The following is a 144,179-nucleotide window of genomic DNA, read 5'->3' as shown; positions in this document are numbered from 1 at the left end:
CTCATGCTTGTTCGGTGTTGCAATCTCCACCTGCTGTGTCATAGTCCACCAGGTGACTAAAGCAATTGTATCTACCTTATACAAGCGCTTCATATCTCTACCACAAGGACAGCGCTTACAGGATACCATCATTGGATTTGTGAAGCGAGGCTATCCGCAGTGTGGAGGAGCGATTGATGGGACACTCATCCCCATTATTGCCCCACGTGACAACCATGCTGACTATTTTAATAGGAAGGGCTGGCACTCCATCATATTACAGGCTGTTGTGGACCACAAATATTGGTAAGTGTTTATTTTTGGGGTGGTGGGATGAGTTGCATGTGTGAGTTTTACATTCTAATTGTTTTCAATTTTACTGTTCTTTAGTTTCCTAGATGTGTTTATTGGCTGGCCAGGCCGATCTCATGACTCCCGAGTTCTTGCCAATTCTGACCTGTACAACATCGTAGAGGAGAAGCAGGGAGGCTGGCTGTACCCCAAAGAGTGTGCAAAGATTGTGAATGGGGTGGAGATCCCTGTCCACATCATCGGGGATGCTGCATACCCTTTACGCCCCTGGATTATGAAAGGCTACACCCAACAGGTCCAGTTAACCCCAGAGCAACAAACCTATACTCACACCCTGAGTTCAGCAAGGATGGTGGTTGAGAACGCCTTTGGCAGGTTAAAAGGAAGATGGCGTTGTTTGATGAAGCGCAATGATGTGGACCTTATGAATATGCCTAATGTAGTAGCTGCGTGCTGTATACTGCACAACATCTGTGAACTGCAAAATGAGCTATTCCTTCCTGAGTGGACTGTGCAGGACCCTGAGGTTATAAACCCACATGTGGAAGGTGCTTTGTTTGGGACTGCCTCAAACTCCGCTGCAGAACAAATACGCCACACTATTACGTCCAACCTTGCAGCACTGGTACAATAGTGTTTAAGAATCAGCACAACATGTTTGGTGAATGAAAATGTTTTTATTTTGTATTCCACCTTTGATCTTTGGGTTCATTATTTATGTTTTTCCAAAAAAAACACATTGCCAGCAACTGTGTATATATGCATAAACAATGTAGAAAACACTGTAAACATGGTCTACTTTACGCACAAATGGGAATGTTATGCCTAGATTTGCAAACAAGTTTTTATTGGCATAAAAAAAAAAAAAACACTGGTAGGTTTGTAGATACAACACCATAAACCACAGTGTCCCTGCAGTATATTATCACTGTGTAAAAAATAAATAAAAAGTGCTTTAATGTAGACACTATACAAAACAGAACATAGAAAAAAATGAAAGAAGGCACAAACAGTTGTGCATAAACAATGACCACACTGTGGTTATTTAACAACAAATAACAACCAAAAAAAGCAATTCACTGTGTTTCACGGCAAATTGCGCAATACAGTAAACTCTGGGCTTGGCGCACTAGATGGTGCAGTATTTGGGGCATAGTATGGACCAGGATTAAATGATGAAAAACCCTGCTCAGGGGGGTATTGTGAGTTGTGGTGTTGGTTTGGTGCTCTTGAGGTATTGGTCATACGCTCATAGAACGCCATGTTCATTTGGTGCAATTCCCTGTGGCGGTCATACTGCTCTCTACTCATGCGTTCCTGCATTGTCATGACTTGGGAAAGGAATGCATCATGCATTTGGCGTTCTGCCTCTAGAAACCTGTCGAGCCTTGCATCCTCCTGTGCGGACATTGTAGCGTCCATCTCTCGGAGTTGGTCGACAAGGACATTTGACATGGCTTTAGCCACTTGCTCCGCTCTGTTCAATTTCTTCCTTCTAGGCGGTACGGTGTAAACTGTGAAGAGAAGAAATACAAAATGAGCGTATATAAAAATAGCAGCGTTAGCAAACATGTGTTTGTGGCATTAATCCACCTATACACTAGCTACTCTGCAACATTGAACTTTTTTAAAAAATGCAAAGCCCCCCTGCGTGGGGGCAGAAAATGCAAAGTGTGCCACCGTGCCAGCAGCGTGTTGAGCGCAGTGATCCTGCAAGGGGCTCATTAGCGCTCGCCACGCTGCCGCCACACTGGCCACTCATACTACGCACATAACCGGATGATTAACAATTGTGGATTTGTGCTATGAGTGTTAATTTCTAAACATGTACTTACTGTTTTTCTGTAAAGTTGGGGTGACGGCACTTTGTACAGTCCCACTGTCACTGGTCTGAGCATCCACGATGTCTTCAATGGTTGCAGTTATGCTGTCGTCGTTTCTGGATGTGTTTATGGACGGCTGGGATGATGTGTCGCTGTCCTCAGGTGTGTCGTCAATTAACAACGGTGATGATGGACAGACGTCACTGCTTGTCTGTGTCTCTTCTGGAGTGCCTTCTGTAGCAGTGTACTGTGAACTGGAAGACAGACTCACCGGACTGCATATAGCTGTGTTTCCAAAGATATTGGCGCACATGTCATAGTACTGCCAGTCGATACGGCCAACACCGCTCTTTTTCCTGTTGTTGTCATGCACCTTAAGGAAATGCTTTTTAAGAGTTTTCATTTTGTTTAACACTTGCTGCTGTGTGCGGATGATTCCCCTGGCTTGCAGCATCTTGGAGATGTTTTTATAAATGACTGCATCTTTGACTGTGCCTGTGATCTGCCTCATAATTTCCTCCTCTCCCCTAATGCTCAGCAACTCTCTCACCTCCTGGTCTGTCCAGGTCGCCATGCTGCCTTCCTCACACGCATCAAGGACGCTCCCCAGGGCTCTGAATGATGACATCATCTTTCCTGAGCCCATGAAAGCTCCAATCGGAGGCCTTTTAACAGTCCCGGGTAGTGAATCCCGGGACGGGCCCTTTCACACTACCCAGCTTCCCGGGACGGTCCCGGGTTCAACCCTGCTTTTGACCTGGGATGAAATCCCGGGATGCTCGTCCCGGGAAATTGTCCCTGTACCCATTTACACTGAGAAGAATCCCGGGATGATGCGCGTTCACGTGCAATATCCCGGGATTTTTCTGCGAGTGTAAAAGGGGTATAATTGGCTGGCGGACGTTTTGCCACATAACTCCAAAACAAAACAACCAATGAGAATACCATTCTGCATATTGATAGAGCAAGACCTTTAATTTGGCTCATGCAACAGCATCATAGAAATAAGTCATTCATAAAAATCACCCTTACGCTATTAATATACAGATATGTGTAATAATATATTACACAAATATATTGAACTTTTAGTATTATAAAACTTAATATAGTTGAATTAAAATGTTCAAGACGTTTAAGGAAATAATGTTGTCTACTCTCTGAAAATAGTGACATACTGTATGCAGAAACATTTCCATGTGTAAGCCACTGGCATTAGATTCATTTCACTTTTTCTTTTGCTTTAGAACTCTAGCATAGGATCTGCCGATACTGATAGTGATAACACCTTGTATTTGGTCAAATGCATATACAGTATGTGACGAGATTGTTATAAAGGCTTGAATCGCATACGGGATTGAGGACCTATAAGAACCTATAAAATGTTAGGTTGAGAATGGTTTCAGCAGTGTACAATAATGTTTGTGTGAGCCTCTAGTCTGCCACATACATGGGAACCTGGGTGGAGTTATTAGAGTTCATTGGTAAGCATTACTACTATTGCGGGGTTCTGTCCCCAAAACAAGAGCATTGCGTTAAGGTCATCTTTACACCATGATACAAATCCTTTCCAACTAGCTGGCTATTTCCTATGTTCAGCAATTTGTGGTGTTAAGTAAGTGCAGAGAAAATTGGGTTAACACCTTCTTGATATGGCTCATCTCAAAGACAGCTTGGAGTCCCAGACAAGCAGGGACGCATGGTGAGGTAAATAGCTCAGGAGGCACTGGTTAGTACCAGAGCCATATATGAGCCCAAGACTTTATGCGGGCTTAATACACAGGTGCAGCAGTATACACTGCTTGAAATTTGGTGAGTTATAATCAGAGATGTGCAGGGGCAAATGCAGGATTTACTGGGTGGGGGGGGGTTCTATAAATAAATATATTATTTATACAGTATATATATACACACACACACACACACACACACACACACACACACAATAATAGATATACAGTATAAAGAGGTCAAGCAGTAACTTGGAGTCTTGTAAATCTATATGTGCAGGGGCAAATGCAGGATTTACTGGGCGGGGGGAGGGTTTCTTTAAATAAATATATTATTTATACAGTATATATATATATATATATATATATATATATATAACAAATCCAGCATAGAATGCACTCAGAGACTGTCTCAGAGGTAAAATGTTCAATGTATTGGAAAACACATAGGCAAACGTTTTCAAGGCCAAAGCCCCGTCCTCAGGCCAATACAAAAATCTACAGCAAGTAACAGAACATACTCATCCACCTAAATACTCATCACCAAGTCCATCTCGCGCTCACCGCCATCCTCCGGAGGCACGTCCTGCGGAAGTCTACCCAGCCGCACTTCCAGACACGGAGCCGCCGTCACCATAGAGACACAATGTGTGCGTTCCACCAGGCTGGCTTCCTTCCTCACCCGGGTTCAGCTGGGGGTCACCAGCAAGCACCAGATCCTGAAGGCTGCGGGAACCCGAGAGGGACAAAAAAAACATACTGTAAATAAACAATACAGGAAATAAACATAAAAACAAACATAAGTGTGAAACAATGACGAATAAAGATAAAGAAAGAAATGCAGAAAAATGGAAAAAAAACTCATATTTCTGACTAAATAGAACTACACCTTATATAAGAATATTCCAATTGATTTTATCATTAAGACCTCTAGGTTTAGTGGTCCCTAACCTGATAATCCACTCAGATTCTTTAATGAGAAGTTTTTTTAGCCCGATCTCCCCTACAAAGTGATTCAGGTACATGATCGATTATATAGTATTTCAGGGATTCTAAGGGGTGTCCAGCTTCCTTGAAATGCCGTGATACCGGCTGGTCAATATCCTTCCCCTTAAGTGTCATGTTAATGGCCGACCTGTGGGCATTCATCCGTTCCTTAAATTTTCAAATTGTTTGACCAATATAATATAGCCCACACGGGTACACCACCACATAGACAACATAAGGGTTATTACATGTTAAGACAAATCTGATGTCATATAACTTATCCAAATGGGGATGTTTAAATTGTTTACAAGCAACCATATAGTTACAGGTAATACAATTGTTACACCTGTAACAACCGTGGGGTTTAACATAGATATTGGTAGGTTTGGGCTTACCCAACCCAGAGATATCAGCATGTACCAATCTATCCCGGAGATTGCTTCCACATTTATAAGCAGCCATAGGTCTAGTTTTGTCAAAAATCGGAAGGTCTTTGTACTGACAATAGGCCAAAGAGCCGTAGTGGCTCTACGGATAATGGGACTGGCCGTCGTAAAATCACTCACCCAAGGAATTATATTTTCAGTTTTACGTTTGACAGGGTTGAGTAACATGGATCTGTCCATTCCCAAAACTTTAAGTTTTTGTTCCTGCAAAGTGACTGGATTGTAACCACGACTTGTAAATTTAACTACTCGTTGGTCTAATGCTTCAGGAAGAAGTAAAGGGTCACTTGTGATGCGAGCAACTCGCATCATTTGGGACAAAGGCAGACCTTTTTTAAGGGCTGGAGGGTGATGACTTGAAGCTCTAAGTAATGTATTCCTATCCATAGTTTTCTCAAACACTTTAGTCTCAATCCTACCCTCACTGACTGTCAGGTTAACATCCAAAAAATTAGCACCACTGGGGCTACAGCTGAAAGTAAATTTGATACGAGAATCTAGACCATTGATATCAGACATCAATTGAAGAAAGCTCTCCTCACCCCCTGTCCACAAAATAAATATATCATCTATATAACGAGTAAAAAACAAAATCTGTTGGTAAGTTGCAGGATCACTAAAAAACATATATGTCTCCTGAAGAAACATGTAAATGTTTGCATAAGAGGGTGCCACAGGAGACCCCATGGCACATCCTCTTAATTGAAGAAAAAAAGAACTGTCAAACAAAAAATAGTTCCGTCTCAAGGTGAGTTCTAATAGGGTCAGAAAGAGATCATGGTCAATGATAGATGATGGAAGATTCATTTCCAAAAAGCTTTTCATAGCAGCCATACCACCCTCATGGGGAATGGACGTATATAGACTACATACGTCCAGGCAGCATAACAAAGTTCCTGGTGGTAAAGGTCCTAGATCCAAAAGTTTGTTCAAAAACGATGTAGTGTCTTTGAGAAAAGTTCTTTGTTTACATAACAGAGGCTGTAATATACTGTCCAGAAATTGGGAGACAGGCTGAAGGAGGGAATCACGGGCAGAAATGATGGGTCTGCCCGGCGGATCCAACGGATCCTTGTGGATCTTGGGTAACGTATATAGAACCGGTACCACCAGACATTGTACCCGCATAGCCTTCATTACCTTAGCTGGAGGTTTTTCCTCTCTCTGTGCTTTCTCCAAGATGCCAAATAATTCCTTCTGGTACATAGAAGTAGGATCGTTTCCAAGCTTCATGTAAACCTCACAGACCGCCAGTTGGCAAACTATTTCAGATCTATATATTTCCAGATCCTGATTCACTAAGGCCCCGCCCTTGTCAGCAGGCCTAATTGTGACATCTGTGTATGATTCAAGATCCCTAAGAGCCTTGTATTCACTTTTGGAAAGATTAGGACGCAGCTGGCACGGAGTGGCAACATATTGGTTCACTGAATCATCCAGTAACCTACTAAAGGACTTCAAAGACGGATTAGTCTAAACCGGGTCAAAATTAGATCTGGAAGCAGATTGCAAAAAGGACGTGAAAGGACCAGGATCATCCTGCTGATTGGAATGTTGGACAAATTCCTTCAGTCTCAGTTGTCTAGAGAATTTATGTAAGTTTAATTTCCAGTTGAAATCTTTGTGCTTATTGGTCGGTACAAAGCTCAATCCCATGATCAGGACCCTAGATTCATCTGGAGTAAGGTTCCTATGGGATAAATTGAAAATCAGGTCTTGTTCTTGTTCAAGGTGACCTTTCTTGGTTCTCTTATTCTGCCCCCCCCCCCCCCCCCCCCCGACAGGTGGAAGTGATCCTTGGGCCTTTGTTGCCTCCATTTGTCGCTGTTCTAAAGGGATCAAGGCTGATCTACTGGAGTCTTCAGAATCCAACACCCGGAAGTCACTGTCATTACTAGATTTCTGATCATTCTGGGCAGCTGGAGATCTCTTATGCCAAGATCTACGTCTTCTTACTGACGATCTGTTCCACTGGGAGGATTCACCACCATATAGCCATTTATAGACCCGGTTTTTCTCAGAATCAAGATCTACTGCTGTCTTCTTGTTCCTTTTGAACTTCAGTAGATCTTTCCGGTATACGTCACACTGCGACTCCAATTTCTGTATCCAGTTTTGACTAGAATCCTCTTCAAAATGATAGTTGTGATCTTTTTCATAGTTGACAATTTTGGATCTCACCAGGTCAAGTTCCCTATTGGATTCTTCCACCACCAAGATCATTAAGTCGAATGCACATTTGTTGAGGATGGCGATCCATTTCCCCACAAATTCCGGATTATACCTTCCAATTGTTGGTACATTTCGTACCCTAAACCCCCTCGGGATTTTATGTTCTCTAAAGTAGTTAGTGAAATACTGTGTAGTAAAAAATCAGTCTCCCGTTTCTTCAGCTTCAGCAGATGATAATAGACATCCTCAGCTTTTAATACAGGATCAACCAGGGTGATTGTTTCTTTGGATAAGATGTTTTCAATCTCCGTATTGGAGAAACTATACGTCTCTCCCGGTGGTGTAATCAACATCCCCTGGAAACCTGCTATTTCATGTGCATTGGAAGCATGAGGTGTTTGATCCATAATGCAAAGCACCACACAGTATACACCAAACAGGTACAAAAATAGGCGTGAGTAGTAAAATGAAAGTACAATAGAAGCAGGTGCCTTGCAACAGGTGCTGACCACAGCACAATAATAATAATCCACAATCTGCCGGCACTCAAGTAACCAAGTCCAACTGCTCAGGTGACACTTCAAAGAAAATCACATAACAAATCCAGCATAGAAGGCACTCAGAGACTGTCTCAGAGGTAAAATGTTCAATGTATTGGAAAACACATAGGCAAACGTTTTCGAGGCCAAAGCCCCGTCCTCAGGCCAATACAAAAATCTACAGCAAGTAACAGAACATACTCACCCACCTAAATACCCATCACCAAGTCCATCTCGCGCTCACCGCCATCGTCCGGAGGCACGTCCTGTGGAAGTCTACCTAGCCGCACTTCCGGACACAGAGCCGCCGTCACCATAGTGTTAGGGTCTCCTGCCCTGTGCTGCCACGTCGTCAAGGCAACCGGGAGACAAGTGCTAGCAGAGTAACCTGAGCGCAGCTGATACTCCGGTTCGGGTCTTTTGCTGTGCAGTGGTTACAGGCTCTGTGCACAGCAGGGGATCCGGTGCTGGTTTTTGTGCTCACAGTCTGTGAGGTCTGAGTGGGGCGTGGACAGCACCTGCTATATAAGGCCTCTTCTCAGGTTAAGCAGATGCTGCTGAATCTTTGTTGGTTAGTCAGTTCCTGAAAGTTAGCCAGTACTGTGTAGCTTTGTATTTGTTGTTGCTTACTGCAAATAGGCCTGGGGTACTACACTCTGCCAATCCAGACCTAGCAGTAAGACTGGAGTCAGTCGTTTAACTTGCTGGGGTTCTTTTGCTACTCAGTGAACTTAGCAAGTTTGCGGCTGTATTCTCAGATTTGCCTGCCTAAATCCTGTTTCACTGTGCAAGGGGTTCAGGTGTCAGTTTAGTGGCAGTAAACTGAACCTGTGCACTGCAAGTGAGGATTAGGATTGTGGAGACTCTCCTTGTGTCTATTATTCCATCTCTGACCAAGGAGTTTACTGCCACACCCGTTGGTAACCCTTTAGGGTTTTGCTGTTGCCCTTAGCAACAGCATTTCGGGTTCTCTACGTATTAAAACACAACATCTTGCTTTTTCCATCTGAGCATTACTAATACTAGGGGGACACCCAGTTTCTTAGCCTCTGGGCTTCTCTGTTCACTTTGTGTTTATTTTGTTACCCTATCACCTTCTGTGTACGTAATGTCATATTCCCCAGTCTGTCTGTGAGTTCATTTGTTTTGCATCCCTATCCGTTCAGACACCAGTACATTCCTGCAGGCACTGGTGTGCATAACAGTTCAAACACCAGTACATTCCTGCAGGCACTGGTGTGCATAACAGTTCAGACACCAGTACATTCCTGCAGGCACTGGTGTGCATAACACATAGAGACGCAATGTGTGCGTTCCACCAGGCCGACTTCCTTCCTCGCCCGGGTTCAGCTGGGGGTCACCAGCAAGCACCAGACCCTGAAGGCTGCGGGAACCCGAGAGGGACAAAAAAAACCATTCTGTAAATAAATAATACAGGAAATAAGCAAAAACAAACATAAGTGTGAAAAAATGATGAATAAAGATAAAGAAAGAAAGCAGAAAAATGGAAAAAAAATCATATTTCTGACTAAATAGAACTACACCTTATTAAGACTATTCCAATTGATTTTATCATTAAGTCCTCTAGGTTTAATGGTCCCTAACCTGATAATCCACTCAGATTCTTTAATGAGAAGTTTTTTAGCCCGATCTCCCCTACGAAGTGATTCAGGTACATGATCGATTATATAGTATTTCAGGGATTCTAAGGGGTGTCCAGCTTCCTTGAAATGCCGTGATACCGGCTGGTCAATATCCTTCCCCTTAAGTGTCATGTTAATGGCCGACCTGTGGGCATTCATCCGTTCCTTAAATTTTCAAATTGTTTGACCAATATAATATAGCCCACACGGGCACACCACCACATAGACAACATAAGGGACTGAACTGAACTCATCATCTTCCCCCCATCCAGAGCAACACCCCCGACCAATATCTCCATCATTGTTGACAACACCACCATCTCCCCCGTTCCCCAACTCCGCTGCTTGGGCATCACTCTTGACTCCTCCCTCTCCTTTGCACCCCACATCCAAGCTCTGGCACAATCCTGTCGCTTCCAGCTACGCAATATTGCTCGTATCAGGCCATATCTCTCCCAGAGTGCAACTGTTATGTTCCTGGTGCTCAGAACAAGGGAGATGTTATGAAGCGAGTCCAGAGCACCAGGACGTAATGCTGGGAAAGGGGAATGGAAAGGGAATAGCCCCTGGCGCCCTAACTCCGTTGTCTCGCCCGTGTGGTCAGAAATCCCCTGCGAGACTATGGTTGCTTGAGCCCATGGCAGCCGCGTTTGAAGGGCGGATTATGTCTGCCCAACTCCGATGCCCCCTCAGGTCTTAATGGGAGACAAAGGGAAATCCGAGACAGGGTGATAACAAGGGGCCCTCTGACTAAACAACCAGGCCAGGGGCTACAAGCTAACTGACTAAACCTGAGGTATGTGCGGTAACCCGCCAGGGAAAAGGACAACCAAAATCCACTAGTCCGTACTCCCACCCAGCACCGCTGGATACCAGAGTGGATCTGTGGGAGCGGAATCCTCCGCAAAAGCTCCGGAACACAAATAATAAAAGATAAATAATTAAGCGGCCCAGCCACAACACACGGCTACGCCGTGACTCACGAACACCACTGGATGTTCAAAGGTGCTCAGTCAGGACTCCAGGAACAGATGACGACTTCCGAGTACAGGACAACTGAGAACAGGAACGACCGGATACAGCAGGACTGGAAACACTTTCAGCAAACAGATTCAGCATTCAGGAAGCTCAGGAACTAGCAGGAACCAAGCTCAGAACTCAAGCAGACTGAAAACCCAGAAATATCACCAGCATCTGCAAACTGCAATCAGCCAGCATATAACAGAGAGGCCTAATTAATAATCCAGTGCAGCTGGCCTATTGCAGGACTCCAAGCTGACAAGATGCAATTAGCAGCCAGATGAGGCTGAACACATGGGAACAAGCTGCAATTGCACAGACTCACCAGCGGCAGCAGACAAGAGTAATCTAAAACAGAGCAATGGGAAATCCTGGCATGCAAGACAACTAAATAAACATAAAATAGAAATGAACCACTACCTGTGGTTCATAACAGTATCCCCTCCTTAAGGGTGAGCTCCGAGCACCCCATGACACCCACGGGGAACATAAACAGAAGTATAACATAAAATACATAACAAAAATGCAAAACAGGAATGAGCCACAGCCGTGGCTCATAACAGCAACTAAACTAATCATCTACTCACTGGTCATCTCACGACTTGACTACTGCAATGTTCTCCTCACTGGCCTCGCTTGCTCCCATCTTGCTCCCCTCCAATCTGTCCTGAACTCCGCAGCTAGGCTTATCTTCCTCTCCCGCCACACCACATCTGCCACTCCCCTTCGACAAAATCTACACTGGCTCCCATTCCCCTACAGAATCCTCTTCAAACTCCTCACCCCCACATACAAGGCCATCTCTAATTCCACTGCTCCCTACATCTCCAACCTCCTTTCCCTTCATACTCCCTCCCGCCCCCTATGGTCGACCAATGACCGTCGCCTCTCCACCGCCCTGGTCACTGCTTCCCATGCACGAGTTCAGGATTTTGCCCGTGCTGCACCCCTTCAGTGGAACGCACTCCCCCGCTCCATTAGACTCTCCCCGACCTTGCAAAGCTTCAAACGGGCACTAAAAACCTACCTATTCATCAAAGCATACCCTCCCGATGCATAACCCAGTGCTGAAGCCGCGCCACCACCCCCTGCCTCATGCCATGAACATCTCAGCTTTGCTTGCATACTGCCATCAGGCTACCTCCCACTTGCCTGCACCTCTTGTCATCTGTTTGTTGCCCCTCCCCACTAGATTGTTAGCACTTCAGAGCAGGGCCCTCTTTCCTCTTGTTATCTAAGCCCTCGTTTCGACACATTTCACTCGCAGCTCTCCCCTACTCAACGACCATCTTTATCCTGCTAGTAAAGGCTCATCTTCATCTATGGCCACCAGCCTCTAGTAGTACGATGATCACTTCATCAATACTTACATCTTAGCTGTATTATGTCTTGAGAACGTGTGGTGCTCTATGTTACCTGTACTCTATTTCTGTTATTTATTTACTGTACTGCTATGTTTTGTCTCCCTGTACTGTCCTTTGTACGGCGCTGCGAAACACATGTGGCGCCTTATAAATAAAATGTAATAATAATAATAATAATAATAATAATAATAAGGGGTATTACATGTTAAGACAAATCTGATGTCATATAACTTATCCAAATGGGGATGTTTAAATTGTTTATAAGCAACCATATAGTTACAGGTAATACAATTGTTACTCCTGTAACAAACGGGGGGGTTTAACATAGATATTGGTAGGTTTGGGCTTACCCAACCCAGAGATATCAGCATGTACCAATCTATCCCGGAGATTGCTTCCACGTTTATAAGCAGCCATAGGTCTAGTTTTGTAAAAAATCGGAAGGTCTTTGTCTGTACTGATGATAGGCCAAAGAGCCGATGGTGAGCGCGAGACGAACTTGGTGATGGGTATTTAGGTGGGTGAGTATGTTCTGTTACTTGCTGTAGATTTTTTTTTTTATTGGCCTGAGGATGGGGCTTTTGCCTCGAAAACGTTTGCCTATGTGTTTTCCAATACATTGAACATTTTACCTCTGAGACAGTCTCTGAGTGGCTTCTATGCTGGATTTGTTATGTGATTTTCTTTGGAGTGGCACCTGAGCAGTTGGACTTGGTTACTTGAGTGCTAGCAGATTGTGGATTATTATTATATATATATATATATATATATATATATATATATATGCACACACACACATACACATAATAATAGATATACAGTATAAAGAGGTCAAACAGCACTTGGAGTCTTGTAAATCTATTATATTTATTATATATATAAACATATGTGTGTGTGTGAAAAAGTACACGCACATAGACTGCACACATACACTGCAGAAACAAACATACTGTACATTTAAACAAACAAAAACACACATACCCAAAGCTGCAGAGGACAGACACTGCCAGCTACAGCACTAGGAGGACATACAATATGGAGTTGCTGCTGCTCTGCCTGCGCAGCAGCTCCTACTCGCCGCCAGATCCTTGGTGTAGGCAGAAAGCAGTAGGAAAGATCTCCCTGCAGCAGTAGCTGTGATCATGATTGCGGCTTTAGAGACAGAGACTGTCTCCATCCCTAAAAAAAGCAATTCAGTCCTTCGGGGGGGGGGTTCTGGGTACCCATTCACACCAGTCCCTGCCTCAGTGTAGCTTACAATCTATATTGCCTACCACATGTACACGCACACACGTTCATGCTAGGGTTAATTTCGTTGGGAGCCAATTATCCTTCCAATATATGTGTGATACTAGGATACACAGCAGTTTCTACCTGATGGTTGAACTTATTCAAAATATTTCTGCGAACCCGTGTCCCTAAGTATCATATGCCCTATTTTAGAAACCATCAGGCATTTTTTAGCCATGTTCTATTGCTTTGTGGCCTGTCTGGTAGATAAGAGTATCCAAGAACCGTATGGTTTAGTCCTTTCATGGTAACTTTTAATCGAGATGTACCCCTGATGAAGTCTCGACAAGAGACTAAACGCAAAGGGTTGTCTATCTTTTGTGATGTGATCTCCAATTGACATTCATTGAAAAAGGAGGTTGCAAAAGAAATATCTGCTCACTTATATTTGCCTTGATCCCAATTCCTGGGGGATAGGGAGCAAGTTTACCAAAGAACATTTATATGTACTATGGACACTGATGTTGTTTTAAAAAAAAAAAATTTAAATATATTTTGTGTATGTTAGGGTCTCCTGCCCTGTGCTGCCACGTCGTCATGGCAACCGGGAGACAAGTGCTAGCGGAGTAACCTGAGCGCAGCTGATACTCCGGTTCGGGTCTTTTGCTGTGCAGTGGTTATAGGCTCTGTGCACGGCAGGGGATCCGGTGCTGGTTTTTGTGCTCACAGTCTGTGAGGTCTGAGTGGGGCGTGGACAGCACCTGCTTTATAAGGGCTCTTTTCAGGGTAAGCAGATGCTGCTGAATCTTTGTTGGTTAGTCAGTTCATGAAAGTTAGCCAGTACTGTGTAGCTTTGTATTTGTTTGTTGCTTACTGCAAATAGGCCTGGGGATTTGGTATTACCCATCTATACTACATTGGACTGAGGACGAATATTCACTACAAAGAAGGACAGTACTGCTAATCCTTTCCGCAAACCATCCGGTCACGTGATCCGGAGTTCCGGAAGCAACCGGTTGCCAGGCGACGGAAGAAGCCCGAGACAGCGGAGAGTGGAAGGCGGAGGGGAAGGGAGAAGGTAAGTCCCTGTAGGAGGAGGAGAGGCGCGGCCAGCCGCTCGGAGAGCTCCGGCCGGGTCCACTTCGCCTCTGTGACAGGCGCACACCCCAGGTCAGCGGCCCCACAGAGCGGGCCTGATTCGGGCGCTCTACTGTGGGACGTGCTGCAGGAGGAATAGCGCCAGTCCAGGGTCCTTATTCTCCACTCTAACCAAAGCATACACTACCGCTGTCAACTGTTCATCACTTCACAAGAGAATCCTTCACTTCAGAGCACAGATTAGCGGGACGCCGCTGTCTGTATAGACTTGTAAACCGTTTGGACTTTAGTACATATTATCATTAATATTTTTTTGTGGCATTTTTCTTTTTCTTTTTTTCGACTTTACAAAGATTACAGCATTTGTTCTTTCAATTGAACCTTGCACTTCAGAATTTAAGCTCAAACCAGGAGCGTGCCCCAATCACTGATTGACTTTTAAACCGAATTTATACCTGTTGGGAAAGAAAGTATCTCAGCATCTTAGAATAAACAACCTTAAGTATATTACCTGCTTTTTCATTATTGATTTTAGTTTCACTTTATAACCGTATCATTCACCACTACAAATAGGGTTTGAGCGCTGGTTCCCTGTGGATTTATCCACATCTGTATACTTACCATTTAAGGGGGGGTGGGACACCCCTCATTACCAGCAGCACACTCCGCCTCAGATTAACACCTCAGTGCGCAGAGAACCCATTTCTGTATACTTACTGCAAATAGGCCTGGGGATTTGGTATTACACTCTGCCAATCCAGACCTAGCAGTAAGACTGGAGTCAGTCGTTTAGCTTGCTGGGGTTCTGTTACTACTCTGTGAATTTAGCAAGTTTGCGGCTGTATTCTAAGACTTGCCTGTCTAATCCTGTCTCACTGTGCTAGGTGTCAGGGGTCAGTTTAGTGGCAGTAAGCTAAAACCTGTGCACTGCCAGTGAGAATCAGGATTGTGGAGACTCTCCTTGTGTCTATCATTCCATCTCTGACCAAGGAGTTTACTGCCACACCCGTTGGTAACCCTTTAGGGTTTTGCTGTTGCCCTTAGCAACAGCATTTCGGGTTCTCTACGTATTAAAACACAACATCTTGCTTTTCCATCTGAGCAGTTCTAATACAAGGGAGATACCCAGTTCCTTAGCCTCTGGGCTTCTCTGTTCACTTTGTGTGTATTTTGTTACCCTATCACCTTCTGTGTACGTTATGTCATATTCCCCAGTTTGTCTGTGAGTCCATTTGTTTTGCATAACAGTTCAAACACCAGTACATTCCTGCAGACACTGGAGTGCATAACAGTTCTGACACCAGTACTTTCCTGCAGGCACTGGTGTGCATAACATATTCAGCAGCCTAATACTCCTGTTGAAATTTTGTGGGAATATGGAGCATACCCCTCAAAATACGTTGCAACAGGTGGTCGATCAGGTGCAGGTCCTGACTCGACAATTTAATGATTTGTCCATTAAAATGCACACCTCCCAGGCTGCTGGCGGAGCTCCCGCAGCAGCAGCACCTACAGGGGTTAAGGAGCCGAAAGTAAATCTCCCGGATCGTTTTTCTGGAGATCGCTCGCAGTTCTTTTGTTTCAAGGAGAGCTGCAAGCTATACTTCCGGCTTAGGCCTCAGTCTTCTGGGTCGGAGATTCAGTGTGTGGGCATAGTGATTTCCTTGCTACAAGGAGACCCACAGGTCTGGGCATATGGGTTGCAGCCTGACTGTCCGTCGCTTAAAAGTGTTGATGCTTTTTTTACGGCACTGGGCATGTTGTATGATGACCCTGACAAGACGGCCTCAGCCGAGGCTCAGATTTCGATCCTTAAGCAAGGGCGAAGGCCAGTTGAGGTTTACTGTACGGAGTTTCGGAGGTTGGCCCATGATACCCAGTGGAATGACCCAGCCCTGAGACACCAGTACCGAAGAGGTCTTTCTAACCAGATAAAGGACCAACTGGTACAATATCCCTTGCCTGATAGCTTGGATCAGCTCATGCAGTTATCCATCCGGGTGGATAGACGGCTGAGAGAGCGTAGGCTTGAAAGGGAGACTGAGATTTCCTTCCTTCCCAAGGGAACCTCAGACTCTGAGGAATTTTCTGAGGAGCCTATGCAGATTGGGGCTACCCGCCTCTCCTCGCGTGAGAAGACGCGGAGGAGACAGCAGGGGTTGTGTTTGTACTGTGGGAATAAAGGTCATGTGGTAGTATCATGCCCAGAAAAGCCGGAAAACTTCAGGGCCTGAGGGTGATGGGAAATATCCTGTCAGGCCAGAAGTCAGAATTTCCCAAGAAGACTTTTATCATTCCGGTGACCTTGAAGATCCTCGGTCAAACTGTCAAGACTGAGGCCTTTGTGGACAGTGGGGCCGACGGGGTTTTTATGGACCGCCAATTCGCCCTGAAACACTCTGTTCCCTTAGTACCCTTGGCATCGGAAATTGAGATTTGTGGGTTAAACGGGGAACCATTATCCCAAGGTAAAATTACCTCTTGCACTAGCCAGATTTCTTTGTTTATTGGAGCCACACACTCTGAAAAATTGTCCTTTTATGTGACTGTCTGTACTTTTGCCCCATTGGTGTTGGGGTTACCCTGGTTAAGGGCCCACAATCCTCAATTTGACTGGGTCTCTGGGGAGATTCTTAGTTGGGGTACTGATTGTTTCAGGAGTTGCTTGAGCCTTCCAGTCAGGCTCTCGCAGCTAAGTTTGCCAGGATTGCCAGGGTGTTATGCAGATTTTGCGGACGTGTTCTCCAAAAAAGTTGCAGAGGTACTACCTCCCCATCGCCCCTATGACTGTGCCATTGATTTGTTGCCAAATGCTAAGCTTCCCAAGAGCAGGTTGTACTCCCTGTCACGTCCTGAGACTCAGGCTATGGCAGAGTACATTCAGGAGAACTTGGCTAAGGGATTTATCAGACCTTCACAGTCTCCAGTTGGGTCGGGGTTCTTCTTCGTGGGTAAAAAGGACGGTTCGTTGCGACCCTGCATCGACTTCAGGGAATTGAACCGTATCACGATTAAAAACTCATACCCACTGCCTCTCATTTCGGTCTTGTTTGACCAGCTTCGTACTGCCACCATTTTTTCTAAGATTGACCTACGCGGTGCGTACAATCTAATCCGAATAAGAGAGGGGGATGAATGGAAGACTGCCTTTAATACCCACTCAGGGCATTATGAATATTTGGTGATGCCTTTTGGGCTCTGTAATGCCCCGGCAGTCTTCCAGGATTTCATGAATGATGTGCTCAGGGAATATTTGGATAGATTCTTAGTTGTATACTTAGATGACATCCTAATCTTCTCCCATTCCCTGGAGGAACATCGGAAGCATGTACGCTTAGTCCTCCAGAAACTCAGAGACCACCAGCTTGGGGCGAAGCTGGAGAAGTGCGAATTTGAAGTTCAGCAAATCGCATTTCTAGGATATATTATCTCCCCAGAAGGTTTCCAAATGGAGGGTTCCAAGGTACAGGCAGTTCTGGATTGGGTGCAGCCCACTAGTTTGAAGGCGCTTCAGCGTTTCCTGGGCTTTGCGAATTTTTATAGACGATTTATCGCTGGATTTTCGTCTATAGTGGCGCCCTTGGTGGCACTCACTAAGAAAGGGGCGGATGTTGCTCACTGGTCTTGTGAGGCTAAAGCGGCTTTTGCCCGTCTCAAAAGGGCATTTGTTTCGGCCAAGGTGCTGCGACACCCAGATCCAGAGCGTCCTTTTGTGGTGGAGGTGGATGCCTCTGAGATGGGTATTGGGGCAGTGCTTTCTCAGATGGGAGTGTCTGATAATCGCCTTCATCCCTGTGCTTACTTTTCCCGTAAATTTTCGCCTGCCGAGATGAATTATGACGTGGGTAACCGGGAATTGTTGGCTATTAAGGATGCACTCGAGGAGTGGAGACACTGGCTTGAGGGGGCTAAGTTTGTGGTCTCAATTCTCACTGACCATAAGAATCTGGCATATTTAGAGTCAGCGAAGCGTCTCAATGCCAGGCAGGCACGATGGGCTTTGTTTTTTGCTCGCTTTAATTTTTTGATAACATATCGCCCTGGGTCAAAAAACATCAAGGCTGATGCGCTCTCGCGGAGTTTTGCTCCAATCCAGGAGACCACCGAGGAGCCGTTGCCCATTGTTTCCCCATCATGTATTAAAGTGGGCATTACCCAGGACCTCTTATCATTAGTCCTTAGAGCACAGGAGCAGGCTCCTCCAGACCTTCCGGTAGGTCTTTTGTTTGTGCCTCCTAGGTTAAGACAGCGAGTGTTCCTGGAATTCCATGCCAAGAAGTCGGCAGGTCACCCGGGTATTGCCAGAACTCGGGAGTTGCTATCTAGGGCGGTGTGGTGGCCCTCGGTGGCTAAGGATGTGGATCAGTGGGTTCGGGCATGTGACATCTGTGCCCGAAATAAGACTCCTAGAGGGGTTCCTGTTGGCCCATTACATCCACTCTCTATCCCATCTAAGCCATGGACCCACATTTCAATGGATTTTGTGGTGGACTTGCCCAAATCCTCGGGGATGACAGCCATCTGGGTTGTCGTTGACAGGTTTTCGAAGATGGCGCACTTCGTTCCACTGGTTGGGCTGCCATCAGCCAGACGCCTGTCTGAATTATTTATGCTGCATGTTGTGCGTCTCCACGGGTTGCCACTTGATGTGGTCTCTGACCGCGGATCCCAGTTTGTGGCCAAATTCTGGAGGGCATTTTGTTCCGATCTCCAGATTTCTGTCAGCTTGTCGTCAGGCTACCATCCGCAGTCTAATGGGCAGACTGAAAGGGTGAACCAGTCCTTGGAGCAGTTCCTCAGGTGTTATGTCTCCAAGTGTCAGACTGACTGGGTTGCTCATCTGTCCATGGCGGAGTTTGCCTATAACAACGCGGCTCACTCTGCTACAGGGATCTCTCCCTTCCTTTGTGTGTATGGGCATCATCCTAAGGCCAATTCTTTTGACCCCCTGGACTCCACGCCTGGTGGTTCCTCTGTGGTTTCGGTCCTTAGAGGTATTTGGCGGAAAGTGAAGAAAGCCCTTGTGTCTGTGTCATTAGTGACCAAAAGGGTTTTTGATAAGCGGAAAAGACCCTGCAGCTTCAAATTAGGAGACTTCGTCTGGTTGTCTACCAAGAATTTGAAGTTGAGACAGCCATCTCATAAGTTAGGCCCCCGGTTCATCGGCCCTTATAAGATCACCAGGGTTATCAATCCGGTGGCATTTCAGTTAGATCTGCCCCGTTCTTTGGGTATCAATAAAACATTTCATTGTTCCCTTTTAAAACGGGCGATTAGTAATCCTTCTTCCAGTGGAAGACCTTCCCCTCTTCTGATACGTGGCCAGAGGGAGTTTGTTGTTGAAAGGATTCTTGACTCCAAGGTGGTTCGGGGTCGGCTGTCATTTTTGGTGCACTGGAAGGGGTATGGCCCGGAGGAGCGGTCGTGGGTGCGCAGTTGTGATCTTCATGCCCCCAGACTGATACGCTCTTTCTTCTCGCAGTTCCCCGATAAACCCGGTGGTAGGGGTTCTTTGACCCCTCGTCAGAGGGGGGGTACTGTTAGGGTCTCCTGCCCTGTGCTGCCACGTCGTCATGGCAACCGGGAGACAAGTGCTAGCAGAGTAACCTGAGCGCAGCTGATACTCCGGTTCGGGTCTTTTGCTGTGCAGTGGTTATAGGCTCTGTGCACGGCAGGGGATCCGGTGCTGGTTTTTGTGCTCACAGTCTGTGAGGTCTGAGTGGGGCGTGGACAGCACCTGCTTTATAAGGGCTCTTTTCAGGGTAAGCAGATGCTGCTGAATCTTTGTTGGTTAGTCAGTTCATGAAAGTTAGCCAGTACTGTGTAGCTTTGTATTTGTTTGTTGCTTACTGCAAATAGGCCTGGGGATTTGGTATTACACTCTGCCAATCCAGACCTAGCAGTAAGACTGGAGTCAGTCGTTTAGCTTGCTGGGGTTCTGTTACTACTCTGTGAACTTAGCAAGTTTGCGGCTGTATTCTAAGACTTGCCTGTCTAATCCTGTCTCACTGTGCTAGGTGTCAGGGGTCAGTTTAGTGGCAGTAAGCTAAAACCTGTGCACTGCCAGTGAGAATCAGGATTGTGGAGACTCTCCTTGTGTCTATCATTCCATCTCTGACCAAGGAGTTTACTGCCACACCCGTTGGTAACCCTTTAGGGTTTTGCTGTTGCCCTTAGCAACAGCATTTCGGGTTCTCTACGTATTAAAACACAACATCTTGCTTTTCCATCTGAGCAGTTCTAATACAAGGGAGATACCCAGTTCCTTAGCCTCTGGGCTTCTCTGTTCACTTTGTGTGTATTTTGTTACCCTATCACCTTCTGTGTACGTTATGTCATATTCCCCAGTTTGTCTGTGAGTCCATTTGTTTTGCATAACAGTTCAAACACCAGTACATTCCTGCAGACACTGGAGTGCATAACAGTTCTGACACCAGTACTTTCCTGCAGGCACTGGTGTGCATAACAGTGTATTGGAACCTACTGTTCATCTTTACATTTTATGAGGTGCTATATTGTATCATTGCACAGTGTTGATAATTGATGCGATCAATTTCAAGTGTCATAATAATCTTTGGGCGCCAATTTAACTGCTCACCCTACACAGGGTCTCTCTCACCCCTTCCTGCCAAACTGATTCACCTCCCACTGCCAGCTACCCTATGACCACCACCCTCTGATGAGGACCAGGATACAAGTACCAATACTGATATGTACAAATTATTACTTTATCTGGTACGCATGTAATCTTATGTGATATGCAACATTTAACCCTACTTACTGAGTAATTACTACGCTATATAGCGATTCCCTGTTTCCTGACTCTATCTAGATTCTGACAGAGACTTGGACTAAAAGACCAGGGGATCGACAGGCATTGTGTCAAGCCGTAATCCGGTACGCAATATTATTCTTGCGTGTGACAAAAATTGATTTAAAGGATACTACACTATAGGCGCTCTACTGTTTCTTCCTCTATTCGCATATATATATATATATATATATATATATATATATATATATTGTGGGAGGAAACCCACGCTAGCATGAGGAGAATGTACAAAACTCCAAACAGTTGGAGCTATTGGTGGGCATCGAACCCATGACCTCGGTGTTGTGAGGCAGCAATGCTAACCATTACACAGTCCGTGCTACCCACAAGTAATGCAATAAAAAAGTAGACCATTTAACCAAACTATTGTCTCCTCAAATTATAATAAAAACAATATAATGTAGAAGAAGTGAGAAGAAAAGTGCATCTTGTATTTACAGCTCTATCACTTATTCAAAATGAAAATAAACCACATACTGTATTTGGTATCATTATACTTATGAACCCTTTAGCTAAATGAACTGGCTTTCACTAACTGTGAAAAAGTTATGAAGGCAAAATCTTTGAAATGTATACACTGTATAATGTACTAAAAAAAAATATCCCAATATACATGAAAAATAAATGCTACATAAAATAAACCTTGGTAAAAATATAAATTCTGATCATATGGATACATCCCTAAATGTTATCTTGGTAATACAGACAAGGTCAAGTGTAACATTCCTTTAAAGTTCAACTATTGCAAATTTGATAAACTGATAGTAGTTTTAGAATAAAATGTCCTCTGGTGTTTCTGTAACTTATATTTGTATACATGGTAGGTGGTGACCTCAGTACTCACTTCCCAAGCTGCTGCCATTACCTTACAATGGTACTTGATGCTCTGATCTCTGTCAGCAGAGATCAGAGAATCAGTAGCATCAGCTGCTATTCTGTGAGAAGTCCTCATTGTGTGTAGGTTTAGGACACAACTTAAAAATAATAATAAAGGAATAGAAAAAAATATATAGAATTTTTTAAGAAATCTCTGCTCAACACCTCTGTTTTTATAATTTATTTTTCTTAAAACCTTCCTGTTATAAGAAATATATTAATACCTAAATTACTATGTGTATCTAAGTCACCTCAGAGTGCCACAATTTGTATGAAACCTTAAGGCTGCTATGATATGACATTGGTGACTTGTAATATCCTCACAGTTTGCAGTTGAGAGATACGTTATGTCATATTATTGTAAAAAAATACATTTATCAATGTGTTCATTATTTAATGTCTAAAATGGAAAGTAGTCACTAAACAGACAGTCCCTGCCTCAGGCAAACTCGGTTAGGACGTTTGACTAGATTTTATAAAATACTTAATGGAAATTCTAAAGCCAGTTATATGATGAGTATTAAACTTCATAGCAAAATCTGATTAATATATGTTAATTTTAACATATTAAATAATTGAAAATGTATTATGCTATAATAAAGATATCAATTTCATTTTACAATTTTACAGTAGTTGTCCTTTAATAATAAAAACAAATAATTGTATTATTGAATAACTTCTCTTTATCTATAGCTGTGTGCATTCAGAACAAACAGGGAATATATAATTGCCTAAAGCTGTACTGTGGTTGTTCAGTTGTCTTATGCATAATCAGTTATACTCCAGAGTTTTCTCTGCTCTCTTCAGTAACACATAGGGACTGGGGGCCTAATTCAGACCTTATCGCAGCAGCAAATGTGTTAGCTAATGGGCAAAACCTTGGGGGTCATTCCGAGTTGATCGCTCGCTAGCTATTTTTTGCAGCGCTGTGATCAGATAGTCACCGCCTATGGGGGAGTGTATTTTTGCTTTGCAAGTGTGTGAACGCTTGTGCACCCGAGCGGTACAAAACAGTTTTGTGCAGTTTCTGAGTAGGTCTGAACTTACTCAGCTGCTGCGATCACTTCAGCTGGTTCGATCCCGGAATTTACGTCAGACACCCGCCCTGCAAACGCTTGGACACGCCTGCGTTTTTCCAACCACTCCCTGAAAATGGTCAGTTGACACCCATAAACGCCTTCTTCCTGTCAATCTCCTTGTGATCGGCTGTGCAATGGATTCTTTGTTAAATCCTTCACTCAGCACCGATCCACTTTGTACCCGTACGACGAGCCTGTGCATTGTGGTGCAATACGCATGAGCAATTTTGCAGAGTTTTAACCTGATTGCAGTGCTGCAAAAAATACCCCCATGTGCACTGCAGGGGGGCAAATATAACATGTGCAGCAGGGAGTTAGATTTGGGTGTGGTGTGTTCAAACTGAAATCTAAATTGCAGTGTAAAAATAAAGCAGCCAGTATTTATCCTGCACAGAAACAATATAACCCACCCAAATCTAACTCTCTCTGCACATGTTATATCTGCCCCACCTGCAGTGCACATGGTTTTGTCCATTAGCTAACAAATTTGCTGCTGCAATCTGGTCTGAATTAGGCCCTGAGTCAGAGGTGGATGCTATAGAACACACGCTGCGACCTTGTATGCAGCAGCTGTGCAAAATGATGCTAAAGCCATGGAAGGTGTCTTAAGTAAAAAGATGCTCACTGACGACTTGTCTGATCTGCTGCTGCGCCCCAGAATGCCGCATCAGATCAACCGCATAAATATTGGACACCTGAGTAACCCTCAGGGTACTCAGGATGTCCGGCCAAATCACACTGCCAGGGCAAGTGTAGCTGCATCTGAGGACATAGCCACTGGCTTCGGCATGTCCAGAAAATGGGGCTGACACACCCTCCTCACTCCTCGACGCCATCTGCAAAGACCAGCAGCTTGTCAGTCATACTGTAGCATTTGGAGCACTGCGAGCAACATAACATCCCCAGATCTGCACATGCTCACGGCGGCTCCTGCGCAGATGCAGATCTCAAAACAAATTTGTGTAAATCTCTAAATAAGAGAGGGGCAGATGTACCAAGCCTTAGAGAAATATAAAGTGGCGAAAGATAAACTACCAACCAACCAGCTAGCTCCTGTCATTTTTCAAACACAGCCTGTAACATGACAGTTAGGAGCTGATTGGTAGGTACTTGGGGCCTGATACAGAGATGGACACAGCCACGCATATGTACGCACTGGCTGCATCCATCTGGTCTGCGCACACTTCTCCTTGTGGCTGCATCCTGCTGCAAGGTGATTGACAGCCACGTGCGTTCGGGGGCGTACAAAATGGGGGTATCGCAAGCGTATATATCTTGTTAGACAGAAGGAGACAAAGAAGGTAATCAGATGTGCAAAGGCACAAGCTGAGGAGAAAATGGCCCAGTCAGTGGGTAAAGGAGGCAAAACTTTTTTTAGGTATATAAGCGAAAGGAGAAAAACAAAAGGCGGAATTATAAAACTAAAGACGGACACTGGGAGTCTTGTTGAAGGAGACAATTTAATAGCAGATCATCTTAATGATTATTTTTGCTCAGTATTTACTACTGAAAGAGAGGGGAAGGGGCCACAGTTAAGTTGCAGGGATATTCAGGAAAATGAAACAAGTACATTTACAGAGGAGAAGGTCCTAACAGAACTCTCAAAGCTGAAAGTGGACAAATCTATGGGGCCAGATGGGATACATCCAAGGATACTAAAAGAACTTAAAGAGGTGCTGGTAGCACCATTGACAGAATTATTCAACCAGTCATTAGCTACAGGAGTAATTCCAGGGGACTGGAAAAGAGCAAACGTAGTCCCACTGCACAAAAGTGGAAGCAAGGAAGAGGCAAACAACTACAGACCAGTGAGTCTTACATCAGTAGTAGGGAAATTGATGGAAACACTCTTAAAAGAAAGAGTTGTAGATTATCTCAAATCCGGCAATTTACTGGATCCCAAACAGCATGGATTCACTGGGGGGAGATCATGTCAAACAAATCTTATTGACTTTTTTGATTGTGTGACTAAAGTGATGGATAAAGGTGGCGCCATGGATATAGCTTATATAGACTTTAGTAAGGCTTTTGACACAGTTCCACATCGCAGACTGCTAAATAAACTTGAAAGTTTGGGATTGGATATTAGGATTACTGAATGGATAAGATCTTGGTTGAAGGATAGAAAACAGAGAGTTGTGGTAAATGGAGTGCATTCACAGGAGTGAAATGTTACCAGTGGAGTACCCCAGGGATCTGTACTTGAACCAGTGCTTTTTAATATCTTTATTGGTGACATTGCAAATGGCATTAAAGGGAAAGTATGCCTTTTTGCAGATGACACAAAGGTATGCAACAGGGTAGACACACCAGGTGAGGTAAAACAAATGATTGAGGATCTAGGTAGATTAGAGGAATGGTCAAGAGTCTGGCAATTACAGTTTAATGCCAAAAAATGCAAAATCATGCACTTGGGTCTCAAAAATCCTAAAGCTAAATACAGTATTAATGGCACTATACTGGAAACTACTGAGGAGGAAAGGGATTTAGGAGTCACTATTTCAGATGACTTAAAGGCAGGTAAGCAATGTAACAAGGCAATGAGGAAGGCTAGTCAGATGCTTGGCTGCATTGGGAGAGGAATCAGCAGCAGAAAGAAAGAAGTAATAATGCCACTGTATAGGTCATTGGTACGGCCTCATCTAGAATACTGTATTCAGTTCTGGAGGCCATATCTTCAAAAGGATATTAATACATTAGAAACTGTACAAAGGAGGGCAACTAAAATGGTGCATGGCCTACATCACAAAACATACCCAGAAAGACTAAGAAATCTCAATATGTATAGTTTGGAGCAGAGAAGGGAAAGGGGGGACATGATAGAAACTTTCAAATATATCAAGGGTTTTAACAAAGTCCAGGAGGGAAACATTCTCCAAATGAAGAGAAGCAATAGGACACGAGGACATGCACTGAGACTGGAGGGGGGGAGGTTCAGGGGAAATTTGCGGAAAAATTATTTCACAGAAAGGGTAGTGGACAAGTGGAATAGCCTCCCATCAGAGGTGGTAGAGGCTAAGACAGTAGAGCAATTTAAACATGCATGGGATAGACACAAGGATATCCTTACAAAGAAATAAGGATCAAATAAGGTTAGAGATAAAAATAATATTAAAAAAAAAAAAAAAGGGGAAAGACTAGATGGGCCAAGTGGTTCTTATCTGCCGACAAATTCTATGTTTCTATGTTTCTATGTTTTCAGGTTGGCTGTGTGACGTCACATGCAGCCGCTCAGATAGAAAAAATGGCGGTGGATCGCCTGCCAGTGCAGCCAGGCTGCGCAGGCAGCGGTGGACCTTAACTCAATGAGGCAGTGCCACACACATGCTGGGCGGACCCTAGCATGTGAGGAGATGGGCGCAGATCTTGCTGCGGGAAGCAAGATCTGCATCCATCGCTGAATAACCCCCTTTATCTCCAAGTTTCATACATCTCCTCCAAAGCTAATAGCTGTGATTTAAGTACTGGTTTCCACTTATGAGCAATGGTAATAAATATCCCTCCTCTGTTTATCTGGTACCAGCCTGCGCTGAAATTGCACAACTGTACAGCAGCTTCTGTTATACAAGAGGCGAGGCATTCGGTTCACATAAGGCTGATGTTATTATTTTTTATGTACATGTTCACGGATTATAAACATTTTCATATGTAAACTATTTGATTTAGGACCTTAACCTTGTTTCCATAATAAAAGTACTGGGCAACAGAAACACAGAAACACTAGATATTAACCCCTTTGAGGCAGACAGCAAGTAAGACTCATTCTCATAGGTTCATACTTGACTGCTGAGCATGAGTCCTACTTGTGACTGTTCAGGTACAGCAGCTGTAGCAAAGAGCAGTCACTATCAGCCTCTCAGTGACATCACCAGGTAGGCCTGAGTAAAGCACACATGTATAATTACGGGATACGGTCATTAGGTCGACCACACTTAGGTCGACCACTATTGGTCGACGTGCATTAGGTCGACATGATCACTATATTGACATGGTCACTAGGTCAACATGTACTGTGTCAACCTATTTCAGGTGTCGACCTAGTCATTGTCGACTAATAGTGGTCGTGCCAATGACTGCTGACCTAATGCATGTCGACCCTATGACCCATATCCTATAATTACATGACAGAGCCTGAAGCTTTTTTATATTCTAGGGATTTTAAGCCTTCGGTCATAAAAAATATAAATCAACATAAGAACTTTTTTTTTTAACCACTTAACTGGCATGGTCAGATCACATGAAACTGCACCTCCCCACTGTGTCCCCCAGTTTTTGGCGATTAGATCCGTTCTGCCGATGTGCATAGTATAATATTTAAATATTTAGCAAAATACTTTTTAAACTATATTAAATAAAAAAAACATTGTTATGAACAGTTTTGAAGGGAAAAATCATCAGTTAAGTGGTTAAAAAGGAAAATTATATAAAATATTTAGTATTGTTATTTCCAAGCAATGCAAAGTGTTTGCTTTCAGAGCTAGGCTACCACCTAAATCATAAGGGATCATTAACGGTGACATAAACATGTCTCGTACAGTATATCCATGAATAGGCTGATATTATAGAGAAAAGACCTACACCAGTGAAGAAGGCTCAGACCTACACCAGAGAAAAGCTTAAAGGAAAAACTTGAGTCAATGTCACCCCTTGTGTGAGTGAAATAATTCTCAGTCCTTGCATTCCCATGTCTTACAGTGCATACCGTGAGGTTCAACAGCAGCTGCTTCTAAGTTTAAAGAATGAGTGTATACTGTCAGGTTCCCACATCAAATCTGAAACATGACAAAGTGCAGCCTGTTCTCGTCACATCATCACTGACCTCACTATTCACTTATATACTGATATAGTCACATTTATTTACATTAAACAGAATAAAAGGATACAAAAATTTAGTTTTTTTTTTACTTGCTCTATAACAGGGGCCAATACATATTAAATACAACATTTGTTTACTGCTAAAATAAAACAGAAAGACATTTAAAAAGAAAATAGCACTGTAGCCTATGATTTCCACCTCTTTCTGAGTTTTACTGAGAAAATGAGCGCTTTAATGTGTTTAGTTACTAAGGGTTGCAATTACCTTTTTCTTCTTGCAGCAGTTATCATGCCCCCTTATTTATTTGCTATCAACCTGTTTAATGAAAGACATTTTTTTAAGGGAATGTACCGTACCCACCAGTGGCGTAACTAGAAATTTTTCTCCCCCAAGCCAAAAAATCCTTCGGCGCCCCCCCCCCATACACCCCGTAATTGGCACTAGCAAAGGTAGAAAAATGCGCGCGCCTGCAAAAAGGGGGTGTGGCTTTGTCGAAATGGGCGTGGAGGGCGTGGCATTGCAGGAAAAGACTACCTTATACCCCAGTTTTGCAACCTGCACGCCCAGACGTTGGCCACCACAGGAAAGAAAAATAATCCTGATTCATGCCCCTTACATTATTTGTCATTTTTCCTCCTTATAGTAATGCCCAGTATACATTATGCCACATACTGCAATGGTCCTTAGACATTATTCCACACACAATCAGTGATCGCGCTGAGCCAAAAAAAAAGTGGGTCCCAGGGACCCTTCACTTTTAAAAATTGGGGTCCTACCGGTCATTTTCTGGGTCCCATCGGAATGAAGGTTCTTATTAATTTTAATCTTGTTTGGACACTACAAAAGTGTTGCAAGATGGGGGGGATGGGGGTGACAATTCTGCTGGGCTCTGTAGCATGCAGGACACCCTGCACCAGAGCTGTAACTAGACATTTTGGTGCCCTTAAGCAGAAAGTGAATTGGTGTTAGACCACTTAGACCACAAAGAACAGGTAGTGCGCGCCGTAGGCGCGCCGCAAAATTTTAGGGGCGTGGCTTCATAGGGAAGGGGCGTGACCACATAATAGTGTCAATTCACATTACACCACACAGTAGTGGCGCTTATACACATTGCACCAGGTAGAACCTCCTATGCACACTGATCCAGGTAGATCACGTCATACACTTTGCTCCAGGTACAGCACGTCATACACTTTGCACCAGGTACAGCACGTCATACACTTTGCACCAGGTACAGCACGTCATACACTTTGCACCAGGTACAGCACGTTATCATACACATTGCCGCTAGGTAGAGCACGTTATCATACACAGTGCGCCAGGTAGAACACGTTATACACACTGCGCCAGGTAGAGCACGTTATCATACACATTGCGCCAGGTAGAGCATGTTATCATACACATTGCCGCTAGGTAGAGCAAGTTATCATACACATTGCATCAGGTAGAGCATGTTATCATACACATTGCCGCTAGGTAGAGCAAGTTATCATACACATTGCCGCTAGGTAGAGCAAGTTATCATACACATTGCGTCAGGTAGAACACGTTATTATACACAATGCACCTGGTAGAGCACGTTATTATACACAATGCGCCTGGTAGAGCACGTTATCAGCCACATTGCGCCAGGTAGAACACGTTATTATACACAATGCGCCTGGTAGAGCACATTATCATACACATTGCGCCAGGTAGAACACGTTATTATACACAATGCGCCTGGTAGAACACGTTATTATACACAATGCGCCTGGTAGAGCACGTTATAATACACATTGCACTAGGTAGAACACGTTATTATACACAATGCGCCTGGTAGAGCACGTTATTATACACATTGCACTAGGTAGAGCACGTTATCATACACATTGCGCCAGGTAGAACACGTTATCATACACATTGCGCCAGGTAGAACACGTTATCATACACATTGCGCCAGGTAGAGCACGTTATCATACACATTGCGCCTGGTAGAGCACGTTATTATACACATTGCACCAGGTAGAGCACGTTATCATACAAATTGCGCCAGGTAGAACACGTTATCATACACATTGCGCCAGGTAGAACACGTTATCATACACATTGCGCCAGGTAGAACACGTTATCATACACATTGCGCCAGGTAGAGCACGTTATCATACACATTGCGCCAGGTAGAACACGTTATTATACACATTGCGCCAGGTAGAACACGTTATTATACACAATGCGCCTGGTAGAGCACGTTATTATACACAATGCGCCTGGTAGAGCACTGAGGCACATTGCAGTAACCACTCACTTATCACCTCCAGTTGCACGAAGGGGCCGTTTGACACAAGTGGTACCGCCCCCAGCAGCAACTCACTGACACTCACCATTTTTTCTGACAGCACAGTGCAGTGAGTGCACTGGCACAAGTAGCCAGCCTGCGCCTGTAGTAGCCGCAGCCTGGAGGAGCTCTATGTGAAATCGCAAGCAGAGGCTGTTCTCTGGCAAGAAGGAGCTTGTCCAATCGCTTCCCCTGACGGGCTGGCCACTGCTAAATATACCGATAATCAGTTCCAACTGTGTCAAAGTAGTGGAGCCCCAGGTGCAATGGGAAAGTCAGTGTCACTGCACAGTTGTACTGATTACTGGTATATTTAGCAGTGGCCAGCCCGTCAGGGGAAGCGATCGGAGGAGCTCCTTCTTGCCAGCCTCTGCTTGCGATTTCACAGATAGCTCCTTCATGCTGCGGCGCCGGCTGGCTACTTGTGCCAGTGCACTCACTGCACTGTGCTGTCAGAAAAATGGTGTCAGTGAGGCCCTGACACTCTGAGCGGCCTCACATTGCACACACGGAGCTTGCAGCCCCCGGACATCCCGCATCTGCACCAGCTACTCCAGGTGAAGCGGGGCGATGCAGCACTGTCTACTGCTTACCTACAGCGGGAGCTGCGCAGCCCGGACGGCTCCTGCTGGAAGGTAGTTGTCGGGTCTCGGTGGGGCGTTGAGCGGGTCCCGGGTAGGGGGGTGGCGGCGGGTAGATCCGGAGCTGTACTCCCAGTCGCAGAGGAGGGTGCTGGCGGCAGGGCGGCAGTGGAGCCGGATGAGCGGGGCCAGTCTGTCAGCCCTGCAGCACAGATTCATGTGCTGGCGGGGAGCAGGATTCAAAGCGGGAGATGCTGCAGGCTGTGATTGGATGGAGACTACAGGAGGTGATTGGCCGAGGAAACAGCCAGTCACCTCCTGCATTCCGCTGACAGGCTTAACACATGCAAACACATATTCAGATGAGCGCGTCCTGTGGGACCCGCTCATCTTCTAAATGTGAGTCCCGGGCGGCTGTTTCTGGGTAAAATACGCGCCATAGCGCGTTTTTGCGATCACTGACAATAATGCACATGACACAATATGCACACACCGTAATGCCCCCTACACATTATGCCACACACCGTAATGCCCCCGACACATTATGCCACACACCGTAATGCCCCCGACACATTATGCCACACACCGTAATGCCTGTGACACATTATGACAGGAATCGCAATGCCCGTTATACATTATGCTACACACTGCAATGCCCCTGATACATTATAGCACATACAATGTCTGTGACACATTATGACACACACCACAATGATCCTGAGACATTATACCACATACCACAATGCCCGTGATATAGTATACCACACACCGTAATGCCTGTGACACAGTATGACACACACCACAATGATCCTGAGACATTATACCACATACCACAATGCCCGTGACATAGTCTACAACACACCGTAATGCCAGATACATTATGACACACACTGCAATGTCCGTGATACATTATGCCACACACCGTAATGCCCATTACACATTAAGTTCTACAGTAAGGCTTCCAATTACTTTTAAATTACCTGCTCGTTGCCAGGGGTTTCATGCTCTTGGTTCCATGCACGGTGCCAGGATGTCATGCTCGTTGCCAGGGGTTTCATGCACTGGGTGTCATGTTCGTTGCTAGGGGGTAGTGCTTGTTGCTAGGGCCGTGCTCCCAGTGCCACATATGCTCCCAGTGCCAGATATTCCCCCACAGTGCCAGGTATATGCACCCAGTGCCAGATATTCCCCCACAGTGCCAGGTATATGCACCCAGTGCCAGATATTCCCCCACAGTGCCTGCTTCCCCCCCCAGTGCCAGGTATATGCCCCCAGTGCCGGGTATATGCCCCCCCAGTGCCAGGTATATTCCCCCAGTGCCAGGTATATGCCCCCCCAGTGCAAGGTATATGCCCCCAGTGCCAGATATTCTCCCACAGTGCCAGATATTCCCCCCCAGTGCCAGGTATATACCCCCAGTGCCAGGTACATGCCCCCCCAGTGCCAGTTATATACCCCCAGTGCCAGGTATATGCCCCCAGTGCCAGATATTCCCCCCCAGTGCCTGCTTCCCCCCCAGTGCCAGGTATATGCCTCCAGTGCCGGGTATATGCCCCCCCCCAGTGCCAGGTATATGCCTCCAGTGCCAGGTACATGCCCCCCCAGTGCCAGGTATATGCCCCCAGTGCCAGGTACATGCCCTCAGTGCCGGGTATATGTTCCCAGTGCCAGATCTGCCCCCCCAGTGCCAGGTATATGTCCCCAGTGCCAGGTACATGCCCTCAGTGCCGGGTATATGTTCCCAGTGCCAGATCTTCCCCCCCAGTGCCAGGTATATGTCCCCAGTGCCTGCTCCCCCGCCCCCCCCCATGTGTTGGAGGGACACGAGCGCATCGCGCGTCTCTCCTGTGTCCCTCCTGGCTCTCCCCCGGCCGGCTGGTCTAATAAAGGATGTGCCGTTCGTGAGCCAATCAGAGCTCACGAACGGCACTTGCTTCCTTAGACCGGCCGGGGGAGAGCCAGGAGGGACACAGGAGAGACGCGCGATGCGCTCGTGTCCCTCCAACACATGGGGGGGGGGGGCGGGGGAGCAGGCACCGCAGGGAGGGAGAGCCGGAGAGGAGATCGCAGATTGACATGCGGACGCTCGTCCGCATGTCAATCTGTTCTAAATCAGTGGCGCCCCCGCAGCCCCTCGCCCCCAAGCCACCGCGAGGACTGCGGGGGCAGTAGTTACGCCACTGGTACCCACTCTTTACATGCAGCCTTTAAACTTAATGGTTCTGGGGGGTTTTGGGCACTTTTGATTTGAAAATTGCTAGTGGTCTGAAGATCATTGCCTGGTCCTACTCCTTAGCACAGAGGTGGCCAAAAGGTAGATCATGATCTACCGGTAGCTCGCGGAGCATCCACCGGTAGATCGCGACAGACTTAACAGAAAATAACTGTAAGGAGCCTGCCGCCGCTGCTTCTCTTAACAGGGATGCAGTGTGCGGGTACGCGGGTGACATATTTACGTCACCCGCGATGTGAAGAGCCTGGGCACTAGTTGGATCCAGTTTGATCCAGCCAGCGGTGGCGACAACAGGAGAAGCAGCCAGCGGGAGGCCATGCAGCGTGAAAGCGGGAGCCGTGACTGCGGGGAGAGGAAGGACTGAAGCTAGGCCTCGTGACAACTTGTCAGGGGTTTCTTCACAAGGGGAGGGGCGATCTGCAAAGCGGGGGATCTGCACAGAGCATGGTGTCTTCACAAAGGGGTTTTTTTAACACAAGGGGGAATCTGCAAAGGGTGGAGGACCTGCACAGAGAGGATTATTGTACAAGGGGCAGTTATGCAGGAGACTGGAAGGGGGGTATCTGCAAAGTGGGTGATTTGCACAGAGGGGCGTATTGTACAGGGGGCTATTATGCAGGGGAGTGGAAGGGGGGTATCTGCACAAGGGGCGGGGATTTGCAAGGGGGGATTTGTACAGAGGGGGTTATTTGATGTCATTCAAAATGCTATTTTTAAATGTGCACATTATTATTGGTGCTGTTATTTGATGGCATCATTATTAATGCTATTTTTAAATGTGAGCGTTATTATTGGTGCTATTTGATGCCGGTAGATCACTGGTAAGTAAGTGAACAAAAAGTAGATCCCAGGTCCCAAAAGTCCGGTCACCCCTGCCTTAGCAGATACAAAGGGCCTGACTTGCACTGAGAATGTGCACTGGCAGCATCTAATTATTGGTACAAATCGCAACCCACATTATTATTAATGGGTGCTCTGGTCTGGCCCAATATCCATTTGTGTTAAATGATGGAAATCTATAGAGGGATGGTTACCAGAAAGAAAACAGGAGATCCCTCCCAGCAGCCACCATGCCCTTCTCTGGTCAATTACTGCAAAAGAATACTGCACATACGTACTGAACTTCATGGTGGTGCATACTCTGTATCAGAACAGGCTGTTTGAAGCCACAGTCCCAACAATTAAATTGAAGCTTATTTTAATGAAGGAGTGGCAGGACTATTAGAGTTGGGTGTAGTATGGTATGCCGGCGGTCGGGCTCACAGCGAACAGCATACTGGCGCCGGAATCCCGAACGCTGGTATACCGACAGCTGGGCGAGCGCAAATGAGCCCCTTGTGGGCTCGCTGTGCTCGCCACGCTGCGGGCCCGGTCTCCCTACAGGGGGGTCGTGGACCCCCAAGAGGGAGAAAAGATGTCGGTATGCTGGCGGTCGGGATTCCGGCACCGGTATGGTGGTCGCCGGGAGCCCGACCGCCGGCAACCTGAAGACCACCCTTAGAGTTAAGTGGCATCTCTTCTATAGTAATAGGACCAACAAATAAACATATTTATAATTGGAAGTGTGGTGTAGCATGTCTTTTTTTTCTTATTTTCTTTTTGGGGTGCTACCCTAGCTGCTCTCTGCGCCTCTGGTAAACCACTCTATATCTCCTTTTGTCTTTTTTCTAAACATGTGTCATACGTTTACTTCTAAAGATACTGTATGTAACACATTTGAAACCACACAACTAGAAAGTGGTGGGAATAGTGACAGTGGATGGATTAAAGAATTGGTGCAATTAGCAACACCAAGGGGGTAATTTAGAGTTGATCGCAGCAGCAAATGTGTTAGCAGTTGGGCAAAACCATGGGCACTGCAGGGGGGGCAGATATAACATGTGCAGAGAGAGTTAGATTTGGGTGGGTTATTTTGTTTCTGTGCAGGGTAAATATTGTCTACTTTATTATTATTTATTTAACATACCACACCCAAATCTAACTCTCTCTGTACATGTTATATCTGCCCCCCTGCAGCAAATTTGCTGCTGCGATCAACTCGGAATTAGGCCCCAATACACCATCTGAGCCTATCAGTAAATCAGTTGGTTAATGGCATATTCATTGTGTTTGTTTTCTGTCATTGAAAAACTAAAGTGCTCATTAATTATAAAATATTACAGATTGATCCTAGCAGGTAACTCTAGAACCTTCTGCGAGCCACATAAAACTGTTCCACGTGCCAGAGGTTGCTGACCCCTGCCTCATTAGTTGCTTTCTATTATTATTAGCAGTTTAAGCCTTCATGGACCCATTTTATTTTGCCACTTTTTATTTGAATATTTGTAGTTTACTAGTGGTCTGTAAATCATTATCCTGGTTATAATCCTTAGAAGATACAAAAAGATTTATAAGCAGAACCTCTGATACTTACCAGCAGTAGATCTATTCATTGCCACATTTTCTTCACACACTTTATTTCTGTAAATGACTTCTTACATTGGTGGTCATTACGAGTTGTTCGCTCGCTGCCGTTTTTAGCAGAATTGCGATCAGGCTAAAAACCGGCAATTCTGCGCATGCGTATGGGCCGCAGGGCGCACGCGCAAAGTACTTTCACACAAAACTATGCAATTTTACACAGGGCTGTGCGACGCTTTTCAGTCGCTCTGCTGATTGGTGAGTGATTGACAGGAAGTGTTTCTGGGTGGCAACTGAGCGTTTTCCGGGAGTGTGCTAAAAAACACAGGCGTGCCAGACGAAAACGCAGGAGTGGCTAGGGAAACGGGGGAGTGGCTGGCCGAACGCAGGGCGTGTATGTGACGTCAAACCAGGAAACAAACAGTCTGCAGTGATCGCAATCTAGGAGTAGGTCTGGAGCTACTCAGAAACTGCAGGGAAATATTTAATAGCAGAACTGCTAACCTTTCGTTAGCAATTCTGCTAAGCTAAGATACACTCCCAGAGGGCGGCAGCCTAGCGTGAGCAATGCTGCTAAAAGCAGCAAGCGAGCGATCAACTCGGAATGAGGGCCCTTGTGGCTTGCAACCTCACATTTACTGTCACCAAAAATTGTAACAACTGTTGTTTTCTATTAAAGTGTACTTACACATCACAGACATAATGAGACACTTAACAATGCTTATGTATAGTGTCCTTAATAAATATTGATGTTAGTGAATCAATTATGTTGTTGATGTTAGTGAATCTCAGGCTCAATAAAATGTGACTCAAGAATTAACCAATACCACCTGTATAGAGAAAACGTTTGTCCTATTGCCTTGCCCCTATCTTCCATCACTCCGACTGCTCATTAGAATACTCTTTAGATTACCCCTAAAAGTGAGGCATTTCTTGTGCTGATATTAACATCTAGAAACAATTATAACTAAATAATTGCTGTGATCATTTCTAAAACATGATTGGATATTGAATACTTATATTTATGAAGCATCCTGGCTGTGCAGAGCCAGAAGCTTTGATTTGGCATTGGTGCATGTATGTATCCAATACACTTCAACGGGTACGCCTAGTCTCTAATATTGACAGCGTTAGCGTTACAATAAGACGTGTGTCTATGGCTGTTGTCAGGTGGACATATCACAAGAGACTCACGTTGTAATAATGTAAATGTCACACACTTCCTACCACTGTAGACACCTCTTCCATTTAATTATACTTTTGCATTTTATTCTAAAAACTGTTCAGTTTAGTTCCTTCTACAGCTTAATGATCACTATAGTGAGGAGTTATTTGCACTGACTACTAAATCCCCAGGTTCCTTCTTACTGGGGCTAGTGGAGGCAGTGGTGTGTCTATAATGGGTTTACTTATCTGGCAACAGTCCACAACATTATTCCGGTCATTTATTTCTAAATTTGGTATCGGGGCCTTCCGAAGAGATCACCGGAAATAGGGTGTCATATTTCCAAAGATATTGTTGGAAATATATCACAGGTGCAGAAGAGAACAAAGACTCTGGCACAGTGCTAGAGTCTTTATTATATTCTGTGCATGGGATATCACCATTCTGTCAAGGGGGTTGTCTAAAAGGGTATCCGGATAAAAGGTCGACAGTTAAAAGGTCAACAAGCAATAGGTCAGCACGAAATGGTTGACAGGCATATCGACAAGATGGTTGAAATGTCGACAGGTTCAAATGGTCAACATGGCAATGGTCGACACATCATATGGTCAACATGAGGGTTTTTTGTTTGTGATTTTATTTTTAGGACTTTTTCATACTTTGCCATCCACGTGTACTACAATTGGGAATAGTAACCTGTGCCGAGCAAAGCACCTTACCCAAAGCCGTGAGCCATGCGAGGGGATGCGGTGCACTAATTTGGGGTCCACATGCTGGAAGGGAAATTTTTACACCAAAATAACCACAAAAAAAACCTCATGTCAACCTTTTCATTTGTCGACCATTTCCATGTCAACCTGTTGACCTTTTGGCCATGTTGACCCTGCATATGTTGACAATTTAGGTCGACCTTCTGACTGTCAACCCTTTGATCCATAACTGTGTGAAAGCGACCATGGCCCTAATTCAGACCTGATCGCTCGCTAGGGTTTTTTTGCACTGCTGTAAACAGATAGTCACCGCCTACAGGGTGAGTGTATTTTCGCTTTGCAAGTGTGCGAACGCATATGTAGCATAGCTGTACAAACAGATCTTGTGCAGTCTCTGAGTAACCCAGGACTTACTCAGCCGCTGTGAACACTTCAGCCTGTCCGGGACCAGAACTGACGTCAGGAACCCTCCCTGCAAACGCATGGACACGCCTGCGTTTTTCCGACCACTCCCAGAAAATGGTCAGTTACCACCCACAAATGGCTTCTTCCTGTCAATTTCCTTGCGATCGCCCGTGCAAATGGATTCTTCGCACAAACCCATGCGCAGTTTTGACCTGATCGCAGTGCTGCAAAAAACGCTAGCGTTTAACATCTGAATTACCATCCTTGAGCAGAGGTATTGGGTAGACTTAAAATTTTAGATGTATTTAGATTTAGTTACTACATTATTGCTTTTTACACATAGCCCCAAAATTTATTTAGGCTTTATTGTTGTTGTTATTGTAAAACATAATTCAAGTACATGTATTTTCTTTTTTTTTTCTCATTGGTGGGTGGGGAGTTTTATAACTGCCAGATACATGTCTGACTCACAGCCACAAGTTGAACAACTATTCCTACCACACATATAATTAGCTCTTTCTAAAATGATTATTTCCTATTTTCACAATTGACATTCTTCTTGTATTGTTTGTATTCTACTCTACTCATTGCTGTTAGTAAAAAGTATGAAGGAACCTATATTGAAGCATATTGGGGGTCATTCCGCGTTGATCGCTAGCTGCATTCGTTCGCTGTGCAGCGATGAGGCAAAAAAAGGCACTTCTGCGCATGCGTATGCGGAACAATGCACACGCGCGTCGTACTATTGCAACGGATGATGTCGTTTCACACAGGGTCTAGCAAAGCATTTCAGTCACACTGGTGGCCGCAGAGTGATTGACATGAAGTGGGCGTTTCTGGGTGTCAACTGACCGTTTTCAGGGAGTGTTCGAAAAAACGCAGGCGTGCCCGGAAAAATGCAGGCGTGGCTGGCCGGACGCAGAGCGTGTTTGTGACGTCAAAACAGGAACTGAATAGGCTGAAGTGATCGCAAGCGCTGAGTAGGTTTTGAGCTACTCTAAAACTGCACAAAAAAACTTTGTAGCCGCTCTGCGATTCTTTCGTTCGCACTTCTGCTAAGCTAAAATACACTCCCAGTGGGAGGCGGCATAGCGTTTGCACGGCTGCTAAAAACTGCTAGCGAGCGAACAACTCGGAATGACCACCATTGTAGTGATCATTCACAGAACAATTATACTCTCCCACTGCAGTTATACATGAGTCTGTACTGTCATCAGAGGCGTAGCTAGGGTTTTCGGAGTCCAGGGCAAGATGGAAAATGGCGCCCCCCCCAAAAAAAAAAAAACCCACCAAAAGAAGCATGTGCGCGCGCCGAAGGTGCGTGCGTCGAAAAATGGGGGTGGTCACACTCCAGAAGGGGTGTGGCCATGCACCAGAAGGGTGTGGCCACGCACCAGAAGGGGTGTGGCCACACACCAGAAGGGGTGTGACCACGCACCAGAAGGGGTGTGGCCCCTGAAAATGGCCCACAGTGCCAGTTACATTGCCCCACAGTGCCAGATACAATGCCCCACAGTGCCAGTTACATTGCCACACAGTGCCAGTTACATTGCCCCACAGTGCCAGATACAATGCCCCTCAGTGCCAGATACAATGCTCCACAGTGCCAGATACAATGCCCCACAGTGCCAGTTACATTGCCCCACAGTGCCAGTTACATTGCCCCACAGTGCCCAATACATGCCTCACAGTGCCAGATACTTGCCCCACAGTGCCAGTTACATTGCCCCACAGTGCCAGTTACATTGCCCCACAGTGCCAGATACATGCCCCACAGTGCCAGTTGCATTGCCCCACAGTGCCGGTTACATGCCCCACAGTGCCAGATACATTGCCCCACAGTGCCAGTTACATGCCCCACAGTGCCAGATACATGCCCCACTCAGTGCCAGTTACATTGCCCCACAGTGCCAGTTACATGCCCCACAGTGCCAGTTACATGCCCCACAGTGCCAGTTACATTGCCCCACAGTGCCAGATACATGCCCCACAGTGCAAGTTACATTGCCCCACAGTGCCAGATACATGCTCCACAGTGCCAGTTACATTGTCCCACAGTGCCAGTTACATGCCCCACAGTGCCAGATACATTGCCCCACAGTGCCAGTTACATGCCCCACAGTGCCAGATACATGCCCCACTCAGTGCCAGTTACATTGCCCCACAGTGCCAGTTACATGCCCCACAGTGCCAGATACATGCCCCACAGTGCCAGTTACATGCCCCACAGTGCCAGATACATGCCCCACAGTGCCAGTTACATGCCCCACAGTGCCAGATACATGCCCCACTCAGTGACAGTTACATCCCCCACTCAGTGCCAATTACATGCCCCACTCAGTGCCAGTTACATGCCCCATTTAGTGCCAGATACATGCCCCGCTGTGCCGCCCCCCCCCCCCCCCCCCCTGGTCACTCACCGTTTGCTGTTCTCTATGTGAGGGGAGGAGAGCGCAACGCAGCGCAGCGCCTCTCCTTCCCCTCACCGCTCCAGGTCTCCGGCGGCTGTCTGGTGCCGGTTCGCTAGCCAATCAGAGCTCACGGACCGGCAGCCAATCAGGAGCCGGTCCGCAAGCTCTGATTGGCTAACGCCGCCGGAGACCGGACACAGCAGCGCTGCTAGGGCTTTCAGCGGCGGTGAGTGGAGGGAGAGACGGTGCGCTCTCCTCCCCTCATATTTCGGGTTGACGGGGGCGAGTAGGGCATGATGCCCTGGCCGCCGGCGGCGCCCCCCTCTTCTGGACCTGCCAAGGCGCCACTCGCCCTACCCTAGATACGCCTCTGATTGTCATGCAATTTGGCAACATTATCTATGTCGTCATTTTAACTATATCCCATGCAATTTAATCCCAATTATTGCTCCTCACTTTTTTCTTTAATTTGCAAGACAAACATAAACTAAATGTAATCATTATACTAAAATGAGGGAAGAGGAAAAAAAGGAGGGAGGAGGAGCAGGAGGAGGAGGAAAAGGGAGGAGGGAGGAGGAGGAGAAAGGAAGGGGAGGAAGAAGGGGGAAGAGAATGAGGAGGAAAGAATAGAAAGGAGAAGCAGGGGGAGGAGCAGGAGAGGAAGAAGGAGGAGGGGGAGGAGGAGTTTGAGGGAGGAGTAGTAGTAAGAGGGAGGAGTAAGAGGAGATAGAGGGGGAGGAGGAACCTAGGAATAATATTTAAACAATAAATGAATTGTAATACATTTATTTTAATAGGTTTCAGAGATAGCTATGGTAAATAATTAAACCTAAAAGTATTATTAAAATCCAAATGTCTCCTGACCTGGTGTGCATAATTCCCTGCACAGGCAGAACCTTCCTAAGGTTCCAGCTCTACTCCTGGGGAAAATGTATTAAGCCTTGGAGACAGATAACGTGGAGCAGTTGCCCAAATCAGCTTCTGTCATTTATGTAGCAGTCTTTGAAATGACAGAAGCTGATTGGTTGCTTTGGGCAATTTACTCCACTTTATCTCTCTCCAAGGCTTGATACATACACATACTTTAGGGTAGATTCAATCAGCCACAATGCTTACAGCGGCTTATAGCCATGAACTTTAATGTCTGGAGCTATTCAATTATAAGTCCATCTCCTCACATGGTAAGCCGCGGCTAACCCATAGATTCCGGGTTCAGTGACGTTAACATACTTGCAGTGGTTGTGCTAAGGGCACAGTAAGGGTATGTGCTGTCTGCATGCTTAAAACAGTCTGGAATTGAATAGCCCTGGGCACTGCTACTAGCCACAGCTAATTAAATCTGCTTCTGTGTCTCTTGTTCCTGTGTGAGCACTTGCCGGTCAGAATCACATAATACAGCCTACTGACTTGGTCATATACTGTATACAAGCCTTTGCAATTTCTCACTGTTTCAACTACTATAATCTCAGGGATGTAGTTACCATCACAAATGTCAGAATACCAACAGCAGCATCCCGACAGTCAGAATCCTGATGGTAAGTACTTGGGATACGGTTAGGCACCAGAAGGAGGGTTAGGGTTAGGCTGCAGTGGGTGGGGGGTAAAGTTACAGATAAAACACTACCTGGGATCCATCAAGATTTTGAATGACAGAATGCCGCTGTTGGGATTGATACCATTCCTAATCTCTATATGATTGCTAACCCAGGGGTCTATTCATGAAGCAGTGAAAAGAGAGGAGAAGTGAGCCAGTGGAGAAGTTGCCCATGGCAACCAATCAGTATTGGAGAAACATTTAGAATTTGCGTACTATAAAATTATACAGAGCAGCTGATTGGTTACAATGGCCAACTTCTCCACTGGCTCACTTCTCCACTCTTTTCACTGCTTCATAAATAGACCCCCCAGTTTCTTGTATGTCAATCAATTTGGAATACTCCTAACCTTGTCATGGTTATGCTTCTCTGCTAGGATTTGATTATTCCTCTGGTTTATGATTTTGTATTAAGATTATTATAATTGATCTGACTATTTTTTTATTTATGGTTCTTGAAAAGTGTTTTGCTGACCTTGATCACGTGAGTTTGAGTTTTCTGCTCTACTGGTGAACATCTGATGTTCTTGATTAAATATTGTGGACTTTGCGGTTGACTCTACTGCTAAGTATATAAAGCTTTGAGAGTATGGGCGCAAAGAATACACAATTGTGGTTCCAGATGGTCACAGAGAAGATGCCATATGAAATATTGGACTGAAAAGTGATATTTAATGGAAGAGCTCAGTATCACAATGTCATTACAGGGGGTCTGCAGTGTACGCAGTCAATCATACTTTTTTTGATTGTTGGCAGTCTCTATACACTAATTCTCCAAAATTATTATTTAACAGTATCCCATTTTCCACCATTACAAATGGAATGTAGTTTATTACGCTAGTGGGTTTAAAGTGCCCATACATGCTGCAGTTTGTACATAATTGCTCTCAAATCGTTATTTGTGTGGCAGACCTACAGTATATCTGATAGGTGGCCATCATCACGTGACCACACTACTGTATCTCCATCAGATCCTGATCTTTGTGCCTGATTCAGAAATAGATGCAGTGAGAATTGCAATTATGTCTTTAGACGCAGCAGTGATGCTAATGTATGCTAATGCGGCAGGAGGCGTCTAGGAAAAAGAGGCCTCCTGCATGCATCGCAGATCTAAGTACTGCATCTGAATACAAGATACTGTACATGGGGAAGTGGATTACTAACAAAGTACAAATGTGCAATAACCTATAGAATTTTACATTTGGTGGTCTATTAACTAAGCCTTGGATGGAGATAAAGTCAGTGGAGATACAGTACCAGCCAATCAGCTCCTAACTGTCATTTTTCAAACCCAGCCTGTGGCATCGCAGTTAGGAGCCGATTTGCTGGTACTTTATCTCTGTCCACTTTATCTCCATCCAAGGCTTAGTAAATAGACCCCTTGGTTTCAGGAGGATACCTGTGTGATACCTGTACAGGTCTCCTAATGTTCAGGTCTGCACTGTAAATATACATTAGCCAATGCATCAGGTTTCAGGTGATGGGTACCACTATTTGCTTGAGCTCTCACAATTACAGGGAGGTGTGGCCAAATCGGGGAGGTGTGACCTCTCCATTTCTTAAAAATGTTTAAAAAATACGATGTGCGGTGCCGTGCACAGTAAAGAGGGTCATTTGTCCCCCTCAGCATCTGACCTTACTTGCATTGTAGATATTCCAGCACATAAACATACAGGACATATGTCTGCCGCCAGCCGGAGGAGAGAACCAGCCATACTATCGCAAGACTTGGCAAGTCACGCAGCTGCCGGGAACCAGGAAATGATTGCAATCATCAGGTATATGCTTTGCAAAGCTAAAGAGGGTATTTGCTGCTGACCTGGGCCCCAGTTAGGCTCCTCCTAGAAGCCTGGGTAAATAGTATGTGGCATTTGTCTGTGAACGCCCAGGGCACTACAATTTTAGGGTCCTATGAGCAGGGGTGGGCAGGGTACACAGCTAGTGCCTTCAGAGCTTCTTAGAAGGCAGGCAGAGAACTATGCCCCAGTCCTCTCTGATTGTGAATTACACACAATCAGAGTGGTCAGGCAGCAATCTTTACCTTTCTCCCAGCCTGCAGCCAGACAGCGAATGGCTGTCAGCATGCTGATTGGTGGGTGGATAGAAATCTCCGCCAGAGGGTTTACAGCCATTCACTGTATGGAAGCATGTGGAGAGAAGGTGCGGAGCTAAACTTATTTTTACTCCCATGAATAGGATAGCATTGCTTTACCCGTGGCCTACAATGCTTTTGAGACAGACCCAGTGGAATGGGGCAGTTACAGAATACTTGGACATACAGCCTAGAGCTCCGGGTCTTGGTTCAGTATCTTTGCAGTCTGGGCCATGTGCCGGCTGTAGCATCAGGGAGGCGGTGCGTTACTATTTACAGAAGCTGTACTGCGTGCACCTGTGTCTCCCCAACACCTCCATTCACACTGCTTCCAATAGAACAGCATACCTCCCAACATGACCCATCCAGGAGGGATAAATTGCTCTGTTCCTGGACTTCACTCATAATTAAGGACTGACGTCACCCGTGTTGAACAGGTTAATTGATAACAAAAGGTGTTTCACCACAGGTGCCGGCAATCTTAAATTAAGAGAGAAGTCCAGGAGCAGATCAGTTTGTCCCTCCTGGAATGAGTCATGTTGGGAGGGGATCAGTAGGATTTACCGACGATCGGGGGGATTGCAAAGAGTCCCCTTGTAGGCTCGGTGACTCGCTGCACTCACCACAGATTCTATTCCCACATTATGGGTGTCATGAACACCCACGAGTGGGAATAGCCCCTGTGAGCCGGTATTCCGGCTGTAGGCACTGTCAGCTGTTGGGATTCCGTTGTCGGGATTCCAACACCCGGCAAATTGATTGCCTCCCATTGAGATGTATGGAATAGGAAGCCTATGTATGGCTGCAAGAAATGAAGGGGGGTGGGGGGTCTTGCCTCCCAGGACTAGGATGACGTTTTACCACTAACAGTATACGTGTGTTTTACTTGCACTTTATTTGCTGACATGGAAATACTGCATAATGAATTTACTGCAATGTTGGGAGGTTTTTTTAGAACTGGTGATGTTGCCCATAGCAACCAATCAGATGATATTTATTATCTTCTAGAAGCAGCTAGATAAATGTTAAGTAGAATCTGATTGGTTGCTATGGGCAACATCACCAGTTCTAAAAACTCCCACCTTAGTAAATTTACCCCTGTATGTGATTGGTTCTCAAACTTTTTTGAATCACAGCGCCCTAGAGTATCAGATTTTTTTTCACGGCACCCTTAGGCCAAAAGTTTCTAATTGAGAAATGTAATAAGAAATATTATATTAAGTACATTGTTTTTATATATCATCCATAGATTGCGTGGTGAGAGAAAAGATTTGTCTGTTTGTCCACATATTTTATGATTGGCAGCCACCTGCACTGGATTTGCCTATTACATTGATCATAAATCAGTGTCGGACTGGGGCATGAAGGGCCCACCAGGGGGATGCAACGGTAGGGGCCCATATTTTAGGGTGTGGCCAGTCTCCAGAGGGGGTGTGGCCAGCTGCAACAGAGGCTTGACTAACCATTAGAGGTTAGTGCCCCTTGATAAATAGTCTGTGCCCCATAATAAATATATATAGTAAATGCTGTGAGTGCATGCATGATAATGTACCACATTAATAACTGCAATGCACTATAGAAAATACACCATAGTAATGTGCAGTAAGGTAAAATTTATAATGTATAATTCAAGTGCACAGTCTGAAACTTGATCCCTAGAGGAGGAGGTGGGCCCCCCCAGGCAGTGGGGCCCACCAGTGGTTTCTCCTGTACCCCTGTGGGCCAATCCAACCCTGCCATAAATTATTTGAATTGGTCCTGGACCACCAATCCAAGAAACCCCTGCAAGTGCACCGATGCATCCCAGGGTGCCACAGGCCAGTTTGAGAACCAATGCTGTATGTAATAATCGCATTATTTGGAGTGAGGTGTGATACTTTGTAAAGAGTGTACAGTTACATTTACAAAGAGGAAGCTACATCTCACTGACTGTTCTATTAGCAGCCCTACTGCTATATTGTATGTTCTCTTTAATCAATGACTTTGTATTCTTTGGCTGGAAAGGGAAGTTTGAAAGAGTTCTCACAGAACAGCCTATGCCAAAGCAACTCTTATTAAATCAATCATTTCAATAAACTAACACGGCTGATTGTAAAACTTCCTAAACCAGGGAGGCTGTGAGCAGCAGCATGTGCTGCCAGTAAGTCCGGCACAGCCCTACATGGCAAGGGACCCCAGGCTTCCCGTTATCAGCAGCATAGAACAACTGAATAGAGCACGCTGCACCACCACCCACTACATAAGCAGCATAGGGTCTGACTGAGGACGGAGGAGAAGGCAAGGCAGCAGCTAATCTAGGAGATCTGACGTCATGAGGACCTCAGGGGGAGGAGGAGGTGTGGAAGGGAAGGATGAAGCACATACTAGGGTCTCCAGCCAGAGAGGAGGGAGGCTCACTCACATTTACACAGGATCCCATCGGTACTGAGGAATCTGCCTGAGATTATTATTTTTATACATATATATTAATATTTTTTTTTTACTTTTTAGACTTCTGCAGGAAGTTTTCTTTCAGGCATCAGTTTATTTACTAAGAGCTCGCGGACGAGTTACATGAAACTTTTCTTCCACAGTTTTAAATGAATCCAGACCTGATGCGGCGGCCGAGGCAGGGACCCAGCTTGTGGACCGGGCTCTTTGTGATTCTCGGTGTGAGCCTGATGGCAGAGGCCACCCCGCAGCTCACCTATCACCGGCCAGCGCAGAGGGGCAAGTAAGTTATTACCACTGGTAGCAGCGTTTCTCCTTCCTCCCAGTATTACATCGTTACATCGCCGCTTCCACACGCGGGAGAGCAGGAGCTGCTGAGCCCAGCACGGACTCTCATTCTATCAGGGGGTCCGCTAGCAGCGCACGTTTCCCAGAACTCCTACCTGGAGGACCGCTGGATTCATTACTGACTGAGGCATACGTCCCCGGGACTTAATGGTAGGAGATCTGGAAAACATGTCCTGTCAGCTATCACCAAGGTCCGTGTTGAAGATATTGCATACGTTTGGTTTGTTCTTTAATAGTTATATCAAAACTATATACAGTATATTAGAACCAGAGTTACAGGACACTCAGCTGTTTAGTGGCATCATACAATAAAAGCACAATGTTGTTCAATAGTAGTAAGTATAATGAATAAACTGCTCAGAGCTATTGGTAAAGGATTTTTCAACAATTTGTTATGTATATAGTTATACAGGATGATCTGGCGCTACTGTTATGTAGGAATTGTAATCTAGAATTGCCTGTGAACAGCCTTTAAAGTACAGTATTGACACAAATGAAAAAAATATTACTACTTTCCTGCAGACACAGTATGTGCTATCCTCACCTGCCATGCATTGTCAGTGCACCTCAAACTCAATCCACAACATACACTAACAGCCCAGGTTATAAGGATATCCATGCTTGAGCACAGGTGACTTAATTAGTACAGTACTTCAGCATTTTTGATTTAACATCTGTGGTCAAGTATGGATAGCCTTAGAAAATGGACTGTTACTATGTTTTGAGGTCCAAGTTTTACAAGCACTGGTCTATAAGATTGAATTCAAGCTGTTTTGAAGGCTGTTCATTTTTTTTTTTCTTAGTTGTTTTTTTTTTTTTGTATTTTAACTTTTTATTTGACGGTGAGGCACTTTAACCTTATAAGTTAATATATCTGTATAAAAAGTATAATGATACAAACTAAAATGATACAAACTAAAATTATATGGACACAATTTCTGTATCTACACTTATATTATTTCTTTATAATTGCACTCATAAATGACATAATCATCAAATATATGTTAAATCAATTAGAGATAACCAATTTGCTGTTAACTATGTAATGATTTGCATTATTTATGGGCTTAGACTGGTTTTATGTATATTTAGTGTATATGATCTAATTCTCAGATCCTGCCACCTCTGCTGGCTGGCACTTTAATGCAGTGGTAGGCAACATGACATTATCAGGGACCTATGAACTGTTTCTTGGTTCCACTAGAGGACCAGACAGTACCTTTGTAAAGGAGTCCTCAGGTTACATTAGCAGAATCAGAGCATGAAGCAGTCACACAGCCCAAAACCTAGATAAACCTATAACTGGCTGGTTGAGTAGGTGATCACCATTTAACCATGAACTAATCTGCTACAACAGCTTGGATGGTTGTAGCATGTTGTTCCTGGGTTGCTTGTTGCCTGGTTCTACATTAATGACTGCTAATACCTGCAATTAAGTAGTTATGTTCTTCAGTCATGTCTTTTATACATTGTCCTACAGCCACTCCTTGTCGCCTCTAGACTTTATTTTCCTCTCCTCTCTTAAAAAGAAAAAAAAAACTATACTTTCTTTGTTCATGACTAAAGTAATAGCGTTACACATGTAAAAAGTGATAGTAAAGAACTTTCCTCCCTGGGTAGCGTTTCATAGAAGGAACACTGATTCTGACTGAGGAACCTTTAAAATTAGTGGAATCTACTTATAGAGTTCAGTTCTAATTGAGTGTTCCTAAATAGCCTTGTATTACAATGACTATAGAATGTAAGAATGTAGTAATACTGTCTGCAGACTGCTGGCAGATCTCCTGCTCATTCTGCTGCTTCTCCTCCCTAGGAACTGGTGTGCATTCATCGTGAACAAGAATGTCAGCTGCACGGTTATGGAGGGGACTGAGAGTTTCATCCAGCCTCAGTACAAGTGTGCCTGGAACCAGATCCACTGTCAGCCAACACTGGCGTAAGTGATTGGGAAGTCATTGAGTAGGAAATAGAAGCCTGGGAATGACGTTGCGGCCAGTGTTAATTAGGAAAGTGTTAGTTTAGTGCGTGTTTAAGTTATACACTAAGGGCTGTATTCAATAACTGTCGGAAGCTGCCGTCTTGTCGGAAAGACGGCAGCTTCTGACAGAAATAGGTCGGAAGGGGTTCCGACCTATTCAGTAGGGGCTGATTTTTTCTGACAAGTCGGGAACTCCCGACTTGTCGGAAAACACGTGGATTGGCGGAATAGCCACCAATCCACGTACTTCTATCGGAAATGGGGCCAAATCCAACAGGTTTTGGCCCCCTTTCCGACAAACTAAATCTGACTTGAAAACAAGTCGGATTGAGGTGAGGAGACAAGTGGTGCTGCGGTCCGTGGGGGAAGCAGAGATCGGCGGCCAGCGGGGGGAGCTCACTGTGGGGGGACATGGCGGTGGGGGGAGGCACTGCAGGAAGAGACCTCTCCCTGCAGCGCCTCTACACGCCGCCACAGACATGTCCCCCTGCAGCCAGATCCCCCCGCCGGCCGCCGATCTCTGCTCCCCCCGCTGCCCAGCCTTCCCCTGCCTCCGTTCACGCCCGCCGCCGTCTGCACTCCTGGCCGCTGCTGTCAGCGCAGCTGCTGACAGCAGCGGCCATCCATTGAATAGGGGTTGTCGGATCCATTCCGATAACTGCATGTCGGAATGGATCCGACTTTTATTGAATATACCCCTAAATGTTCTGTCACAGACACTTCAGAATTCTACCCACTGATTAGAGAGGAAGGTCCTTTATATACAGTATGTTGTTTATTTATTAACAGTTTCTTATATAGTGCAGCAAATTCCGTTGCGCTTTACAATTGTTCACTGTTATTCTAACACAGTGGCGGGTGCATATGTTGTACTGTTGCCTGGAAAAGAAAGACTTAACAGCAGAACTTACTTATACTGTACACATACACTATGTAGGGTGAGTTTTTAATTCCACTTTATAAATTGGAGATTTGTGTGAAGGAGCTCTGTATTAGCACAAGCAAAGGCCACATACAGTATATAATCTCACTTTGTGGTGGCTAACTCTCTTGTGCTAAAGTTGTATACTTTCTGTAGTATCTTGATATTGGAGTTCTGTAATGAATCATTAAAGTAGTTTGGTCAAGAATAATTCCTTTATAAGTGCATTAAGCTATGATTGCATGAGAAAGTGACGCGTAAGGCAGCGTATTACCTATGAGGGTATCCGGATGATAGATGGACAGTGTCTAGTTAGACAGTCAATAGATGGACATCGTATGTTAGATAGACATTAGGTCGACAAGGTCAGAAGTTCGACATAAAAAAGGTATACTGTATAAAAGGTCGACATAAAAATGGTTGACATAAAAAAGGTAGACACAGGTTTTTTTTTTAAATTTTACATCTTTGGGACTATTTCATACCTTCTCTATCCATGTCGGCATTGAGTTGGTTATAAACCTTGTGGCAAGCGCAGCGAGGCGAGCGGATGCCTTTCTACAATTGGGGGTCCCAGATGACAAAACTATCCACACGAACCAAAAAAATGGTGTCTAACTTTTTTGTGTCGATCATTGTCATATCGACATATTGACCACGTCAACATATTGACCCTATCGACCTTTTGTACTATCTTTGACCCTGTTGACCTTATGACCCTGTCGACCTAATGTCTGTCTAGCATGTGGTGTCTATCTATTGACTGTCTAACTAGACGCTGTCTATCATCCCACACCCACCTATGAGACTGCACAGACCTCTTACACTTATGTTACACAATTGTAATGTCATATGTACCACTAAACAATCATTTTCCTACTGTAACTAGATTTCCTTAACCAGTTCCATATACAGTACCAAGCCATTTCCTAATAGCCTGATCGTCATATAAAAGTGGCATTGGGTAATAAGACAGGGTGGAAGAGTGAAAGGACAGGAATTTGAATACTAATATTCCTGACATGAAAGAGTTGCCCATACAGTAGGGATCAGTCAGCCAGGGTCAGCTGAAGAGGTCTGTAGAAGTTTACAGCTTAAACACTTTTTTTTTTCTCACTGATGATTTGTATATAATGACTTTCATTAAGCCAAAAGAAAATGGAAAGGTAATTTTCTATTCAGTTGAGTATATTTTATTAGTAACAATTGTTTGTAGTATATAAGTGATGTTTCTGCCTTGTCTTGATGCCATGTTATCTTACAATCTTCCCTAGTGCTCCCTGTAACAGCCAGCTCCTCCCTTACAATCTTCCCTAGTGCTCCCTGTAACAGCCAACTCCTCCCTTACAATCTTCCCTAGTTCTCCCTGTAACAGCCAGCTCCTCCCTTACAATCTTCCCTAGTGCTCCCTGTAACAGCCAGCTCCTCCCTTACAATCTTCCCTAGTGCTCCCTGTAACAGCCAGCTCCTCCCTTACAATCTTCCCTAGTGCTCCCTGTAACAGCCAGCTCCTCCCTTACAATCTTCCCTAGTGCTCCCTGTAACAGCCAGCTCCTCCCTTACAATCTTCCCTAGTGCTCCCTGTAACAGCCAGCTCCTCCCTTACAATCTTCCCTAGTGCTCCCTGAAACAGCCAGCTCCTCCCTTACAATCTTCCCTAGTGCTCCATGTAACAGCCAGCTCCTCCCTTACAATCTTCCCTAGTGCTCCCTGTAACAGCCAGCTCCTCCCTTACAATCTTCCCTAGTGCTCCCTGTAACAGCCAGCTCCTCCCTTACAATCTTCCCTAGTGCTCCCTGTAACAGCCAGCTCCTCCCTTACAATCTTCCCTAGTGCTCCCTGTAACAGCCAGCTCCTCCCTTACAATCTTCCCTAGTGCTCCCTGAAACAGCCAGCTCCTCCCTTACAATCTTCCCTAGTGCTCCATGTAACAGCCAGCTCCTCCCTTTTCCTTAGTTGCTTCAGTTATAGTTGGGATATGTGCAGCTCAGAATCCTGAAAACCAGAAGCATAAGCAATGAAACCACTGCTTGCTTTCCCTTAATGAACTCCAGCAGCCACCTGGAACTCACTAAAAGTCAATTAATTCCTGTTGGATGCTGGGGCTTAGTAACGAGAGACATTCTGCACTGTCACTGTGCTCTACCCAAACTGTTATTAGCTTTGCTGTGGACAAGAAGGAATAGAGGGCCTAATTCAGACCTGGTCCCACGCAGGCTATTATTTACACTGCTGCGACCAGGTAATCACCGCCTACAGGGGAGGGGATAAACGCTTTGCAGGGGTGCGATGGGCTGTGCAGTTTGTTTCTGCACAGCCCAGGACTTACTCAGCCGCTGCGAAGATCCGGACAGGTGGTAACGTCAGGAATCCTTCTCTGGTAATGGCTGGGCACACCTGCGTTTTTCCAGACACTCCCAGAAAACGGGGAGTTGCCACCCCATCTTCTTGCGATCGCCGGTGTGATTGCTTTCTTCGCTAGATTTGTCGCTGCCCGTCGCCGGCGGCCGATGTGCCTGCACATTGCGGGTCACACGCATGCGCAGTTCAGACCCGATCGCACGGCTGCGAAAAAATGCAGCGTGCGATTGGTTCTGAATGACCCCCAGAGTCAGGAGCTGCCATCTGGGTGAGAGTGAGAATAGTGATCAAATAGGAGCTCAGCCATTGTTTTCTTCAGAGGTAGACATTTGCATCTTCTTACTGGTAATTAGTTTTGGTTATGCTATATTGTAATCATCAGATTCCACATTGTACGCTGGTCTTCAGGTAGTGCTCTGTATCATATACTTCCTAGCACTCTGTATCATACAGTATATTGATTAGAAGAATGGTTCTGTATAGAACACTTATAATAAGACGGGTCTGGGACTCAAGGTCGACACATCTTAGGTCGACGCCTGAAATAGGTCGACATGTACAAAAGGTCGACATGGAAAAGGTTGACATACGTTTTTTATGTTTTTTTGGTGTCGTTTTCTCCGTAAAGTGACCGGAAACCCCAATTAGTGCACCCTGTCCCACGGTGAGCGAAAGGTGCCTCGCTTCGCTACTGCTGCGCTCGGCACAAGTTACCATTCTCAATTGTAGTCCACTTGGATCGTAAAGTATGAAAAAGTTCAGAAAGTGGAAAAAAAAGTGAAACTCATGTCGACCTTGTCCATGTCGACCTATTTCAGGCGTCAACCTAAGATGTGTCGACCAATTGGTGTTGACCTTTTGTCCGGATACCAATAAGACAGGATCTGCAATTTACATTGCTTACTTACTATATGTGACATTGTAAACATACAATTGTATGTTTCATACTTGCCTACTCCCCGGAATGCCCAGGATACTCCTGAATTTTGAAGACTCACTTAGAATAGCGCTCTCATTATCCCGACAAGATGATGTGAATCATGTTGCTAGTTGCTACAGTATTTCCCCTGCACTTTCCTTTCTGATCTCACCTTCAGATCTTTCAGGGGAGCCAGTATGATATACCGTATATTATTAGAATATATTTTCCAGATGGGTTGCATTGTCTGTGTTTGTAATTGCAGTCTTTAATTTCTCTTTGCTGAATCATGCTCACACCAGGCAAACTAAATCCACATGTTTTTGCCTCATTCTCAGCAACTTGAATCCTATTGGGAGAAAAGTGCTAAATAACATAATTACTTTAAATTCAATGCTCTCCCAAATCACAGGCACTGAAGAGGGAGTTCACCCAAAGTTGGGCATGTCTTGTTTATTTTGTCCCGACTCTGCATGTCTAAATATAGGAGGTCTGGCTCTTTACCATGTTCCCTGTCCTGGTGCAGTATATGCTATATATTTTTGGTTATCTTTGGAAGTTACTGTAAGTGAGGATGGTAAAAAGGGGATTTCTGTTGTGTTTTATTGTCCATATCTGCCCCTGAATTGATGTATTATAAAGTTAGTTGATTGCTCACATAGTTGTTCCAAACCTTCGTAGCTAGTAACCACTTCCCAATTATTATGCAGTAAATTGATGCAAATAGAAAAATACATTGTATGAATAAAGGTAACTTTATATAGGTATAGATAATAAGTTAAGGAATATGTCCACCCATATAAGTATCCCAGTCTCCAGCCAGCATGTCTGAGAGGAAAGAATCTGGGAGGTCCTGGAGAGCTGCTCTCTGATTACTTGAGTAGAGCAATGTGGTTATAGACAGCCATGCTATGCACTAACCTACATTCATATCCATGGAAAATCACTCTCTGTATGGTAATTAGTGGGGGTTGTCTTCATGGCAGTTATCTCTTGTCTCCAAAAGTGTCTGTTAATTAATGCACTGCACAGTCAGTCAGTCATTCAATAGTCTTATCCAAGGAAATGTGTGTATGCATGTATGTCTGTATGTATGTGTGTGTATATATATATATATATATATATATATATATATATTACATTTCCTTCAGTGCAAGCTGTAACAATTTTACATATCTTTCTATCGACCTCAATGTTATTTTATTATCCTGACCGGATCCCGGACTGACCATATTTGTAAGTACTGTGTGTTTTTATTACAGTGGCCCAGATTTATCAAGCCTTGGAGAGTGATAAGTACCACGGTGATAAAGTACCAGCCAATCACCTCCTAACTGTTATTTTTCAAACACAGCCTGTGACATGACAGTTAGGAGCTCATTGGTTGGTACTTTATCACCGTGCTATTTATCACTTTCCAAGGCTTGATAAATATGGGCCAGTATGTTTATTCTGATGGCTGTAACTATAATATTTATATTTCTGATACTACAGACAGCAACTGTTAGAGCTTTATCTATATCTTTCCTTTAGCCGCTGTTCTCTGCTTTTCATTGTAGGACAATAGCAATTCCATTCCAGGTAATTACTCAGTACCAAATTCTACAGATGTGAATAAGCAATGCATTTATATGTTTGCAAATAAACCTAAAACATACATAATACTGCATTGTCTACATAATATGGAAATCAGAACCATACATTGGTGTTAATTGCTTTCTGACAACAGTAGATGGCACAGACAATGAAATGATTGAGGTCATAGTACTTGCTCCACCTATTGGCCTGTATGAATATTGCACGTTGCTGAAGGGGATCATAGCACAGAGATATTATTAGGCTAAAGAGCTAGCATTTTGGAGTATAAAATAAAACTGACTTTACACATTTACTCTTTGTTTGCAAGCCTGGCAACTTTAATATAATAATTGACATTAATATATACGTAATTCCTATAAATAACTTTATAAATTGTGAATTATGTGGCCATTAATTCCTGTTGATGAGTTCTGATCTGAACACTTTAGCAATTATTAGGAAGACTAGTGTATTAGGAAAAATTCATCCCCTGTGAACTATTATGGGTATTAGAAGTCAGATCTGTATTTATGTCACAGCTTATATGACTATCATTTATATTAGGGCGTATACTACATACATATTAATGGTAGTAATTCATTGCTAAAATAAGTGGTGGGACTCCCAAGGGGTGCGGCCACCATGGAACCTATAAAAGGGGGCATCATAATGTTTCCTCCTGAGGCCCCTTCTCTGCTTTGAAAAGAATCATCAGATCTCTACCATCAATGGCAAAACCTCCGACTGTTGGTGGCAAACAATCAATGGATGTTAGTCATCGATGGCCATTCCTGCATACCGTGAAATGAATTGCCTCCTTACAAAAAAAATTAACCCTCGTGTGAATGTGGATCCATATAATAAGGAACATACATTGTACATTCCACTGGGACAATTACTGATGTGAATGAGGGATATATTCTCTGTAAAGCGCTGTGTAATATGAGTACACTATATAAATATGTGGTAAGAAATACACACTGCATGTCCCACTAAGTGATGCATCTTCTGTGGTTTGCATGCCAGCAGCATTTGACAAGGTAATTTATCATTATTTGTATACACCACCAATTACACAACACTGCCATCAGCATCAGTCCCTGCCCCATTGGAGCATTCAATCTGGTTTCCATAATGCACAATTACACACACACACACACACACACACACACACACACACACACACACACACACACACACACACTTTTAGTCCACATCCAATTAACCTTACTAACCACTGTGCTTCCCATTGTTTATTTAGATAAAGGGACATGCAGATAAATTGGAGAAAAAAAATCTTCCAGAGTTTGTATATACAATCTAATGCCTTCACTGGATTATTTGCTTCCAATAATGTTTAGTACTACAGATAAGAAACACATCCTTGTCATTTGTATTTGGGGAATCTGCTGTCCCTTCCTCTCTTGGTAAGGGGGGTACACACAGAGCGATAATCTAAGCAATCTGACTAGATCGCTCCGTGTGTAGCCCTAACAGCGATAGCGATGCGCAGCCCAGCGCATCACTATCGCTGGTGCTAGATTGGCCTGCATGCAGGCCAATCTAGCGGGTCGCTCACTTCACCCGCTGGGTGAAGTGAGCGGCCCCCCTGTCTCCCCCCGCATGCTCAGTACAGATCGCGCTGTGCTGAGCGGCGGGAGAGATGTGTGCTGAGCGGTTGTACATGTGACTGTGTGTGCCAATAGCTGCTGTGTGGTCTATGCGGGTCATTCCGACCTGATCGCCCGCTGCAGTTTTTCGCAGCGATCAGATCAGAATTGCGCATGCGCCAGTGCCGCAGTGTGCCTGCGCATGCCGTACGGCCGAAGGCCGTCGTTCAGCAGCGATCGCCTCTGCCTAATTGACAGGCAGAAGCGGTCGTAGGGCGGGAGGGGGCTGTACGGTGGAGTTAAGACGCCATTTAGGAGGCGCGGTCCAGCCAACGCAGGCGTGGCCGGACCATTGGGGGGCGGGCCGCGGCGGCTGCATGACGTCCCACGCAGCCGCTGGAGCTGCACTGGCCGAGAGTTACTCCACAAATACAAAAGCATCGCCACTGTGTGATGCTTTTGTATTTGTGCGGGAAGGGGGGGGGGGGGCGGACTGACATGCGGGGCGGACTAGCCCTGTGCTGGGCATCCCCCCGCATGTCAGGGAAGATGATCGTAGCTGTGCTAAATTTAGCACAGCTACGATCAACTCGGAATGACCCCCTATGTTCCGTGTATTTCACACACATTGCTATCCCTATATTCTGTACTCTGAAGGGGGCTAAGTGCATCATGGTTCTCATATGATATAGTGTCTCACAGGATATACTACTTTGGTATTTTTCTCTGTGTGTTTCAGTCACCATATACCTCTTAGATTCTCTGTGCTCTGCTTTACAGTCACACTATACAGGGTTTTTTTGTCAGGTATTTTTCTGCTTTTATTGTACTAGTACACCCTAAGGTTACGCTTACAGGGTGGTAGATCTATGGCTGATCCTGCACCATGCAGTGCTGACGCCACTGATTGCTCGGAGAAAAACATTGCAGCTGAGGCTTCAGGTACTGGGGGTTCTATACCCCTCAGTCAGTCTACAGCACCGGGGGCACTCCAAGACCCACCTCGGGCTGCTTTCTCTAATATACTGACTATGCTAGTAACTAGACTTGCGCCCCCTGTGGGACATCCTATGCCATTACAGCCACATATTGTCCCTGCAGTTAATCTGCCATGGGCAGATACTCTGTCCTCTCAGTTACAGCAATTAAATCAGTCTATGGCAAAACAAAAACCTAACCCTCGCCCGCCTAAGAACAAGGGGTCCTCTAAGCGGGCCAGTACTTCCTCACAATCCACACATGTAGAGTATGCTGTATATGGTAGTAGCAGTATATGGAGGATGGTGGTACCCTGTATACAGGGAGCACTGTATGGAGGGCTATAGGGGTACAGTGTATATATAGGGGAGCATATGGAAGATAAATGGTGCATTGTATATAGGGGCAGTATATGGTGGGGGGTGTAGTGTACATAGGGTGTGTGTGTCTGTGTCCCGAACGGATCTCCGTCAGGCATCCTCCAGTGGGCGACGGCGCCACCACACTGGTGACTATATTGAAAAAATCTGCATCTCTGTCTCCACTGTCCCTGTCTGCCCCTACCCCCCCCCCTCTCTCCAGTCGCTATCTGCCCCAATCTATATATATATATATATATATATATATATATATATATATATATATATATATATCACCCAATTACAGAGTACATAAACAAATAATCAAAACAGGAAAACAGCAACTTACAGTTATAGGACAAGTACACGGTAAATATACATAGCTACATCAGCAGATAACACTGAAATAAGTATCAGGTGGCAGAGGACTGCTGGAGTTGGTGCAGTTGAAGATTATTAAAGTAAGAGAAAGGATAAGCACATGAGGGAAGAGGGCCCTACTCGTGAGAGCTTACATTCTAAAGGGGAGGGGTAGACAGACAGGGGTGACACAGACGGGGTACACAGAGAGCGTGGAACAGAAGATTAGGATAAAATTTGGCTGGGTTTGGTGAAGAAGTGGGTCTTGAGAGCGTTTGAAGTTTTGTAGAGAGGTGGAGAGTCTGAGGGGGAGAGGTAGGGAATTCCAGAGAATTGGAGCAGCACATGAAAAATCTAGGAGGTAGGAGTGGGAGGAAGTAATCAGTAGGCAGGAGAGTCGGCGTGCATTAGCAGAGCGAAGAGGACGGGTGGGAGTGTAAGGGTAGATAAGGTCAAAGATGTAAATGGGAGAGGAGTGGGTGAGGGCTTTGTAAGTGAGTGTGGGAAGCTTGAAATGGATTCTGAAAGGGAAGGGAAGCCAGTGAAGATCTTGTAAGAGAGGAGAGATGGACGTTTTATTTATATAAATAGCTGTATATGTGAATTGGTTGCACATGCTGCTTGTGGTGTCCTGTTGTTTACAACATTATGTGATGTCTTGACTAAGATCACTTGGATGTGATCGAAACGTCGACTTGATGATCTGATAATTAAAGCTACATCAACTTTTTTACAAAAAATTGGTGAGTGCCCTCCTTTACAAATGACTGTCTATTGGAATTAATCGTTCCTTGGAGTGGAGCACCATCTCGTGTGGACTTTGATGGGCAGTTTAGTGCGGATACTTCCTTGCTTTTATATATATATATATATATATATATATATATATATATATATATAAATTATTTTTTTTAATAGTATAGACTGTCCTTTTTATTGTCTGGCCGGACAACATGTGGAGCAGCCCTTCTGATAACAAATACACTGCACCCAGGACAATTGGCCAAGCATAGACTACAATACTAACAGGAGGAGCTGCAGCTGGAGGGCCAACTCCCAATTACAGCCTCTTGTGAATAAATGAAGCTGTTTGGCCCACATATGTATAGTTACGCCCCAGCTGTATGGTAACTATTGTCAATGTTAAAAGAAAGTCCATTTAGTTATATTTCCTATCACTTCCACATTGTCAACTTTTTTGCTGACTTCTGGTGGAAAAAAAAGCATTTATTAAATATGTTTCCAAACTACTGATGTCTGAGCTGAATACTTGAGTTGAGATGTACAGTATCCATTTACTGTAAAAGATGCAAATCTTAGCTGGTACATGTCTCTTTTCCCTTTTCACTATACTAGAGCTTCTCAGGCAACTACAACTGCTGATGTTTGTTTTTACTTTGTTATAAGCTCTTTGTAATGGTACAGTTATTTCAGTGGACATCTGCAAAATGTGGTATGCTGATGCATTATCTTTATTTATCTTAGAATAAACAACCATAGCTCTTTAACGCAATCACAATGTATTCATAAACCCAAACATCCCAGTAAGCTTCCTTTTTTATTTATTTATTTTAAATATTAGTTTTTATTGTTTTTCAGTTGGAAAACGGGAAAAAAACAAGGACAAATATAAAGAGAAGGGGAGGGACAAAACAGTGGGTAATACATAGATCCCACACAGAAATCTGAGAAAAGAGCACAAATGATGCCATAGACCACGTCTTCGGTACTAGTAATCCCCCAGTCATTATATATGCTTTGGGAATCTACATGCAATAGCGTGCCCAACGGCACAAGGGGGGTTTAGTATATTCTGAGAATGCTGACATGGTGATGTCGTCGACAAGCAGGTTTCAGCTAAAACCTATCCGTGATGCTATTGTCAACATTTTCTACATGATGACGTTTTGCAGATAAAGACATTGTAACCATGTCAGCATCATATTATTCTACATTCTGGTCTCCACAGTATGAATGTCACGTATTGAGTGTTGACGAGACTGAATAACCACAAGAGTAATCATATTTGGCGGTTTCCAGGACTATCAGCGATATATTTGTGCCACCAAAACCATTTTGTTAATGGCCCTTGTTTATTTAATATATCTGATTCATAGAGGACTTTTGTATGATTGTCGATTAGAATTAATTATCCAGTGAGTATTGCAGTTGGATTCTGCTACTCTTTCTCTAGTAACTCTGCTTATCATCTGTAACACTGTCTTTTTGTTACCATCCTCAAATGTTTTCCATTTTAAATGTAATCCCTATATTTGGGATTTTATGTTGTCAGTGATTCAGGCACTGCATCTGATTAACACATTACTTTCAAGGGAGTGCATGTTGTTTACTGGCCACATTTTCTTTGATATACAAGATGTGAAATCCAAGTCTTTACTGTACAATGATCTATTGTCTGTTTCATTCCTACTTTCCATTACTTGTCCTTTTACATATTCACCAAGTGTTTTAGACAAATGTGCGTTGTATGGTACAGTATAACTGTGGGTTTTTTATTCACTTTTTTGTATTCTTGGATCTCTTCCTTAGACCCTGGCCCCGATTGCTGTGTATGTTGGCATTTTTTACTCTGGCTTTTGCAATGTATTGGGCAAGATTTGGCCACTGGCTTGATGGTAAAAGTTTCAGGAGTTCTCACTGTGCCAGCATTTTATAGAGACCTGGCATCTGAAGCGGCTTGTAGTCTCGGAATTCCTCTGAGGGCTGAGGAATTCTAATACTTAGGATTTTCAATTATGTTATTTTGTTACTAAATGGTTCCACTTGCTTTGCAAGCTCCTAATTTATATATAAGACATGTATAATGTAAACATTTTGCACACCATACTTGGCGGAATTAGTCCATTCAGCATTTTCCTGCCACTTTACCAGAAATAAGAGTAATCTGCTGGTGAGATAAAATGCACGTCTTGTATCTTTTGTTAGAGAATACCCAAGCAAGACATACAAGTAAAGGCTAGATTTGTTTCCTTCTATTAAATCATGTTACTATATCTGTTTTAAACAGGTTTTAAAGTACCGTACATGTAATACATGAACAGATTGAGGATGAAATGGGGTGACCTTGATCATTGTAGTACTTGCTATTCCAGCCACCTGCTTTACATTCATATATCTTCCTACTTTGGAGCTCTGACATTTTAGGAATACTATTTAATGAGCTTTCAACCTTACCAGCATTTGGTGATGGCAGTGCCCATCTAGGGCAAGGCACCAAGCACTTGCCAGACCATGGGTAAAAGACACATGCTACTAGGTGTGACTACTAGGTCGTTCTGCTGCCTAACAATATCCACATCCCAGCTGGGTGATGTGATTCACAGCAAATCCCATCATTGTAGTCCCACTCCCACAGCACAGTGTCACGCATCGATGGGTTTTGCAGCAGGCGGTGATGATCTCCCATCACCACACCTGCCTCTGGACCTCCCACTCCCAGAGGGCAGCAGTAGAAAGTGTGTAGGGATGTAGGGCCACACGGGCCTGGGACTGCAAATGATCATGGTCCTCTTGTGAGACACAGAGGAGCTGTGACCTGTGTGGCTAGAGCCATGTGGGCGTGTACACCCCCCTACACGATCAGCCCCAGTGTCACCCTGAATCAGTAAATATAGAAATATGACATTATTTTCTGAGAAAAATAGAAATTCAGTTTTAGTACTTATGAATTATGGCTGACTTTGTAGCCAGCTGAGCAACTATCATGATGACGGGCCTATTTGTATTGGGAGGCCTGGAGTTCTAGTCCCATCTGTCCATTTTGTTAATCTGGCCCTGGGTTTGTATATTCGTACAACAGCAACATTCTTATAAAGTGCTTTACAATCAGAGAGACTATTCACCCATTTCTTACCCCTGTAGTGGTTACAGTATTATTCCCTACCCCCAGCAAGCCAGTCTAAAACATGTGCGCAGTGCTAAGCTAAGGAAGTTTACTTAGACGTTAAGTTATTAGTATGTTTTTGTACTGTGGAGAGGGTTCACTCAGTGGGAAGGAACACACATGATCCCCAGCTTTTGCTGCTTGTGTTACATGTAGGCTTTACAGGGGAATATAGCGTCACACTGAATAAAACGGTATTGAGTTGAATCACCCCTGATGCTGTGTTGCAGCTACATTGTGCGTCTGTGGCTAGATGTGTACGTGTTTTCAGTCAATAGTAAATGCCTATCATGTTTGATTATGTTTCTTCTCAGCTATGTCTTTGTATAAACAAGTTTGGGCATGGTTGGACCCAACTTAAAGGTTGCATTGTCAAGGTCAAGGATTCCCAAACTGTAGCTGTACTAACATTTGTATGTCATACTGGGCTAAAAGTGTTTTAGTATGCTGTATCCTAATAAGAAATATGTGTAGCCATGAAGTTTATTTGTAACATATGGTATATGGAACATAATGGCAGTTGGTTCATGGAGCCTAACGGTATGTGGACTGGCAGTTTGGCAGCACAGCTGGGGCAGCCTAGGAGAACACATGTTTAATGCTATTTAAGTTATTTTATTAAAAAAATGTATGCACATGTTGCGTCTTTATCTAATCTGCATAGATAAAGGTACATTATTGCATTTGGGGGTTATCTGGTTCTTTGTAGTTCTCACTTTTCTTAATATGAAGTGGAAACATGATACCAACAATAACTTCAAAGGGAAGTTGGGAAATGTTACTATGAATTGTAAATTACTGCAGGAATTCTCAAGTCTCTTGTAACGCCCCACTGTGTTTATAATGTGTTTTCCCAATGTAATGGCTACACTGTCACATTAATTGTTGTGTTGACACGTCTTTTATGTTGTGTAGATTGACTGTTGTGAAATGTATGTGTGTGTATGTATATATATATATATATATATATATATATATATATTTGGACTGGGTTCTTTCAATGTTGTGTTGCATGTATAACCTCCTGATACTACTGTATAGTATATCAATAATGGGGATCATGTAGGTGGTGCAGATGTGTCATTCTACACCTGCATCCTTACACCGTATGGCGCGAGATGTCGGAGAGGGGTAGTGTACCCTCTTTTACTTTGAATTCGATATGCGCATTTTCTAACAATACCACTTCAAAAGGTCAGTAAAAGGAGGCATGACCTCGCGGTTTGCAGGGTCATGCCCCTGATATGCAGTTTTAAGGGCGTGGCTGTGTGTCATGCTCCTATTTTTCATCATGCTGAGGGCAAGGCCAGCACTTTCTTATTTGCATTGCAGGTGTAGGTGCAGTGAAACGCCACTCAAAGTGTACTAGAGATGCTGGGACTTTAACCACACAGGGATTAGTTTTAAACATGTACATTAGCCTGAGAAGAGCGGCACCTACTGCATTGTATACAGATTCAGTCGCACAGATAAACAAATGTCACACATGTAAAATGTATCAGTGCGAGCTTGCAATGCAGCTTTGTCACTCCCGGATTTATTTATGTGAATAAATGTAGATTTTGAGTGAAACAGTTTATGAGGATACATCTGTATCTTACCAGAAGGAAACCTCTTTATTATTACCAACATACATTATTATCTGTACAGTAACCCATACTGTACATGGTCATCGCTCTGTAACAACCCAGAAAAGACAAATGTTTCATATATTCAAACATTTATTTCTTAGAATATTAATGTATTAATTGTCTTCCTCCTCCTATTAGATATGTGGTGAGTGAAGGTCTGTGCTGCTGTGGACCTATGTATAATGTACTGCTCACTACGATAAGATACTGGACTTGATGGCACTGCCACCAGATGTATCAAGTAGATGATGTATACTCTATATCTTATTCAGGCTCAATATTCTCATTCATTTTCTCATCTCTGCTCTTATTCCTTATTCCTCTTTAAGTGTCCAAAGCCATTCTGGAAGAGCCGCCATAGGGTTCATCCTATGGTCACTCTTTACGGTCCTGTAGAGATGAGATGTAGAGACTGAAGTGAGGACTCCTGTTAGTATGTTTATGAGGCTGTATTTAACCTACATTTCAGGCAACTACTTTCAATCATCTTAACTTATCTCTTTCCCCTTCTGGTCCCCATTCCATTCTCCTTCTTTCTTGCATCACTTCACAACTTGTCACCTACTCACCTCTTGCCCTTTCTGTCAACCTTCCTTGCCTAACTATGCTGCATACATACGGCATCTCTTTTCCTTCCCTCATCTCCTGGTCTTATCCCAGACTCTTCCTCTTCCCAGCTGTTCCTCAGATCTCCTGACACATGTCTGCCCAATTACAGCCTGGGTGCTTTAAACCTGACCATGTATGTCACTTCACATGTAGCATGCACTTTACCTAATCTCCTTGGTCTGCCTTTATTTTATAGTAATACCAAGTGGCGTTCGGTTAAAAAAAAAAAAAGTTAAATGTATTACTACTACATTACTGTGGCTGGACTACCAAATGCCTTTAACCCATATACATTTTTATTCTATTTTAAGTATACATGTAGTATTGCCTCTACTATCTGTATATACATGTTGATTTAACTTGAATTAATGCAGGCTCACAAAGTATATGAGCTTGCTAAATGATGTGGATAAATCATGAAAATGAGTGACGCTGTGGTGTTGTGGTCTCTGTCATGTCACAGACTCCCATGAAGGGTCATACTGATTGTGCCTGGGAATACACATGGTTGTCACACATTGGTGACGAGTCTTATCTGTTTATCTTGGAAATGATAGTGACGTTTTTATTTTTTCAAATTCTAACAACTTTTAACTGCAAAATGACCAATTTATATAGTTTATGAAATAATATGATTAGAAGGAAAAGGGCAATCATTTGCTCAGTAGACATACAGTTACATTACTGCAATTGTAAAGCACAACAGAAAATGCTGGCCCTATATAAGTAACTGATAATAATAAATAGCACTGATTGCCAATTATACAGTATTAGAGCTATTTTGGGTTATCTTTGTGGTGCTGATTTCGAATAGGACATTGGTTGTGCTAGATTGACTTAATTTTTGAGATACTCTGAGAAGAAACAGGAAAAACATAATAGACAAATTGCTCAACTGTCAACTGACAGTAGCTATGCGACCGCTGTCTTCTCTGACAGCGTCGTTGCAACGACGTGTGTGCGCAATGCACACGCCACGCATGCGCATTCCAGACCCGTTCGCACCGCAGCGAAGAACCGCTGTGTGCGAACGGGTCGGAATGACCCCTATAGTGTCACAGCTTACCATCATAGTAACCATAGCTTACCATAGTAACGGTTCATCAGTTCTAAAATAAGGCATGTGATACATGGTCTTTCTTTCAAAACCTGCCATTCCTCTAGTCAGTACTTTGTGAAACATAAATTTGAATTTACTGAAACATTTATTGGCATATGTTGTATATAAAGTGTAAAAAGTAAACCGTAACGTTTGCAGTGTTTGTAAGTGGAGTCTATTTTAATTATTTATACATATATAATACAGGGTGGTCCATAAGTGTGGAAACACCCTTATAAAAAGGAAATGAGTAAGGAAATATTAATCCAGTGTCTACACATATGATATGAGAGTGGGGAAAAACTTTTTACGGTATGTCACCAGTATGGTGGCCATCTAGAACTTTACCATCTTGGATGCAACTCTATTTTTTTATTGGGAAGGTAGTCATGTAACATACCAAACAGATGCAGAATTTGTCATAAGAAAAACAATGGTGTTCTTTGTTTTAACATATCTAACGAAGTGTGTAGATATCGGATACTAGTCACATCACTACCTGTTCATGCCACTTCCACCTTGGAAAACAGATGATATTAAACCATTTTATACTCCCCTGAACAATGTTCTGCAGGGTATAGTCAGAACGATATAAGCTTTTTCTGTACTAACAATACCAGTTCAAAAAAGACAGGAAAAGGTGGAATGACCTCGTGGTTTGTGGCATCATGCCACTGATACGCCTTTTTTAAGAGCATGACCGTTTGTCATGCCAGGGCTATAACTAGTGGAGTGCCAGAGGTGCCTGACACACAGTACATAAGCACTGTGGGCACAGGACCACAACCCGCTTGGCTGCGCCGCCGCACCGTGGAGTTCGCCCGGCCCCCGGCCCACCCTGTAACTCAGCGATCAGCTCAGATGCATTGCCCAGCTACCTGTTCTCACATAGGTAGCCGGGCAGCACTGCAACTTGTCTTCCTCCCTCCTCCCACTCCCTCCCACTCGCCCCCCTGCACCTTGGTTGGGCTGGGATCGAGCCAGGAGAGATATCCTCTCTCCCAGCCTGCTGCTAGCCCACCCACAGCCCGTTAGTGCAGGAAGGAGAAGAGGATAGAGACAGCCAGCTGATGTAAGTATATCACACCCTTACTCACTCACTCTCTCTCTCTCTCTCTCTCTCTCTCTCTCTCTCTCCCTCCTGGCTTTGTAAAAGGGGGCACTGTCTGGCATAATGTGTAAAAGGGGGCTCTGTCTGGCCTAATGTATAAAAAGGGTCTCTACCTGGTGTAATGGGTAAAAGAAGGCTCTGTCTGGCATAGTGTGTAAAAGGGGGCTCTATCTGGTGTAATGTGTATAAGTAACACTACTGTGTGAAGTAGCACTGTCCAGATTTGTAATATGGGGGGGGGGGGGGGCACCAATTATTTTTCTGGCACAGGTCACCAAAATATCTAGTTACGGCTCTGTGTCATGCTCCCATTTATTGTCATGCTGGGGGCAAGCCCAGCACTTCTGCCGCCTTCTTCATGCATGCACACAGCAATGATTGGGCAGCGGTGAGAGTGTCTCTCATCCTCCACACATTGGACACAGCAGTCTGCAGGTAGGACAGTGGATGAAATGTGGACCTGTCCCACTAAAATTAAGATAATTGGGAGACATGAAACCAGGGCTATACCCTGAGGGCCAGGTTCTGCCAGAGTGTGTGTGGCCTAAACAGGGTGCGTGCCCCATGTCCCTCACAAAAATAAAAATGATAGAGTTTAAAAAAATCAACCATGGCCTCGCATGCTCCGCAGGGTTGCACCATTCAGATCTGGAGGGGAAGGGGGGGGGTGTTTGGGGGGGAGGTGCGAGTAAGCACTGCATGTTACCATGCTTACTCTTTGGCCGGTGCCATTCACCCACTGATATTTGGGAAGATGACGCATATGCACTAGTGAGCAAAGACATTTTGCTTGCACTGTACGTCACCATCTTGCCAAAGATGCCACTGGTAAGTTGGCAATATAGGTATGACACTTGAAGTGGGGCAGTGGACCCAGGACCCCTTAATGCCCCTTCTAGGCTCCTCCAGTATGCCCAGGCCTGGGTAATTAGTACCCCCCCACCCCCTTGGTGCCACTACTTATAGTAACCTAACTTCCATCTCTTAATTATGTTTCCATCATGGAGACTCCATACTGGAAAGGCTCAGATATCTCTTCATAGACCCCCCCCAGCTTTCTAACTACCAATCATCTATGTGTACAAGACTTCAGTCAGCTGCTTATAGGAGCATATAGCTGCTGAGAAGTGGTCAACGTCATGACATCATAGAATGTTCAAACTGGAATTCTGCTCATCTTCAAGTTTTGAGGTCTTGGGCTTTTAAATTGGATTATTATGGTGTGTTTTTTGCGCAGAAGAGCAAAAAGAAGACTGTTTTGTTGTCTCACTGGGGCACTCTTTATGTAAATATAATTACTGATATGGTTATAATATGGGGTACACTGTAAGTGTGAAAATAAAACTTAACTTTTATTATTCAAGACAGACGAAAAATATTGTTGTATATAACCACAACAATAACTTAAAATAGTATTAAATAACAATGTAACGATATGTTACTCACTTTTTCTGAGGTGGGTGGCAGGAAGTATATCTGCACACCCACTGTATTTTAAGTGAGTGTTGATATTAGACGTTCATCAAAGCGAAAGTTTGAAATCCCTTGTTTTCTCAATCAACTTATAAATTATTATACATAAGTGCATTCATAAGAGAGAAACAGGGGACCCAGCTTTTCCAACTATGGACTCCTTCTAGAAGAGTAAGCAAGGGCACATGTACTGCGATTGGTGTTTAAGTTGAGCGTTGCTGATTATTCCTGGGTACATAAACGGAAGGTATGTATGGTAAGTTCCTTGATACTGCAGTCCCCGGTATTCCCAGAGGGTCACCCCTTCTGGTACTGACCAGGCCCAATGCTGCTTGGCTTCCAAGATCAGACGAGATCGGGCATGTCCAGCATGGTATGACTGTAGATAATTTGGTGGACCACCATCGACGTATAGAAAGAAAGTACTATAATGAATGGGTATTGGGGATGGAAAGGTACTTGAAAGAAAAGCAGGCGGAAAGAAGGTACTTAAATGAATTGGTGTTGAGGGTGGAAGAGTACTTGAAGGAAAGGCAGGCAAAGTTAAGAAGGAATGGTAATCCAATTCCCCTCAGTCTGCCCTGACAGTGTGTCACATTAATAGATATAAATCAAGTACAGAAAGGATTTTACATAAACAAAGGTGCAAGTGAACATCAGAGCCTTGTAGTGGACTGAGTCTTGATATTAATGCTCAGGTAAATGTTAAAGAGTATCGTTATCAGATAACCAATTGAGAGCCCAAAAAATGGGAAACCTCAGTATTCATACGCAGTTATCGTGTGTTGTCTCTAAATCACAGAGAAGCATGAAAAATAGCCAGAAATAATTTACACACAAGACATTGTCCAGGAAAAGATAGTAATAATACTAATAATAGTAATGACAGAAGGAATTCATCTGGCTAATATAATGGTACTAATTAGATCACAGTAATACCATATGCTGTCCCTTTAAAATATAGAAGACATGAAAGCATCAAAGCATGGAGAAAGAACACATTGATTGTCCCAAAAACTGATGTTTTACTGAGGACAAGCAATTTTATATGTCTATTCCAGACAGAAATTAGTTCGCATTGCTTTAGGTTAGTCCCAATTTATCTAGCACATGTAGAAAATATTTTTTTTCACAGATAGAGGAACAGGTGTATAACCAAACCACAGACAGAAATTTGCCTAGTGGAATGCTGCTTTGGTGGATGTTACAGATGATTGTTCCCTCAAAGAATGAATTACTAATTAAATCACAGTAATACCATATGCTGTCTCTTTAAGACATAGAAGGCATGTAATTACACATAAACAGCAACACACTGCTTGTTGGGTATGCCCTGTTGCTATCTGCATTAATAAATGTCTGTCTCTTACAGGGAGATATAATTTATATATTACTCCTTGTCACAATCTATGAGAAAAGGCAATTATGTAAAAAAACATATGTATGCATATATGCAAGCTCTCCTTGTACAGGGATATTTCTAAGCTAATTAGCTCCTGGCATAGCTATGTGCTATGTTCAGATTATGATTTTATACACTGATTGGCACCTGGTGAATGATCTCCTTGTAATGATTATATGCACAAAACTCTCTCTCTCTATATATATATATATATATATGTACAATGTCTGGGGAGAGGGCAGCCGGTGCTGTTGTTGTATGAGCTATTGCTGAAAGAACAAATCCCTGTCAGTGCGGCATGCACAGAGAGGGTGAAATAAATTGGACTAAGGAAGTAAGATGTACAAAACAATTGTCCCTTTTTTTGAAAGCATGTGTGTTTGTATGTCCAAATATTATTGTTTTTGTTTGAATGTGTTACCGGTGTGTTAGCCATTGTTACTAATTGCTCTAAAGTGAATCCGTTATGGAATCTAATAACACAAATTACTTACAGTGCATCCAGAAAGTGTTCACAGAGCTTCACTTTTTCCACATTTTGTTATGTTACAGCCTTTTTCCAAAATGGAATACATTAATTTTTTCCCTCAAAATTCTACACACAATACCCCATAATGACAGCGTGAAAAAAGTTTTTTTTTAGATTTTTAGCAAATTTATTAAAAATAAAAAACACTAAGAAATCACAGGTACATAAGTATTCACAGCCTTTACCATGAAGCTCAAAATTGAGCTCAGGTGCATCCTGTTTCCATTGATTGTCCTTGAGATGTTCCTACAGCTTAATTGGAGTGCACCTGTGGTAAATTCAGTTGATTAGACATGATTTGGAAAGGCACACTCCTGTCTATATAAGGTCCCACACTTGACAGTGCATGTCTGAGCACAAACCAAGCATGATGTCAAAGGAATTGTCTGTAGACCTCCGAGATAGGATTGTCTCGAGGCACACATCTGGGGAAGGGTACAGAAAAATATATGCTGCTTTGAAGGTCCCAATGAGCACAGGGACCTCCATCATCCGTAAATGGAAGAAATTTGGAAACACCAGGACTCTTCCTAGAGCTGGCCGGCCGTCGAAACTGAGTGATCAGGAGTGAAGGGACCTAGTCAGGGAGGTAACCAAGAACCTGATGGTCAATCTGTCAGAGCTACAGCATTCTTCTATGGAGAGAGCAGAACCTTCCAGATGGACAATCATCTCTGCAGCAATCCACCAATCAGGCCTGTATGGTAGAGTGGCCAGACGGAAGCCACTCCTTAGTAAAAAGCACATGGTAACCCGCATGGAGTTTGCCAAAATGCACCTGAAGGACTCTCAGACCATGACAGACAAAGATTGAACTCTTTGGCGTGAATACCAGGCGTCATGTTTGGAGGAAACCAGGCACCGCTCATCACCAGGCCAATACCATCCCTACAGTGAAGCATGGATGTGGCAGCATCATGCTGTGGGGATGTTTTTCAGTGGCAGGAATTGGGAGACTAGTCAGGATAGAGGGAAAGATGAATGCATCAATGTACAGAGACATCCTGGATGAAAACTTGCTCCAGAGTGTTCTTGACCTCAGACTGGGGCGACGGTTCATCTTTCTTTCAGCAGGACAACAACCCTAAGCACACATGTCTGGAGAGATCTGAAAATGGCTATGCACCGACGCTTCCCATCCAACCTGATAGAGCTTGAGAGATGCTGCAAAAAGGAATGGGCAAAACTGCCCAAAGATAGGTGTGCCAAGCTTGTGGCATCATATTCAAAAAGACCCAAGGCTGTAATTGCTGCCAAAGGTGCATCAACAAAGTATTGAGCAAAGGCTGTGAATACTTATGTACAGGTGATTTCTTAGTTTGTTTTTTATTAATTTGTAAAAATCTCAAAAAAACATTTTTCATATTGTCCTTATGGGGTATTGTATGTAGAATTTTGAGGGGAAAAAATGAATTTATTTCATTTTGGAATAAGGCTGTAACATAACAAAATGTGGAAAAAGTGAAGCACCGTGAATACTTTCCGGATGCACTGTACAAAATCATGCATCTATCATTACTAGACTAGTTTGTAATTTCAGACTGCATATGTGGCCGACTCCCTGTATTCCATCAGGAATTCCCATGACCTGATTAAGTGATGCCTTCAGGGGCTAATGTTGATAAGAGCAGACAACTTGAGATAAAAAAAAAACCTCTATATTTTTGGGAAAGTGTAGTAATATCATTGTGAGAGAGAATTAACCTAATTTAATCCATGATTAAATCCCACTTATAAAGCACTATGTAAACGTATGTTATTTTGTATACACCGGAGTGAGAGATCTTCTTATTTTAGGATGTTTGTTTTTTAGATGATATTTCTTTTAGTCCGGACTATACAGGCAGTGCACATTGCTATAAATCCTGCACTCAGGCAGAACCATGACATAAATCACGTTTTCTCCATTTTCAGTTAAACAATGAAGATACTGTCACTTCCGATAACTATAATGGAAAACAGCACATAGAAGTGATGTAATGTGATCCGTAGTGTTCCCCTGTGTGCGTACAGTTGCTATAAATATTATGCACACCAGAGTTTCATGATGATTTTGGAATACATGACACACATGAGACATGAGCAACAACATAGATATTTTACATTTTGTCACGTGAAGACATTTATTTCTTTTTTAGCATTAAGGGAGGTCATGTCCTCCTCCAACATATTTCTGCATGTATAGCATCATATGGGGGCTCTCTGCGACCTCTTTTTTAGCTTTTAATGTTTCTTTTGGAGCTGTTAGAATCCTCCAATTTTAGAAGAACAATTGATACAAAAAAAATGATTCTGACCCTTAAAAGGAAATGTCAGTCTAATGGCTAACAGCTGCTGTTCTTGGCCGAAGTGTGTAACATAGGCCCTACACACTGGCCGATTTTCTGAAAGATATGAACGATCTCGTTCATAAATGAACGAGAACTCGTTCATATCTTTCAGTGTGGAGACTCCTGCGATGAACGATGCGCGACCCTGCGCTCGTTCATCGCTGGTCTCCCGTCGGCTGTGCATGCAGGCCAATATGGACGATCTCGTCCATATTTGCCTGCACTTCAATGCAGCCGCGTGACGGGGGGAGTGAAGAAACTTCACTCCCCCCGTCACTGCCCCCCCGCCGCCGGGTCGCTCGTCGGCCGTTTCGGCCGTCGGGCACCTCGGCGGCGCATCGTCAAATGAGTAGGGCCCCTAAAGGCCAGTACTCACTGGCCGATGTCAGAGAGATGTGTGCTGAGCGAACCGCTCAGCACACATCTCTCCCGGCGCTCAGCACAGCGTGATCTGTGCGGAGCGTGCGGGGGGAGACGGGGGGGCCGCTCATGCAGGCCAATCTAGCAGCAGCGATAGCGATGCGCGGGGCTGCGCATCGCTATCGCTGAGGGGGCTACACATGGAGCGATCGTGCTTAAAATCTAAGCAATCTAGTCAGATTGCTTAGATTTTAAGCAGCGATCGCTCCGTGAGTACCCCCCTTAAGCGTCTGCCTATGAAGCAGCTTCTCAAATAGGAGCTATAAGCAAACTGCACCCAATCTCCTACTTATAGATTAAGCACACAGGTCCCAGCATCTTACATTTACATTGAAAGTTCATGGTTTAGTGTGTAAAAGGCGGATCACTCGCATTTCCAGCATTCCACGGATCACCGGATATGATCCAGAGGTCGGGGATGCTTATGGTCTCAATTGGCAACACATCGTGAAAAAATAGTGACCCTTTCAGAATAGCCTGATAACCATTACTGTTGTTTTCGAGATGCGTGGCCTTCATGTCACGTACAGCTGTATAAATAGAAAACAATTTTCACAGAAAAAATGATCAAAGTTGTATAAGCATGGGATCTTGTATGCATGAACGCAATCAAAACAAAATAGCTCATATATAGCGTGCTGGTGCTGTAGACAGCACCTATTGATTTATGTAGTTTATACATGTAAGTAACAGTATGTCTGTACGGGTGTGGTATGGAAGGTAGATAGTAACTAGGTTGACAGTGTCTAGGTCGACCACTATTAGTCGCCAGTAACTAGGTCGACAGGGTCTTTGGGTCGACATGGTCTAGGTCAGTGATGGCTAACCTTGACACTCCAGCTGTTGTTGAACTACACATCCCAGCATACCCTGCATCAGTTTTAGCATGGCCAAATAGCAAAACTGTAGCGGGGCATGCTGGGATGTGTAGTTCAACAACAATTGGAGTGTCAAGGTTAGCCATCACTGGTCTAGGTCGACAGGTCAAAAGGTCGACATGAGTTTTTTTGTTTTTGTTTTGGTGTTGTTTTCTTCGTAAGTTACCGGGAACCCCAATTAGTGCTCCGTGTCCCCTCGCATGGCTCGCTTCACTCGGCACATATTACCGTTCCAATTGTAAACCACGTGGATCGTTAAGTATGAAAAGTTTAAAAAAATAAAAAAATTGTGAAAAATTCATGTCGACCTTTTGACCTCTCGACCTAGTTACTGTGGACCAATAGTGGTCGACCTAGTTACTGTCAACCTAGTTACTGTCGACCTAGAGACCGGATCCCGTCTGTACAGCTACGTAACCAAGCTGTATGAACTGTCTTGTAGAGGAGACAAACTATAACATAGCAGAGTGAAGAAAAGGCTGTCCACCTGCTAAGCTCCTATATCATTGATCTAACGTTACCTTTTATTTGTGTGTGTGTGTGTTCTAGTTTTTATACAGCTATACCAAAGACAATAAAATAGAAAATACACCCACCCCCTTCCCACTTTAACTATAGTTGCTGTTCCGTATCTGGTCTTGCTGTAGCAGCTCTTAGCAGCCACAGCTACCCGGTAGTCAGAAGTTCAGAATCTGAAGAAACTGGTCATGTTTAAGGATATATGTTTCATTTGTTTGGATGATGCTACTGTGGAGTCCCAGTTAATTGGATGTATTTACTCCTGCATAGTTAAGGAAATCCTGAACACTTGGTTTGTTAATGATACTTGTGATTAAGGTTTCAAACACTTGCCTACAGTAAATCTACATTGGGGCCCGTTTATCAAAGAGTGATAAAACTCATTGTGAGTGATAAAACTTGTTCCGTATGATTGATGTTGCTCCAGCAAATCAGCTCCCAACTGTCATGTGTTCAGCTCCTAACTGTCATGTGTTTGAAAAATGAAAATTGGGAGCTGATTGGCTGGAGCTCCAATTATCATACGCAACAAATTTTATCATTCACAACGAGTTTGATCATTCGTTGGTAAATGAGCCCCACTGATTGAATAATTTAAAGGTAGTGATGTGCTTATTCCATGCACACAGTAGAGGAAGCTAACACTGACCTACCACTCCCCCCTCCTCCCCCCAGTCTCCCAAAGCAGTGTACAGTCACAGTAACCCAAAGAGTAGGAAACTATGCCTATACCTAAATTGAATCATTATCTGCGGCTCCCATTCATGAAACAAATATAAACACACATAAAGTGGAGTTTTAGGAGAATGTATATAATAGTGACTAATAGAATTCTTAAACATAGCTGCTCTTGATACTAGCTATTGATGTCATTTCCCAAGGCTGGAGGTGTAATTATTGAGGAGCTTTACACTATCTGATGTAATCCGGTGTTGCCTGAGTGGGTGGTGGTGGTCATGTATTACTCCCTCATAGTTCCCCTGTGTCACACCATGTGGACTAAATCAGCAAACTGGTGCCCCTACACATGGCGGCTTAGTAACAGTAGAATAGATGTAGTACAGATTTAGGCAGCCTGGCAGTGTCTAGTTAACAGGGAAATGAATGAGCACATTGGGTGAGTAAGATAAATGTTGGCACAAAGCTCACTGTGAATTCTCCGAGCATACTCCATGAAATCAGGGTTAGACACAATGGGCCTGATTCCGAGTCATACGCTAATGCATTCGCAGCTCCAAAACTGCACGCAACGGATGTGCAAAAATATGCATATGCCTGGATTGCTATTGAGACACCCACTGGCAGTTTCCAAGCAACTACATACAAATATACTTACAGCACTTTCTGGGGGGCTGTCGGAATGCCGCTGTCTTCTGACCGCCGGCATCCCATCCATCAGGATATCATACTGACTCCCCTGTACCATGGCAGTTAGGAGCTGATTGGCTGGTACGTTATCTCTCTCCACTTTATCATCCAAGGCTTAGTACATTGGGGGTAATTCAGATCTGACGCTGGGCTGCGTTTTTTGCTGCCCTGCGATCAGATAGTCGCCGCCTACAGGGGGAGGGGAAAAGCTTGTGCAAGTGTGCGTTCGTTAGCAGAGCTGCACAAAAATCAGTTTGTGCTGTCTCTGCACAGACCAGGACTTACTCAGCCGCTGCAGTTGTATCCTCCTGATCGGGGCCGGAGCTGATGTCAGACACCCTCCCTCAAAACGCCTGAGCCCACCTGCGTTTTTCCGGACACTCCCGGAAAACAGTCAGTTGCCACCCACAAACGGCCTCTTCCTGTCAATCTCCTTGCAAACGCCCGTGCAACTGGATCCTTTGCACCATCCTGACGCTGGGCACCGATCCTCGTAGCAGCAGTCCTTTGCGCAGGCGCAGTGCGGCTCAGACGCATACGCAGTTCAGATCTGATCGCACGCTGTGCAGAAACGCACAGCACTGATCAGATCTGAATTACCCCCATAGACCCTTGTATTTTAAAAATGACAGGAGCTGGTTGGTTGGTACATTGGTGGTCATTCCGAGTTGTTCGCTCGCAAGCTGCTTTTAGCAGCTTAGCACACGCTAAGCCGCCGCCTACTGGGAGTGAATCTTAGCATAGTAAAATTGCGAACGACAGATTAGCACAATTGCGAATAGACACTTCTTAGCAGTTTGAGTAGCTCCAGACTTACTCTGCCACTGCGATCAGTTCAGTCAGTTTCGTTCCTGGTTTGACGTCACAAACACTCCCAGCGTTCGTCCAGACACTCCCCCGTTTCTTCAGACACTCCCGCGTTTTTCCCACAAACGGCAGTGTTTTTACAAACACACCCATAAAACGGCCTGTTTCCGCCCAGAAACACCCACTTCCTGTCAATCACATTACGATCACCAGAACGAAGAAAAAACCTCGTAATGCCGTGAGTAAAATACCTAACTGCATAGCAAATTTACTTGACGCAGTCGCAGTGCGAACATTGCGCATGCGCAATTAGCGGAAAATCGCTGCAATGCGAAGAAAATTACCGAGTGAACAACTCGGAATGACCACCATTATCTCTATCCACTCTTTCTCTAACGTCCTAGAGGATGCTGGGACTCCGTAAGGACCATGGGGATAGACTGGCTCCGCAGGAGACATGGGCACTTTAAGAAAGACTTTGGATCTGGGTGTGCACTGGCTCCTCCCTCTATGGCCCTCCTCCAGACCTCAGTTTGATACTGTGCCCAGTGGAGACTGGGTGCTTTCAGGGAGCTCTCCTGAGTTTCCTGTAAAAGAAAGTATTTTAGTTAGGATTTTTATTTTCAGGGAGCCTGCTGGCAACAGACTCCCTGCATCGAGGGACTGAGGAGAGAGAAACAGACCCACTTCTCTGAGTTTCAGGGCTCTGTTTCTTAGGCTACTGGACACCATTAGCTCCAGAGGGATCGGTACGCAGGTCTCACCCTCGCCGTCCGTCCCAGAGCCGCGCCACCGTCCTCCTCGCAGAGCCGGAAGAGAGAAGCCGGGTGAGTATGTGAGGAAAAGACTTCAGAGGCGGCAGAAGACATCTTGATCTTCATAGAGGTAACGCACAGCAGTGAAGCTGTGCGCCATTGCTCCCATTCACCTCACACACTTCGGTCACTGTAAGGGTGCAGCGCGCAGGGGGGGGGGGGGGGGCACCCTGGGCAGCAATAAACACCTCCGGTGGCAAATACACATATATACATGTACAGCTGAGCACTGTACATGTATAAAAAGAGCCCCCGCCATGTTATTAGGAAATTTGAGCGGGACAGAAGCCTGCCGCTGAGGGGGCGGAGCTTCTCCCTCAGCACTCACCAGCGCCATTTTTTCTCCACAGCACCGCTGAGAGGAAGCTCCCCGGACTCTCCCCTGCTTGACACATGGTGAAAGAGGGTTTTAAAGTAGAGGGGGGGCACATAATTGGCGCATATACATGCTACAAAAGCGCTACTGGGTAAACATTCTGTGTTTTTTCCTGGGTATATAGCGCTGGGGTGTGTGCTGGCATACTCTCTCTCTGTCTCTCCAAAGGGCCTGGTGGGGAACCTGTCTTCAGAAAAGAGCTTCCCTGTGTGTGTGTGGTGTGTCGGTACGCGTGTGTCGACATGTCTGAGGTTGAAGGCTCACCTAAGGAGGAGGGGGAGTGTATGAATATTAGGTCTCCGTCGGCAGCGCCGAAACCTGACTGGATGGATATGTGGAATGTTTTAAGTGCTAATGTTAATTTATTGCACAAAAGATTAGACAAAGCTGAAGCTAGGGTACAGTCAGGGAGTCAACCCATGTCTGTCCCAATGTCGCCGGGACCTTCGGGGGTCTCAGAAGCGCCCACTATCCCAAATAGTTGACACAGATACCGACACGGATTCAGACTCCAGTGTCGACTACAATGATGCAAAATTGCAGCCAAGGGTGGCTAAATGTATTCGATATATGATTATCGCAATTAAAGATGTTTTGCATATCACTGAGGAACCCCCTGTCCCTGACACGAGGGTACACATGTATAAGGGAAAGAAACCTGAGGTCACCTTTCCTTCTTCACATGAGCTGAACGAATTATGCGAAAAAGCGTGGGAAACTCCAGACAAAAAATTGCAGATTCCCAAAAGGATTCTAATAGCGTATCCTTTCCCGTCACAGGACAGAATACGGTGGGAATCCTCCCCTAGGGTAGACAAAGCTTTGACACGCTTATCAAAAAAGATAGCGCTCCCATCCCAAGATACGGCTACCCTCAAGGATCCTGCTGACCGCAAGCAGGAGGTTACCTTGAAGTCCATTTACACACATTCTGGTACGTTACTCAGACCGGCAATTGCGTCGGCCTGGGTTTGTAGTGCTGTAGCAGCATGGACAGATTCTTTATCAGCGGATATTGAGACCCTTGATAAGGATACCATTTTAATGACCCTAGGGCATATAAAAGATGCTGTCTTATATATGAGGGATGCTCAAAGAGACATTAGTTTACTGGGTTCCAGAATAAACGCTATGTCCATTTCTGCTAGGCGAGTTTTATGGACCCAACAGTGGACGGGTGATGCCGACTCAAAGAGGCATATGGAGTTTTTGCCTTACAAGGGTGAGGAATTGTTTGGAGAGGGCCTCTCGGACCTCGTCTCCACAGCTACGGCAGGTAAATCGATTTTTTTTGCCTTATATTCCCTCACAATCTAAGAAAGCGCCTCATTATCAAATGCAGTCCTTTCGTTCAAATAAAAGCAAAAGAGTACGTGGATCGTCCTTTCTTGCAATGGGTAAGGGCAGAGGGAAAAAGCTGCACACCACAGCTAGTTCCCAGGAACAGAAGTCCTCCCCGGCCTCTGCAAAATCCACTGCATGACGCTGGGGCTCCCCTGAGGGAGTCCGCCCCAGTGGGGGCACGTCTTCGACTTTTCAGCCACATCTGGGTTCAATCACAGGTGGATCCCTGGGCAATGGACATTGTTTCCCAGGGATACAAGCTGGAATTCGAAGAGGTGCCTCCTCGCCGGTTTTTCAAATCGGCGCTACCAACTTCTCCCCTGGAAAGGGAGATAGTGTTACATGCGATTCAAAAATTGTGTCTTCAACAAGTGGTGGCCGAGGTTCCCCTGCTTCAGAGAGGGAAGGGGTACTACTCAACCCTGTTTGTGGTCCCAAAACCGGACGGTTCGGTCAGACCCATTTTGAATTTAAAATCCCTGAACCTTTACTTAAAACGGTTCAAGTTCAAGATGGAATCGCTCAGAGCGGTCATCGCCAGCCTGGAAGGGGGGATTTTATGGTATCGCTGGACATAAAGGATGCATACCTGCATGTTCCCATATATCCTCATCAGGCGTACCTGAGATTTGCGGTACAGGATTGTCATTACCAATTTCAGATGTTGCCGTTTGGGCTTTCCACGGCCCCGAGAATTTTCACCAAGGTAATGGCGGAAATGATGGTGCTCCTGCGCAAGCAGGGTGTCACAATTATCCCGTACTTGGACGATCTCCTCATAAAAGCGAGATCACGGGAGAAGTTGCAGAACAGCGTATCCCTTTCACTGAAGGTGTTACAGCGACACGGCTGGATTCTCAATATTCCAAAGTCGCAGCTGAATCCTACGACTCGCCTGCCCTTCTTGGGCATGATTCTGGACACAGAAAAGGGTTTTTCTTCCGATAGAAAAAGCGCAGGAACTCATGACTCTAGTCAAGAACCTGTTGAAGCCAAAACAAGTGTCAGTACATCATTGCACTCAAGTCCTGGGAAAAATGGAGGCGACATACGAAGCCATTCCCTTCGGCAGATTCCATGCAAGGACTTTCCAATAGGACCTATTGGACAAATGGTCCGGGTCACATCTGCACATGCATCAGCGGATCACCCTGTCCCCCAGGGCCAGGGTATCTCTCCTGTGGTGGCTGCAGAGTGCTCACCTTCTAGAGGGCCGCAGGTTCGGCATTCAGGATTGGATCCTGGAGACCACGGACGCGAGCCTCCGAGGTTGGGCAGCAGTCACACAGGGAAGAAATTTCCAAGGCCTTTGGTCAAGTCAAGAGACTTGTCTTCACATCAACATCCTGGAACTAAGGGCCATATACAACGCCCTACGTCAAGCGGAGACCTTACTTCGCGACCGACCAGTTCTGATTCAGTCAGACAACGTCACCGCAGTAGCTCATGTAAACCACCATGCGGCACAAGGAGCAGAGTGGCGATGGCGGAAGCCACCAGAATTCTTCGCTGGGCGGAGAATCATGTAAGCACACTGTCAGCAGTGTTCATTCCGGGAGTGGACAACTGGGAAGCAGACTTCCTCACCAGACACGACCTGCATCCGGGAGAGTGGGGACTTCATCAGGAAGTCTTCGCACAGATTGCAAGTCGGTGGGGTCCCTGTCTGTTCCAAGACTTACCGCGGCTGCGTTTGACGGCATGGCGGTTGAACGCCGGATCCTAGCGGAAAAAGGTATTCCGGATGAGGTCATTCCTACGTTAATAAAGGCTAGGAAGGACGTGACATCTAAACATTATCACCGAATATGGCGAAAATATGTTTCTTGGTGTGAGGCCAGGAATGCTCCTACGGAAGAATTCCATCTAGGCCGTTTTCTTCACTTCCTACAAACTGGAGTGAATTTGGGCCTAAAATTAGGCTCCATTAAAGTTCAGATTTTGGCCTTATCCATTTTCTTTCAAAACGAATTGGCCTCTCTACCTGAAGTACAGACTTTTGTGAAGGGAGTACTGCATATTCAGACTCCTTTTGTGCCTCCGGTGGCGCCTTGGGACCTTAACGTGGTGTTAAGTTTTCTTAAGTCACATTGGTTTGAACCACTTAAAACAGTGGAGTTGAAATATCTCACTTGGAAGGTGGTCATGTTGTTAGCCTTGGCTTCGGCTAGGCAAGTTTCGGAATTAGCGGCTTTATCACATAAAAGCCCCTATCTGGTTTTCCATATGGATAGAGCGGAATTGCGGACCCGTCCTCAATTCCTACCTAAGGTGGTCTCATCCTTTCATATGAACCAACCTATTGTCGTGCCTGTGGCTACACGTGACTTGGAGGATTCCGAGTCCCTTGATGTGGTCAGGGCTTTGAAGATTTACGTGGCCAGAACGGCTAGGATCAGAAAAACAGAAGCACTGTTTGTCCTGTATGCAGCCAACAAGGTTGGCGGCCCTGCTTCAAAGCAGACTATTGCTCGCTGGATCTGTAACATGATTCAGCAGGCGCATTCTACGGCAGGATTGCCGTTACCAAAATCGGTTAAGGCCCATTCCACTAGGAAGGTGGGCTCGTCTTGGGCAGCTGCCCGAGGGGTCTCGGCACTACAGCTGTGTCGAGCTGCTACTTGGTCGGGGTCAAACACCTTTGCAAAGTTCTATAAGTTTGATACCCTGGCTGAGGAGGACCTCCTGTTTGCTCAATCGGTGCTGCAGAGTCATTCGCACTCTCCCGCCCGTTTGGGAGCTTTGGTATAATCCCCATGGTTCTTACGGAGTCCCAGCATCCTCTAGGACAGGCATTCCCAACCACGGTCCTCAAGGCACACTAACAGTGCAGGTTTTAGTGATATCCAGGCTTCAGCACAGGTGACATAATTAGTAGCTCAGTTATTTTGATTTAACCATCTGTGCTGCAGCCTGGATATCACTAAAACCTGCACTGTTGGTGTGCCTTGAGGACCGTGGTTGGGAATGCCTGCTCTAGGACGTTAGAGAAAATAAGATTTTAAACCTACCGGTAAATCTTTTTCTCGTAGTCCGTAGAGGATGCTGGGCGCCCGTCCCAAGTGCGGACTACTTCTGCAAGACTTGTATATAGTTATTGCTTTCATAAGGGTTATGTTATAGTTTCGTCGGTTTTGGACCGATGATATGTTGTTGTTCATACTGGTAACTAGATAGTATATCACAGGTTATACGGTGTGGATGGTGTGGGCTGGTATGAATCTTGCCCTTAGATTAACAAAAATCCTTTCCTCGTACTGTCCGTCTCCTCTGGGCACAGTTTCTCTAACTGGGGTCTGGAGGAGGGGCATAGAGGGAGGAGCCAGTGCACACCCAGATCCAAAGTCTTTCTTAAAGTGCCCATGTCTCCTGCGGAGCCCGTCTATCCCCATGGTCCTTACGGAGTCCCAGCATCCTCTACGGACTACGAGAAAAAGATTTACCGGTAGGTTTAAAATCTTATTATCTCTCTCCAAGGCTTAGTCCATAGACCCCATAATTATTTTTGGTAGTGTACAAACTATATTGTTATCTGCTACTTATCCTTATTCTATGTAGTCAAAATATATTGTTGACAAAAGGTTCTTCATGAATTTTTTTTGTAAAGAGCTAGTTCAGTCCTGTTATGTGGCCTGTGATAACTTACTTTCTCCCTGCTACTCTCATTTCCCTTTCTAGTCACCAGGAAAACTTAATACTGTTGTTTCAATCATCCATGTGCCTGACGCAGTGGTGGGCACAGTGTAGATATTTTTATACCACTGCGCATGGACCCGTGTTAGTCTTGTGACAGCGGTTGCAGTGAGGATTTCTTCACAAAGCGATTGACAGATAAGGATGGTTTGCGGGAAGTAACAGAAATGCAGGCGTGACATGAGCATTATAGGGGCATATCACAGATTGCTACTGCGGTCCCATACATGGTTACAATGGCTCCTGCTTCTTACTTCCTGCGGCCATGCTGTGCGACCAAACTCAGGTTACTTTATGTCAGTGTTCTACCGACGTGCGTCCGGTGGTTGAGTATTTGTACACTAGCGGTGGGTTCAGGGATGCCATCAGTGGTCCTCTCTATACAAATCCTGATGGCCGTGCATTTGCATATTTTCACAAAGACACTGCATACAAATTTGCAGCTGCTGTGGCAATAGCGTATATATCTCTGTTTCAGGCACTTAGATGGTCCTCATCTGTGAATAAGCCTGAATCCTATGGACAATGAAATGCAATTTTGATTAATGAGATATATTTTTCTAAAAGCTATATACTTAAAATATAGGACAGCAAATATATTCCAGATCTGAAGCATTATATAATAATCATGGTACGACATGGCTGAATTTTCCCTGGCAGAACAGTTTAGATGCCATACTTAGAAATCCATGAAACTGTACCTTTTGGGTTGTTTTCCCTTTTTTTCTTACCCACTTATTGCCATTGCTGTTTTAGTTAGGCCCACAGTAAGTGAAACATGATTATTTCCAGTGGTGCCAAGAGTCAGGGGGAGCAGGTATGAATGACCCGGGCACAGGCTGACCCCCCCCCCCCCCCCCCCCTTCCCCTCCTCAAGGACATAAGTATTCTGGCCGACAGGCAACTGTGTCATCTACCCGGTGGTATCTTCGGGAAGATGGAGCCGCACATAGAAATCATAGAAAGTCTTTGCTGTCTAGTGTCCACCGTCATCTTCTCAAATATCACTGGGAAAATGGAGCTGGTCGGGGAGGAGAGACCTGCTTCCAGATCAAGTAAGGTAGGAAGCGGGTTCCCTTCCCCCTGCACCCCTATGTTAAAATGGCATCCCCCTTTGTGGAGCACGCTCGGCGGCCCCACAATTATTTTATCATAGTCACGTCCACTTAAAAAGCCACGCCCCTAGGCCTTTACTGGGGCCTGGCGTGTCTCTCAATGGCCCTGATTATATTAGAACGTTTGCATGAAAACAGCAAGTTTCACACATCCGTATCTTGAAGGTGTCAGGTTGACGTTCTCTTAGATATAAAAATATATAGCTCTCTGCAGACGGATTTTGGCTTGTGTGTTATAAAATACAAATGATCGTAATATAGGCAAAAAAGCCTGGTAATAGCTGTATAAATAATGTTCTAATGTGGTTATTACATAACTAGAAGTTCTGCAGTCTTGTGTATTACGAGGAATAATGCAAGCTGGCACATTTACAGTTCTAGAACAGTTCAGATTAGTTTCTGTAATTGCTTTACTGCAATGGATTTACTTTAAATTGGGCTTCATTTTATTTGATCAAGCTGTGAGAGTTTATGAACTGTTGATAAGATCATTGTTTTACAGGGGATAAGTATTAGATAAATATTTCATTAATTCATTCTGCTACATGCTGGCAGTGTCATTATAAAACCAGCAGAAAGAAGGTTCCATCAGCAACACGCAGTATGATAGCTCCTCTCCCTGGGGACAAATGACATCAGGCATGCTAACGAGAAGCAGTTATTGGTTACTTCAACAATTGGTGGATATGACTTTGTCAAAGAATTGCTTCCTGTCAGTGGCCAGTGCTGGGTACAGTCAGTAGCATACTGAAGTCATAGGAAATATATAGTGATGTTATTGGGCTGTATGTTATAGTGATGCGGCTGCTATGCCAGCCTTTTGTGTATACCAAGAATACCTACCAGATGTCATAATATAGGTGTGACAGTCCTGATGTTAAGTTACTCTAATGACTGCCAGGACTGTTGGTGTGCTTGGCAATATATAGATGTTTTTTTAGGGAAAGGGGAGGGAGTTGGAGCTCTAGGAATGGGGGATGTGACAAATAGCAAAGCAAACAGTCTGGGAACTCCCCTTTTCATTCATGTTCAATGGCTCCAATGCAGAGAGCACACTGTCCCAATTTGAAAGACTGCAATGTTGCATGCCCAATACCCTCTGTGAGGAGGAGATACGTCAAATATTGGAGAGAGATAAGTAGATAGAGATAAAGTATCAACCAATCAGCCTTTAACAGTCATTTTTCAAACACAGCCTGTAAAATGACAGCTAGAATCTGTTTGGTTTGTAGTTATTATCTCTCCACTTTATCTCTCCAAGGTTTGATACATCTTCCCTATGTACTAACTCTTAACTGCCATGTTACAGGCTGTTTTTGAAAAATGACAGAAGCTGGTTGGTTAGTACTTTACCTCTCGCCATGATTTGCTAAATCTCACCCTGATTGTTTTAATCTAGTATAGCAATATGCAATATAGCAATATACTGGTATGCTTCAGGGGCAAGATAGGGGACTTTCTAACCTTCAAAAGAGTCAACGTTACCCTGAATCTCAGTAATCATTGCATTTAATCAAAGCAAGTGACACCTAGCCATATCTCCTAACTGTCCAGGTTTCAACAGGACTGTCCAGATGGTGACTGTCTTATGTTCATCCCGGTTTGGAGCTATTTCACGGTCGTGGGAACTGAAGTCAGATACCACCAATGTGTGTGGCGACAAAATAAATTTTGCTTTGTTAAAAATGGCAGACCAGTAGAGTGATCGTACATACCAGGGACCATGCTCCTAGGGTGTCACAGCCACTCCATAGGTCATGATTCCAAACTCCTAAATACTGGGAGGTATGTCTAGAATAAGATACAAACAGGCGTTCCAAACAGTTGTCACAAGGTATAAGAAACAAATATGACAACAGAGCAGGTAAGGGCTGGTGCAGTAAGGGCTGCCTGTGGCCCATCACTGGCCTAGTGTTTTGAAGACCCCACTTGTTTGGTTTATGAGCATGTCTGCCTTTTACTATGTATTAAATGGCTGCATGTTGTGCGGTATTAGCATAAACAAGTTTAGTTAATGTATTGCTGCCTTAAATACTCCAATAACAAGAGCTTAATCGTTTTAACAGACTACTTTTTGCCATGTAACATTTACCTGCTCTATAAGCTATGTGTAATGTCTGCTCTGGTACTCTGGACATAATATAGTAAATTCCTGAGCTCACATAAATATTTGTATTTCTTAGTAAAGTTTCCAACTTGTGCCTGAATGAAATAAATCATGTTCATTGCTTTTTCTACACAGAATTTCCCAGGACAATGCTGCTTTCAGTAGCAAAAGGCAATTATATCATCAGAGTGAAACATGTAGTCACTATTCCCTTAATAACCATATAAAACCAGAAAGATTAACTACAGTACTATAGAAAAGCAAGTATCTAGTCGCTGTTCATTCTAGAACACATTGGGTTTTTTTGCCAGGTGCCTTCAGCACGTACACCTGTCGGAGTGTGATGGTCTTAGCTGCCAACTGTCCCAGGTTTTGGTCCATTCAATTGTCCCTATTTTCCATGATTGACCCAATGCACGGTACAGGTTCACTTTTTCTGCTTGTTAGACTTATGCATTTATTCACATGTAATCTCGAGCTGGCTATAAAGATTCAGTGTCCAACTGGATGGTTGGAATGAAAATTTGGTAATGTATGGGAGCAAATGACAACTGATCATTTGCTTCAAAATGCTGGAAAACTGAAAAAAAGGTCATTCGGACAAATTGGTTAAATCAAAATGGATTTAACCAAATTTGTCTGACCATTTTTGCCAGTTTTTTTTCAGTGTTTGGGAGCAAATGGTCAATTGTCGTTTGCTCTCATCCACTACCAGATTTTCATTCCAACCAGCCAGATTGGACAGTAAGGAGACTATTCATGTAGCAATGAACACTGTGGAGAAGTTGTCCATGGCAACCAATCAGCTGCTCTGTATAATTTTATAGTATGCAAATGATAAATGTTACTTCATTGCTGATTGGTTGCCATGGAACTTTTCCACTGGCTTACTTCACTGCTTCGTGAATAGACCCCTAAATCTTTATGTGTATGACCAGCTTTACTCTCCAGACTTCATAACATAATATTTATTGAAAGGAGTATTTCAAATGCAAATAAGCGTGTTATAATAAAACTGAGTGAGCATGACATGATGTGGGTCATGTCACACTTGACGTTCTTGGATGCCGTTCTCCGCAGCAATGTGTCCTTGGAAATTAATCCAGACCTCTATTGATTATCCTATTACACAGACTTTTCACCATGAAATTATTACTATTATTACATATTACTAGTTTATATTGTAGTTACCATGTGCATAATAGGAGTAGTGATTCCGTGTGCTTTTCCTAAGACTGTCAGTTTTGGCGCTGGCAATTTCTAAAACAGAAATGCCTATAGTTTCTATATTAGCAGGATAATTGGGAAAAGATGCCTGTATTTTACCAATTTTAACAACATTGCTTTTGAAGCAGACATGGTGGTCACTGTGTCTTTTCTCCATACACCCTAATAGACTGCTAGATGTACATTGTGAAATATACAGTAGCTTGGTATTTATAGACCCAAAATCTCTATGGTTTCAATGCACCCCTAAAATTCCCTCTTACAATAAGGGAGATTTATCAAAGCGTGGAGAGAGATAAAGTACCGACCAATACTCCTCTGATAGGCCCTACACACAGCGCGATCCGCCGCCGAGCTGCCCGACAGCGGATACGACCGGCGGGCAACCTGGCGGCGGGAGGGTAGTGACGGGGAAAGTGACGTTTCTTCACTCCCCCCGTCACCCGGCTCCATAGCAGTGCAGGCAAATATGGACGAGATGGTCCATATTGTCCTGCATGCACAAGCAACAAGGCACCAGCGATGAACGTTCATTGCTGGTGCCTCCACACTGAAAGATATGAACGGTATCTCGTTCATTAATGTACGAGATCGTTCATATCTTTCATTACTATCGCGCAGTGTGTAGGGCCCTTATCTCATTTTTCAAACAGTCTGTAAAATGACAGGAGCTGATTGGTTAGTACTTTATCTCTCTCCATGCTTTCATTAATCTCCTATAAATGTTGCTGATAAGATCAATAGTAACTGACACTTATACCCTGACATAGGAAACTTGCAACGGACAGGGCAGTAGAGAGCCTGGCTGGGCCCAGGTACTTTCCAGGGTGCGTGGCCTAATCACAGGAGGTGTGGTCATGCACCCTTAGAAAAAAATACTGAAAAAATAGTATTTGAAACGCCTCCCTGGCCACACTGCAGCCAAGCACACAGCAGCGTGTGCTGGACTGAGGAGAAGAGCTGCTGCTGCCAGGTAAGGGGGGTGCGGAGGGGTGGTGGTGGAGGAACTGGGCCCTCATTGGGACCTTCCATCAGACCTGGCTTGGGTAATTTGTACCTAACCCCCCTCCCCCCCCCCCTTTCCCCGTCACCACCAGCAAATAAAAGAAAAAGGGTCTAAAATCAGTACTGCCCAAGGAATTTTTGCTTCCTTTAAATCCTGTTTATGTTGACAGTGCTGACATTCTCTATACACAGACCGGACTGTGTACTTTCTTTTTCCGTTTGGACTCATGAGACTTTTTTTTTGGCTTTTTCTTCAGTGTGGACAGATTTCAGTATTTAATTTCCTGTTTTGGGCCAGTTGTCATTGGATACAATTAGTTATACAGATTTGAATTTTGTGCTTTATTTTATCCATTTGGTTATAATTTACTACAATGCTGGAATTGAGAAGAGTTCGGTTTCACGTCTGTAAAACAGGAAAGTATTGGCACATGGCAATGCAGATCTCCTGAAAAACAAGATAAACATGTCCTTAGATACACATCAGTGATTACAATTCATTTACAAACATATATTCTTGGCATTAGTGAGGAAAGACTGTAAAACAGGATGATCTTACAATGTTTTGTTCTTTGGTTAAAAATAGGTACAGTGTTTTTGGCAAGGAAGTTATAGTAAGAAATAGCAGGGGACATTTAGGGGAAGCAACTTCAACCAGTTTTGGTTATTAACGTACCCTTAAAAGGACATGACATGCAAGTCAATTATACTCCGTGACCTGTTTAAGAAAGAATTGCTGTAAATGCCTTAATCCAATGTAATATGTATTATGTGTGCTACTTCACTAATGTACATGTCCTCTGACATCCATACTGTATATGAATAGCTATAAATGAATAAATAGCCACTAACCTTTCAATTACTCTTACTTGGGTGCACATCACTAGTGATGTTCTCTAGATGGGAAAAATGTTCTTTACCACTATACTTGAGGAAGGAGTTCAGTATGATTTACCGATAAACAGGATGCCGGTGGTTAGAAGTCCCCTAACCCTCTTCTGCCCCCTACCCTTACCTAATCCTCCCTTGTGGGTGCCTAAACCTAACCCTCCTGGGTAGTACCTAACCCTCCCTTCCCTGCTGCCTAAACCTAACTCTCCTCGCTTGATGCCTAACCCTAACCTCCCCTTCCATGTGCCTAACCCTAACCTTTCCGGCCCTGCACCCTAACCCCCCATCTCCTGCCTAAACCTAACCCCCCCCCCCCCCCTTCTCTTCCCCACAGTATGAAGCCAGCTCGTCCAGCTGTCAGAACAATCTGGATGCCAGCTGTCAGTATTGTGACACCCGGTATCCCGTGCGGCTTCGTTATCTAGATGCAGGGATTGCGTCCTCCTCTGGGATCCCGAAACCTGTATATTGACCGCCGGGATCCCGTCCGTTGGGAAGCTAACTGCTTCCCTGAGAGAGGACCATACTGTAGTGTTTTTATGCCAATACAATGATTATTTACACTATGTTGTTGTCTCCTTTGTTCACTTGATGTTGAAGTGTGGGGCAAGACTTGGAGCACTGAGGTCCTTCTCCAAGTTATGTGTGGCCCATAGGGGTAAATGTAATAGTCTGTGAACTGCAGCAATCGGCAGGTGTCTTCCAAGTCTGCCAGATGTTTAAAGGGGCAGTCATTTAAAAGGCAAAACCAACCTGTTTATGGCTTTTTAAATGATTACTACTTTAAAACATCATTAAACTTGTTGGGAACTCGCCAGTGCCTGCAGCTCACAGGCTATTACATTTACCCCATAGTCTTTACTCTCCCTATATCGCACCTCTCTAGTACACCTCCTCATAATAATAATAATCATCGTCATCTAGATCTTTTGTATTTTCATGATAATTTAAGGACAAGTTTAAGAAATTGCAGTACATTGCTGTCATTTATGATAATAATGAAATCATTACTTAAACATTTATTAATTAACCTTTTTATATACATGTACTACATTATAGTCTAATTGTATTGGCATATAAAGTATAAACTTTATAGGTCATCTGGTATTTCTATAGTTATATTTTGTCTATAACATAAGAAATGGAGGAAATATGATTTATCTGATAAACGCCTTATTAGAAGAAGTGTATTTGTGCTATAGAGTGTAAGCTTGTGAGCAGGACCCTCTTACCTCTTTGTCTGTTATTATTACACAGTATTGTTTTAGTACAATTTTGTTCCCAAAGGTTAAGCACAATAGAATAGGGTGGCCCTATATAAGTAACAGTTAATGATAAATAAATATTTTCCTCTATGGGGAAGGGGTATGTTTGTGTCAGACACAGTCGTGCAAGTAGAAAAAATGCCTTATAGGTACTCTGTGTGTGCGCGCCAAAAATGGGTGTGGCCAAATGCCACATGGGGCATGGCCAATGAAAATGGGGGCATGTTACACATATGGGGGGAGGGGCAGTTACACATATGACCCCAATAGTGCCAGATACACGTTGCCCCACTGTGCCAGCTATACATTGCCCCACAGTGCCAGCTATACATTGCCCCACAGTGCCAGCTATACATTGCCCCACAGTGCCAGCTATACATTGCCCCACAGTGCCAGCTATACATTGCCCCACAGTGCCAGCTATACGTTGCCCCACTGTGCCAGATATACGTTGCCTCAAAGTGCCAGATATACGTTGCCTCAAAGTGCCAGATATACATTGCCTCACAGTGCCAGATACACATTGCCCCACAGTGCCAGTTACACATTGCCTCATTGTGCCAGATACACAAATGCCCCCAGAGTGCCAGATATACATTGCCTCACAGTGCCAGATATACATTGCCCCAGAGTGCCAGATACAGAAATGCCCCCACTGTGTCAGATATACCTTGCCCCCCAGTGCCAGATATGCCCCCCGTACCAGATACAGAAATGCCCCCAGTGCCAGATATGCCCTCAGTGTCAGATAGCCCCCAGTGCCAGATACACATGTCCCTGCAGTGCCCTATATGGCCACAGTGCCAGATATGTCCCCAGTGCCAGATACACATCAGTGACGTGCGGTGAGCTAAATGACTCGGGAGGCACTGGCTAACCCCAGAGCCAGATTTACATGCAATATATGAGCCAAATGGTGCACATGTCCCCCGCAGTGCCAGATATGCCCCCAGTGCCAGATACACATGTCCCCCCCAGTACCAGATATGCCCCCCAGGGCCAGATACACATGTCCCCCCCAGTGGCAGATATGCCCCCAGGGCCAGATACACATGTCCCCCCAGTGCCAGATATGCCCCCAGTGCCAGATACACATGTCCCCCCAGTGCCAGATATGTCCCCAGTGCCAGGTATACATGCCCCCCCCCCCTCCCCTGCTGCTCACCGCTGCTGTCCTGTGTGTGTTTGAGGGGAGGAGAGCGCAACATGCGCCTCTCCTGCCCCTCAGTCTCCGGCAGCGGTGCGGTGTCTTCCTTCAATTCAGCGCCGATCCGTGAGCCAATCAAAGCTCGCGGTCCGCGAGCTCTAATTGGCTCACGGGCTGGCGCTGAATTGAAGGAAGACACTGAAGGGCAGGAGAGGCGAACACTGCACTCTCCTCCCCTCGCAGCAGCGGCGGTGAGCAGCGGCCCGTCGGCGGTGGGTACGGCGTACCCACGGCTAAATTCTTAAAAGTACACCGTACCCACCCGTACCCGCCCACTTGCACCGCTGGTCAGACATTAAGCATGAGACATTTGCACAAAGGCTTTGGCCACAGAGTCAGACATTCATGTAAATAGTTACCACCATGTGTCTCACTAAGTTACCTTTTTAGAGTAACAGCTAGCATAAGCCCAGACTCTGGCTAGTACAGTATAAATCAGACCATATTTTGTCACAAAGCTGCTAAAGATGGTTTGTTTCTTTGGAATGATGCTGGGATAAGCCTATATACACTTTTTTAAATCTACATGAGGATTAGTGGTAGCATTTGAGGCACCTCAGACTCTTCGGACATGCAACCCCCAGTCATTTGCTTCTTATCCTAAATTCAGCATCTTCATCTCCCCTGTTACTGAGGGTGTGGCGCAGAGCTGTGAGTCCATAGACCAGTTCTACACTCCCAGCTCATCCCATGGGAGAGACTCAGCTTCACAGATAAGAAGTTGCCGACTGCTGCTTCTCCATGTCAGCCACCGGCATCTAGTGTGGAGGCTCCACAGGGAAAAGACACACTGAAATATGTCACCCATTCAGTGCTTAAAGCTCCACCAAAACCTTGGGCTTCAGTTGCTTAGATATAGCACATGCCCTATTTCATGACCTCCCAGTAGTACTTGAATGAGAGAACAGTGGGAAAACTCTCCTTATTTTATGAAGCACCTCATAACCTCATATTGGGCTGTATCCACGAGATGTGTCAAATCACAAGGTTCTTTGAAATCCTATGAGGGATATCCTGTTGGCAGCTGTAGTTTACTGCTGCTAATAGGATCGCTGGGGCTATCCTATTAGCCCCATTGCCAGCGACCTTATCCCCGATGCCGCCAATTATTGGCGTTTATGCTTCACGTGCGTCAGGCAAGAGAAGCATAATTCCAGATAAGCAGCGACCAGAGCCGCGAAAACACGTGATAGGGAACTTCTCCCCAATCCCATGTGTTATTGTGCGATCGCAGGTCCAATTTTGGACATTAACTACAGCCTCTAATTGGATACCACGATAATGACCATTGGTCATTAATCACGATATCTGCCCATTTTTAATGGCCAAAATTGCGTCGGGGCTAATAGGCTGCCACTCTATGACTTCACAGAGTTATTTGTTTAGTTTTTGGGAAGATTTCTTTTTATTTTATTTTTATTTAATTGTTACATTGATTTCTGATAAACTTTCAAATAACTCTTTACTATTCACTTACAGTTATAAGGTGAACTTCAGACCACGGTATGTAACCTCCTACAAAGTTGTCACGGAGCTGGAGTGGAGGTGCTGCCCTGGTTTTAGGGGTACAGATTGCAAGGAAGGACCATCTGATAAGGCAAAGCAAACAGCTGTGCAGACACCTCGACCAAGTGGTGAAAAGAAAGAAAAAGGTGAGAATACCATTATTTTACTTTATTTTTTTTCTTCGCCCTAAGTTTATTGTGGTGGAAAAAATAAAATAATTGTAAGTTAATATATATGTATATAAATCTAGAAGGCAATTAGTTAATCATTTAGAGTTAGGAGTAAATCTAGTTATCAAAACCATGTTGTTGGGGTGGGTGAGTCGCAGGGATGTGCAGGCAGGGGAGGCATTAATGATTAAAATTAGAGATGAGTGGGTTCGGTTTTACTTGGGTTCACCCGAATCTCCTTATTGGCTCACGGACGTCATGTGTTTTGGTTATCCAATAAGAAAAATCCAGAAAAAAAGAACTTGCGATAATTCTGGCGTTAAGAACCGAGTAAATCCGAACTTGCTCATCTCTAATTAAAATAATCCAAAGAAGGTACTTATAACACATATTCTGTCATAAGTATCTTCGTTATATTATTCTAATCATATAAATACATTTAAATAGTTCCTCCTGCTGACAACGGGAATGGGGATAACGTGCACGGGGGGGGGGGGGGGGGGGGTATAGGTGATTGGACGGGTGCTGTCCAATCACATCTGTCCCCGTCAACGAGGCAATTATACTAATGCTGCTTTCTCCACTTTTTTCAATGTTGAGTGCGCTTTCAATAGCAGCTCGTATGGTCAGGTCCCTTAATGGTATAAATATAAAAAAAGATAGTGTATACCAGCGCTGGCTGTGTTAGAAGAATTACATTTACGCTAAAAAGTAAATTATTCACAGGACGGTAGGGGTTAAAAAGTGAATCATAAATGTAATACATACAATCAATAAAAGAGAACAATAAAAATATTGTCACAGTGCTAAATTAGCAAGGCAAAATCATTAATAAGATGACACATTCATTTGACTCCTATTACTGGCAATGTCATACCCTTGCTATGACATTCTCTGGAATCATGTCCACATGGGGTTGTCAGAGGTGATTTGGTGTGCAACCAAATGAGTCCTATTTGATCCCCAATTTCATTCAGGCATTGGGCAGTAGCTTGGTATAGGGGTTGGTTCCGGTTACTCTGTAAATGCTGGTTGGTCCAAAGAAAGATGCAGTACAGTTATATAACAGGGTAGATGATGGGAGTCCAAATGATATTATCTGTGTCCTCCAGGCTCGACGCGTTTCACTGGTGCAAACAACCCAGCTTCCTCAGGTGCATATTATAGTGTTTTACTGTGTTATAGTGTTATGTGATGGGATGGGAGGAAGGGGGGGGGCATTTGTCGCTCATGGGCCCACCACTCGCTAGCACTGCCACTGATCCCATTGTAGGCAGATTAGTCCCAAATCATGGTATGCTGAAAATGATAGAGAGCAGGTACTGTGTTAAAAGTTTTAGGTGAGGGGAATGGCATTAAGAGTGTCCTCCCACTCCCATTTTCCATGGGCATTGGCAGGGGTTTCAGAGCTGTATGCTTTAGATACAACAGACTCATGTTTGTCTGTTGTCTTATGCAAGGACAATGAAGAAACACAAGGCTGCTGGGAAGGTAAAAAAAAAAAATTACTAAAAGTGAATCTGAATGATAATAAATTGGTACACTTTTTATAACTCTTGCTATTAAATTTGCACGTATAGAATATGAAGATATTAGATGTAATATTTTAATGAGAATTTATTTTTCTTTCACAACAGAACCGACTGGACAAAAAACCCTGGACGCCAAAAGAGATCTTCAAGAGTTAAATGAAGCACAAGAGAAAAAGATTCAAACTCTGGAGGATGAAATGCTTAGACTTACACAGACTGTCATTGACCTACAAACCTCTTTGTCGGGAGTAAATGAAAATTTAAAAATCACAGTTCAGGAAGATGCAAGTAAATTTCTAAATGAATGGCTCAACAACCTGGCACCAACAGCCAGTGCTACAGGTGGTAAAACAGAATACTATTTACCAGGATTCTCTGGCAGTATCGAGAAAGAGGATGGATTAAAAGATGTAATTTCTGAACTAACAAGCGCCCGAGAGGAACTACGGAACAAAACTGATCAAATTGATGAACTAACCAGAAAAATCAATTCATATGAGGAACGCTTAATTGAATTTGAAGAGCTGTCACGTGGACCAACCGCAACTATGTCTAGTGTTAATGACCATCAGATTTATTTAGATGATAAATTAGAAGCAGTAAGAAATGAGATGCTGGAGGGGATGGATAGGAAAATGGCCGATCTGAAAAACTCTTGTGAGTACAAGTTAATGAATGTTCAACAACAATGTGAAGATAATGAAAATTGCTTGGGAGTCAAAGAGTTAGTTCTAGAAAAAGAAAGTGAACTTCTTAAAGAAGTAAACAAGCTGAGGTCTGAAATGCATCCAAATTCACCAAACAGCAGTTCGAATTGTTGCAGAAATAATGACTATGATACAAGACTGAAGAACTTGGAACAAAAGGTTGAAAAAATTGCCGAAGCACATAGGGCCCTTAATATCAGATTAGACAATGAAGTGCAACTTCTAAACACCAACAAACCAGACCAGTCTTGGAGTGATAGATATAATGAGTTAGAATTTAGAATTAACGTCACAGAAAAAAATGCAGAGGAGCACTGTTTTTATATTGAGGACACTTTGAGAGGTCTAATTAACAACAGTGTTGAAGATATGAGCAACCTAATTGACTTGAAGATTCAACTGCTGGAGAATAGTCAGACTAATAAACCTGATATTCCTGATCCCAGCAGCTCATTGGCTAACATTGTTCTGCATGACATAGATGAGCTGAAGGATGCAGTACAAAGACTGGACAATGAATTTAAATCAGTGTTGCATGGCAAGGATGGTTATTTAAGCAACACTGATGTACACCACAATAATTACCAAGTATTGGTTGAGACTCAGTTGGGTAATTCTCTTTTCTTAAAGTCGCTTACTGACACAGTGAATGAAAAATTTGAGGCACTTCAAAACAAGACATTGGACATGGAAGCCTTACAAATTGAATTAGGCATGGTTAGATTTGATCTTTACAAAATTGAAGATAATGTGGTTCTCTTGAATGATAGCTTGAACTCCTTTAAAAGACAGCTAGGAGAGGTTAACTCTACTGTTAGTAATACGCAACTGGGTCTTTCAGCAAAAGTAGATGTTGTCCAAAAACTTTATAACACTACCTCAGGCGCTTCTACAAATGGCAAGTGTTGTAACAATCTCCAAGACAAGTTTGACATTCTCAGACGTGAAGTAACCACTGACAAAGGGAAATGCACTGATAACACTCAGGGAATCCAAACAGAGATTTCTAAAGTTGACACCAGAGTTTCTAAGCTGGAAGATGTATGTGGAAAGCTTGATACGATCTCTGGCAGCCTGCAAAGGATTAAAGATGGGCTTAACAAACATGTTACCAGTTTATGGAACTGTATACACAGCATCAATGGGACAATAAAGTCACATTCCAGTGACATTTATGGCTTGAAGAATTCTGTCCAAGTATTCCAAACACAGATCACCAAAATCACTACTGACCTCCAAGACCTGGCCACGACTCAGCCTGGAGCAGGTAGGAATTAACAACACCAATTAAATTCTATAAAATAAATAAATAAAAACCTCCCTTTGTAAATTTTGGGAGAACAATTGATACAGTATATTCTTCCATGTTTAGGTAAATGTATAAAGTGCTTAGCAGCAAAAAAAAACAAATGCTTTGTGAAGATCATGCTACTATGCCACACCCATGGTTTTTGTCAACATTTCTTCACTACGATAACCATTGCGTTGGAGTCAAATGGGAATATATGTTGCTGGTAATTTGGTTACATTGTTTTAAAAACTTTCTGAATTAGTGTGATTGCCGAATCCGGACAAGCAGCACAATACTAAAGTGTTAATAATTAGTATCGGCAGCAAATGATTTGCATTTTTGTGTATTGAATACAAACTTAAATGAAAAAGCTCATGAATGTCTTTGTACATTCCAGCACTAAGTATGAATGCTGGAATGTCCATAGAAGACATGAGAATAGCTGCAAGTAACCAACATGGTCATATTCAGTGTTCAGTGCATTATGGGCCTATTCAGAGGTGGACACAAAAGCGCTCGCAACCGCGTCTTCTGGCGGTCACCAGGCCGCTACACAGCCCTTCCCTGGTATACATCCAAGGACTGAGACGCTTGCTTTCAGCAGCAATACCACCTGGTTCATCCTTACGCTCCGGTCGCACCAGAAAAATTTGCACCAGCCCCATATGGCCTCCTGTGTGAGCTGACAAGAGTCTGTTTACGCAGCTACTTTCACCAACACTCCTCCACAACACTTCCATACCACGCCCATAAGATAGACTATCTCCATGCATGTGATAAGCCACCTCCCTGTCACCACCCTAGAATGGCCACTACCTTTTCAATATACTTCTGCTTGCGTGCACCTGACATAGGTGGTCATTCTGAGTTGTTCGCTCGCTGCTATTTTTAGCAGAATTGCTAATAGGCTAAAATCCGGCAGTTCTGCGCATGCGTATGCACAGCAGGGCGCACGCGCTAAACAATGTTACACAAAACTATGCTATTTTACTCACGGGCGAACAAAGCTTTTCAGTCGCTCTGTTGATTGGAGAATGATTGACAGGAAGTGGGTGTTTCTGGGTGGTAACTGCGCGTTTTCCGGGAGTGTGCTAAAAAAACGCAGGCGTGCCAGCAGAAAACGCAGGAGTGGCTGGAGAAATCGGGGAGTGGCTGGCCGGACTCTGGGCGTGTTTGTGACATCAAACCAGGAACTAAACGGACTGAGGTGATCGCAATCTAGGAGCAGGTCTGGAGCTACTCAGAAACTGCAAGGAAATACTTAATAGCAGAATTGCTAATCTTTCGTTAGCAATTCTGCTATGCTAAGATACACTCCCAGAGGGCGGCGGCTTTGTGTTTGCATTTCTGCTAAAAGTAGCTAGCGAGCGAACAACTCGGAATGAGGACCATAATACCTGCGACTGCACAGACCCAATCGGGATGCATGTGTGGTGCAGTAGCACAAAATTCGTTAGGCTAGGTCAGACATCAGCGGTGCACCCATCTTTGAATAAGGCCCTATATGTGATGTAATGTGTTATAGAAAAAGGATCAATGATCCCAAATGACATATGTGTTTTATTTGCCACACAGCTAAATGCAGCTCAGGCTTAATAAGCCATGTTTTCTCTAGCATTTCTTAATTAAAAGAAACACTATAAGGTATAGTTGTGGTGTAATATACACAAATATGCAATAAGCTGACATGAGTTTTTCACATTTTTTTTCTTTTTTTGAATTTTTTCATACTTAACGATCCACGTGGACTACGATTGGAACGGTAAAGTGTGCCAAGCGAAGGCACCATGCCTGAAGCATGGCGAGCGAAGCGAGCCATGCGAGGGGACGCGGTGCCCTAATTTGGGATCCCGGTCACTCTACGAAGAAAACGACACAAAAAAAAATAAAATACTCATGTCGACCTTTAGACCTGTCGACCTAGCACATGTCGACCTAGAAACCCTGTCGACCTTCCATCCATGTCGACCTAGTGACTGTCGACCTATAGTGGTCGACCTAAACATTGTCGACCTAGACACTGTCGATTTGATGAACCACACCCCTTTTTCTAGTACTGTATAATAAATAAAAGTACATTTCTCTAGCATCCATAAGGGATATTGGGGAAATCTAGTACGATGGGGGTATAGACGGGGTCCAAAGGAGCCAGTGCACTTTCAATTTCTTCAACTGGGTGTGCTGTCTCCTCCCCTCTATGCCCCCTCCCACAGGCAGTTTAGAAAAAAGTGCCCTCAGTAGAGGATGCACACTCTGCAGCTCCAGAGAGTTTTCTTCAGTTTCTTTTAAAACTTTTAATATTTTCGGTATGCTGTCTGGGCAACAGCATACCTGCACCATGGGAGTTAGGAGGGGCAGTCACCGGCCTTACAAGGTGCAGAGCCGCGTCCCGGCTGCAGGATCATCATCTTGAGGGGTTGTCACAACCGCAGCACACCGCACACCCCTAACGCTGCCTGAAGGTGACATCCCGGGAGGGGGGGGGGGGTAGGATCCCCCTTGTGTAAACGGACACAAAACTGCTTGACTAGGACTTGTGTGATGTTTTAAGCTGTTTAGGAGACATTGCCAGTATAAAAAATATGTACAGCTCTGGCGCCATTGGAGGGGGCGGCGCTTCCTCAGAGCGGGACTTGGGTCGTTTTGGCGCTTTCCTCTGCTTACTGCAGCATCTACAGCACACACACAGCGCTTCCTGCCTCACAGACACGCTGGAAAACTGGTAGAGGGTGTAGCAAAGGGGGAGAGCCGCTTGTGTACACTATCCTGAGCATATTTAGGATTGCAATTGTTAGTGTTTACTGTGTTTTACAGAGCTGACAGTCTCACTGGGGCTGTGCAGCTCAGGGTGTGCTGGTATCATCCCTCTCTCTGTGTCTCCTCTCACATACAGTAGGGCAGGCTTGCATTATAACTGTGTATGTTTTTGTACTTACTGTGAAATTTGGGTAAGCACAAGCTGTGCAGTGTATACCACACCAGTTTTTCCCCATTTTCTAATGACTCTGCTTCCTGTGAACAATGCAGTCAATCTTCACAAATTAGTGAAGAGGCTGGGGGAGAGAGTCCAGAGCCCCACTGGTTAGGGTCTCTTAAGACTATGATGTCAGATATGTCATCCCAGCTCACTGCTAATCTGAAGAAAACGTAGCTACTGCAACAAGCTGTTACAGATTTAGCTGCTAGGGCTGATGCACAGCCCCCCTCTCTCATGCAGGTCCCCAGAAGCGTGGTTTACCTGCGCTGTTATCTGATATAGATGATGATATACAAGATGATGGTGTCAAAGTCAGAAAAATATCTCTATGCACACTGCCATATTTGCACCTCACACAGGTCTGCGCTGCGCATGCGTGCGCTCTCCCGTGCGTGCGCATACTCGCTGTTGCGGGCACCCGCGGGTGCGCGGTATGTGCATTTACGGTAGAGTTCATGTGTTCGTAGCGTGCGACCCAATCGTTACATATTTCCACTATATAATGTATTTTGTAGATCATGGTCCCTTTGATAGAGTCTGAAAGTTTGGTTAATGTAGAATGTTCATGAACAGAGAAATCCCTCTTTGTTTGATACGAAGGGTCAGACAGGAGTAATACAGTGGTGTTTAGTACCCATCGGAAGAGTATTTAATTAGCAATATTCCGGTGTTGGTTTGAAGCGGATTAATCGCTCGTGCGAATAGTTATGGACATAAGAAGTTTATGAACATTTACTGTATTTGCACTTACTTATCCATGCGGCGGGAAACCCAGTTTCCCTCCCACCTGAGCTGTTGGAAATAGTCACGGCCCACCTGTATGAATCAACCTATGACCTTTTGTTATAATGCGAGGAGGAATTCCTGTGTCCAATGAACAATGAGATTGTAGGGACCATTGAATTGTATTGTGTGTGGGGCATAAATAGACAAGCCGATCACATCCAGCTCTCACTCTTCAACGGTTCTCATTGCTGAAAATCGGGAGCTGGATGTCCAGAGGCGCATGCGATCGTTTCCTTTGTGCGTAAGTTTTCTCCGCAATCATGTTGTCTTTCTTGATGTTATGGGCCATTTCTCTCTCTCTCTCTCTCTTCTCTTCTTTCTCTCGTACTCTCCTAAACGTAATAGTATTGTATTGTATTTCCTGTGTAGTTATCTGGTTAGGTAGTCGATGTTATATTGTAGTGTATGACTTGTATTGTATTGATTCTTGTGCAAGTATAACATTCATAATATATATATTAGGCGTTGGACCCTAAGCACGGTATCTGTGTATTTCTTATAGTGTTAAGTATTCACAGAGCGTCGGTGACGCTCAAACAGCTTTTAAGTTAATAAGGTTACACAGTGTTGCATCTACACCCTATCTCTACACTAAGGTTTTACAGCATATTACATTGTTTATGGTTTAGATTTAAAGGTTTAACATTGTGAGCGCCAGCGGCGCTGGTGATCTCCTCGTGGTCCCGAGCGGCCGCTACGCTATAGCGAATCATTACGTTAGCCGGCAGCCAATAGCGTGCCTGCCTGTGATCTCTCGGCCGTGAGCGAACGTGACGCTTGAGCGTCTCGACCACGGCTAAGCGATCGTTACGCAACGAGCGTACCCTTACGGTACTCCATACGTAAATAGCGTACAGTGTTCTTAGACCTCATAAAGGGTTTTATATAAGATAAATATTTAGCTTTATCAATGGGGATGACCTGGATCCAATTAGTGGGGATCCCGGTTCTACTCAGGGTATTGAACCCCTAATTTTGGCTATAAGGGATGTGTTAAAGCTCCCTCTAGGGGACGCTGCGTCACAGCAGTCGTTTTTCTTTGTACAAAACAAGCCCAATGTCACTTTCCCTGATTCTCCAGAGTTAGACGACTTATTCAAACAGGCCTGGAAAAATCCAGACAAAAAATTCCAAGTGTCCAAAAAGTTTTTGCGCACTTTGCCATTTGCTCCTGAAGGTAACATTTTTTGTGAGGAACCCCCTGGCGTGGATGTCTCAGTCTCTCGCCTGTCTAAGAAGGCGGTGCTGCCTGCCACGGGTGAAGGATCCTGGGGATCGGAAGATAGAGACTACTCTAAAGTCTATATACACTGCAGCCGGCCTCTCACAAAGACCGGTCATTGCGGGTTGCTGGATGACCCATGCTATTCAATCTTGGGCCATTCAAATTCAGGGGGCTCTCTCGGGGGGATATGCCCTTAGTTGCCCTCCTGAAGCACATTCAGGACACTACATGTGTCCTTTGTGATTCCCTCAAGGAGATAGGGAACATTAATGCTCGGACGTCTGCCATGGCAGTGTCCACACACAGGGCCTTGTGGTTGCGTCAGTGGATTGCGGACGCAGAATCCAAACGTAGCGTGGAATCCCTCCCCTTTTCTGGGGAATGGCTTTTTCAGGTTCAATTTGATATCTTGATTTCCAAAGTTACGACTGGGAAATCGACGTTTCTCCCCTCTGGGGCCCCGCCAGCGAGACGCTTCTATCCGGGGCCATCTGTCCAGTCCTTTCAGTCTCACAGATTTCGATCGAAGGCCAGAGGTGCCTCCAATGCGGCTAGAGGCACCAGAGGGAAGTCCAGAAAACCTGCAAGCACCAGTTCTCAGGAACAGTCCACCGGTTCTGCTTCCTCTAAGGCCTCAGCATAACGGTGCCCACCCACCCCAAGGGGATCTCGAGGTGGGAGCCCGACTGAGTCACTTCAGCAGCGTCTGGGAGACTTCCTGACGGAATGCCTGGGTCAGAGAGCTCATTTCTCAGGGCTACAAGCTGGAGTTCGACCGTACTACCGCCCCCACCCACCCCAACGAGTTTTCAAATCAAGTTTACCAGCTTTGGAGGATATGCACGTTACGTTACAACAGGGTATCCGGAAGTTGGTCCAGTCCCACGTCATTGTTCCAGTACCACTACCGCAACGCTGCAAGGGGTTTTACTCAAATCTGTTTGTGGTGCCGAAGCCGGACGGTTTGGTCAGACCCATTCTGAATCTGAAATCCCTGAATCCTTATTTGAGGGTGTTCAAGTTCAAAATGGAATCCCTGCCAGCAGTGATTGCGAGCCTGGAAGAACAGGAATTTCTGGTCTCCTTGGATATCAAGGACGCCTAGCTCCATATTCCGATTTGGCCCCCTCATCAGTCGTACCTGCTGTTTGCCCTGCTGGACGATCACTTCCAATTCCAGGCACTGCCCTTCGGCCTGTCAACAGCCCCGAGGGTATTCTCGAAGGTGATGGCGGAGATGATGCTTCAAATCCGGGTCCAGGGGATCAATGTGGTTCCTTAGCTGGACAATCTTCTGATAAAGGCAAGATCCAGGGAGCTTTTGTTGCTCCATATCGACCGCACCATCCATCTTCTGTCCGCTCATCGGTGGATCCTCAACTTACAGAAGTCCCACCTGGAGCTAACTCCGAGGCTCCTGTTCCTGGTGATGTTGCTGGATACTGTGGCGCAGAAGGTATTTCTACCAGAGGACAAGGTGAAAACACTTCAGGAGATGGTCCGCATGGTGCTCCGACCTACTCGAGTGTACGTACATTTCTGCATAAGATTGTTGGGAAAGATGGTTGCCTCATACAAGGCAATCCAGTATGGGAGGTTCCATGCAAGAACGTTTCAGTTGGATCTCCTGAGAAAGTGGTCCGGATCGCATCCAGATGCACCGGATGATTCAGCTGTCACCTCGGGCCAGGATTTCTCTCCTGTGGTGGCTACAGTTCTCCAATCTCCTGGAGGGCAGGAGTGTCGGGATTCAGGAATGGACCCTCCTCACGACGGATGCGAGTCTGAGAAGATGGACAGCTGTCACCCAAGGGGCGCAGTTCCAGGACAGGTGGTCAGCCCACGAAGCCCTACTTCCGATCAACATTCTGGAACTTCGGGTGATCTACAATGCTCTACTTCAAGCCTCTCCTCTACTCAAGGATCACGCGATCCAGGTACAGTCGGACAACGCCACGCCGGTGGTATATATCAATCAACAAGGAGGGACAAAAAGCAGAGCCTGCATGCGAGAGGTGTCGAAGATACTCCTCTGGGTTGAAAGAAATGCAAGAGCCATGTCAGCAATCTTCATTCCGGGTGTGGACAACTGGGAGGCGGACTTCCTGAGTTGTCACAATCTCCACCCGGGGGAGTGGGGGCTCCACCATCTGGTGTTCCAGCAGATCATCAACCGGTGCGGTTGCCCACAAATAGACATGATCGCTTCTCGTCTCAACAAGAAACATGCCTGGTATTGCTCGTGGACCAGGGACCCTCAGGCGAGGGCAGTGGACGCACTGGCGTTGCCTTGCCCGTACCGGCTGGTCTACCTGTTTTCTTCGATTTTATTGCTACCAAGAATGCTAAAGCGAATGAGGAATCAAGGTGTCCAGGCAATTCTAAATGCCCCGGATTGGCTTCTGGGGGCATAGTACGCGGATCTTCTAGACATGTCCGCCGAAGATTCTTGGCCTCTACCGCTCAGAAGAGATCTTCAACAAGGACCATTCGTCTACCTGGACTTACGGCGACTTTGTTTAATGGCATGGAGGTTGAGCGGAACATCCTAGCTCACAAGGGCCTTTCCAAGAAGGTTATTGCAATCATGGTTCAGGCCAGGAAACCTGTGAAGTCAAAACACTATAATCATATCTGGAGGAGATATTTCTCTTGGTGTGAGGAATGCACGTATAAGCCTGCAGAGTTTCACTTGGGACGTTTCCTACGTTTTCTGCAGGCTGGTGTGGATAAGGGCTTACGTCCGGGTTCCATTAAGGTCCAGATTTCATTTCTCTCCATTTTCTTTCAGACGAAATTGGCAGTGTTGCCAGAAGTTCAGACCTTCTTGCAACCTCCCTTTGTGCCGCCTACGGCACCCGGGGATCTGGATGTTGTGTTTGAAATTTCTACAGTCCTCCTGGTTTGAACCTCTGATGATGGTAGAAGACAAGTACCTCACGTGGAAGACTGTGATGTTACTGGCCCTGGCTTCTGCTCGACATGTTTCAGAATTGGGGGCCTTATCATGTAAAAGTCCCTAGTTGGTCTATTACGAGGACAGAGCGGAGCTCCGGACTAGACAGCAGTTCCTGACGAAGGTTGTCTCCACGTTTCACCTGAATCAACCTATTGTAATTCCGTCCACTTCTGACGCTTCTGCTCCTCTTGAGGCATTGGATGCTGTGTGTGCCTTGAAAAAAAAGTCAAATGTACAGCTCAGGTCAGAAAGATGGATTCCTTGTTCATGCTGTATGATGCGCAGAAGAAGGGTTGCCCTGCTTCAAAGCAGTCCATTGCTCGTTGGATTAGGCTTACTATCCAACAGGCCTATGTGTTGGCAGCCTTACCTGTTCCTAAGTCTCTAAAGGCCCACTCTACTAGATCAGTGGGCTCTTCCTGGGCGTCTGCCTTTGGAATCTCAGCCTTGCAACTATGCCGAGCGGCTACCTGGTCGGGGAAGAACACTTTTGTGAAGTTCTACAAATTTGATACCCTGGCCAAAGAGGATACCCAGTTTTGGCAGGCGGTGCTGCAGCAGTCTCCGCACGTTCCCTCACGTTCTGGAAGCTTTGGGACGTTCCCATCGTACTAGTTGCCCCCCAATATTCCTTATGGATGCTAGAGAAAATAGGATTTTAATACCTACCGGTAAATCCTTTTCTCGTAGTCCATAAGGGATATTGGGCGCCCGCTTCAGTGTGTGGACTTTTCTGCAGGTTCTTGTTCTAGAGTTACCTGTTCAGCTGTTGCTGTTATTGTTACCAGCCATTGCTGGTTGTTGTATGTTGGTGGTGTGCTGGTGTGTAAATCTCACCACCTTTTCTGTTATCATGTTCCTTCTCTCATATATGTCCTTTCTCCTTCAGGCACGTTTTTACCTATAACTGCCTGTGGGAGGGGGCATAGAGGGGAGGAGACAGTACACCCAGTTGAAGAAATTGAAACTGCACTGGCTCCTTTGGATCCCGTCTATACCCCCATTGTACTAGTTTCCCCCAATATCCCATATGGACTACGAGAAAAGGATTTACTGGTAGGTATTAAAATCCTATTTTCTGCTTGGTTGCTATGGGATACAGCAAGTTTACACCCATTACATTTAGTTATGAAATAATCCCCATTATGTATTGTACCTTGCACAAAACCTTTAACAGTGATCCCTCTCCCACATCTAGCGCCTCCGTTTTCTATTAACATGTAATCACATAGATTTAGTGCTACATTGCTACTCTAACATTTTCTTTGTTCATTCTTTCTTATTCAATTCAGTGATACAACGGTAATGGAATCTTTTGTTCTAAGAGTACAGCTGGCAGAAAGCATGAGTTCATAGCAGATGAAGTAGTTGTGTAGTGTTCAGCCACTTTCCACCAAAGATTTTTCTCCTCTGTGCTTAAAGAACCATAATAATCATAGAATTATTTTGTAAGCTATCTTTGATTATACATTTGAATGATTAATTAACAATGTAAACCATTTTGTGTTGTCTCTCTGTAAAGCTTGGAGGGGTTCAGTATGATTGACCGGCAGACGGAATGCCATCGCTCACGTTACTGACGCCGGCATCCCAATATTTTAAATCCCGACAGGGGCGAAGTATGTTCCCCCCTACCCTCTAACCCTAACCATCCCTTCCCGCAGCTTAACCCTAACCTCCCCCCTTAGTGCCTAACTCTAACCTCCCCCTGGTGGTGCCTAAAACCTAATCCCTCCTCGCCCACAGCCTAACCCTTCCCCCTTAGTGCCTAGACCTAACCTTCCACCGGTGGGGCCTAACTCTAATATCCCCTCCCTGAAGCCTAACCCTAACAACCCCGGGTGGTGCCTAACCTTAAACCGGGCACTATACTTACGGTTGGGATTCCAGTGTCGGGATTTCAACTGCCGGGATCCCGACAGCCGGCATCTTAACCCCATCCTGCTTGGAGCAATAAATAAATCTAATAAACTGAAATTTCTCTTATTCATTACTCATATATTGGTTTATGGAATCTAAATGATGGAATGATTTTTGATTAGTATGTTTAACTTATAATGAAATAAAAATATATCAAATGTCTTAATATATCAAACGTCTGGCCCATCAATACACTAAACATTATTTTGTCCTTCTTATTTAGATACGGACCCCAAGCAAACACCACAGGTTAACATTATACCTCAACTGCTACCAAGAGCAACAGAGAAGCCACCACACCACCAAGATCCTCAGCAACCCGTATTTCCCCAAGTGCCCATAGTCCCTTCAGGTCCTAAACGACCTGCACAACCACAAGAACCTCAAGATCCACCCAAACCAGTACCACCTACCTCATCAGGGTCTATTGTCATACCACTGATTCCTGGCCGCAATGGATTTATTTTAGAGCATGGTCAAGCTGGACCTCCAGGTAGAATTGTGAAGTTTGGATCAGGAAGACAGCAAGGTGTTGATGGGCAGCAAGACATGCAGTTGTCAAAAGGTTTCGCTGGGGCACCTGGTAAGTTAATCACATTTGACTTTTTGCAGTCATTGATCGCTTCATTTAGGAATGAAGTGAGCCATCACCGACTGTGAATAGTCTCAGCCTGGTAAGCCGTGGTGCAGCATGTTGCATAGCAGCAAAGATGCGCATGACTACATCTGTAACTGACAGAAACTGTGGAATGCTCAGTGGAAGAACATGTCTTTCTTTCCTGTCCTTGGTTCCAGTGTTTCTCTCCAATGGCTTGCAGAAATGCTGGACAAATAGGCAGTCTCCAGACTGCACCACAGACAGAGGGCTCTATTTATTTCCAATACTAATTACCGACAGTCTATTTAGTTCACTGTGTCACAGTGATATGAATATGCCACCGGTATGTACCATTACATACCAGTCCAGTGAGATCCAGCTGCGTCCTCCATGTTAGTGGTGTTCTCTGCCCAGCTCTTGACATCTTGATGATGCCAGCGATGGGTTTCACTAATGCACCCGGCATGGACTCAGCAAAGTCTGAAAGGCTTCCCTGCTCCCTACTGCCTGCATCTAACTGCTTACTGCTGCTTGCTAAATGCAGTGCAGAGAGCATAACCCCTTTTGCAAGTGCCAAGGGTATGGTATCTCATTCTTAAATTGAGCCCAGAATGTTTTACAGTTGTGTAAGATGTATGTACTGTATATCAAATTGCGCACCCCATGACAGTAACACAGGAATTAATGCAGAGCAGAACTAATGCCATGTTCAGATTAAGTTTTGTTAAACATTAATTTCTGCATATCGGTTTGAGAAGCTGCTTAGTCAATGTGATTGGTGATTTGCTTACCTAATTTTAAAACATAAACTGCTTTCTTAGTGTTGCGATACGCTCGGGAGACAAGAACCAAAAATGCAAAGGAGGAACACACAGAGTACCTGCATATTTATATGTCCGTATTTATATTCTTCTTGTCATGCGAGTAGCCATGCTAAACCACCACACGATATCATCTGGTGTTTACCGCCTTCTGTGTGTCTAGTTATTAGGTGATTCCTTCCCAGAATGCTTTGTACTGATGTGAATGCTTTGTACTGATGTGATTGTAACTGTGACCAAAGCAGAGGTCATCGTTTCTTCCCTTCCTAATGTCCTGTCCCCCCTCATGGCCACCACAGCTGACAACATCATGCTCTCCTCTGTTCCCACCTGATGTTTCTGTGTCTTGTCATTAGAAAGTAATTAGCGTCCATATTCCGTTTTGTGTTTTGCATATATTGAAATCCTATGTTAGGTATTGCGTGGCAATATCCCTTCATCACTATCACTAACTTCATTTTTTGCCTTGGCTATATTTTTATTCATTTTTTTTTACTTTTTAAGGAAGGGCCTATTTAAAATGGATATGAATAGCTTTCAGGCAGAGTTGTCAACTCGTGGATCTGTAATTGAAGCACAAATACCATGAGAGAGACATGTGTTTCTGACTCCTGACATTGTTTATTGATCCAATCCTAAAAGACTCTATTTATACAAGTACATTTGCAAAATAGAGAACACTGGACTGTTTCAGCCTTGTAAAGTTGCTTCAGTAAATAACTTTTAACTGGAACGTAAAGGATTTCTTCTTTATGTTCCATTGTAGTGAAAAGGACTCGCTGTTCTTCTCTATAGCGAGATTCATGTAGGATGTCCTATACTGTACATAGCGTGCACAAGATCCCATGTTCCATGCACGTAACATTTGTTGATGTACCTCCTCTAAAAAAAATAAACTAAAAAATAAAATGTTTTTCTTTTTTTCTTCTTTTCAGGATATCCAAAGCCAGCTACAGATACCAAAGGTAATCATTTTTAAGATTAGAAGTGTGTATACTATTTGTGTACAGTCTATATAAAATCTAGCTGTATATAATAGTTTTTGCTTTGTCCGTTTCAGTCTCAGATAATTAGCCTGTGAAAAACTTAGGAATCCTTTCTTTCGCAACTTGCTCTACCTGTGTTTGAATGGGGTCTGGGACTGAGGGTCTACAGCACAAAGGTCGACACACCTTAGGTCGACGCCAATTGGTCGACACACCTTAGGTCGACATGGACAAAAGGTCGACATGGACAAAAGGTCGACCGGAACAAGGTCGACATGGAAAAAGGTCGACATGAGTTTTTTATATTTTTTTTGGTGTCATTTTCTTCGTAGAGTGACCGGGAACCCCAATTAGTGCACCGCGTCCCCTCGCATGGCTCGCTTCGCTCGCCATGCTTCGGGCATGGTGCCTTCGCTTCGCTCGGCACACTTTACCATTCCAATCGTAGTCCACGTGGATCGTTAAGTATGAAAAGGTTCAAAAAACGAAAAAAATTGTGAAAAACTCATGTCGACCTTTTTCCATGTCGACCTTGTTCCTGTCAACCTTTTGTCCATGTCGACCTTTTGTCCATGTCGACCGAAGGTGTGTCGACCTAAGGTGTGTCGACATTTGTGCTGTCGACCTGGAGTCCGGATACCGTTTGAATGGACTATGGGCCTGTTTCATAAATGTACGATAATTTGATGTTGATGCACATCTCCAGTGTTTTAAGATCTGCACCTGTGCAGTAGCCACACTGTACATATGCAGATCTGGAACAGTGATATTGCTCTCTGTGCCACAAAAGCTGCAGCTTCATTGACATGCTGCTGGTGACACACAGCATTGCAGTAAACAGGAGGATATCGGCCCTGTTTTCTGGGTGTGCCAAAGCCAGTGGCTGCATCCTTTGCAGCTTGCTTTCATCTGACATCTTGAGTAACCTAAAGGCTTCTGAGCAGTAAAGACGGTGTAGTGGTTAGCATTACTGCCTCACAGCACTAAGGTCATGGGTTCAATTCCCATCATGGCCCTAACTGTGTAGAGTTTGTATATTCTCACCATGCATGTGTGGGTTTCCTCTGGGTACTACAGTTTGCCCTCACACTCCAAAAATATACTGGTAGGTTAATTGGCTCTCCACAAAAAAATAAAACAAATCAACCCTACTATGGAAAGTGTGTGCATGTACATGTGTTTAGGGCAGAATGGATGGCCCGAGTGGTTCTTGTCCCAGGTCATAGTTCTGTCTCTTGTTCATTTTCTAAACCTAATGTGTTTTAAAGAAAATTACTAAAATAATAATTATTAAAAGATATGCATAAATTGGGTTTGAAAAATGTAGTTAGGAGCTGATTGGTTGGTACTTTAATACCATACAATTTATCACTCTACAAGGCTTGATAAATCTGGGCACAAGTGTCCCCTGCAGCGTGTGCATCAGCCGATGCATGCGCAGATTGGACTCCCAGGCCATAAACCTGGAAGTCCTATCATCGCAAAGGACAGCTTTTATTGGAAGAGCTGTTCTTTGTGTTATTATTCAAGAAGTCAGCATTAGTAGACAGTGTCCAGTTTATACCTGAAGTCTATAAAATCTTTTCAGAATAAAACAGAACTGAAAGTTTCAAGTTGAAATAAGTTCCTGTGGTTTTAAAATACGGAACAACTGTCTCAGATCAGTCCAGCATTTGTTGATATCCTTCATTCATATACTATAAAGAAACGGGGCTAAAACACGATAAATGATGATCTGTATGTTGCCCAAAGGAATAGACCCTTTGTGGGGATAGTTAGATTCAGTCAATACACATATCCACATATCCAAAGAGGAGTCAAATTCACAAAGCTACAACAGGTGGATACTTGCACAATGTGATCTGGTTATATTGCTACTTCTGTCTCCTTGATCTGATGAAACTTGTGAGGTGGTCACAGAAATGTCACCTTGAAATCAAATATCTCAGCTGATACCAGAAAATACCCTAATGCTAACACATTTCATTAACATTTCAAAGCCATCCGTGACCTCTTGTGCATTTTCTGACACAATTACAGCAATGTTTGCATAGATTCTGCTAATTTCACACTTAAGGGCCCTACAGACACGGCGATACGCCGCCGAGCTGCCCAACCACCAATACGGCAGACGGGCGACCCGGCGGCGGGGGGGCAGTGAAGGGGGGAGTGAAGTTTCTTCACTCCACCCGGCTCCATAGCAGTGCAGGCAAATATGGACGAGATTGTCCATGTTGGCCTGCATGCACAGCCAACGGGACACCAGCGATGAACGAGCGCATCGTTCATCGCTGGTGCCTCCACACTGAAAGATATGAACGGTATCTCGTTCATTAATGAACAAGATCGTTCATATCTTTCAGTAACATCGCCCAGTGTGTAGGGCCTATTACACATAAATTACTTTACATTTTTTTGCACATACTGGGTTATGATATTGGCACAGACTGTAAAATACACAATTGCTAAACCCTGCTTATTGTAAAACCTCTAATTAAGTTATGAAATGTTAGAAGTGTTTTACCTTTCTGTACAAATTGAATTAACACTCATGCCCCCATACTCACGTATAATAATTGCATTCAATACTAAACCAGATATTTTTGCTTCTTTTGTAAACAAATACCCTTGCATAGGAGCTGCAGGAGAAATATACAAGTAGGATAAATATGAATGTTGGGAAAATCTGAAGACAGCATGAAATGTAAATGTTTTTCACCTTTTATATTTCAGATCACATAACTATCACTGCTTTTTCAGAATCCAAAGGTAATAATTATCAATATAATGATTTATATAGTGAATTTGACAAAAAACTTAGAATTCACCAATAGTAAGAGAAAAAGTCAAACTTTAGGTCACTGCAGATATTTAGGTATCACAGTCAGACATTGTTCTGAGGCTATTTGATGACACAATGGGGGAAGGAACTGTTTGCCTTAGAGCAGGGCTATTCAGGTATTTGTATGACAAAGGATGCATGTTTGCTTTGTGTTTACAGGCAAAATAATGTTCCAAAAATAAATTAATGGGAGCGAAAAAGCCATGGAACGCCCTATCAGCCCTTGGGCACGAGTTGGGCTTACTTTACCTGAATTGAGGGGCGTCTGATAAAATGTTGTTGCCTCTTTCCCCGGTCCAGTACTCTCTTATGCTGAAATCCACTGTTAGACCAGCAGCAATTTTCCATAATCCTACTACTGTAGGCGGTCTGCCCTACTCATCTTTTGTGCCACAAGTATGTGATAGCCCCCATGTATGCTCCATATTAGGCAGGTGATTACAGATCTGCTGTATAACCAGCTTGGCCATTCTGTGTGCTCTCCAGCCCTTGTTTGAGGCTCTGGTACAGGTTAATAGTTTAGACTTCTGGCTGGCATGCCATGATGGTGCTTAACAAACATAGCCTGCCGTAAACATAATATACAGCTACCAATACTGAGGGTATGAAGAAGCAGACACCCTTTAAACTGTTACAAGCCACCATGCAGTCCCTGTACTATTTATTAAGATGATTATGTCTGTATAACAGTTCCCTTGTCTTTTTCTTTCCTTATAGGGGCTACTGCTACAACTGCTCAAATATCATTTTCTGCTGGATTTAGCGAGCAACTAAATTCTTTTGAAGTTGGACTCATTCCCTTTAATAATGTGTTGGTTAACGATGGCGAGCATTATAACCCCGTTACAGGTAACGTGCCCCTACTTATCTGAGTGTGCACACAGTCATTAACTTGTTTGTCATTTATTAGTCACTGACTGTTGTCAGCTGGCTGCTGCAGTCTGTGTTCCTTTCTGTTGTACAGTGCTGTAAAACTATTAAGACATAAACGTATGCTGCAAACTTTTCTTACCTTCAACCAAACATCTGATGTTTACTCTTCTTATGGCCTATATATCTATCATAGGGGGTCATTCTGACCCGATCGCACGCTGCAGTTTATCGCAGCGGTGCGATCGGGTCAGTACTGCGCATGCGTCGGCGCCGCAGTGCGCCGGCACATGCCAGGCGGCCGAAGGCCTTCGTTGCCTAGCGATCGCCTCTGCCTGATTGACAGGCAGAGGCGGTCGCTGGGCTGGAGGGGGCTGGATGGCGGCGTTTAGGGGCGCTGGCATGGCCGGACCGTTAAGGGGGCGGGCCGTGGCGGCTGCGTGACGTCACACGCAGTCGCGACCCGGGTTTTCCTGTCCAGCCGCAGGAGCTGCGCTGGCCGGGAGGTACTCCTGAAATGCAAAAGCATCGCCGCTGTGCAATGCTTTTGCACTTCTGCAGGGGAAGGGGGGGGAGGCACTAACATGCGGGGTGGACTAGCCCTGTGCTGGGCATCCCCCCGCATGTCTGAGTGCCTGATCGTAGCTGTGCTAAATTTAGCACAGCTACGATCAACTCGGAACGACCCCCATAGATCACAGAGTTTAACGAGCAGAGGCTTATGCAGGGATTCAGTTTGAAAACTTGTCTGATTTGTTTTAGGTGGTTGGTAAATCAAATTATAATTTCTCTAACGTCCTAGTGGATGCTGGGGACTCCGAAAGGACAATGGGGAATAGCGGCTCCGCAGGAGACTGGGCACAAAAGTAAAAAGCTTTAGGACTACCTGGTGTGCACTGGCTCCTCCCCCCATGGCCCTCCTCCAAGCCTCAGTTAGATTTTTGTGCCCGAACGAGACGGGTGCAGGCTAAGGGGCTCTCCTGAGCTGCTTAGTGGAAAAGTTTAAAGTAGGTTTTTTATTTTCAGTGAGACCTGCTGGCAACAGGCTCACTGCATCGAGGGACTAAGGGGAGAGAAGCGAACTCACCTGCGTGCAGAGTGGATTGGGCTTCTTAGGCTACTGGACATTAGCTCCAGAGGGACGATCACAGGCCCAGCCATGGATGGGTCCCGGAGCCGCGCCGCCGGCCCCCTTACAGAGCCAGAAGACTGAAGAGGTCCGGAAAATCGGCGTCAGAAGACCTCCTGTCTTCAATAAGGTAGCGCACAGCACCGCAGCTGTGCGCCATTGCTCTCATGCACACTTCACACTCCGGTCACTGAGGGTGCAGGGCGCTGGGGGGGGCGCCCTGAGACGCAATAAAACACCTTTTGTTGGCAAAAAATACATCACATATAGCTCCTGGGCTATATGGATGCATTTAACCCCTGCCAAATTTACATAAAAAAGCGGGAGAAAGGCTCCGCCCCCTTCTCGGCGGCCTATCTCCTCAGCACACTGGCGCCATTTTTCCTCACAGCTCCGTTGGAGGAAGGCTCCCTGACTCTCCCCTGCAGTCCTGCACTACAGAAACAGGGTAAAACAAAGAGAGGGGGGCACTAAATTGGCATAGACATATATACAGCAGCTATATTAGGGAAAAACACTTATATAAGGTTATCCCTATATATATATATATATATATAGCGCTCTGGTGTGTGCTGGCAAACTCTCCCTCTGTCTCCCCAAAGGGCTAGTGGGGTCCTGTCCTCTATCAGAGCATTCCCTGTGTGTGTGCTGTGTGTCGGTACGTTGTGTCGACATGTATGAGGAGGAAAATGGTGTGGAGGCGGAGCAATTGCCTGTGTTAGTGATGTCACCCCCTAGGGAGTCGACACCTGACTGGATGGTCTTATGGAAAGATTTACGTGATAGTGTCAGCACTTTACAAAAGACTGTTGACGACATGAGACAGCCGGCAAATCAGTTAATACCTGTACAGGCGTCTCAAACACCGTCAGGGGCTATAAAGCGCCCGTTACCTCAGGTCGATACAGACACAGACACGGACTCTGACTCCAGTGTCGACGGTGAGGAAACAAACGTATTTTCCAGTAGGGCCACACGTTACATGATCACGGCAATGAAGGAGGTTTTGAATATTTCTGATACTACAAGTACCACAAAAAAGGGTATTATGTGGGGTGTGAAAAAACTACCCGTAGTTTTTCCCGAATCCTGAATGAGGTGTGTGATGAAGCGTGGGTTTCCCCCGATAAAAAATTGCTAATTTCTAAAAAATTATTGGCATTATACCCTTTCCCGCCAGAGGTTAGGGCGCGTTGGGAAACACCCCCTAGAGTGGATAAGGCGCTCACACGCTTATCAAAACAAGTGGCGTTACCGTCTCCTGATACGGCCGCCCTAAAGGAACCAGCTGATAGAAAGCTGGAAAATATCCTAAAGAGGATGGCCCTCATTCCGAGTTGATCGCTCGGTAATTTTCATCGCATCGCAGTGAAATTCCGCTTAGTACGCATGCGCAATATTCGCACTGCGACTGCGCCAAGTAATTTAACAATGAAGATAGTATTTTTACTCACGGCTTTTTCTTCGCTCCGGCGATCGTAGTGTGATTGACAGGAAATGGGTGTTACTGGGCGGAAACACGGCGTTTTATGGGCGTGTGGATCAAAACGCTACCGTTTCCGGAAAAAACGCAGGAGTGGCCGGAGAAACGGGGGAGTGTCTGGGCGAACGCTGGGTGTGTTTGTGACGTCAAACCAGGAACGACAAGCACTGAACTGATCGCAGATGCCGAGTAAGTCTGAAGCTACTCTGAAACTGCTAAGTAGTTTGTAATCGCAATATTGCGAATACATCGTTCGCAATTTTAAGAAGCTAAGATTCACTCCCAGTAGGCGGCGGCTTAGCGTGTGTAACTCTGCTAAAATCGCCTTGCGACCGATCAACTCGGAATGAGGGCCTATATACACACATACTGGTATTATACTGCGACCAGCAATCGCCTCAGCCTGGATGTGCAGTGCTGGGGTGGCTTGGTCGGATTCCCTGACTGAAAATATTGATACCCTGGACAGGGACAATATATTATTGACTATAGAGCATTTAAAGGATGCATTCCTATATATGCGAGATGCACAGAGAGACATTTGCACTCTGGCATCAAGAGTAAGTGCGATGTCCATTTCTGCCAGAAGAGGATTATGGACGCGACAGTGGTCAGGGGATGCGGATTCCAAACGGCATATGGAGGTATTGCCGTATAAAGGGGAGGGGTTATTTGGGGGCGGTCTATCGGACCTGGTGGCCACGGCAACGGCTGGGAAATCCACCTTTTTACCCCAAGTCACTTCGCAGCAGAAAAAGATACCGTCTTTTCAGGCTCAGTCCTTTCGTCCCCATAAGGGCAAGCGGGCAAAAGGCCACTCATATCTGCCCCGGGGCAGAGGAAGGGGAAAAAGACTGCAACAGACAGCCTCTTCCCACGAACAGAAGCCCTCCCCCGCTTCTGCTAAGTCCTCAGCATGACGCTGGGGCCTTACAAGCGGACTCAGGCACGGTGGGGGCCCGTCTCAAGATTTTCAGCGCGCAGTGGGCTCACTCGCAAGTGGACCCCTGGATCCTGCTGGTAGTATCTCAGGGGTACAAATTGGAATTCGAGATGGCTCCCCCTCGCCGGTTCCTGAAGTCTGCTTTACCAACGTCTCCCCCCGACAGGGAGGTGGTATTGGAAGCCATTCACAAGCTGTATTCCCAGCAAGTGATAATCAAGGTACCCCTCCTACAACAGGGAAAGGGGTATTATTCCACGCGGTTTGTGGTACCGAAGCCAGACGGCTCGGTGAGACCCATTTTAAATCTGAAAGCCTTGAACACTTACATAAAAAGGTTCAAGTTCAAGATGGAGTCACTCAGAGCAGTGATAGCGAACCTGGAAGAAGGGGACTATATGGTGTCTCTGGATATCAAGGATGCTTACCTCCATGTCCCAATTTGCCCTTCTCACCAAGGGTACCTCAGATTTGTGGTACAGAACTGTCACTATCAGTTTCAGACGCTGCCGTTTGGATTGTCCACGGCACCTCGGGTCTTTACCAAGGTAATGGCCGAAATTATGATTCTTCTTCGAAGAAAAGGCGTCTTAATTATCCCTTACTTGGACGATCTCCTGATAAGGGCAAGGTCCAGAGAACAGTTAGAGGTCGGAGTAGCGCTGTCTCAAGTAGTACTACGACAGCACGGATGGATTCTAAATATTCCAAAATCCCAGCTGATTCCGACGACACGTCTGCTGTTCCTAGGGATGATTCTGGACACAGTACAGAAAAAGGTGTTTCTCCCGGAAGAGAAAGCCAGGGAGTTATCCGACCTAGTCAGGAAGCTCCTAAGACCAGGCCAGGTGTCAGTGCATCAGTGCACAAGGGTCCTGGGAAAGATGGTGGCTTCTTACGAAGCGATTCCATTCGGCAGATTCCACGCAAGAACTTTTCAGTTGGATCTGCTGGACAAATGGTCCGGATCGCATCTTCAAATGCATCAGCGGATAACCCTGTCTCCAAGGACAAGGGTGTCTCTCCTGTGGTGGTTACAGAGTGCTCATCTCCTAGAGGGCCGCAGATTCGGCATTCAGGATTGGGTCCTGGTGACCACGGATGCCAGCCTGAGAGGCTGGGGAGCAGTCACACAGGGAAAAAATTTCCAGGGCATTTCAAGCATGGAAACATCACTTCACATAAATATCCTGGAACTAAGGGCCATTTACAATGCCCTAAGTCAGGCAAGGCCTCTGCTTCAGGGTCAGCCAGTATTGATCCAGTCGGACAACATCACGGCAGTCGCCCACGTAAACAGACAGGGCGGCACAAGAAGCAGGAGGGCAATGACGGAAGTGGCAAGGATTCTTCGCTGGGCGGAAAATCATGTGATAGCACTGTCAGCAGTGTTCATTCCGGGAGTGGACAACTGGGAAGCAGACTTCCTCAGCAGACACGATCTCCACCCGGGGGAGTGGGGACTTCACCCAGAAGTCTTCCACATGATTGTAAACCGTTGGGAAAAACCAAGGGTGGACATGATGGCGTCTCGCCTCAACAAAAAACTGGACAGATATTGCTCCAGGTCAAGGGACCCTCAGGCAATAGCTGTGGACGCTCTGGTAACACCGTGGGTGTACCGGTCAGTGTATGTGTTCCCTCCTCTTCCTCTCATACCAAAAGTACTGAGAATCATAAGAAGGAGAGGAGTAAAGACTATACTCGTGGCTCCGGATTGGCCAAGAAGGACTTGGTACCCGGAAATTCAAGAGATGCTCACGGAAGAACCGTGGCCTCTACCTCTAAGACAGGACCTGCTCCAGCAGGGACCATGTCTGTTCCAAGACTTACCGCGGCTGCGTTTGACGGCATGGCGGTTGAACGCCGGATCCTGAAGGAAAAAGGCATTCCGGATGAAGTCATCCCTACCCTGATCAAAGCCAGGAAGGATGTAACCGTACAACATTATCACCGTATTTGGCGTAAATATGTTGCGTGGTGCGAGGCCAGGAAGGCCCCTACAGAGGAATTTCAACTAGGTCGATTCCTGCATTTCCTGCAAACAGGACTGTCTATGGGCCTCAAATTAGGGTCCACTAAGGTTCAAATTTCGGCCCTGTCGATATTCTTCCAAAAAGAACTAGCTTCTGTTCCTGAAGTTCAGACGTTTGTCAAGGGAGTACTGCATATACAGCCTCCTTTTGTGCCTCCAGTGGCACCTTGGGATCTCAATGTAGTTTTGGGATTCCTAAAATCACATTGGTTTGAACCACTCACCACTGTGGACTTGAAATATCTCACATGGAAAGTGGTGATGCTGTTAGCCCTGGCTTCAGCCAGGCGTGTATCAGAATTGGCGGCTTTATCCTATAAAAGCCCGTACCTAATTTTTCATACGGACAGGGCAGAATTGAGGACTCGTCCTCAATTTCTCCCTAAGGTGGTTTCAGCATTTCACTTAAACCAACCTATTGTGGTGCCTGCGGCTACTAGGGACTTGGAGGATTCCAAGTTGCTGGACGTAGTCAGGGCCCTGAAAATATATGTTTCCAGGACGGCTGGAGTCAGAAAATCTGACTCGCTGTTTATCCTGTATGCACCCAACAAGCTGGGTGCTTCTGCTTCTAAGCAGACGATTGCTCGTTGGATTTGTAGTACAATTCAGCTTGCACATTCTGTGGCAGGCCTGCCACAGCCAAAATCTGTAAAAGCCCATTCCACACGGAAAGTGGGCTCATCTTGGGCGGCTGCCCGAGGGGTCTCGGCTTTACAACTTTGCCGAGCAGCTACTTGGTCAGGGGCAAACACGTTTGCAAAATTCTACAAATTTGATACCCTGGCTGAGGAGGACCTGCAGTTCTCTCATTCGGTGCTGCAGAGTCATCCGCACTCTCCCGCCCGTTTGGGAGCTTTGGTATAATCCCCATGGTCCTTTCGGAGTCCCCAGCATCCACTAGGACGTTAGAGAAAATAAGAATTTACTTACCGATAATTCTATTTCTCATAGTCCGTAGTGGATGCTGGGCGCCCATCCCAAGTGCGGATTGTCTGCATTACTTGTACATAGTTATTGTTACAAAAATCGGGTGTTTGTTGTTGTGAGCCATCTTTTCAGAGGCTCCTTCTGTTATCATACTGTTAACTGGGTTCAGATCACAAGTTGTACGGTGTGATTGGTGTGGCTGGTATGAGTCTTACCCGGGATTCAAGATCCTTCCTTATTGTGTATGCTCATCCGGGCACAGTATCTTAACTGAGGCTTGGAGGAGGGTCATGGGGGGAGGAGCCAGTGCACACCAGGTAGTCCTAAAGCTTTTTACTTTTGTGCCCAGTCTCCTGCGGAGCCGCTATTCCCCATGGTCCTTTCGGAGTCCCCAGCATCCACTACGGACTATGAGAAATAGAATTATCGGTAAGTAAATTCTTATTTTAGTTGTTTTGATCTGCATTTTATATCTACATGCTGCTTATGATAACTTTGACATTTCATTTGCTACCTAAAGTGAGTTAACACTTAACTGATGATATTTCCCTACAAAACTGTTCATTTAGTTGTTTTTTTTTAAATTTAATATAGTTTAAAAAGTACTTTTTTTAATATCTAACTAATATATTATGCACATCTGCAGAACGGATCTCCTCGTCAAAACTGCGGCACACAGTAGGTTGGCACGGTCGCATGTCATCTGACCATGCCAGTTCAGTGGTCTGAAAGAGTAATACAAGTTTCATTTGGATTAATAATATTATAAATGACCATTTTATTTGCTAAATTACATAAAAAGATGGATTCATTTATTCCTTTTGACATTCAAAATGTTTATTTTAATTAACACTTTTTTATGTTGAAAGTTGTTGACAGTTACTATCAATGCAGATGTCTTTGTACATTAGATGTCTCATGCACAAAATACAATAAAATCCACAAAATAATAATCTCCAGCTAAAGTTTATGAAAATACAAAGATTTAATTGCTAATATAATACATTTTATTGAGCCAAGCTCTAGTTGCATTTTTTTTACTAGCTTCCCCACTTTGGCATAACCCTTCATCTGTCCAAAATGTGGTCATAATTCTGTATCGTACCAAAAGAGTATATGCAGCCTTTAATGTCGCTTTCATGGAACCACATGTCTTTAATGACAACAACATGCAACATACTAGTGGTTAGGCATCACAAAGTATCTTGCCCATAAATCACACTGAGTTTCACTTTTGTAGGCCGGCTTGCGTTTGTGTGCTCTATGCTGGCATGAATTCAGTCTGCTGTTTGGGTATGATAGTGTCTAAAGAAAAATATTTTAGCAGAAGGAAGTTTTCCTGGCTTATGTCAGTTTGGAGGGCATATGAAATCTTCTGTGGATCATGGATGCTGTAGCATAGCATATCACTGTCTCTCACTAGTGGTTCCCAGTGTAACTACTGAGACCCATAAATGGAAGTGTGTTCCTGTGGAGCCAGGAGACGAAAAGACCAGAAATGTAAAAGCAAGTCATTATTACCTCATCTGTGAGAACTGGGAGTTTACCATGCTGGAACATTTAACGAGACGTTTGAGCATGAGTCATTGATTATTCCAATGCATTCCATCTGACTGTGTCTATATAAAGTATGTATCGTTTGTTTGTTTTTAATCGCTCATTATGCAGAATAAATGCATTTGACCCTTCATCAAAAACAGTGTAAACAACATTAAGCATTAACGGTTGAAGCAGACAACTGGATGATCTGTGAACATGACACAAATATGGAGCTCTGTGGTTAAACAGATTAAAAAAAATGATTTGTTATATGTATTTGTTAGATGTGTCCTCATACACCTCTGGCGTGAAACGTAGATGTTCTGCCACAGGTAGCGATTACCAGACTTTTGTATTTTATTTTTTATTTTTTTTTAATCGTGTTTTTCCACGTTGTAACCAAATGCAGAGTTAGTTATAGTGTGCTCGATTAGTATTTTTAAATTCGTATAAAGTCACAGATTAAAAACAATGATGCGTGGTACGATACATGTTACAGCTCACCTGTATCTGTACTCAGGCTTTTGGCATGGTGCAGCTTAAAGTGTGTACACACTGGTAGATATATCGGCCGATGTATTGATCGGCAGATATATATATGGACGGATCGGGCAGTGTGTTGAGCATACACACTGCCCGATTCGTCGGGGATTGACGTCATGAACTGGGCGGGCGTGTGAACTGGGCGGGCGTGTACACACGCCCGCCCAGTTCCACTGTCAGTCACCGCCGGCTGCCGCAGCATGTGTACGGGTGGTCGGCCGACCGCCCGTACACACACAGCGACGCGCCAATATATTCATAGATACATTGGCCGTCGGCTTTACTGCGGGGCTGACGCGATACGTCTGTAAATGACGGAGTTCACAGACGTATCGCCCGTAAACACTGGCCGATGGACCTGCGATATATCGGCCGTTTAAGATAACAGCCAATATATCGGCCAGTGTGTACCCTCCTTTAGTCTCAAAGTCGATGGTATGCCATATGCGGCTATTTGGTATGATTTGTTAATACACATATGAAACACTCATATTGTTATACAACTATGAAACACTTATTGGGGGAATTGAATTTGTGCCCAATCTCCTGTCTAAAGTGAGAGGAGATCGCAGGGCGATATTCAGTTGCCCCCACTTATAGCGCTGATCACGCCCATTACACTTGGGTTTAGGCGTGCAAAATACCTAAACCCTACTAAAGTAATGGACGTGAGCGTGAAAAGGTCTGTTTGGGTTCCCAATCGGGTCTCTTTACGTGCATTTCAGCTCGCTACCCCCGGGGGTAGCGAGTTGAAATGGACTTCTCGCACCCGTCGGCAGCAACATTTGAATAGCTACCAATCTGGCCCAAAGTGTTATACACATATGAAACACTCATAGGGCCGGATTCAAATCTTATTGCGGCTCTGGCACCTGCGAGTGCCCGTCGGTAGCTATTCAAATGTTGCTGCCAACGGGCGCAAGAAGTCCGTTTCAGCTCGTTACACCATGGGTAACGAGATGAAATGCGCGTAAAGAGACCCACCTGGGTGCCCAAATGCAGCTTTTCACGCTTGCGCCCATTACTTTGGTCTAATGGGCACAATCAGCGTAATATGGGGGAACAATTGAATATCGCCCTGCAATCACCCATCACTTTAGACGGGAGATTGGGCACAAATAAACAATTGAATTCCCCCCACAGTGTTCTACACATATTAGGCTTAACTTCACGATTGTCAAAAATACAATAGCTATAAATGTACCTCTTAATTAGGAACAACACCTCGGTAGGAAGTGTTGAGAATGATTAAGAGATACAGATATATTTCTTGTATATTTACAATCGTGTCATTGAGTCTTTCATATATATATTTTTACATTTTCTATATTTGTGGTTATTAATAACTGATTAATGTCGTTCTTTACATGAGAGAATTAGAATTATGAAGTACATTACATCATTATCTATATTGTAGTGTGCTCCTCAGAGGACTATCTGTGTTTTCTGCTTTCATTACTCACTCATACTGCTACATTTTCATTCCATTGGGATTTAGATACATTCTGATTTGGAGCAGCAATTAATTCACATTGTTTATTAAGAATTAGTCTGTCATTATTGCACATAGTTCTTTTTCTGTATTTCCTCTATTTGGTACTATTTGAGGATAGATGTATGTAGCTCAGGGGCATAAGTTCATACCAGGAGGCCGGAGGCGAGATAATTGTCTGTGACCCCTTTATTCCCTGCCCGAGCACACAAACCCTACCTGTTGTTGATCAGGGTCGTCGGTTCTTGCTCTTTGCTGTTCCCACAGCAACAGCAGAGTCAGCGGGTACCACAAGTGTGGTGGAAAGTGCAAATAAAGGAAGGAGGGGCCTTGCACTCTAGCCTGAGCCCCGCCACGCCCCTTTTATGTACATTGGTGCAGTTACCTTGCTATAGATCCATCACAACATAGAAACAAGACCAGGTGCCCCATAGAATCATTAGAATTCTAATACATTTTATAATTATACATCATATCTCAGTTTTTTTTTGCCTAAAATTGACCAATATTATGACCCTGCACACCATTCGTCAAGGTAACCTCATTGGGCAGGTCCCTAACATTATAGGGGTTCACCTTAGTGATCCATCTTTAGGCTGAGACCGAATTCCAGGTTGGCGGTGTGGTGTATTCCCACCAAAAATATTGTATCGCCGGACCCCATAGTAAAAATTGGGTAATGGATCAACAAAGTCATAGAAGTTTCGCGGGCAACTCCTATGTGGGGCCTTTTTATAAGCATGCGTCTCGGGGATAGAACCAGATGGAACATTATGATAGTATTAGTGAATGCTAGTGACTGCAGTAATGGGTATGGTGACACTAGAAGCAATGGCTGCCATCTCTAGTAAAGTGCATGTAATTTAATGCCAGTGTGCACATGGGTTATGCCTCTCATGCATCCAAGCCCCTTATTTGGTGGTTTGCCTATTTTGATCACTGCCAATTAGCACTATTCCTCTAAAAATAGGACTGTTGGCAGGGACGGAGTGGGGGCAGAAATCGGCCCTGACATGTGCCACATGCGCCGTGAATGGGGGTGCGCAGGCTCTAAAGACGGGGGCGTGATGCGAGTCGGGGGGGGGGCGTGGACTTGTAGCATGCCCCCATTTCCATGGGCGGGGGCGTGCTGCGAGTCAGGGGGTCATGGACTCTTAGCACGCCTCCATTTCTGTGGAGAGGAGGTGTGGGAGCGGCCAAGCCAGAGAGCCGGAGGCTGCGCTGCGAGCGGCCTTCCCAGCTCTCTGTGTGACAGGACTGGCCCACCAGCCCATCGGCCCTTCTGGCATTTGCCAGAAGTACCAGGTGGGCAGTCCAGCCCTGACTGTTGGTTATAAGTATGTGTTATGCTTCCTTCTGTTTAATATGTTGGTATAATTTCTATGGCAGTATGTGAAAATGTTCATATATTGTCATTTAAAGGAAAGATTCTTTGACTAAGTCCTTATGAATTGCATTAATTGCAGTCCCAACTTTTCATTTAATGTTGCGCTTTTATTTCTTTATGCATTACAGTTTTTTCTTGATTAGGGGTGGTATTCAGTATGCCGGCTGTTGGGATCCTGGTGCTCAGTATACCGGCGACGGAATCCCGACACCCGACATACCACAACTATTCTCCCTCTTGAGGGTCCACGACCCCCCTGGAGGGAGAATAAATGGTGTAACGCGTTACCGAGCCCGCAGTGTGGCAAGCGCAGCGAGCCCGCAAGTGGCTCATTTGCGCTCGCCCAGCTGCCGGCAGTCGGGATCCCGGCACCGGTATGCTGGGCATAACATACTACATTCCTTGATTAGTCCCCTTTTTCTAGCTCCTTGGTGCAGGTTTGTTTCTAAAAGATAGTTCTACTCCCTACTTAAACATTTTATGCAACAGTCTTGGATTCATTTTTGTTATATGGGAAACATGAAAAGCATTCCACCCCTGACCCCCTACACTTCAGAAAATTCCTGCTGACTACCATAATCACTTATGGACCATATAAAATAGATTTGGAAGGCAAAGCATCTGTAAACTGTTTGCAAGTTGTCTTTGAAGGCATTTATTTTATGAATCATCATTTAAAAGCTTACGTTATAGCGGTGAATGTGCAAACCTATGTCGTGTCTGAACTAAAAACTGTAAAACTAGTTAGTTCCTTGTCTTCATGATACAAGTCCTAATTAGGAATAATCGTTAATAAAAAATAAAATAAAAAAAAGTGCATGAAAAGTTTCCTTGTACCGGAAAAAAACACAAAAACAATGATATAGTATGTAATATAAATGACAACCCTGTATAAAATTTTGGACATATTTCCCCTTTTTTCCCACAATCTACAGTTTAGGTCCATATATATTTGGACATGGACGCAATTGTTGTCATTTTAGCTGTTTACCGAAACAAACAGTACTGTATTTACCGTTATACAATTAATGTTGTTTTACTATCAGCCTTAATTTGAGGGTATTCACATTCAAATAGCGAGGAAGGGTTTAGGACTTACAGCTGTTTAATATGTACACCACTCTTTTTCAAGGGACCATGGGGGTCATTCCGAGTTGATCGTAGCTGTGCTAAATTTAGCACAGCTACGATCAATCACACTGACATGCGGGGGGATGCCCAGCACAGGGCTATTCCGCCCCGCATGTCAGTGCCGCCCCCCTTCCCCCCCCCCCCGCAGAAGTGCAAAGGCATAGCACAGCGGCGATGCCATTGCACTTCAAGAGTAGCTCCCAGCTAGCGCAGCTTTAGCGTGCTGGCTGGGAGCTACTCATCGCTCCCCGGCCCGCAGCGGCTGCGTGTGACGTCACGCAGCCGCTGCGGCCCGCCCCCCGTTCGATCCAGCCACGCCTGCGTTAGCCGGACTTCTCCCACGAAACGGCGGCCAAACGCCGCCAATCCGCCCCCTCCCGCCCAGCGATCGCCTCTGCCTGTCAATCAGGCAGAGGCGATCGCATCCCTGGTATGGCGCACTACGGCGCCGGCGTATGCGCAGTAGGTACCCGGCTGCGACAAAAAGCAGCGAGCGAACGGGTCAGAATGACCCCCAATAAGTAATTAGACAATTGACTCAAAAAGCTGCTTCATGGACAGGTCTGGGCTATTCCTTTGTTATATCTTAATTGCGTAGCCAAACGGTTTGGAGTTGATTCCAAGTGTTTCATTTGTATTTGGAAGCTGTTGCTGGATGTGAGCGTATTGTTGTGGTTGATTGCAGGGTCCTCTCCATGGTAAAGAAAAATACTTCACAACTTCCAGCCAAGTGAAGAACACTCTCCAGGAGGTAGGGATAGTCTGCCATGGGTGGTAGTCATGTGACCGCCGGTCGGCTGATCGACAGTCACATGACCTCCTCCGTGAGCCCGACGGCTCACTATCCCGATGGTGACTATCTCGATTTCCACTCGTGGGTGTCCACGACACCCATAGAGTGGGAATAGAACCCGTGGCGACCGCAGGTCGCCACCGAGCCCGCAAGGGGCTTGCTGCACTCGCCCCTCCCCGCCGGGATCCCGGCGTCGGTATGCTGCCGGGATTCCGGCGTCGGTAAGGTGACCGGCGGTCAGGAGACCGCCGGTCACCCGTACTACACCCGTCTGCCATAGGTGTAGGGATATTCTGCCATAAAGAGAAGACTTCACAAATGCAAATACAAGTTCACCACAAGGTGCAAACAAGTCGTAAGCCTCAAAAATAGAAAGGCCAGATTAGACTTTGCCAAAAAAACATATAAAAAAGCCAACCCAGTTCTGGAACAGCATTCTTTGGACAGATGAAACTAAGATCAACCTGGACCAGGATGATGAGTACAAAAAAAATATGGAGAAAGCTTGGAAGAGCCCATGATCTGAAGCATACCACATCTTCTGTAAAACATTGTGGAGGCAGTGTAATGGCATGTTCCTGCAGGTATCCGGTCTATAGAGCTACGCTAAAAAGGTCTACAGTCAATCGGGTTGGCTACTAATGGTAGACAGGCATTAGGCCGACAGGGTCAAAAGGTAGACAGGGTCAAAAGGTTGACATGTAAAAGGTAGACAGTGTCAAATGGTCGACAAGACAATGGTTGACGCTCATTGTTGACACAGGTGTTTTAAAAAAAATGTTGCCAAGCGCAGTGGTAGTGTAGTGAGGCACCTTGCCCAAAGCATAGCGAGCCAAGCGAGGAGACATGGTACACTAATGGGGCTTGTTTGTGGCACAAAAATGACAAAATACCCCCAAAAAAACAAACAAATTGTCTACTTTTTTGTGTCTACCATTTCCATGTTGACCTTTTGACCCTGTCGGCCTTTTCTACTATCTACCTATTCTATGTTGTCCTTAGACCCTGTCAACCGTTTGCCCCTGTCAATCTAATGCATGTCTACAATTAGTGGTAGACCTATTGACTATTGACTTTTTTTAGTGTAGATCTAATAATCTACACCCGTTCCTGCATGACTTCCAGTGGCCCTGGGTCATTAATATTTATTGATGATGTGACAGAAGATAGAAGCAGCTGGATGAATTCTGAAGTGTCAGAGTTAGTACTGTATATCTTCTTAGATTCAGTCAAATTCTCCAAAGTTAATTGGATGGTGCTTCACAGTACAGATGGACAATGACCCAAATCATACTGGGAAAGCAACCCAGGAGTTTTTTCAAGCAATGAAATGGAATATTCTAGCTGAGTCAATCACCTGATCTCGAGCATACATTTCACTTGCTTAAGACAATACTAAAGGCAGAAAGACCCACGAACAAACAACTGAAGACATCTGCAGTAAAAGCCTGGCAACAAAAGAGGAGATTGCAGCATTTGGCAATATCCATGGGTTTCCGACTTGCGTAATGTAAAAATGAACATTTATGTTCACTTGTCCAATAACATTTATTCCCCTGAAAACAGGGGACTAGTCTGTGTATAAAAATGGTTGCAGTTCCCAAGCGTTTCATACAATATTTTTGTTCCTCCCCCTTGAATTCAAGCTGAAAGTCTGCACTTCAGTTTTATCTCTATTGTTTAATTTAAAATCAATTGTGGTGGTATACAGAGCCAAAATTAGGAAAACTTTGCCAGTGTCCAGTATACTGTATATATGGATCTAACTGTATGTGACTTGAGACTATTACATAAACAATATGCTCTTTATGTTTGGAAAAGCAGATATAGCATTTGGAAGCAGCCAATTCAGTCTTTGGGGTCTATTCGTCAACTTTTGATTTCTTGAAGAGTAGGTGAAAATTAACCTTTCCACCTATTTTTGTAGAAATTAAATGACCGACCCATTCATCATTCATGTAACGTACAGGATATCACTGATATCACCTGGTTACAATTTTCCCCATTTATATTCCACAGTCCCCATTTTAGTTAAATTAAGCCATTCATCAAGTTTCAAAAAAAGACAGCGGCAGAGGATGTGGGGAGGCAGAGGAGACACTGGGGGAGTAGATGCGAGTGTAGGGAGTGTGGACACTGGGGAGAGATTGCTGGCAGGTAGCGCAGAGAGAGCTGGACACTGGGGAGAGGTTGTAGGAAGGTAGTACAGGGAGAGGTGGATACTGGGGAATGATGAGGCTGGTGGTGCAATGCTGGTGAACCAACTCCTGCTGTGCTGAACAGAGGTCATGAGAGCGGAGGGAGCAGGGGAAGTATCTTGCACTTCCGGAAAGCAGTCTATGTAGAAAGAGCACCTTTTCGGAAGTGATAATTTTACGCCTAAAAGCCATAATGTCACTTATTTTGGGGACATATTCATTAATATGCACCTAAGGTTCCCAGATACTTTGCAATCCTATTCATTGCCAAACAAATTTCAGTTCCTTTGAAATAACTTGTGTTATCATCTATATTTGTTTTTCTTGTGATCTGTAACTGTTAGCTATCTACAGATGTGTCCTCTTACATCTTTGCTCCGTGCGCTACAAGTCACTTTATACATAACGCGTGAGTACCGATTGACACGGTAGCAACAAGCATCTTTTTGGTGATTTCGTTTTTTACGCAAAAAATGCATCTTAGTCGCAAAGTAATGCAATAGGATGTACATGCAGATCCTGCTGATTAAAATGATATGTAGCATGCCCATATTCTGTGCGTGTCTGTGACTGTATCTGCATATGAAATACTATGCTACAGTGTTTTCCTACAAAACACTAACGTGGCATTAAGGATGCAGATACAGCCGCAATTATACACAGAATATAGGCATGCTGCATATCATTTTATTCAGCAGGATTTGCTTGTGTGGCCTATTGCATTACTTTCTGACTAGTATGCATTTTCACTGGAAAAAAATAAAACAAAAAGATGTTTGGAGCTACAGAGTCCTGCCACAGCATGGCACGACTTGGAGGGCTGTTTAGCGTAACTGCAGCAAGGATATAAGAGGTCACATCTGCAGTGGGTCTATGCCCTTGTCTACCTTTGAACTAATTACTTGAAAATCATCATTATGTTCTTTGTTCCAGGTATCTTCACAGCTCCCATTGAAGGACGTTACATGATCACTGCAGTCCTAACTCCGGAGCAGGAGTATTATGTGGAAGCTGTCTTGTCAGTGTCCAATTTCAGCGTGGCACGGTTGGATACGTCTGGATACAGAAGAGAGCTCCTGGAATACCACAAGCCAAGTTCCAGGAGGCCTGTTTGCAGCGGGGTTGGAACATTCAATATCATTCTACCATTGAAAGCTGGCGATGAAGTCAGCATTGTCCTGACAGGTGGCAAACTTGCCAATTCAGACTCTGATGAAATGTACTCCACATTTAGTGGTGTACTGTTATATCCATATTCCTCATTTAGATAACTGAGAGACATTCTCAAAAGACATTGAATGCAAATGGATTTGAATGGCTAATATAATTTACAAATATGTACTTTGTGAGATAATGTATAATATATGCTGTACTTTCTGATATCCACACGGTTAAGTGCTCTCGTTTTCTTTTTTTGCTATTACGTCAAACTGTTTCATTATTATACTGCAACTTTGTGCACCTCTCCAGGCTTTTTATACAAGTTTTTATTTTTTATCATGTGAAAATGTTCCTCTGCATATGTTAGAATTTTATACAGTCCTGCTGGGCTCCAGAAATCATTTGTTTAAAATGTTTTGTATGTATGTATGTATGTATGTATATATATATATATATATATATATATATATATATATATATATATATAAACACACAAACTTCAATATAGGAGTTATGCAGATCCATTCACTTAACATTTTATGGGTAACCTTAATCATAGTTATCAAGAAGGTTATGACAAAATAGATATTTATCGTTGTGTTTTTATTTAATTGTGGTCCTCATTTTCTACAAAATTTAATATTTAAAAAAAAAAAAAATATGTAGAAAGTGATATACAGTATAGGGCTTATATTGTTATATTTTTGTGCCTACTAAAAATAAAAGACAAATTCACTCAGATTTCCCCAAAAGTGCCTAGTCTTTTTTTTTTTTTTTCCTTAATGGCTCCCATGTGAGATCGCAGCTACTGTATGTAATGGTGCTTTTGTTAACTTTTTATATATTTTGAAATTAATATCACATACTCCATTTAAAGAAGCCTTTCTGTTTTGTAAATATGGTCATGTAATGCTCCTAATACAGCGTATTAGGCATTCTGCTATTTTCTGTAGTTTTGCTTCTGAGAGCACTGCTTCAGTCAGAGTCTACGCATATCAAGCAGCTAACCAGATCGCCATCATTTTTCAATCTGTCATTAATGTAAAAATGAATTAACATTTGTGACGGTTATGTATCATATGTTAGTATTGTTCAATTCATATATATATATATATATATATATATATATATATATAGCTCTTTAAACAAGAGACCCCTCTGATTTTTTTAAATTAAAAAAAATAATATATATATATATATATATATATATATTAAAATAGTCATCTTCATCTTTACTGTATACTGAGGTCAAACATTACTGTGGTATGGGGAGTCATTTATACTGTACTTTGTCTTAATAATTTTTAATGCTGACTTTAATTTGGCTTTGAAAATTTATGGAAGTGTTTTTAAAGTTTTGAATTATGTTAATAAATTATTAAAATAATTTGGAAATGTTGAATTTGTTGTGAAATTCTTTTTTAGCTTTTCTAATGAAACAGCCGCATCTGAGAAATTTGAACAACATAATAACTTCCATAGAGTGCAGTAGTTCAGTTACTAGACAGGGCTGGCTGTAAGGTAATATCTTAGGCCACAGGAAGTGGGAAGTACCCAGTAATAGGAGTGGGGTAAATAGAGATGTGTCACCATTCATCTTTACACAAATCATGTCAAATGGCACTGGTTGGTGAGGCTAAGTTACAAAGTCTGTGATGTGCCCAGTGGTTAAAGTGGGGCAGAACTGCGTTCCGTCACAGCAATCAGGTCCCTGCTCCATTGTAAAGGTGGCAGCGGCCGCCAGCCAATCCCAGCTCGTGGACCGGCTGCAGCACCAATCAAAAGAAGGGGTGGCTTTTTAAAATTCTGGCGTGAGCCAATCACGGCTCGCGGACCGCCAGCCAATGAGAATCTGCCAAGTGACAGCTTCTCATTAGCTGGTGGTCCGGGAGCCATCAATGGCGCACGATCGGCACCAGATTCAAAGTGGCCTCTCTCCCCCCCCCCCCACCCTTCCCTCTCCACCAGGGAGGTTACAGTGCCCGATCTCCCCCGCTGCCACAGCCGCCGGAGTGTGAGCCACAGTTGTAATGACCGATCCCCCCCGCAGCCGCCGGAGTTTACTTTGAGGCTGAGCGGCGTGCAGTAATGCCCGTGCCCACTCCCCATCTCCCTGCCAGTGCAGCAGCTTAAAGTCCACCCCACCCCTAAGCTTAGTGACCTGCGGGTTGTAATGCCCTCCCTACCTCCACTGGACCTCTCTCTGCAAGTGAGTGATGGTCCGAGGCTCTATCCTAACCGTGGCACACCCCTGGGTGTTTGGCAGGAGAGACAACTTGCCCTCCACATGAAGACCTCCAGGTAACTGCTGTCCCCTACATTTCACAGCTCTGGATGCCCAATCTTTCTGCTGCTGCTGATATTCTCTCTCTCCATGTTGCGCTCTCTCTCTCTCTCTCTCTCTCTCTCTCATTCTCTCTCTCTCTCCCCAGGTTGCTTTCTCTTTCTCTCTTTTGCCATGTCTTTCTCTCTCTTGCCATGTCTCTCTCCATGTCTCTTTTGATATGTCCATCTTTCTTTTGCCATGTCTCTCTCTTTCGTCACCTCTCACTCTCTCGTGATGTCTCCATGTCGCTCTCTTTTGCCATGTCTCCCCCTCATCTCTCTCTCTTTTGCCACGTGTCTCTTTCTCTCTCTTGCCATGTCTCTCTCTCACAATGGGGGTCATTCCGACCTGATTGCACGCTGCACTTTTTCACAGCCGCGCGATCGGGTCGTAACTGCGTATGTGCTGCGGCCGCAATGCGCAGGCGCATCATTGCCCAGCGATGGCTGTCGCCAGGCAACAACGAGAACTACGAAGAAAGCGGTTGCAGCGACGACCGCAAGAAGATGGAAAGCAGGAAGGCGGATCCGGGCGTCAACTGACTGTTTTCAGGAAGTGGTGAGTCCAACGCAGGCGTGTCGAGGCGTTTGGAGGGCGGATGTCTGACATCAATTCCGGGACCTGACTGGCTTAAGTGATTGCAACTGATAAGTAAGTCCAGACCTACTCCTATTCTGCACAAAACGTTTTTTGCATAGCTCGGCTGCACAAGTGATCGCAGCCTTGCTATGCAAAAATCCACTCCCCCATAGGTGGTGTCTACCTGATCGCATGGGCAGCAAAAAGTTGCTGCGTGCTATCGGTCAGAATGAGGGCCCATGTCTCTATCTCCATGTCTCTCACCTTCTCTTGCCATGTCACTCTTTTTGTCTTCCTTGCCATGTATCTCTCTCCCTCCCTTCCCATGTCTCTCTCTCTCTTGCCATGTCCCTCTCTCACCATGTTTCTCCCTCCCCAAGTCTCTCTCTCTTTGTCTTGTTCCCTTCTTATGTCTCTCTCTTTATAGAAATATCCAGCACCTGCCGTGCTCATAAGCAGTATATGCTTGTAATATGGCGGCACGCGGATACTTGATAAAGTGCAAAAAGCTGCTGTTTATTTCAATAAACAGAACCTTTTTGCACTTTATTAAAACTCTGAGTGCCTATATATATATATATATATATATATATATATATATCTATCTGGAAAACCCCCTCATAAAATCCTACCGTACTGTGTAAAATGGGGCTCTGTCTGTCGTACTGTGTAAAATGGGGCTCTGTCTGTCGTACTGTGTAAAAGGGGGCTCTGTCTGTGGTACTGTGTAAAAGGGGGCTCTGTCTCTTACTGTGTACAAGCGGGACTCTGCCTGCCGTACTGTGTAAAATGGGGCTCTGCCTGCCGTACTGTGTAAAATGGGGCTCTGCCTGCCGTACTGTGTAAAATGGGGGCTCTGTCTCTCTTACTGTGTATAAGGGGGACTCTGCCTGCCGTACTGTGTAAAATGGGGCTCTGCCTGCCGTACTGTGTAAAATGGGGCTCTGCCTGCTGTACTTTGTGTAAGGGGGACTCTGCCTGCCGTACTGGGTAAAAGGGGGCTCTGCTTGGCATAATGTGTAAAAGGGAGCTCTACCTGGTGTAATGCGTGATAGAGGCTCTACCTGGTGTAATGTGTGTAAGTGGTGCTACTGTGCGGCGTAATTTGAATAATGGAGATTACTGTGCAGAGTAATATAAATCGGTATTATTTTGTGGCCACGCCCCTTCCCCCTATATTTTTGTCACTGGTCCTTTTTTAAATATGGGGGGGGGGCGCCGATGCTGTTTCTTGCACATGGCACTAAAATGTCTGGTTACGGCACTGCCTAGGATGAAGGTATGGACTCATGATGAGAGTGACAGACAAAGGAAACAAGAAATCAAAAGGGACACATAGACGACATAAGAGAGGTGAGCAAAGGTTGTTCAACATATACTGCTATATTGTGAACCAAATCTAAAATTAGAAGGGGGAGAGCACTGCTGTGGGCATTGTGTGTGTAAGTGGCTCTGCTATTGTGGGCGTTGTGTGTGTAAAGGGCACTAGTATGTGGGGTGGGCAATGTGAATAAGATTGTGCTACTGTGAAGCATTATTTGAATTGGTGCTTTTGTGTGGCCATGCCCCTTCCTTGTGAGGCCACACCCCTTTCTGCGGCACGCGCTAAGCAGGAGGGGTCGCGGGCGAGGTGAGTTCCCCCACCTCTCCAGGACCACTTTAAGCCCTAGATGTGCCAAACATCTTTTTTCCTTAAATAGGCATCTAAGTGCCATCACTAATGCAACAAAATATCAATGCATGGATACGGACTATTGGGGCTAGTAGTGCATGTACTGTACTTCTGTGTGTGACTAACTCACAAATCTGGGTACAAAAGGCAGAAAACAGAGTTCTGATACCATGCTTTGCACCACATTGTCACGCTCATTCTATGAATTTACACTTCATAAAACCACTTTAATTTGCTAGAGTCACCGGTGTTTGTAATATATCATTGTTAGCATCAGTAACAAGTGTGATGAAAGTACTAATCTAGTGTCCCTGGTACATTGTGAGTGTCTTAATGTGTAAGATCTGTACCATGCAACTAAGATGCACAATTTCTGAAAAAGTATGCATGGCTGCCTGTGATAGAGCATCTCAGTTGTGTCAAGTATTTCACCCCATATGGCACAAAAACAGTAGGTGAATGAGAAAACATCTATAATCTGCTGAGCACAACAATGCAGCCAAAACCCATTGGAAATTTACTGATCGGGAATAGTGATGAGCGGGTTCGGATCCTCGGAATCCGAACCCCCCCGAACTTCACCCTTTTTACACGGGTCCGAGGCAGATTCGAACCTTCCCGCCTTGCTCGGTTAACCCGAGCGTGCCCGAACGTCATCATCCCGCGGTCGGATTCTCGCGAGATTCGTATTCTATATAAGGAGCCGCGCGTCGCCGACATTTTTCACTCGTGCATTGGAAATGATAGTGAGAGGACGTGGCTGGCGTCCTCTCAGTTTTATTCAGGTGGCTGCAAATATCTGTGCTCACTGCTTTATTGTGGGGACTGGGGACCAGCAGTATTATATTGGAGGAGTACAGTGCAGAGTTTTGCTGACCAGTGACCACCAGTTTTATACGTTCTCTGCCTGAAAAACGCTCCATATCTGTGCTCAGTGTGCTGCATATATCTGTGCTCACACTGCTTTATTGTGGGGACTGGGGACCAGCAGTATTATATAGGAGGAGTACAGTGCAGAGTTTTGCTGACCAGTGACCACCAGTATTATACGTTCTCTGCCTGAAAAACGCTCCATATCTGTGCTCAGTGTGCTGCATATATCTGTGCTCACACTGCTTTATTGTGGGGACCGGGGACCACCAGTATTATATAGGAGGAGTACAGTGCAGAGTTTTGCTGACCAGTGACCACCAGTATTATATGTTCTCTGCCTGAAAAACGCTCCATATCTGTGCTCAGTGTGCTGCATATATCTGTGCTCACACTGCTTTATTGTGGGGACTGGGGACCAGCAGTATTATATAGGAGGAGTACAGTGCAGAGTTTTGCTGACCAGTGACCACCAGTTTTATACATTCTCTGCCTGCAAAACGCTCCATATCTGTGCTCCGTGTGCTGCATATATCTGTGCTCACACTGCTTTATTGTGGGGACTGGGGACCACCAGTATTATATAGGAGGAGTACAGTGCAGAGTTTTGCTGACCAGTGACCACCAGTATTATACGTTCTCTGCCTGAAAAACGCTACATATCTGTGCTCAGTGTGCTGCATATATCTGTGCTCACACTGCTTTATTGTGGGGACTGGGAACTACCAGTATTATATAGGAGGAGTACAGTGCAGAGTTTTGCTGACCAGTGACCACCAGTATTATACGTTCTCTGCCTGAAAAACGTTCCATATCTGTGCTGCATTGTAGTATATAGTAGGAGTACAGTGCATAATTTTGCTGACCACCAGTATATAATATATAGCAGTACGGTACAGTAGGCCACTGCTCTACCTACCTCTGTGTCGTCAAGTATACTATCCATCCATACCTGTGGTGCATTTCAGTTGTGCGCAGTATATATAGTAGTAGGCCATTGCTATTGATACTGGTATATAATTCCACACATTAAAAAATGGAGAACAAAAATGTGGAGGGTAAAATAGGGAAAGATCAAGATCCACTTCCACCTCGTGCTGAAGCTGCTGCCACTAGTCATGGCCGAGACGATGAAATGCCATCAACGTCGTCTGCCAAGGCCGATGCCCAATGTCATAGTAGAGAGCATGTAATATCCAAAAAAATAAAGCTCAGTAAAATGACCCAAAAATCAAAATCAAAATCGTCTGAGCGTAAACTTTCCAATGTGCCATTTACGACACGGAGTGGCAAGGAACGGCTGAGGCCCTGGCCTATGTTCAAGGCTAGTGGTTCAGCTTCACCTGAGGATGGAAGCACTCATCCTCCTGCTAGAAAACTTAAAAGAGTTAAGATGGCAAAAGCACAGCAAAGAACTGTGCATTCTTCTAAATCACAAATCCCCAAGGAGAGTCCAATTGTGTCGGTTGCGATGCCTGACCTTCCCAACACTGGACGGGAAGAGGTTGCGCCTGCCACCATTTGCATGCCCCCTGCAAGTGCTGGAAGGAGCACCGGCAGTCCAGTTCCTGATAGTCAAATTGAAGATGTCACTGTTGAAGTACACCAGGATGAGGATATGGGTGTTGCTGGCGCTGGGGAGGAAATTGACAAGGAGGATTCTGATGGTGAGGTGGTTTGTTTAAGTCAGGCACCCGGGGAGACACCTGTTGTCCATGGGACGAATATGGCCATTGACATGCCTGGTCAAAATACAAAAAAAATCACCTCTTCGGTGTGGAATTATTTCAACAGAAATGCGGACAACTGGTGTCAAGCCGTGTGTTGCCTTTGTCAAGCTGTAATAAGTAGGGGTAAGGACGTTAACCACCTAGGAACATCCTCCCTTATACGTCACCTGGACCGCATTCATCAGAAGTCAGTGACAAGTTCAAAAACTTTGGATGACAGCGGAAGCAGTCCACTGAACACTAAATCCCTTCCTCTTGTAACCAAGCTCCTGCAAACCACACCACCAACTCCCTCAGTGTCAATTTCCTCCTTACACAGGAAAGCCAATAGTCCTGCAGGCCATGTCACTGTCAAGTCTGATGAGTCCTCTCCTGCCTGGGATTCCTCCGATGCATCCTTGAGTGTAACGCCTACTGCTGCTGGCGCTGCTGTTGTTGCTGCTGGGAGTCTATCGTCATCCCAGAGGGGAAGTCGGAAGACAACTTGTACTACTTCCAGTAAGCAATTTACTGTCCAACAGTCCTTTGCGAGGAAGATGAAATATCACAGCAGTCATCCTGCTGCAAAGCGGATAACTCAGGCCTTGGCAGCCTGGGTGGTGAGAAACGTGTTTCCGGTATCCACCGTTAATTCACAGGCAACTACAGACTTGATTGAGGTACTGTGTCCCCGGTACCAAATACCATCTAGGTTCCATTTCTCTAGGCAGGCGATACCGAAAATGTACACAGACGTCAGACAAAGAGTCACCAGTGTCCTAAAAAATGCAGTTGTACCCAATGTCCACTTAACCACGGACATGCGGACAAGTGGAGCAGGGCAGACTCAGGACTATATGACTGTGACAGCCCACTGGGTAGATGTATTGCCTCCCGCAGCAAGAACAGCAGCGGCGGCACCAGTAGCAGTATCTCGCAAACGCCAACTCGTTCCTAGGCAGGCTACGCTTTGTATCACCGCTTTCCATAAGAGGCACACAGCTGACAACCTCTTACGGAAACAGAGGAACATCATCGCAGAATGGCTTACCCCAATTGGACTCTCCTGGGGATTTGTGACATCGGACAACGCCACTAATATTGTGCGTGCATTACATCTGGGCAAATTCCAGCACGTCCCATGTTTTGCACATACATTGAATTTGGTGGTGCAGAATTATTTAAAAAACGACAGGGGCGTGCAAGAGATGCTGTCGGTGGCTCGAAGAATTGCGGGCCACTTTCGGCATTCAGCCATCGCGTGCCGAAGACTGGAGCACCAGCAAACAGTCCTGAACCTGCCCTGCCATCATCTGAAGCAAGAGGTAGTAACGAGGTGGAATTCAACCCTCTATATGCTTCAGAGGATGGAGGAGCAGCAAAAGGCCATTCAAGCCTATACATCTGCCTACGATATAGGCAAAGGAGGGGGAATGCACCTGACTCAAGCGCAGTGGAGAATGATTTCAACATTGTGCAAGGTTCTCCAACCCTTTGAACTTGCCACACGTGAAGTCAGTTCAGACACTGCCAGCCTGAGTCAGGTCATTCCCCTCATCAGGCTTTTGCAGAAGAAGCTGAAGACACTGAAGGAGGAGCTAAAACAGAGCGATTCCACTAGGCATGTGGGACTTGTGGATGGAGCCCTTAATTCGCTTAACCAGGATTCACGGGTGATCAATCTGTTGAAATCAGAGCACTACATTTTGGCCACCGTGCTCGATCCTAGATTTAAAACCTACGTTGTATCTCTTTCTGGCAGACACAAGTCTGCAGAGGTTCAAAGACCTGCTGGTGAGAAAATTGTTAAGTTAAGCGGAACGTGACCCGTCAACAGCTCCTTCACATTCTCCCGCAACTGGGGGTGCGAGGAAAAGGCTAAGAATTCCGAGCCCACCCGCTGGCGGTGATGCAGGGCAGTCTGGAGCGAGTGCTGACATCTGGTCCGGACTGAAGGACCTGCCAACGATTACTGACATGTTGTCTACTGTCACTGCATATGATTCTGTCACCATTGAAAGAATGGTGGAGGATTATATGAGTGACCGCATCCAAGTAGGCACGTTAGACAGTCCGTACGTATACTGGCAGGAAAAAGAGGCAATTTGGAGGCCCTTGCACAAACTGGCTTTATTTTACCTAAGTTGCCCCCCCCCCCTCCAGTGTGTACTCCGAAAGAATGTTTAGTGCAGCCGCTCACCTTGTCAGCAATCGGCGTACAAGGTTACTTCCAGAAAATGTGGAGAAGATGATGTTCATCAAAATGATTTATAATCAATTCCTCCGTGGAGACATTCACCAGCAGCAATTGCCTCCAGAAAGTACACAGGGACCTGAGATGGTGGATTCCAGTGGGGACGAATTAATAATCTGTGAGGAGGGGGATGTACACAGTGAAAGGGGTGAGGAATCGGACGATGAGGAGGAGGTGGACATCTTGCCTCTGTAGAGCCAGTTTGTGCAAGGAGAGATTGATTGCTTCTTTTTTGGTGGGGGCCCAAACCAACCAGTCATTTCAGTCACAGTTATGTGGCAGACCCTGTCGCTGAAATGATGGGTTCGTTAAAGTGCGCATGTCCTGTTTATACAACATAAGGGTGGGTGGGAGGGCCCAAGGCCATATCCATCTTGCACCTCTTACCGCTTAGCTTAGTCACACAGCTACCTCATTGTGCCTCTTTTTTTCTTTGCATCATGTGCTGTTTGGGGACTATTTTTTTGAAGTGCCATCCTTCCTGACACTGCAGTGCCACTCCTAGATGGGCCAGGTGTTTGTGTCGGCCACTTGTGATGCTTAGCTTAGCCATCCAGCGACCTTGGTGCACCTCTTTTTTTCTTTGCATCATGTGCTGTTTGGGGACTATTTTTTAAATCTGCCATCCTGTCTGACACTGCAGTGCCACTCCTAGATGGGCCAGGTGTTTGTGTCGGCCACTTGGGTCGCTTAGCTTAGTCACACAGCTACCTCATTGCGCCTCTTTTTTTCTTTGCATCATGTGCTGTTTGGGGACTATTTTTTAAATCTGCCATCCTGTCTGACACTGCAGTGCCACTCCTAGATGGGCCAGGTGTTTGTGTCGGCCACTTGGGTCACTTAGCTTAGTCACACAGCTACCTCATTGCGCCTCTTTTTTTCTTTGCATCATGTGCTGTTTGGGGACTATTTTTTTTGAAGTGCCATCCTGCCTGACACTGCAGTGCCACTCCTGGATGGACCAGGTGTTTGTGTCGGCCACTTGTGTCGCTTAGCTTAGCCATCCAGCGACCTTGGTGCACCTCTTTTTTTCTTTGCATCATGTGCTGTTTGGGGACTATTTTTTTGAAGTGCCATCCTGCCTGACACTGCAGTGCCACTCCTAGATGGGCCAGGTGTTTGTGTCGGCCACTTGGGTCGCTTAGCTTAGTCACACAGCTACCTCATTGTGCCTCTTTTTTTCTTTGCATCATGTGCTGTTTGGGGACTATTTTTTTGAAGTGCCATCCTGCCTGACACTGCAGTGCCACTCCTAGATGGGCCAGGTGTTTGTGTCGGCCACTTGTGATGCTTAGCTTAGCCATCCAGCGACCTTGGTGCACCTCTTTTTTTCTTTGCATCATGTGCTGTTTGGGGACTATTTTTTAAATCTGCCATCCTGTCTGACACTGCAGTGCCACTCCTAGATGGGCCAGGTGTTTGTGTCGGCCACTTGGGTCGCTTAGCTTAGTCACACAGCTACCTCATTGCGCCTCTTTTTTTCTTTGCATCATGTGCTGTTTGGGGACTATTTTTTAAATCTGCCATCCTGTCTGACACTGCAGTGCCACTCCTAGATGGGCCAGGTGTTTGTGTCGGCCACTTGGGTCGCTTAGCTTAGTCACACAGCTACCTCATTGAGCCTCTTTTTTTCTTTGCATCATGTGCTGTTTGGGGACTATTTTTTTGAAGTGCCATCCTGCCTGACACTGCAGTGCCACTCCTAGATGGGCCAGGTGTTTGTGTCGGCCACTTGGGTCGCTTAGCTTAGTCATCCAGCGACCTCGGTTCAAATTTTAGGACTAAAATTAATATTGTGAGGTGTGAGGTGTTCAGAATAGACTGAAAATGAGTGTAAATTCTGGTTATTGAGGTTAATAATACTATGGGATCAAAATGACCCCCAAATTCTATGATTTAAGCTGTTTTTGAGGGTTTTTTGTAAAAAAACACCCGAATCCAAAACACACTCGAATCCGACAAAAAATTTTCAGGGAGGTTTTGCCAAAACGCGTCCGAATCGAAAACACGGCCGCGGAACCGAATCCAAAACCAAAACCCGAAAAATTTCCGTTGCACATCACTAATCGGGATACATTTCTGTGATCCAGCAGTCATAATGAGGAAACTGTGTCAGATCATTTGTCCACTTCCCCTAGTTTGTTTAAAATGACTTGTTCTCTCTCAAATTTACTTGTGCACCATCTGTAAATGGAGGAACAGGAAACTCTGTATTTTTAGTAATAGAAAAAATCCTATAAGGTTAGGGTGACCATAATATCCATTTAATGTGGGACTCCTATCATTTACACAGGTTCTCTGGCTGGCTAAACTGTGAATTTCACCTTAGCCAGCCACAGAACCTGTGTAAATCATATGTGTCTCAGATTAAAGGGATATTATGGTCACCCTAATAAAGTAAGCCGGAGACAGCAGCAGCAGCGGTCCGGAAGCAGGAGTGAGGCTGGTAAGTATTGTTTTGTTTTTTTAGGGTTTCAAAGCGGCGCTACTACAGGGGGCACAGCTACAAGGGGCATATACTGGGGGCACTGCTACAGGGGGAACAGCTACTGGGGCAAATCAACTGGGGCCACAGCTACAAAGGGCCACAGCTACTGGGGGCACTGCTACAGGGGGCACAACTACTAGGGGCACAACTACAGGGGGAACAGCTACTGGGGGCAAATTAACTGGGGGCACAGCTGCTAGGGGCACAACTACTGGGGGCAAATCTACTGGGGGGCACAAGTACAGGGGGCACAACTACACTGGGGGCACAGCTACTGGGGGCATAACTGTGGCCACACCCCTCCCCTATGAAGCCACGCCCCTATTTTTCACGAACTAACTGTTTTGCCGTAGGGGGGGGGGGCAGTGGAACCTTTCGCACTGGGCGCCACAAGGTGTAGAACCGGCCTTGCAGTGATTGATGCCACCCCCATCACTGATAAACAGAGAGCACAGCGATGAGGTTACACTTGGTTACAGCAATCACAGCCTGTCAGTAACAGGGAGGTGAAGGGGAATACTCCAGCTCTGTGCGTCGATTTAAGGTAAGAAATGGTATAGAAAGGGTATCTCCGTTCCTGCCTCAAATAATTCCCTCAAAAATGTTTAGTGTTTGTTATCAGAACAGCATATACAGTATAAGCTGTAATTACCACTCATAATAATGTGCAGCTGTTGCCTTCAAATCTATTAGCCATAAATATACAGACAGGATTTACCAGTAATACATGTGGTGTTGGACAATGTCCTTTGATTTTTGTTATTATTTTTCCCCATTTATTATGATAAGCACTGGGTCCAGGGTTACATTATCAGAGAGGGAGGGGGGAGGTCTGTGAGTTGATGGACACGGTGGACGGAGTTACCAGCAGTAGGCAGCAATGTGGCACAGCCTTACAGATTTCCTGAGCTATGAAGAATCATTAAAGGTCATACAGGGCTCACCAAAAATCAAGGCCTTGGTGTCAGAATCACAGGAAGATAAGAAGCTATACAATAGCATGGCAGAGGAGTGAGACATATCTCTCTATAAGTAGGTCCAAAATCATATTCAAAGGATCCACCTCCACCAAAACTCCGTGTCTGACTCTGCCTGTTTCCTGACCTTGCATAAGGTAGAGGTAAACATGCCACGCTTGCTGTATGTTTAGTAGTCCTGGAGTCAAACAGGAGCAGAAACCTGCACAGAACGTCACTGAACATGTTGGAGAAAAAAGCCAAGAGTGAAGTACCGTGAATGTTAGAATGGGGGAGATGTATCAAACATTGGAGAGAAAGTTTCAGCCAATCAACTTCTACCTGCCGGTTTACAGGCAGTGTCTGAAAAATTACCGTATGGATCACTCTTAGAACAGGGGGGTGGCTCCAGGGGACACCATGTATCTCTTCACACTACCGCTGGGATGATTTGGCATTAGGAATGTATAAAAAAGGAACAAAAATGGAGCAATTTGCATTGTGGGAAAACATGATGCTCTGCAGGTAATGTAGTTTTAAAATGTGCAGAGATTTGTAGCTAGAAAGAGGCATGTCCTAGCTTAATAATAATATCAGTGTAAAAACAATGCAGCCCAGTGTTTGGTTGCTACATGCAAAGGCATCCTGTATGCAGAAAATATTGTCACATTGAATGCATTATCATCCCTTGCATTGCAACATCGTTTGCTCCAGGAACAAATTGTCCTTTTATGCCACTTTTTATTAGTATTTGTCTTTACTCATAATTGGGCTATTTACTGTACTTTTTTCCCAATGAGTATTTGTTTATTCCAAGTGCTGGTTTCTGCCTGTCACTCATGAAACCAGTTGTTGGATGAAGCTCCCCTTCCCCTTATGCCAGTGGTTTTCAAACTGGGTGCCTCAGGACACCCGCAGGGGTGCCTTGGATTGGTGGTCCAGGACCAATTAATATTATTTATGGTCAAGGTAAAAGTCAAAACAGCGCTTGTGGCTGCCAGTCATAAAATATGTGGACAAACAGAAGTGAATCCTGCCCTTCACCACATAATTGAACCTATGGATGACCTATAAGCACAACTAATGTAAAAATAAATTCTGAATTTCTCCGTGGCAACATTTATAGCCTAGCGGTGGCATGAAAACAATTCTTATACTCTAGGTCGCCATGATTCAAAAAAGTTTGGGGACCACTGACAAATTAGGCATTAGTCCTGCTCTCCACCACATGCTGGCCTTTACACTGCAGCCTGATTATGCACAGCACTACTTCCTATTACTACAGACATTTTGTTAGGTCTTCTTGAATGTTATATGTAGCCAAAATCTCCCCACACAGTTTCAGTAATAGTTATGTCCCAGAGCATACTATGGAAAACTCTTTGTCCTACGTACATCACTATATAACCGCTGAATATCTGCATTATCTTTGTAATATTTTTAGTGGCCACTTACCCACCTATATACTGCAGTGGTTCCCAAACTTTTTTGAATCATGCGCTCTAGAGTATCAGAATTGTTTTTACAGCACCCCTAGGCCAAAATATTCTTATTTAGACATTTAGAAATAAATATTCAATTAAGTAAATTGTGTTTATTTGTTATCCTTAGGTTCAATTGTGTGGTGAGGGACAGGATTCACTTTTGTTTGTCCACATATTTTAGGATTGGCAGCCACTAGTACTGGTTTTGCCTATTATATTGACCATAAATAATTTTAATTTGTACTGGACCACCAATCCAAGGCACCCCTGCAAGTGTCCTATGGCACCCCTTGGTGCCACGGCACACAGTTTAAGAACCACTGATATACTGAATATATATCAGTCTGTGTTTTATATGCATTTCATTAATGTGTATATTTTTAATATTGCATTTTGCTCATTTATAGTGACTAGTATAATCCTCTGATATGCCAGGATCTCCCACTCCCTCTCTAATAATTACATTTGGGAATTGATGGCAATTCCAAAATGCCAATCCTTCTTTCCTGACATGTTTGATTTTGAGGTAAGTTTAGAATCCATGTCTGCTCTTCATCTGTAGTTTGTGCACTGATCCTGAGATATTGGCTTCCAGGAATTGATGATATTTGTTTCATTGTTATGCAAGACAATATTTCCATTACCACTGATCCATCCTAGTAGTTAACAACATGTTCTTTTCTTCAAATGCTTTGTCTGTTTTTAACAATCTTTAGCGGTTGTGGCCAGATACTTTTTGGAACACAGTTATGTAGACTGTTGGAATAGAAATGTAACTGTTAATTTGTGCTCATCAGATGGTCACACATAATGGTGAGGTCATAGGAAAGGATTCCTTCTGATAACGCCATACACTTTTTTGCATGTGACACTGTGCTTGGACTATTCCATTGTCAGATAATCCTTTATGCAGGTAATTTGCCGTGATATGTGGACATTTTACAAGAAATTAGTTATCTGGTTTTTTTTTTTTTAGATGTTTCTCTGTTTTGTGAAATATCTTTATTTTTCTTCCTTTATTTGATTTTTTTCCCCCCATCTCATATAAGGGGTGCTTATATGAGACCA

General features: G+C 44.6%; 1 protein-coding gene and 1 pseudogene across 2 annotated transcripts; one reads left to right on the top strand and one right to left on the bottom strand.

The window, feature by feature from the left end:
- The first annotated feature begins 46,079 nt into the window (after positions 1-46,079).
- Positions 46,080-130,175, top strand: EMILIN2 (elastin microfibril interfacer 2). Of its 2 annotated transcripts, XM_063923553.1 has the most exons (10): positions 46,080-46,272; positions 46,425-46,564; positions 48,443-48,565; positions 92,299-92,471; positions 94,133-96,001; positions 106,116-106,475; positions 108,247-108,276; positions 111,031-111,066; positions 111,857-111,988; positions 128,546-130,175. In XM_063923553.1, the coding sequence occupies exons 2-10, from the start codon at positions 46,431-46,433 to the stop codon at positions 128,881-128,883; spliced, it is 3,195 nt and encodes a 1,064-aa protein (XP_063779623.1). In that variant the 5' UTR covers positions 46,080-46,272; positions 46,425-46,430; the 3' UTR covers positions 128,884-130,175. The 2 variants fall into 2 exon arrangements, with proteins under 2 accessions (XP_063779623.1, XP_063779621.1); XM_063923551.1 differs by having other exon boundaries at positions 46,080-46,564.
- On the bottom strand, positions 67,790-67,908 carry LOC134931570 (5S ribosomal RNA; annotated as a pseudogene).
- Positions 130,176-144,179: the final 14,004 nt, after the last annotated feature.

This window comes from Pseudophryne corroboree, chromosome 5, assembly GCF_028390025.1.
Source record: "Pseudophryne corroboree isolate aPseCor3 chromosome 5, aPseCor3.hap2, whole genome shotgun sequence".
Classification (NCBI taxonomy): Eukaryota; Metazoa; Chordata; class Amphibia; order Anura; family Myobatrachidae; genus Pseudophryne; species Pseudophryne corroboree.
The sequence above is the reverse complement of the archived record's forward strand: the minus strand, read 5'-3'. Positions and strand labels throughout refer to the sequence as shown.

Excerpts from the sequence above, each read along its gene's own strand:
- EMILIN2 (XM_063923553.1), top strand. The coding sequence starts at position 46,431 with ATGAATCCAGACCTGATGCGGCGGCCGAGGCAGGGACCCAGCTTGTGG. Across the intron at positions 92,472-94,132 it reads TGGTGAAAAGAAAGAAAAAG|AACCGACTGGACAAAAAACC; the intron begins GTGAGAATACCA and ends CTTTCACAACAG. Across the intron at positions 106,476-108,246 it reads AGGTTTCGCTGGGGCACCTG|GATATCCAAAGCCAGCTACA; the intron begins GTAAGTTAATCA and ends TCTTCTTTTCAG.